Consider the following 101,933-nt stretch of genomic DNA (forward strand, 5'->3'; position numbering starts at 1 on the left):
TGATTCTAACAAGACATTAAATTCTGGTTCTGTCTATACATAACCTCTTTCCAAATGGCAACTTAAAACTCAGTAATGCACTGGAAAACCTACGGCCGTTTCAGAGTACTGCTTTATGGTTCTGGAGGATTTTGAAACAGCATTTCTATGGATTTGAGGTATCTCAATTCAGGACAAAAGTTTGATGCCACTAGCACTAACATGTCTCTCCTAGCTGTAATCAGGTGGTGGTTGTGGTGTTTGTGTTGCTTTGTGCTTTGTGCATATAATAATAAAAGTTTTCTCTTTTGGCTTCTTAAATATACTAGCCTAGTGTATTTACTACCACTGTGAGAGCTTTCTACAGGTGGAAGCAATGAGAAATAAAATCAATGGATGACAATAGTGGAAGCACTCTTGTAAATCCATGCCAGGACGACATCACTCTTCTCTCAACTTCCTCTACTTTTTGCCATCTTTCAGGATCATCCTTCTCAATTAAAAGACCAAATCAGAATTCAGCTATATTGTTTTAAATTATTTGACAGAAAGTCTCAATTCAAAAGGCAGACAATTTTATGCTCATAATTCATGAACAGAATTACCCATTAATCCTAAGTAAAACTGTTCTTCACGTCAATATTAAGTATATAAAGCACCGGAAAAGCAAATTTAAAAGGAAAAAAGAGCAATTCTTTTTCTACTCAGAACAACACAATGTATTACTTAGCTGTGACTAAAACACTTACAGTATTTAAAACTTAAGAGTTTGGGATGTGCTATTAGGTTATAAAAAAGTACCAATGCTCTGTGCTCCACATGACAGACCTGAGTACAGAAGACATTTTATATACAGGTTTTCCTCCTCTAAAACAGACGTGTGAGTTAACACCAGTGTCTAGCCAAAAGAAGTCCTTGAGTTCAGTAGGATGTCTGCTGTATAAAAAACAAAAAATGGGGCATTTGCAGCCTCCAGGACTCCAAGGAATCTAGTAGTTTCCACTTCCACTTTAGTCAATGGAAATTATGGCTGGATAGATGACAGTGACCAGCATGTGCAGGGTCAGTTTTAGAAGTTGTGCAAAGAACAACTGCCTATTTTCTTATCACAGAAAATCAGCAGGAGGCATCTCATGAGTAATGTACTTCACCAGTACCAAGTATTCATAGCAATATTTCCAAGTAATTCAATTTAGGTTGTCATAAAATTGAAAAATAAAAACACTTCAAAATTTGCATGAGAATCAATAAACATTTGAAGATAGTTTCAACTTGCACACATAACTTTTTCACCATTACAGCACTTAACAGTATAATGCATTTTGCAACTTGAATTAAAATCTACATTACACTGAAATAAATGTCTTGTAAGAAGTCAATTACAAATTGCTTTGGTCTATCTGTAGCTTAATTTATCACCAAAATACAGAAAAATTATCAGGAAATCTGATAAAAGTTTAAAATTGCCAAAAGGAATGTGTATTTAATTGTAAATACATTTTCTTTGTATATAGTATTATCACTTTTAAGAATACACTTAGTAATAATAATAATTATAAATGCTTTATTCCATTAAATTGATGCAATCTTATCTTCATTAAAATCACTTTTGCAAAGAGTTTGATCCTGTTGTTCTTATTTCCAAGTGATATGTAGAGCTTTCTTTATATCTTATGACAATTTGAACATATTACAATAAACCACCCAAAACTAACAGAATTTAACAGACAGACTGGCTAACCAGTAAGATTCCAAGTTTGACAGGGTGTATGAGCCCCACTGTCCAAGATTACTTGAAAATTAAAAATTCCTTCCTGAAAACTGTGAACAAAGAGGAAATGTTAGTAGAAATAACAAGAAAAAAGGAAAGAAAACCAATGAATCATTGTATTCAAAGCAGTAACAATCACTTTCAAAAGCTTTTGCCTCTTCACTCTATCACTGCTTTTTGTATTTCAGAATTTCTATTCTAAGCTTCTTGGAGAAATATGGTTCTTCATTTGATTAGTCTCCAATAACACAAAAATATCTCCTTTCTTAGAGCAAAGGAAAATAATACAGTCTATTCAGCTGGTGGTCCTACATAGCCTGTCAATGTCACATTACACTGGCTGGCTCTTCTCAAACAGATGTACTGAGTTTCTGAAACAGAGTCAGAATATGGAAAGTTCTGAGGTGATTTCTACTCTTTTTGGTAAAGATATAATTACAACAACAAACAAACTCCTGACTTAGCTTCCCCTCCATTTGCATAACCTCCAGAAACTACTCTGTTGGGATCATTCAGTTCATCAAACAGTCCCGTTTCAATGATTTCTTCCTGCCAGGGTATAGGGACAGCACCTGTCGCAAACTTTTTGAAGAACTTCTTGTCTTTGTCATCAAACTCAATTCCTCGTATTTCAGAGAAGTCAGCAATGTCTGCAACATCTTTGGCATAGACAACTGATGGATCTGGCACAAATGGAGGGTCAATAAGGTTTGCCTCTAACCTGTGGAAATTTATAGTTTTGAAGAAGCTGTGTTTTCTTGGGTCATCGTCGTCATTCCTGCAATAAAGCAAAAGTTTGTTCATCAGTGTGTTTTGCTCTCAGAGAGATACAGGGGTGTCTGTGTTTTGTACATGACAGTACTTCAGATATATAGATATATATATGTCATGCAACACAATTCCTTTTTTCCTCGCCCAGGAACGCTGCATTGTACAACGTAAGCCGAGAAGCTGAAAACATTCTGATCCCATGACTGCACCTCTCAGGGTCAATCAGCCCAGGCAAGGTGCCACGCAGGAGCTGCAGTGCTGCATCTGGGATACCCCACCCAAAGCCACACTTCCACCAGAACTGAACCCACAGCAGGGTGGGAAGGGGGAGTATTGGATTTACTGTCCCACAAGGGAAGTTCAATGATTGGCTCTGTATCTATAGGATAAGAGTATCTGTACTATAGGGTAAGAATATGTATTAAACTCTAGAATGGGGTATAATACATCTATACGGGTTAATACATCTATAGACTGACTCTGAGCAGCAATAGTCTGAATAGGAAGCTGGTGACAAATGACAATTCTCATTTTATCTTAATTCAAAGCATCTACACATTTACATCCTAAAACTCAGTTATGTCACTCAAATAAACACTCCCACTTATAGTGAGTTCATTCGAAGTACTACTCTTATAAATTAACAAATATTTTTTAGGCAAGAGATTCACAGATGACGACATTAACAAAAGTATGTGTGCCACTGTCACAAACATAATCCCTTATTAACACAGGTAAAACCCAGTAATAAAAACAAGAAAGGACTAAATCACTGTAAATACTTAAGTTAAATAAATCTTACAAAAAACAACTGCAGACCTCAGGGAGAACTTCAGCTGTAAAAGAAGTAGTGAATTGTTTCACTGTAGACCTGTAAAGAGATTTGTAGGATATTTTCTGGTGATAAAAATCATCTGAGCCTCAAATGTGTGCTAGTTGAAGCATGACCAAAGCCCACAGCTTTTGAACTGTGCCTCTAGTGTCAAGCCACACAAAGTCTGAATTTGGAATTCTAGAGAAAGGAGGAGCAGAGAGGAGCACTGTCTTTTCCACACCTATGCATTCTTTGTTTAACGTATTTATGGATGCATTGCTCTTGAAAAGAGTAATATAGGAAAATCAAATTTGTCTGCATTTTGGCCTCAGAAAATGGTAGTTCCTAACATGTTGCTTTTTTCATTTCCAACCTCCTTACAAAATCAAACTTAGACAATGTTCTATTAATAAAATGTAATGCAAACTTTGGCAAGTCTTTTTATCTTTGCAAATGTGCAGGAGCACCATATAGAAGCAGTAGATATGTGTGATTATGGAAAAATCTTTATTTTTTTTAAATCTTAATTTCCATGCATGCAGAACAGCTCATCCACCTTGGCACTACTGTTTGTTCCTCGTGCTGGCCTGCTGTGCTTCTGGCCTGCCTTGGTGCTCCCTGTGCACAGCAGAGATGAAACTCTGTGATGAAACTCAGAGATGAAACACCCTCTACTCTTTTCAGCCCCTTGCTAGAAAATTGTCACTTTGCACCTCTGCTGCCCAGCTGCTCTGAGCAAGCCACCACTAGCCACTACCCACAGTACACCACCATGAATAAGCAGGATGCCACAACCTGAAGAATGGTAGATGCTGCCATCCAGGCATGCTGGGCAATGAAAAATATTATGTTTTCAACTCCAAAGCACCATATGAACAAAATTATGAATATACAGATTAAGAATCTTGACTTCTGCATATCCATAGGCTTGCAAAATCATCTCCTACCTTACCTAGCCAGTGATAACCAAGTACTTGAGATGCCTGAAATTATTTATTTACATTCACTGTTAATCTGAAATGCATTTCAGCTGCTGTTCAAATTAACTGGTGTCCTGGGACACTGGTAAGCCAGGAGTGCTGACTGGGCACAGGCACTTGCAAAAATCTCCCTTTATTTTGCCTTCCCTTTCAGTAACATAAACCAAAAAGCACTAGAAGCTGGTGGAGGCTGCAAAATGGATTGCTGCAGTGTTCCTCGTCCTGAAACCATAAAAAGTTAAAAAATGTAAAGCTACATGAATGCCATCTACTGGAACTGAGACATCTTCCAACTAGCTGGAGATGAACTTGAGCTCATCCTCTGTGAACTGCATTTTTACATAACTTTAACAGGAAGAGCAAATGAACTCACATGAAGTTGGTCAATTTTGTATTCTTCCATTAAAAAAAATTAAAAATCACTTTACAGGTTCAGGATTTGAGATATTAATCTCAAAAAGCTCGAGTGGAGAAACTCTTTCCTGAGTTAGCTAGTGAAATCACATCTTCAATAGAAGAGTGGAGTGTTTTAAAAGGTCAGGTGTACAAAATAAAGCTGTCTTTGAGCAGCTTTAACTTATGCAACAGGCACTGCTGTGGATAACCCAAGCTCTTGTTGTCCTTAGGAGAATTACAGTGCTAATCTTTACATAACACACAGCTGTCCTGAATAGTATCACCCTGTTTAAGAGGTACATGCACGCTTTTATTCTGTATCATGCTCAGGATAGACACCTATTTATTGTTCACCTTCTCCAAGTACAGCACATCAGATGAAGGGTATTTTAAATAGCAGAAAATTAAAAATACTATGTGCAGTAACCTTTCTGTGTGCTGAGAAGTTATGGAACAAAAAGCAGACAGAAAGATTGTAAATTATTCCCCTGGAAATGGCAATGCTGGTTTTGTTTCAGACTTGCTGGATGAACTCAACCAAGTCACTCACAATTTCTGAATTTCATTTTCCCCTACTCTGAAATTTGTTTACTTCACAAAGTGCTGTAAGTCCAAATGTTTGCAAAGTATGCTGACTTTAAGTTAGAGAGCTCTGAATGTTTTTGTGTTAAACTTACTTTTAAAGTAAGCTTTTAAAATATAGTGAAACAATATAGATTTTGTATTAAACATATTCCATGTGCTGCTGAAAATAACTTTTTTCTGCTGCCTTGCACAGTTACTGGGAAAATTCATCAGGCACAAAAGTAGCTGTCTTCATTTAACAACAGAATTTAAGAATATGTGTATTAATGATCTATTATCTTTCATTAGAGTTAATTCTTTCAGACAAATGTTTGCCTAACATTTTTAAAAACTGTTCCACATTGTTATGAAATATAAATTTAGAAGACTATCAATGCAATTTAAATGAGATCCTTTGTCTATTCCACCTTTAGACTGGAAAAGTACCTGATACATGTATTTGTATTCAAAGATTATTCAAATCACAGTGTATTCTAAATATAGGTATCATCGGTTCCCTATCAATTTTTTACATTTTCATTATATTTCTTTAATTTGTCTGGATTACAAATGTAGATCTGCAATCTAATTAGAAATGCACTAAATCATTTATATGCACACACGCATATAAGAGGAATCAGAGCTATTACAAGTTAAACATTACAAGGTTTAGCTTTGCAATTCTCTTCTTATTGAACAGTTCCTTGAAATTGCTAAGTCATGGACATATCTACCAGTCTTCATCAAGCCAGAGCCACCTCTGAAGTGCCCAGAAATGTTTTGCTTTATAGGAATTTGTGCCAAATATTCTTTTTCTCCCTGAGATGAGTCAGAATGACCAGAAATTCTATTGCATCTTTTTAAAGCCCTTGAGAAAAGCAGAGGTTAAGGTCTTTTCAGTAAGAAGCCAATGATGCAGCCTTGCAAATTAGATATCTGCAGGGAAGAGAATCCACATTGCAAATTTGGATTTCTGCCCACATCATTCCAGTAAGTGATACAGCCGAATATTCTGCATTCAGTCTGCACTAGCAGGGATGCAGGTATCCACTTGAATATCCTTTATCTTTAGGAACGAATGTGTAAGAAAAACCCTTTTGACCCTTTCTCCCAAAACTATATAGAGTCTAAAACAGAAAATAACAAGAAGGCAACTCCTATGAGTCATCTGGAGTGAGGATAGATGATCACACTATTGCAACAATATTCCTTATTTCCATATTATCTTCAAAACTTCCCACCTCCTTCTTCCTAGAAGTGAAATTCATTACCCTGTACAAAATGAAGTTTCAACCCATTTTGTGCAATGAGTAAAATACTGTTTGCAGCTTTAATTTCCCTTGTACTGAGATTGAGAAGGCATACCTGCTTCCTAAACGGTCCTCTTTTTTCTTAGCCAAAAACAGCTTGCAAATATCTTTTGCTTCCTCTGTAAAGCTGGCATGTTCAAATTTCACCTCATCTTCCAGAGTTCTTCTTCTAACCTCATCCTTATTGACCTTTTCTTTGAAATCCTTGAATGGTGTTCGCCCAGCAACCATCTCATAAATAGTACACCCCATAGCAAACCAGTCCACGGGATAGCTGTAGTCCTCTTCCTTCAGGATTTCCGGAGCCATGTAACCATTGGTCCCAGCCTATTGCAAACACACAGACAGATTTACTTGACAAGGTTGGTCGTGAAATGCATACAATTAAACAGACTAGTCTATAGTTCTTCCAAAATATTAGTAATTCTACTGATGTATTTTGTATCTAGAAACCCTGACATTTTTTTAAAATCTAGAATCGGTGAGGTATAACTTTTTTAGGACATGGACCATATCTCTCTTTAAACATCTTGGCACATGAGAAAACTGTCTTAAATATGCTTTTCAAAGTTGAAATGTCAGTGCAATTTCTACCTAAAAGTGGTTTAATTTTAAATTCAGGGCTAGCTTGCTTTCTTCCTCCATTTAATTTTTTTTTCATTGAAGATATTCTTAGTTTTGTTGTGTAAACACAAGTAGCAATCAATTTGAAAAGATTGTTAAAAATACAAAAACCAGGCAAAGCAGTCACTGATTCCCACCCTGTGCAATAGTTATATAATTGGTCCAACACAGGGCTCTGCTGCCAGTGAGAAAATGCTCATCAAGCCAGTAGCTGAGCTGCAATGAGGAAGTTCTCAGCCACCTCCCTCTTGGTTTCTGGATAAATGCTCTTCCACCAAGGGCTAACAAAAACTCTTAAAAACCACTGTAAGAAAGTAAACCTATGAAAATTATAATTCATAAATTACACGCATTTGGGTGAAGGAACAAGTTCATACTTCCTGATTAAAAAAAGATGCCTGAATAAAGACTATTTACAGCAGTAACGGCCCCTTCTCTGAGAGAAGAAATGGCCACTCTTTGAGAGGGACATCTGCCTGCTTTCTTCCCAGCCCAGCCCTGCCACTTGCCCTTGGGGGACAAGCTGCAGTGACTGAAATAGCTCCTGCTGCCTCTGTCCCCAGGGAGCTGATTCACCTGGGAGGGCAGTGAAGGGATCAGCTCTCTCTATGCTCTCTGCTGCACTGTTACATGACTGAGGATGTGGGATTTCAATCGCAACAGCATTTCCTCAGCTGAACCCACGTTTACTGCTGTGTCTCATGCTCTATATCACGTATTTACCAGATCCAGTTAACAGTGACAACCATGTCAGAAGTTGCTTGAACCTCTCACATCTTTTTTAAATACTGGGACTGACATATTACCAGTAAAACAATTTAAAATAACAAACTGTGTCTGTGCAAAATCCCACTAAAGCGTACTCAAGACAGTCATTATTACTGCTATCAGAATACAATCAGTGACAGAGATTCACTCCAAAGCAAAACAGTTAGAAAAAGGTAAAGCTAAGCTCATTTGGACAAATTGTATTTATAAAAAGAGCAGCTCAACAGATGAATTTTATTTTATGGCATTGGATAACCCCTCTGATTTTTGCAAATTTAGGCACAGTACTTCCAAGTCGGGTCTCCCCATAAACTTCAGCTTGTGTCACTACACATTATGATATATGTCTCTACTGTAAACAATGTGTGCAAGAGGGAACATTTTAGCATCAATTAAAACATAAGCCTAACAGACAGAAAATTAGATCCACTTTATTTTCTCTCTCTTTAGTTTGGTGGGGTTTGTTTGTTTGTTGGGTTTTTGTTTGTTTGGGTTTTTTTTTTTTTTGTTTTTAAGGATATAGAGCAAAATCCTCCATATGGTTGAAAAACAGAAATGGGATGAGAACAACAAAAATATCAGTCAGGTTGAAAGCAAAAGGGAAGGTTGAAAGTGAACAGTTGCCTCTCTCACTAAAGCCACAGAAGTACAGAGGAAGTACAGAGGAGCAGCACAGTACAGAGGCACTGCAGCTGCTGACATCATCCCACAGGCAATTTGTACTGCTTACAATGGGATTTCTCTAATTAAAATACTGAGAGATACCCTGACAGTATTACATTTCTAGGTATGATTACTGCTCTGTTCAAGTAAGGGGACAAATGCTCAAACACAGATCACAGTCCCCAGATCCATTTGACCTTAGAAAAACTTGGAAGGAAGAGGAGAGGTTGAAAGTAGTAGAGAAATTTTAACACAAAAGCTTGCACACAGAGCTCACTGTGGATTAGTAAACATAGCTCTAAATAGGTTTCTGGAACTTTTTTTTCTTTGCTTTTTTTTTCTCCTTCTGGGAAGCAATAAACATTCTTATTTTTACTGAGATGAAGCTGGGGCACTAATGCCTTGAAGAACTATTGAGTCACATTATCATCAAAATGTGCCCTGACAGCACAATATGGTCTTTCTGATAAAATATTACTTTGCTGCAACTTAGCATCATCATACAGAACCTGGATACATCTGCCATGGAAAAGTCAGAAATCTACTGTCAGATGTGTCTCAAGGCAGCTCCTTTCAGGCTGTCTCTTTCTTCCCACTTTCATTTTCTCTTCCACAGCTGTTTTTTCAAAAGAAGTAGTTGCCAAGTGACTTCAGTCTCTTCCATGGGCATTTTCAACATAGCCTCCAGCAGGATACACCACCTGGAAGAACACCATGCTTTGACATGGTGCTTGTGTTTCTCAAGAACAGAGAAAGCAAGGCCATCACCACAGACCAAAAAGACAGCACAACCACAACTTAATAGAAAACAGAATTGACCGACAACAGCCTCCCTTCAGGCTAAGGTGACAGGCTGTGGATGAGCTTAAATGTAAACAAGAACTAAACTTCGACACTCTAAATTACTAGCACTAGAATCTTGAGCTGTTACTAAGCTGATCCAACTCCATCTGAGGAAGTCTAGAAACGTGTCATTCCTCTGATATGCCAAACCATTTCAATTCAGAATTTAATGAGAGCTGGTTTTCTCATAGAATTTCATCTAAACTGGAATCTAAAAACAAAACTCTCCCAACCCTGAAGCTTTCCTTCTAATTACAATGAAGGAACAGCCTAAGAAACAGGAATCTAAACCTTATCTTATAAGATTTGAGACTTAAAGCCCACTAAAACGTGACAATTTTATAGCAGAAGCAAACATATTTCACAAGTGAACAGGGATTTTTAAGGGGGAAGAAAAACAATATTTATCAAAACAGGAATTTGAAGAAAGGAAGAAAAGAGCTTGAATTTTAGTCTTTTCCACCTATTTCTCTATATGTGTAGTTTTGGCAAAATTATTTGGGAAGAAAGATGCTAAAGCCTTTAGCATTTGCTGTATTAGGTAACACAAAAAAGGAATTATTCAGCACCTGGAAGAACACAGATCCTTCAAATGAAGATTTAATTCTATCTTTGGAGAGTAGGCAGCATTAGAGGGAAGGTAATACCTAACATCCCTACACTAATCATTATGGAGAACAAGATGTAAAAATCAGATCATCTTTCCAGGAACAGAGATCCTAGGGCAACAGGTAAGGCAGCCTCAGTAACCTCAGGAGAGGTTTATTTGAGGAGGTAAAACAGAAGTTTTGTGAAGGGAGTTATAAAACTGTACAACTCTCACTAGCAGTGAAATCTGAGCAGCAAAAAACAATATATTAGGTAGAACACTTATCCACTGATTCCCAAAGCAAAAGTGAATGCAAGTAAATTACTCTTAGCAGGTGTGGAGTAAATAAGTATACTGTAAAGTATATTCTAGTGCAAAGATGAAAAAAAAGACAGAAAGCAAAGAAATTAAAAGCTACCACAAAAGAGAAAGACATTATTTTTTGAAGGGGTATATTTCCCATGGGCTGGTACTGAATATTTAATTCAGTTAGAATTATCTGACCATGCCTCAGAACGGATATCTCCAAGTATGGGATACTGATATGTCTATAATACAAAATATCAGTACGCTTGTATGGTTTTGCAGATGTTTTCATTCAGTACAATTTATAAGTAAATTCAGAAGCTATATATTAACTGAAACCCACTTTTTCTTACTAGATCTTACTTTACATGGATAAATTTCACTCTTTTAATGCAAACAGAGAAAATAAAAAACCTATACTCAAAGCTAATTCCTTTGTTGTCAAGTCTACACTACTGGGATGTTCACTGGGTTTTAACTGAGACCAAGCACATTATTCTCTTCTTTCCTGTATAATTCCTGGTAACACAAGGAACCATTTGAACATATGTGTTAACTAATCAAGTGATCTTACAGAGACACAAACACATGATATTACACCTTCACTGACCTGGAAACATCTAATAAAAATATCACAAAGAAGACAAAGAATGTTATATTATCCCAACTTTTTACTAGAAACAGAAATCTTATGCCATTGTAGAGGCACAGAACTTTTTAAAGCATTGTGAATACAACACTAGCTATTTTTTGCTTGCTCTCCATCTAATAGTGTCTTTTGTGATAAAGCAGGATGGTTTACTTGCAGATGCTGCTTGAATTATAAAAATAGTCAATATATTTCCGTCAATTAAATTTTAATTGATCTGCTTTTGAAAAGGGTTCACAGACCTACTTTCCCTTTATTTCAAAATCTTGAGAACAACCCAAAAGACAATTTTTCAGTAGCCCTCTAAAATGTAATGAGCAAATGCTGCCCTTGGCTACATTAGCAAAGAAGTTCCGTTGAGTGGAATTATTGCTTTGAGTGTGATTTGACAGGGCATAAATGACTCATCTAAAAGTATACAAATGTTTCTTTTGTGAAATGCGATCCTGCATGAATTTTTCAAAGGTCACATAATTATAATCTTTTAGTAATTCAAGATGTGATCCTGAGAAGCACTAAGTGCACTCAAGATCCCAGTGCAGTCAAGAGGCACTTGGCACAGCAGAGCTCGGAGCAGAACCAGGCCCACAGTGCAACAGCTCACGCATCCCTGTGACTGCTGTCCCGACAGGGGACAGCCCCTTCAACGGGAAGCCCCTGTGCCAGCTTCCAGCAGGTGCAGGCAAGAAAGAGAGACAACTCTCTGGAGCTTTCAGCAGCACAGAAACAGGCAAATGGGGAGAAACGGGATTTAGATCTTGCTACCTTTTCCCACAGATCTCTGCAAAACAAACTCAATTGATATAACAAACCAAACAGTAAAGCAAATCAGAATGTCTATCTTTTGTTTGCCATGGCACAAGAACTGTTGAACAGAGGAAAAAAAACAAGCTGAGTTTAGCTCTATCAGCTGTTTCCTGGGGCTCGGTCCTTCCTTCCTCCTAGGGGTGCCACTGCCTGCTTTGTTCTCTTGTCCAGCTGTTCCTCCACTCCTTCAGCAATGGCCTTAATAGACCCTGCAGGAATGCAGGAACAGACCACAGAAATCTCTTCCCTGCACACAAGTTAACAGGCCCTAGATGAGGAGAACAACACTAATCTGCCTCTGTCACTCACTTCACCATCTTAATTCTTCTCCCAAGAGTCACTCTGAGGAGGAACAGAGCGTAATTTAAATGAGTTACACAGAATTGCAGTTCCTCCAGTTTCTCACCACATGTTCATACAGTAACAGGAAACTAGCTGACCTAATTAATAGGCAACTTTTTTTTTTAAAGAAAATGAAATCTAAATAGGGCAAAAGGCACTTGGAAAAGTCACACAGAATAAAGATGTGTGTATTGTTAATGCTTAGCAGAAGGAGGGACCTTCTGATGGGATGGCCCATCATGAATTGTTGGGCTACTGATTCAGAAGAACACAAGGAGGACTCTTCAGAGTAGCGGGAGAAGACAATGATAAAGTCAACACTGGAGCTTAGGAGCTCCAATCCCAAGTTTAGTCTTGAATCTCACATGCTTATGTAAGATTCAAGACCAAACTTTTTTTGATTCTCACATAAGAAGGTAATTTTCATAGGGAAAGTTGAGTACCTTAAAAAAAGCCCCCACAGGCAAAAGCACAAAAGGGACAAAACAGGTTTTTGCTATATTAGAAAAAAAGAAAAAATGGCCCTGGGTTCAAAGTTGCTAACTGGAATAGTAAAAAAATCCAGCATTGGTTTTTAATCTTTTAAGTTTGGTGTTCAGTAATCACTGAAATGAAGGAAGTTGCACAACAAAAGAGAAAGCCACTCTGTGCAATAGGGACTGCTCCCTGTGTGCTCCTCCTTGGGAAGAGAAATAGACACAGGTACAACATGGTTTTGGTTTAGATTCATGCTGTATGCAAGTCAAAGGGATAAAGGGCTTGAGAAACGACAATCCAGTAACTGGGCACCAATTTTAACTTTGGATTCTAGAACAGTTCCCTGCTTTCTTCTTGCATGATCACACATAAACCTTTGCCTCAGATCCCAACTGGAGAGGGAACCTGCTAACACTCCCACCTCAGTGGTGTGTCATCAGAAGACATGAGAAGGCATTCACAGACAGGGAAGCAATCAGATATTATAGGATGGAGCGCTTAGGACAAACAGAACACTTGGTAGAGAGTCAGAAATACACAATCAGAATTCAAAGATTACAAGGGTTCTCTAGTCTTCCTGTAACATGATTTTCCCTTTAACTTCCTTTTAAATTTCTCCTGATTGTGTCCCATCTATAAGGTAGAAATAATAATACTTCAGAGGTATTTGTGGTTTCATTATTTAATGACCACAGAATATTCCATAAACAGTGTTAATAAGGGAGAAAACTCTCCATCTACTTAACTCTGTTTATAATTTATGAAGCTCTTAATAATGAATGCAAATACTGTCTCATGGCACCATGCACAGACTGCTTCCTCAGAAAGGGGGTGTCAAAGAGAAATCTGTGTTCAGTGACATTGTGACTGAGGGACAGGACTACAGGCTGCCCAGGGAAGGACAGGGGCCCTCCAGGTACAGCCACTGTAGGTTAAGCAGTGCAAATGTCAATGAGACCTGGAGAGTTACTGCTGATCACTGAAATCCATGGGATTTTATCCACCTTATCTGTCAGGATTATGACAAACATTGGAGGTACCATTCCTTAAAATGTAAATCCAAGGAGATGGGTACTGGCTGCATCAGACCAACGGCCCATGCAGGCAGTTCACTCTCTGTGAACTACATTCAAACAAATGAATATACAGGGAAGTCTCTAAGAGACTGGTGTGTACATTGACACTTCTCTATAATTTCTCAGACTCCAATTATTTGCAGTTCAAGGGCTTCCAGAGACTGAAATGGTTTCTCTCAACAAAACTTTCTTCCACCAATTATCCACTCTCCCCCTGAACCTAGATAAATTTGTAGAGCCTACAACTTTGTAAGAGTGTCCTGCAGCTTAACTACACTCTGGTTTAATATCTGTTTTAAGAACCACCCACCTGCTACCTTTCACTAGCAGATTTTAAACTTGAATAATGGGCAAAACCAAGGCCCCAGGTTTCACTTGGATATGTCTGCAATTCCAGGATTTTGTCTTCCTAAAAAAGCTAACTGTATGCCTGTTAACTGTAGCTACTCATGACAGCAAATGGAATGTCACATGTGGTACAGTAAGAACAGAAGTACTACATTCCTCACCATCTCCCAGCTTACTGTTTCTGCAATACTCCTTCTGGTCAAAGCTGTCAAATAAAAAGTTAAAAGAATTAGAGTGTCAGCCAAATGTTGCATTTCTTATCCAATGAAATAAAAACATCTGTGACTACAAAGAGTCAATGCGTGGCCCACTAGATGATTTACCCAAGGGATCATTCCAGAACGCACACATTTTATAGAAAATGCTATATAATTTATTAACTGTTAGATTAAGCTGAATGAGGAACAATGGTAAAAGTCATGCCGAGACCTTGTGCTACATCATAAAGGGCTCCAATGTCATTCCCTGACAGAAAAAATGGATGGCCCACTGTGTGTAGGAAAAGTATTTCATGGGACAAATTGCATTCTCTTGAGATGACTACAGTATCCTTTCTGCCATATCCAAAACTGCAGGAGGCAGAATGGTCCCACAAAATCATTTTTTGTTCCTTCACTTTCATGATCATGGCATTCATATAATTAGTTTGGAAAAGATTCTAAGATCATTGAGTCCAACCATTAATCCTGCACTGCCAAGCCCACCACTAAACCATGCCCTTAAGCCCCACATCTACACGGCTTTTAAATACCTCCAGGGATGGTGACTCCACCACTTACCTGGGCAGCCTGTTCCAGTGCTTCCTTCTGGGGAAGAAACTTTCCCTAATATCCCATTTCCTCTTGTCCTATCACTTCTTACCTGGGAGGAGAGTCAAATTCCCACTCTGCCACAACCTCCTGTCAGGGAGTTGTAAAAAATGGTGAGGTCCCCCTGAATTTCCTCTCTCCAGTTCCCTCAGCTGCTCCTCACCAAATTTGTGCTCCAGACCCTTCCCAGCTCCACTGCCCTTCTCTGGACACACTCCAGCACATCAATGTCTTTCTGGCAGTGAGAAGCCCAAAACTGAATACAGGATTCAAGGTGCAGCCTCACCACTGTTGACACAGGGGAACGGTCACTGCCCTGGTCCTGCTGGCCACAGGCCAGGATGCCATTGGCCTTCTTGCCCACCTGGGCATACACTGGCTCATGTTTAGCCAGCTGTTGACCAACAACCCTCTCTTCCCACTGGGCAGATTTCCAGCTTTTCCTCTTCCCCAGGCCTGTAGTCTGCAGGGGGTTGTTGTGACCCAGGTGCAGGCCCTGCTGCTTTGCCTCACTGAACTTTACAGAACTGCCATCAGCCCATCAATCCAGCCTGTCCAGATCCCTCTGCAGAGCCTTCCTGCCCCCCAGCACATCCACACTCCCACCCAACTTGGTGCTGTCTGAGAGTGCACTTGCTCCCCCTGTCCAGATCATCAGTGAAGACATAAACCAGGGCTGGTCCCAGTACTGAGCTCTGGGGAGCCCCAGCAGTGCCAGGAGCCAGCTGGGTGTAATTCCATTCCCCAGCACTCTCTGGGCCCAGCCATGCAGCCGTTTTCACCCAGCAAAGAGAGCACCTGTGCAAGCCATGAGCAGCCACTTTCTCCAGGAGATGTTGTAGCAAAGAGTGACATAGGCTCTGCTACAGTCCAGACAGACACATCCACAGCCACCTCCTCATCCACAAAGCAGGTCACCCTGTCATGGAAGGAGATGAGGCTGGTCAAGCAGGACCTGCCTTTTCTAAACCCATGCTGGCTGGGCCCGATCCCCTGGTTGTCCTGTATGTGCTGCATGACCACACTCAGGATGATCTACTCCATGATCTTCTCTGGTACCAAGATCAGGCTGACAGAAGGTAGTTTCCTCCTTCCAGCCCTTCATGTGGATGGGCATCACATTTGCTAACGTCCAGCCAACTGGGACCTCCTTGGTTTTCCAGGACTGCTGGGAAAGTCATGCTGGGAAGTGACTCGATGATCACTTCTGCCTGCTCCCTCAGTACCCCTGCATGGATCGCAACTGGCCCCACAGACTTTTATGGGTAAGGCTACATCCAGTAAAGTACATTTCAGAGATTAAAAAAACCTGAAACACCTGGCATGACAACACACCTCTTAACAACTTTGATTATCAAAATTTTTAAGAACACAGTTCTGCTAGTAAAAACACCATCAATTTCACATGTCATACTTCAAAATGTATAAGCAAACAGCATCAAGTTCCTCTAATTCTGAGCAAATGAAGAGCTGTCATTTTTCAAAGAGCAAAGGAAGAAGAAATTTTTACAGAATCTTATCCAATAAGAATGCCATGTGATAATGAACAAAGGTCAACTGTAGAATAGCTTGCTGAGTTATTTTTTATTTCACAAGTCTAAACCCTCCTCCTGCTTTTCAGCTGCCTTGAAATTAAACTGCTAGTTTCAGGAACATCTAAATAGATTTCCTTGTGTTTTCCTAAGAAATAGAATCTTATAATAAACAAACATACAGGAGGGCAAAAGGACATTTTGAGTAAGATTTTAACCAAAACATGTTTTTCCTATAAAAATATTATGATGTCCTTCAAATATATAAAACATAGCACAGGAAAACTGTGAAGAAGCCCGAAACCTCTGAAGATATGAATGCACTTTTATAAATACTACAAAAATATGTTATTTTTCACAGTTATTATGTCAATATTTAAGCTCTCTGGCTCGCACATGCATCTGCACAAAAGTTCTTCTTCACAATTTACATGCAACAGTTGTTTTTCACAAAAGCCATACCCAGTAAGGGCAGAAAATTCTTCCCTAAATAAACAGCAAATACACACTAACTTCTGGAAAAATGGAATTAACTTGGGATGGAAGCTCCTCATTTCATATGCAAAAAACCCCTAGAGCTAGAATCAAAACACTTTGCCTGTGTAAAAGCCATCTTTGCAGGCTCTCAGTTTCTCCTTGTTGTCTATTTCAATTATGTAAGACAGAGAAAATAACAATATTTAAAAAGTCATAAGAGTTACAAACCAGTTTTAAGATTCAAATTAGTTCCTGCAGGGTATGATCAACACATCAGATCAGATGCAACAGGCACATTTATAGGAAGTCATAATGACATTTAAAGTCCTGAATAGTTTTATTACCACTGGAGTTTGTTTCTGTTTCCAGCAATGTCAGTAAGAGCTCTACTTGACTAAATGTACATAGGCACATTTCTTGGTAGATTGCACAGGTGCATGTAGCTATCATGAGAGGATCCCATATAATCCATGTATGTTTAATGAAGAAAAATTACATTATAAGTAGCTTTTAACTGTTTTCTACTTTTATTTTCAAGATTGTTATTATTCAAATTTGTGTATTTTAATTTTTTCTTGTGATTTCTTCTTTCTAGGGGCAGCTAGCACTTCACAAAGGTGAATCAGCACACTTAGGGAAATTAAAGTTTTCTGAATTTTGTAATTATTACTGTATCAATTATTTACAACTACAGTGTAAATTTGAAGTACATTCACACAGAAAGCTGGATGTTTCTCCTTGCTGCTTTAGCAATTGAAAAGAGAGGGAGAAAACTAAGGCTAGGTATCCAACACTTTCAAGATCTTTGTAAGGAGCACTGTTTCTGAAAGCAAGGTATTTTTATTTTTAATAGTTATGAGCTATTGGTATGGAGCACACAAGTACTTTCAAAAGGAGCATATGTGACAGCAGTACTTAAAGGATACCAAGGCTACTTCTTCTATTACATAAGTATTGAATCATCAGTTTCTCAATGCTTTTTCTGAAGCATAAACACACTTTATTTTTTACTAAGACCACATTTAAGTTATCCATCTAAAATTAAAAAAACCTTTCCACCCACAAAGAACACTTTTTTGGCTGATGAACAGTACATAACATTATAATTTTGCAGAAACCCTCAAAGAAAATTTGGAAAATGTCTAAAACAGGAACTCATTAACAAGCTTATTACTTGTGCCATGTGATAACCTAATCACCTAATAAGATTTACAAAAGGGATTAATGGATCCTGCAGCTGATGTATGGGTGATGTGCATTTATTCATACATGAGAAGACAGGAACTTTTTTCTGCTTTGAAAGCAGAACAGATTTAATCTTTAATGGCTTATACAGCTATGAGAGTGCAGAAAACTTTCAGAATTCATTAAAATAGTGTACTTTTTGCAATCTTTAATGAAATGAATGCACAGATAAATCCATATATTATATACTATAGATCAGTAGCAATATCCCTTAATTAGTGACTGAAAACTGTAAGCCTTAAATTGTCAGTTCAAACCATCATCCAAAACCTAGAAACAGCTTTATGATATTAGGCATTTAGATATCAGTACAATACAGATCTGGCCTGGAAGGAATATATATTCTGCTTTAGCTTATAAAAATGCCCTTATAAAACTGTAAATCTGCAAAATGGTGCAACTGATTAAATTTCATTTGATAAACCTGTCCTGGAGCCATACATTCCTTTGGGTGAAAAAAGTGGTATGTATAGGTTTGGTTAAGTGATAACAATTTGGGAGTCATACTCAAAAAGCATGTTAAGATGTAAATTTTGAGATCATTTTAAGTCAGAATGTAACTACAATTAGTAGACAAAAATTAATTTAACATCACCATTTTTCTTTTATTACAGGAGTACATGGTGAAGCTTAATGTAAGTTTTGCAAATGTGTTCTTTGGTCTTCCTGTGTACGACATGAATAGAAATAATAATAATACCCAGCTCTCATATAACATTTTCTAGAAGCTTTCAAATATGACTATTTTACAAAAATGAAAAAAAGGCAATTATTAATTTAACTCGTTTACAGTTATGATACACAAAAAAAAAAAATCTTATTCTTCCATCTCCTATTTCAATGTAATGTATGAATAAAACTGCCTTTAACTGAAATTCCTTACAACACATTACAATCATGTAGCACATTATTCATTGCAGTTTTTGCTCTAATAAAAGCAACCATATAATGGTGACTAGAGTTTTTAAAAACAACAAAAGAAAAAGCACTAACAATTTGATGGCTGTCATAGAAGGTGAGGAGGAACAACCACTTTGTCCACCTTGTCCAATATGCTTTGAGATTCTACCCTAGTATCAACAGAAGTGCTTACATATTGCTAAATACAGTCTTTAATTTTGAGGTTTTTTCCTTCAGCCAAACCCACATATTCACAAGTATGAAAACTTGCCCTTTGACAAACTATTTGTTCTGATCATAGTAACTGCATGCCTCTCTAACTTGCAAAACCCAGTAAGGTTTATACCTTTGGGTCCATTGATGAAAATGCCATCTTTACAAACAAAACAACATTCTCATTTCACATAAGCTCTACTGAAAAACCTGCCTTAGCTTCCACAGAAACTGTATATTTTGTATCCAAAACACCATGCACTTTAATTTTAAAATTATTTACTATCTATACATACAGCAATTTCTACATTTTCGTTTGGCAAGAACTAAAACCACTCATAGTACAAACTTCTTCCACTGCCAGGGAAAGAAAAGAGCCTTCAAAATTACTGAACTTAACATCAAAAGATGTGCACTCAAACATGATGTAGAAGGCCATTAGTGGGTCCTCTTTTCTACTGAATTCCTAATGTGAACTTGGGGAGTTTAACATAGACCAGTTTATAATGTTGCTTCCATTTCTTCATTTTCCTTGTGTATTTCAAACACATTCTCTCATTATACACATCTTTAAGCTCCAGACACCTGGAGAGAAATATGTCTTTTTCATAGTTAAGCTATCTGAATACATATTTCTTCTGTAAATCTCCTAACATTATTACATATCCAGGTTAGTTTGGGATGACCAGAGATGAAGCTGAAGTGCTGCACAATCTAATTCACACAAAATCCAGTTGGTCATCCCTCTTTTTCTTCCTACACATGTAGACAGGCATGGACATTTAGAAATCGTCAAGTCTGCTAACTGTTTCAGGAATTAATTTGTGGGGGGAAGGAGGTTTGGAAATAATTTATCATGCAGCACCACACACACCTGCAATACAATCAGCAGCATCACTTAAGAGTAATGTGTAAGAAATTATATTCTCCTAGGAGCAAAAGTAGTACACAGGAGGAGCCATATCTTTGACTGCTGGTCATTAAACAATTGGTTAAATCCCTGACTATGAAGTATTCCATAAGGCACAAAGCATCTGCCTCTCTAAAGTCATTGGTTCAAAAACTTATGTTAAGAGAAAAAGGTCAAGTTTCTGTGCAAAAGAAGTTCTTTTACCACATGCAGCAGCTAAAGAGTTAATAAACCAAATCTTCTTACAACCTGTCTCTCAGAATGAAATTACTACATTAGGTCTTTAGTATAGAATCAATTCCAGGGAATTAAGTCTTCATCTCCTAAGGCATTAGAAATGGAATGGCTTCACTTCCCACTGCCCACATTCAAAGAATTTGTACTCACCCTCTGGGTGATGCTTTTTCCCTCTTTGACTTGCACTGCCAATCCAAGATCAGACAGTCTGCAATTCCCATTGTCATCCAGAAGGACATTCTCTGGTTTCATATCCCGGTACACAATTTTGATGGAATGGAGATGCAGAATCCCACAGGTGATCTGAGCTGAATAAAAGATGATCCTTTTCATTTCCAAACCCCTTTCTCCCACATTGTAGATGTGATACTTCAGATCCCCTCCATTCATGAGGCTCATAACAAGACACAGATGGGTTTTGGTCTCATAGGCATAAGCTAGTGTGACTATGAAAGGGCTGTTAACCTTCTCCAGGATCTCTTTCTCCAGCAGTGCCATCTTCTCTCCACTTTTCTTTTTCAACCTTTTCTTATCCAGTTTCTTGCAGGCATACATCTTGCCAGTATTTTTGACCTGGATGGCACAAACCTAGAGAAGATGCACATGGAAAGCTAATGAAGGAATTTTACACAGAGACTGGAATGCCAAGGGTAGTAACAGGCAGGAACTGGGGAACCACTGATGCCTATTAGTAGTTGCTGATGCTAACTTCTATGAAGAGTACATTCGCACAGAAAACAAGAAAAAACAAGTGCACTCAGTTCTGTTCTGGACCAGCAGTTTATCGTGGCCCTGATGCAAAGTTCTTGAGGATGCCATTAGTAGACATGTATTAGCAAATAAAAGGAAAAAGGACAAGAACAAAAATCTGTAACCATGAGAATAAGCAGCATATACAGATTGCATCTGTACAGTTAAACTCTCTTGACTCTCAAAAAACCGCCATACTGTAGTTTGGAATTGATCCTGATGTGTGCTTTTCCCTAAACTGCAGCTAGGAATTATCTGGGAGATAATCGGTGTGAGATAGCACAGCCTAAGATGATGTCAAGGAGCAGACTTAATAGTTAACTACATGAACATTCATGCAAGTTTTTGTAAAGAAGCCTGCTTTTCTACTAGCATAGATACAGAATATAAAAATGTTAAAGTACCTTTTTACTAACAAAAGCCTCTATCACAGTATAAATAACCCAGCCTGATTTCTGGAAAATGGGCAATCTCAAGGGGCACATTTTACAAATCTTCATTCGGTGGCTTAATCCACTGCCCTCTGCAAAGCCACTTGCTAGTCTTGAAAGGGGAGAGATGACTCACATCCTTAAAAGTACAAGCTCTTACCTCTCCAAAGCCACCTTTGCCCAACACTCGGAACTCAGAGAAGTATTTATCAGTTACTGGCTGTTTCTCAAACACTTTCCATTGGATGAATTTGTCATAGAAGGGGCTGTTCTGGAAGTCCTGGAAGGGCTTGTCTTTAAAGAAGACTTTGGTTTCCTCCTTGGCCAGGTGCATGATGTTCTCGTAGTCTTTTGCAGTAGCTGCTTTGCATTTGCTGACCAAGTCAGAGCTCATGAAAGACAGATAGTTTTTAGCGCCTTCCTTAAGAAAATTGGTGACAATATTCTCCATGGTACTGCTCTTGAGATTGTCCTCTGCCAACTCCCAGTTTGACACCTCATCCAGGAAGTCCCTAGCTACCAAATATTCTGGCACTGTCTCTAAGAAGTCTCTGAAGAATTTCTTGCCAATGGGCTGCTGTTCACAGATGCTGTCATAATCACCAGCAATGGACTCTCTATGCTCTTTGCACTCATCAATCTTGGGCAGTGAGAGGCTCTTACGCCTCTTTTGCATTTCCTTGGTGTCTCCTTCTCCACTCTTCCTTGCCTGGAGGTAGGCAGTGTTGGCAATCAGGTTGTCGAGCCCCCCCATGTCACACATCTTGGCAAGCCCTCGGGGTGGCAGAGCCTGGTTCAGATAAAATGAGTAACTGGCCCAGGAGCTGTGCTGTAGCTGCACTGCACTTCTGCCTGCTAGTGTGTGAGGGCTTCTGAAAAACACCAGAGAAACAAACTGCTTTTGCATTAAATACCTCTCAAGGATTTTCACTAAGTACCTTTAGGTATAGGCACCATTTGTGGAAAGTGACTGGTAAGAGGTTTCTCTGTAAGAAGCTTTGAGTTTGCTATGTATAGCTGAGGGATGACACCCTAGGCAAACCTTCCCACTGGCAGTACCAAACGCACGTGGTTCAGCTGGTGTTTTTCAGAATGGGCCCTGATAACCTTTAAATGTACCAAGATTCCCTCTACATGCACTGTCCTGGCTGCTGGGAACACGCAGAGATTCATGGCTGCAATACGTGCACTTTCTCCAACTCAGGGGCACTTTGGCCACAGTCAGCAGGACAGGCCTGGATCTCCCCCAGTCGACATCGAACACCAACAGACTAACAACTGGTTTTATGAAAAGCTGCCATGCCTAAAAGACCTTGACATAGATGAACCATACAATTCAGTGCTTTGAGCATTCACACCTCCAAAGCTCAAGTTATATTCAACATCAGTGACTGAGCCCCACAGACAGTTCATGCAAACGCTGCTGCCTCGCGTGGCTCCGTCTGAGCAGATTACATGGAGAGGCTAAGAACTGCCACTGGTCTAAAAATAATGATCCTTATATATGAAACAACACAGCTCTGACTTCATCTCCTACCCACAGAAAAAAGAAAAACACTTCAAATGAACAGCCAAATCTTGCCAAGACATTTCTATATGTTGTTTTGGCCTCAGTTTATTTTCCCTGCTGAGCTTTATGACAGAAAGTGGTTGGATAAGAAGGTGGCAACAGCATATAGCTGAGGTGACATCAACAAAGGGACAAAGCTGATTATAATCAAGTGAAGGCAAATTCCACCTGCACTTGCTGGCTGCCTACCAGGAGGCATTTTTTTCCCTTCAAAAGAATAAAAATTATGTGTGGCACTCACTAGGCTAAGCCCCCTTCTGCTGTGGGGTCAGGTGGTTTGGCTGTTAAAACTTTCCTTAAATATAAGGAAGGTATTATGAGAACAAGAAAAGAAGTAACACTGGGGTCAAGCTGTACTCTTGAGGTCAAGGTCAAGTTTGTTTTTTTTTTTTTCTTTTTTCACTATCTTAAAGCAAACTGAAGAGCTGAATCACAAAATCTAATCATCAAGAGTAATAACAGGCACCTTTCAGATTCCCTATAAGTGTTAAGCCCTTCTTGGCTGCTTTTTGCCACTCTACAACCATGCAGTGTTTTGTTTTTACATGCTTAATCCTGTCCACATTGAATCCATTTGACATAAAACTCATGCTTGCACTCTACAAAATTCCCTTGGAGGTTTTTCTAGGAGTGATGGAGAGGGCCATCCATTGCAAACTGCTGTGTGTGCATGAGAACAGGGAGAATTGTTAAGGCAGACACTCGAAAGCCTGGCCGGTTCTGCCAGGTGAGAGCAAGCCCAGGGTGGGAGAAGGTTACGTAAAGGGCTCCACGGAGCAGCCAACAGCATGGGCAACACTGCAAAGAGCCAACGGGAGAAATGGGGAATTCTGCTGCTGGCTGTCCTGAAAATGGGGCCTACAGCAACACATGCCTGTAATACCCTGGGTAGAGAAAGGTATGAAAGGAGGTAACAAAGCCTTAATTTCAGCTTTTTTTTTTTTTTTTTTTTTTTTTTTTTTTAAATAAAGCTTTTAATTTCCTAAAATTCAGCAGAGTCTTTTTTATGTTTGGCCAGAATATCCACCACAGCTCAAAGAGCAGCAGGACAAATGGCTGGTACCTGGGGCCCTAAGGCTGAACTCAAGCTTATTCCAGCTATTGGTATATTCATGCCTAAGCAAATCAAGAAAATACCTAATGTTTATGGCACCTGCATAAGACAGACACATTTACAGCTTCAAAGACTATTCTATTCAATTAATTAGAATATTTCCCAGTTTCTATGGAGCATAATTTTTCTCTAAAATAACATAACTTCATTAAAAGCAAAATCAAACAATATGATCACTCAACATATACTCATTACTCCAGTCACTTTTGAGATTTGCTTGCTGACTAAATCTGCTCTTCGTTTATAAAACACTGGAGAAAAGTAGATCAGCATTATTCTATTAGTTGATAATGGCTATTTAAGGTAGTGTTACTTGCTCATAAAACAGTTTGAGTGAGAAGCAAAAATTATTTATTTTGCATGTACAACCAATTACAGAACTGAACACGGGGATGTACTGAGATGTACTAACAACCATGCTAATGAGGCCTGTCCGGGTATGATTTGGAGAAGTTCTCTGGTGTAGAGCTCATAGAAAGACTGGGACTTAGGCTAATCACTAAATCACAGAGAAAATATGCAGGACTTAAAATTCATTACCTTATATTCTCAATGAACCTCAATTACAATAAGATACTTATAACAGGCAAATAGATACACAAAAAGATCAGCTGCTTTGATTTCAACATTAACTTTCCTAACACCTCATTTCTGTCAACACCCCTTTGAGCTGACACTTCGGAAAAACTCTTCCACAACTGTAATTCTCAGCTAGTCTTGCCATGCATGTGACATGAGCTAAAAGCAGGGTTTGGTACTTTTCATATTCACCTATAAACCAAAGAAAAATGAATAAAGTCTTCTGATGGGACTAGATGGCATTACCAGAGGTCACAGGATGAAGCCTCTGTCCAAATGTGGACAGAGAAAACACATGGTAGGTAAGATACAGTTTGACTGTGACAGCTAAAATTTATTTTCATGTCCACTCCGATTTCTTTTTTTTTTTGCAAGAATTTTGGGAATACTTTTACACAAACAGAAATATTCCACAACAATGTAAATGCTATAGGCACTTCATTACTACTGTTAACATATTTTACATTTGTTTTGAGTTTTAAGACAGATATCATCTGGCATAATAACAACTGATGTGATGCAGTGTAACAGTGACTCAGGAGTTTTTTATCTCAGTGTAATTAAACAAAAGCTATATTTAAAAATCACAGCATCTTAAAAACCAAGATTACAATATTAAACAAAACCACAGTAAACTCTGCAATATGCTTGATGACACAAAGATTGGAACTACTTTATACAGTGAAGATAAACCTCTTTAAATGTACTTAGAATTAGATAGAAATATATCTACTGAGAAACACATTAAACATTAAAGACGATAATTTTGAAGTAAACAATGCATAATATATTGCTTCAAATTCATCCATATTGATTGACCATTTTATTAAGCCTGAATTTGTTACAGATTGAAAGCAGTAATTTTACCTCTCTGTTACATACATTTTAAAAATCCCACAGCATATGTTCAGATTCATAGTAATTTGGGTATTTAAGGAAAAGACTAAGTTAGAGGCAAGCACTTAAACAGCTGTAAGAAAAAATTAAAAGAAGATGATATATTCAGGATTTCCACAAAAACAAAGAAATGCTTCCAAAACACTATGACCAATAAAAAGATAATAAAGAAATTTCTGTTAACTGAATTTTCATTAAATCATGATTTACCATTTTCCCCTAGATTTAATTACTGCCTTCTTTCCTTGGGTTATTTAAATGATCATTTTTGTTTGATTCCTATATTAATCAGCTAACCAGCATTGTCTACACCTCTAGTTAACTGATATCAAATACATGTCTTTGTACAAAAAATCTTTGGATTAGAAATACATGTCTCCATGATCACTAATAGAAATACAAATAAAGTCATTACCATGGTAACATTTTAATGTTATGGTTGTAGAAATCATGTACAGAATATAATAGAGCAACAGATTTAGAGATACAACAAAACGAAAGTCATAAAGAAAACCTAAATTAGAAATGTTTAATACAGTGTGATGGAAAAAGCACATAGCAAATGTTTTACACACTGTTAATTTAGATTAAAACTCAGAATACTTTCTTAAAAAACACTGACTGTGTTTTTGCATACAATAGTACTTAGGAAACATTTTCTTTATCCTGGCAGTAAACTATGCAGTGTATCAGACCAGGTAAGGTGATCCTTTCAATTTAATTAATTTATCAATGGAAAATGATTAAATGTTCTGTGTTTAGGGTATGATCTGCACCACTAAGTTTCTGTGCTCTGATCCAGACAACACTCAAATCATAGCAGATACATTTGTTGAAGTAGCATCTCCTGTTTGACTTGTGGAACCCCTGCAGTGAGCCTGACCATGCACTGCACCTTGAGCAGCCAGAGGCCTGCACCAAACCCACCCTGGTTTGGAGCAGATAAACCAAGTGAGTCATGTCCTGATGGACACGTTCTGTTCTGCAGGAGCATAGGGCATAACACACACACCATTCCAGTAAGTGCAACAGAAAGAAATCCTTCCAGTTTTTATTTGCCTATTCTCTGGACTACCCAGTCCTGCTGGCAGAGGGGACAGCGATTATTCTGTTTCACCCACAAGGACATGCAGCAATTGTGGAAGGAATGATTGCATTCTCCCCAAACCACTGAAAGAGAAGAAAGAACATGTTCCAGTCACACTCAGCTGTTCAATCAACTCCTACAGCAAGGTTCAAACTATCACTCTCAAATATTTACAACCACTGGAAACTTTAGAGACAAAACAGGTCATCACTGATTTATCCACTGAGATTAGATTATTATGATCATCCTGATGATAGTGAGTCCCACCAACAAGCCTTTTACTTCCTTCCAAATATTAAAAAAATAAATGCATATATTCTCACCTTCTTGTATAAAATAACAGGGTTTTGTGACTGTATAAACACATTTAGGGATGTGTTCTGCCCAGGAAATAAGTGCAACTATTAAAGTTTTTCCCTTAATCTTCCCCAGTACCAAAATAAAGCCACTGCACTACTGACTCACTATCACACCAGAGCATATCACCAAATTCTCATACGAATGAATGCACTGTTTGAACTGAAATGTATGATAGCAAGGAGGCACATGTGACACAGTATATCGTCTTAAAATGGGACTTTACAACAGGAGTTATTTGCAGGCTACAGTTGTTCCAACACTACAAAAATTGTTAACTGTTATCCATTTACTTCTGAATAATATTTTAAAATGTAGTTACTTTGCTTTTTTTCCTTATTAGCTCACATTTTCCTCACAAGAGCACAAGGGTACCAATCAAAGGAGTGCTGTAAATTATACTTTTTCCTGTCTATCTTAAATACTTAGCAAGCCAATTAAGATATCTTGAACATGAAAACCCTATTCCCATTAAAACAATCATCAAAAATCCCCAGTGCTTTTTTTGAGACAATACACTTCAAAATGCAAAGCTCAACAGCATGAAAAGGTTTACCACCGCTTTAAAAGTTGTCATAAAGGTTTAAAGCAAATTCTTTGAGATAATTTTCACTATTTCCAATTTAAACACTCAGAATTAAGACCTTCTTTTGCATACACTGGCACTGAAAGTATGACTATGTTTAAACTGAAGTGATTCCACTTTTGAAAATGAAAAGTGAACAGCCAAGCCGCTGCCTCCATTATCTCTGAATTACGAGTGGGAAAAATACCACGTTCTAACTCAGACACACATTTATTTCACAACAGGATTTTTACTTATACTGCCATTGTGCTTTCTGGCATGCACCTCTGAAGAAAAAAATCAGCTTTTACCTACCCATTTCAAAAATGTACATTATGATCTCAAATATGCTCACAATGAAAGAAACCTAAATCTCTTTGTTGTGTATGTGTTGACAGGAAATTGGAAGCTGTTTTGTTTTACAGCACAGCTGACATGAAAACTGATTTTTTTACTGCTCAAAAATAAAGCATAAAGTATTACTAATTTAGAAAGATGATACAATGTAGAACAAAACACCAGTTTACTTTTGAGCATTAATAAAATCAGTATTCCCTTCAAACTTTAAAATGCACCATACTGAGAGAAGCTTCAATTGAAAAACAAGCGAATGAAGTCACTACATACCAACACAATCTTCTTGTTTGTTTTCAGCTTGACATCTAAGACAGGCATCTAAAAGTAAACAAGAACAAACTCAATTTGATTCTCAGGATTCCATCTTAAGAATAGGTTTGTCAGAGGAAAATATAAACTCAATACAAATTTACAGAAATAAAAAGTCTCAAGTTTTGATGTCTAGTTCAGCCCTTTAACATTAAATAGCCCCCTTAAATTCTAAAACTGTGCAAATTACAATGAAATATATATCTGAAAGAGATCAGAAGGACTCTGAACTCTCCAGCATGTTTTGTTTATTTTCCATTGCTTTGGTATTTTCATAACTTTTGCTGAAAAAAAGCCTTCTCCATTTTGTAGATATAAAAGCCCACAGATTTGTGCCAAGGCACTCAGGCATATTAAGACCAGAGAAAGCACAAAGCCAAACCCTAATTACAGGACTTTGTTTTTCAGATGTCAGCATTTCCTTATAAGGAAGTCATTCACAATTTTGATTTTTTTTAGGCTGTGCATCTCTCACCACAACTCCCACCACCTATTACTCTTTATAGTAGCCTCATTTGATAAGTACCTGCATTTAATTTTCACAGGAGTCACACACATACAAATATAGTAGTACATTTGATAAAATATGTTAATAAATACAGAACAATATCTAATTTAAAATATTTATCATCTTTATGCACTCCAGTCTGTGGCTTTAGGATTGGATGGCAGCTCCAGGACTCAACAAGATACAAGAGTGACAACTTCCAGGCTTCCCACTGTGCCGCACAATACAGTGGAAAAACACCTTTGCTTCTCCTTTGCCCCAACATGGGCTGCCACAGACACACATGCACGAATCATGCACAACAGAAAGTGTTCAAGTGTTATGTGAGCAAACACATCTTTATCTCTTCCAAAGAAAAGTGGACACTTAAACAAGTGTCCTGCAGGTTAAATCTGGCTTACATGTCACTGGTTGGACCATATTCTCCCAAAAGACAAAACTATAATGTGCTACAGTAATTTAAATTTAGATTTGAGTATTTTTGCAGTCTCTGCCAGACAGGGCCAGTATTTGTATTTTAGGTTGATCTGCCCAGACATTCCTCCTTTTCTCAGGTAATAGAGAACAAAGAGGAGAGAACTCTAAAACAGTTGCTCTTTCTTCATTGAGACAAAAGCAAAACTTTCCTGTTGTCTGTCTCTAAAACTTATATTTCAACAGCAGTTAGGGGCCAAGCTGCTGGGAAGATTCAGCTGAAGTGCTTCAACTTGTATCATGGTGTGTGGGACCCCACTGATCTGGGGTCACAGCAGAAAGTCACAATAAATCAGCTGCCCTGTTGAGCCCTAGAGTTGCAGTTTCAGACAGAAGCAGCACAGAGAGCCAAGGACAGAAATCACTGCCACCACACCTAAGTAATCTGTCCCCAGTCCTACATCATAACCCCACAGGGGTCAGTCTGAAAGGCTAAGGACAGCAAAGCCAGTCCAGCTGCAATCCTGTGCTTCCCAGCTAACACCTCCGTTTTTGTCTCTTTCCCTTGTGCATCTAAGACCACATTGGCTGAAGGAGTTAAACCAGCAGAAAATGGAGCCAGCTAACACCTCCTTCCCTGCGGAAGTCAAACTAACCTTCAACAAGTGCCAGTCTCAGTCTGGCACTGCCTCCCACCTAAGGTTACTGCAGACGCAGTGGCTCTACAGGAGCCAGATCCGCTCTGGCAGGGTCAACACGAAATTGCTAAACTGAAGTCAGTAATCATCAAATTTCACATTCTAACAATGTGGTTTGTTCCCAAAAAATGGTTACTAGATTTTTTCAGATTTTTTTCCCTAGTTTCAGATTAAAAGTACTCCCTTGGTCTAGCAATGAAAAAATGAGATTCTTTTTGTTAACTTTTATAATAGCTCTAGGTAAGATTTTGTTAAGACTTTTTTTATAGTGTCCTCTAACAGCCTAGCTTACAATGGGGATAAATACATTTTTTAAATTATGGTTTGCATGGCAAATGAAGCCAATTTCATATTTCCAGAGTGGTCTCTGTTTACTTTAAAAAAGCAAATAATCTTCAAAACATGCTTATGTAAAAGATCAACCTCCCACCACTTCAGCCTGCGCTGCACCTTTTTTCCTCTTGTACACCCTTTTGCTTTCTCTGTTCCACAGAAGGTTCCCAGCAAAATGATTTATGAGAAATGATAGAATTGTATATTTTGCCTCATTTATGTTAAGCCAAATGCTGACTTCATTTTCAGTATCATGGTTCCTGGCCCTACAAAAGCAAGGTGCTCTGGAGGGGATCTTGAGTAATTTGTCCTGCAGAAGTGTTACAGGCCTAACTGAAAGGACAGCTACACCTAGGGTGACTCAGCCCAAAAAAATTGTAAAAATTGGATATGCACACAAAGTAAAGGAAGAATTTAAACCGTTTTTGAAGAACCAAGATAAATATCATATTTGACAAATATGTCAGAAAACAATAATATGAGTTAACAATGAAGGTGCTTTCAAACAGTCTCTGGATTTCAAAACCAAGTAAATTAACCCCTTACTCAATAGATTCCTCAGTACATTTGTGTGTGTTAAACTGCACCAGTAATCACGCTTGTGAAGTAGTGTCAGACACCCTGGTTTAACAGATTTGAAAAATCAACTTTTATGTACATCTGTAACTGCGTCGTAGAAAAAACCCGAACAAAAACCCCTTAACAAAACCCACCCCATGAAGAGCAGCCCCACGCATGCAGCACTGGGTTCAGCTCGGCTCTAAGTCACTGCTTGCGGGATTTGCCCGCAGACGAGCACCAGCCCTCATGACGAAGACGGCACTGCACGGGTCAGCGAGCAGCCGGCGGGGCCCAGGCCCTGCAGGCAGCGCGGCCCGGCCGGGCAGGGGGGCACTCGCTGCCCGACGGGGCCGCGTGTGGCCCCTGCAGCGCGGCGGCCCGGCCCCCGCGGGGCCCTCCTCCTCTTCTCCTCCTCCTCCTCCTCCTCCTCCTCCGGGAAGGCGCGGAGGAGGAAGCGGAGGCGGGAGGGATCAGCCCCCCCTTCTGCCGGAAACCGCGTCTCTGCCCTGCGCCCGCCGTGCCCAGGGCGGCGGGCACGGCCCCAGGCCCGGCGCAGGCCCCGCGCCCCGCCGGCCCGGCCGGCGCTTACCCATAACCTGCACCCGGCAAATGGCGCAGGTGTCGCACTCCACGTCCCAGCTCCACATGGCCACCGCGTTCCACTTCTTCAGCGAGAACATCTTGTCGGGGCCGCCCGCCTTGGAGCCCGCGGAGCCCGGCAGCGAGTGGGGGGCGCCGGGCTCGTCCCCGTCCTCCACATCGGCCATGGCGGAGGGGCGGGGACGCGGCGGCCGCGCGGGCGGCAGCGCCACCCTCCGGCGGCGGCGGCGGCGGCAGCGCAGCCCCGCCCGCGGCGCGGGCAGCGGGACGGGCCCGGCGGCGGCGCGGGAAGAGCCCGCGGGGCGAGGAGCCCCTGCTCGGAGAGCAGAGCGTTCTCAGAGCCTTCAAGCACTTCTGGTGTTTCAGCAGGACACCTAGCAGGGGCCAAGTTGGCGTTGCTCATGAGGGATGTTCTCGTACGCAGAGTGCAAGTGAATCAGTCACAACTTCACCAGTGGTTTGGGCTGCCCTGAGTACGGGGAGACAACCCAGTCTTCGAACCCGACACATTTCCTACGACTGCTGTGAAACACTTCAGCAGTGGCGTGCACCTTGACCACCTTGGTAATAAAGCAAAAAATAAAAATTATATTAAAGATTCTGTGTTTGCACATTACTCAACTATCAATTCAGAAGCACCTTGAGCACTACTAAAGAGCATGGTAATAAGGTCTTTTAGCTTGGCTGATTCACACTTCTCTCGATCCACACTGTTCAATTCCCTTCGCCAGCTCCACTCCTTTAACTCATCATTGTATTCTGTCCATTTTAAAAAACCATTATGGCACTTCTGAATTTGAATTACTGGGACTAGATGTAATCCAGAAAGTTTAAAATATTTTAAAAAATTAAGTACATTTAATTTCTGCTACGTAAAATGTCAACTACCTCTAAATAGAGATTAAAAAAAAAATTCTGTTGGAGTTTTGGGGTTTTTAGATTTATACAATTTGCCTTGTATCCCTGACTGATGCAATTCTTCTTCAGTTCTAAGAGGAAACTATGTCAGAGATTATAATTGTGTTTGAGTGCTATCAAACCACCACACGTGCTGTACACGATGCAAAGTCAAATATAAACTCCACTTACATTACCTGTGAAAGTAGAGCAAATATGACACAGGCACCTTTGACTCTGTCCATACTGCCTTAGAGAAATAAGTGATAGCTTCCCACCTAAAAATTATTTTCTTGCTATTTTATCAGGTAAAGAGCTGTGTAAGAAAAATCCCAAGCCATTTTTGAGAAGTAGTTCTGGCAGTCTGTAACTCATCTGTCCCCTGCAGCCACACATGACATTAAGGACGTGACACATGGGAGAGTGGCACAAACCACAACAGCTCTTTCAGAGGGTTTTCCCTATGGACATTGTCACTGGTTTTAATTGTAAGTAAAACCCACATTTTTTCAGACTGGGCATTTGCTAATCTCATTCACTGAAAACATTCCGAATTTAATACCTAAAAATGAGAACTTAAACCAAGTTCCTTTCAGCCCATCAAGGGATTGTTCAGCTAGAATTAAAGCCAATTGTGTGCTACAGAATGGGAAAAAAAAGAATGTTCGTAATACTAAGTATCCAAATTTGAAATATTGCTTTGTATTACATAACCTATAATCAATTAAATTTCTGTCATAATTTCAAAGTAATGATGCGGTGTAATTCATCAATTCTGACTGTCTCCATGTAAAAAATACTCATTCAAAGCTCCAAGTGTTTGACACCCAATTTCTGTAACTGCCCTAAGTGATCTGTTCATACTCTCCCATTTCAAATGAATATACAGATGCATCTTTGCCTTGTATGAACATTTTCATTTTCTATACACCTTTCTAAATTCTGAATATTGCACAGACAGTGGTTTAAAGGATATAAAATGCCTTGCATAGATTTTCACAAATTGTTTGAAAATAGCCTGATTCTGTTCCTTTTTTCCCCCTTTTTTTCTTTCCTCTTACAACTTTTTGACATTTTTGTTGTTTTCTTTTTCCAGTTTTTTTACTCCAAAACATAGAATTGAAAATATTTTTATTGACAACATGGATGAGGGTACTGAATCTTTCATTAGTAAAATGTGCAGACAACACTAAGCTGGGAGCATGTGTTGATCTGTTGGAAGGTAGGAGGGCTCTGCAGAGAGACCAGGAACAGTTGGATGGATGGGCAGAGCCAGTAAGATGAAGCTTATAAGTCCAAGTGCTGAGTCCTGCATTTTGGCCACAATAACCCCCTGCAATGCTATAGGCTGGGGACGGAGTGGCTGGGCAGTGCCCAGGAGGAAAGGGACCTGGGGGTACTGGTCGACCGCCAGGTGAGCCAGCAGTGTGCCCAAGTGGCCAAGAAGGCCAATGGCTCCTGGCCTGTATCAGGAATCGTGTGGCCAGCAGGAGCAAGGAGGTCATTCTACTTGGCACTGGTGAGGGCACACCTTGAGTGCTGTGTCCAGTTCTGGCCCCTTAGTTTGGGAAGGACATTGAGATGCTTGAGCGTGTCCAGAGGGCAACGAGGCTGGTGAGGGGCTGGGAACACAAGCCCTGTGAGGAACAGCTGAGGGAGCTGAGGGTGTTTAACCTGGAGAAAAGGAGACTCGGAGGTGACATTATCACTCTACAACTCCCTGAAAGGTGGCTGTGGTCAGGTGGGGTTGGTCTCTTTCACCAGGCAGCAATTGGCAGAATGAGAGGACACAGTCTTAAGCTGCAGCAAGGGAAATACAGGTTGGATATTAGGAAAACTTTTTTTAGAGAAGGAGTGATAAAGTCCTGGACTTGTCTGCCCGGGGAAGTGGTGGAGCCACCATCCCTGGATGTGTTTTAAAAAGACTGGATGTGACACACAGTGCCATGGTTTAGTTTAGGTGTTAGGGCATGGGTTGGACTCAATGATCTTGAAGGTCTCTTCCCACCTAGTGATTCTATGATTCTGTGAAAATTATTTTTATTAAAAACAAAGCCTTGACAAAAATGTCAGTTTTATGATAATGCAAAGAACAGTTATGTAAGTATGTGTTTATCTTGGCCAACTGATGCATGTACTGGGCTGTATTATCCCACTTACTGTTTGTTCTGTCAATAGATTAACATATATCAAAACACTCGAGGACTGTGTCAATTTATCTGCCAAAGAAAACAATTTAAGCATACTTCTCTACCAAAACTATTTCTTAAACTCTGGTTATCTGTGTCTCTCTGCGCCTCTTTCCCAATAGGAATATGCTACATGGGTCTATTAATGGCCAGTAGGGCTGAGACTTGGCTACAGTGGGGCTGCAAGAGGAAGACAGCACAGGGAACAGTGCTGTATGAGCATACCACCACCTCTGACAAACCCACCTGTAGCACCTCCTAAGGGTTTACTGAAGCTGCCAGAGGCAATTGCCAAAATGGAAAACAGACTCCAATGCTGACAGGTACAGTTTCTGTGAAATAGAAGCATGTAGCAGGCATGCAGAAATATAAAGGAAATCACAAGAGGAGTTAGGGAAACAATGTATTAGTGGAATAAACTGCATGCTTTTGCACTGGGAAGATCTCACTGGATGGGAAGAAATCACACAGCCATATTGCTGCACAGCATAGCAAAGGGAACCCAATATTCCTATAAATCTGTGATTGCGCATGAACTTCACAGAAGTCCGGGAATGAGCTCAAAGGCTGAGAAGTAGCAATAATTCCAGTTCTTAAATGCATTGTGCTTTACTCTTCAAGTGAAACAAAAGAACATTCATGACACATAATAAACAGAAGGGAAATCCTTACAAAAGTTATTTAAAAAAAAAACCCTTAATGACTTCTGCACAGGAACCTCTCTGCTTAAATGGAAAACCCTGTGTCACAGGAGACTAAAGAGATCCTGACTTTGCTGAGCTGCTTTAATCAAGTCTAAATCCTTGGAACTTCTCCATTCTTCACACAACAGCCTGGCTCATCCATCTTTCCTTCTGCAGCAGAGATTAAAAACCAGAGGCACAAAGACCCCTGACTGCCTTATGAAATTCAATACTGTGTTTTTGTTTGCTAATTGTTTTACTCTGGAGTAAAACTCAGCTATTACTATTACCTCTGAACAGTGCTGATTTTCAGGTTAGATGTCTATCTCATATCCATTCTTTAATTTAGAAAACCTATGAAGATAAAATTTTGCCTATTTTAACTGTAGTTAGCTGTTTGAGAATGGAGCTGCATTCTGAATTGAAAACTGGAAACCAAATTATATTGTTCTGTTGCTGTGCAAGGGCACAGCCCCTTCTGTTTTGAAGTATGGACACTTCTTATAAATTTGTGAGGTAGCAGTCTGTCTTACTATTTTTAACATCCTTCTGATATTTGGATCCTGCCTAGTATCAGGATGGACCCCAAAAGCCACTCTTAACAAATCCAGCCCTCCAATCCACACCAGACCTTCCCTCCTCCTCCTAAAAAAAAAAAAAAAATAAAAAAAAAATATATATATCCCTAAAACCCCCCCAAAAAATTAAAAACACTACAAAAAGAAGCCATGTAACTTGCCTATAGAAACTCCCTTTACTTACATATTTAAAGTACTGGAAGGTGTTGCACAGGTAAACTTTATCTTCTAATTATTCACCTTTGCAGATGTTATATCCTGTGCACCATGTCACAACTCATTTTTTTTTACCTTGACCTACTTTTCTGTTTTTAGATTTTGGCCAAGGTAGTGCCAAAAATATGCATTTAAAATTCAAGTATATATATAAATAATAATAAAATAACAAACTCATATAAATGTCACACCGTGACAGAATGGAAGAACTCAGCTGGAATATAAATTAACTACTCAGGAGAAAGCTAGATGAATTATTTTGGTCGTCACAGAAATCATTGTTTTGTGTTTCAAAAAGTTCTATCTTTCCTCTTGGACTTTTCAAATTTGCATTGCTTACAAAGCTTAGTGCCTTCTGTTACCCAGTATGGAAAGAAGAGACCGAATTGTAGGTACTTCCCCTTCTTTCATTAAGTACTTTAAAGGTCTGTGGATGCAAGATGCAGCTAATTGTCAGTCTGTATTACTGCATTACTGTAGATCACTTGATTCTTAAAGGGGAGTTTCCCTGCTTTTTCCAGGCTTGTTTCCGTGTCCTGCAGCAGCAGCGTCCCAGCGAGGGCTGAGCTAAACGCCGGGAGCTCCAGCTGAGCTCCCAGCAGCTGCTGCAGTGAGTGACCCTCTGGAGCGCTGCCGGCGGCTGCTCCGGGAGGGAAGGGCTGCTGCCTTTGGAGCCTTTGCTGTGCAGGATACACACATCAGCCTCTCTCCTGCTGCTGGACACACTGTGGTTTGCCACCATAAAGCACGGCATATCCTGGATCTTTGGAGAAATCAGAGGGACCAGGTAAGAGATTTTTACCTGTAAGTCTTGAATTCAAGTCACACAGTGGGTTAACTTTGGCTGTTCTATGATCCTCTCGGCTTTTTTTTCCCCGTGTACGAGGAATGACCAAAAATAAAAGATGAAAGTGGGGAACAAATTCACAACCCCTTAAAGCAAACTAACTGTTTGGGTCCATAAAGTTTCTAAAATCGGTATAATGATTTACATCCTCGTTTTGGTGAAATTGTTAACTAGACTTCATACAACTGCCATGGCATTTGCAACAGTAATTATGCTAAAATAATGATGGACTCAAACACTTAAAAATCTTGATCATACAAGACTTTCTATGGAAAATCATATTAAGCAAGATGGCTGAATTTTATTATTTACCCATGAACATTTATTAACATAAAGAATATTTTTAAAGCATTTCAGCAAGGTCATATATTTGCTTTTATTAAAAAAAGTTTACCCAAAATATTATTACCAAGAATATCTAATTAAAATTCCTAATTTCTCTAATTAAATGCTTACAAAGCACAGTCTTTCCTGAACACTGTAGCCACTGGATCTTTTAAAATCTTATTCTTATTGTAAAGCATCTGATTATCAACGTTTTTGTCCCTGATTTAGGTACATAAAGTGCCTAAGTAATTTAGCTGAATTATAGGCTATATTCCCAATTCTCACAACACTGCTCTTCAGCTCTGATTTTTTTTTTTTTAATATTGTTTATTATGATGAATCTCAGGAATACACAAATATTTCAGCAGCAGTCTCATCACAGCTGGATACAGCAACACTGATATACTCTCCTTATTGCTATTAAAGAAATTCTGGTTTATTTAATGTGCATAAATCACATCAACCTTCGTTACACATACTTCTGTAAGTATTTGTAAGAACTTCAAGTGAACTGCATGCATTTGTCCATTTTACTAGAAGTTGCCTGTTACTGGGATCTTATTGACCTGATGTGGATTTGATGTGTATGCTATTTTAAAAACAATACAGGATCTGTCCTTATCACATGTGAGTAAGTGTTGCAAATTTTGTCATACAGATGACCAGGAATTAAAGATAATTTATTGTAAAGCATGTATCATATATTTATTAATAAAATCATTTAGATTAGAAAAGACCTTTAAGATCATCAAGCTCAACTGTTAACCCAACACTGCCAAGTCTAGCACTAAACCATGTCCCTGGCACATCTACAGATCTGAAATGGGAATGCCCTTTTGGTGTCACAGGTTAGAGAAAACTCAGGTTAGTGGAATGGTTAGAGAAGGCAGTATATTAGCAGAGAAAAGAAAGGATCAATCTGATATAATCATTACAGAACACGTGCAATTCCTTTTTTTAATGTTCACAGAAAAAAATTTCCTACTGTACTTCCAACTTCATATTAATATTCTGTATTCCTCTGCTTTCTAATCTCTGCAAATTAATGTAGTGACCACTTATACTGGGCCTTAATACATCTTACCTCAGATTAATCAAAATTAATTCCAAAATTGCTGGGAGGTTGCACTCTAACTCCTGACAAAAGCTTCCATGCCGGCAACAAAGGACAACAGGTCAGTTCTCTGCACAAGGAAACAAAACACCTCAGGACATTAAAAAAATTGTGCAAAACTTCCTTATAAAAAATGCCCAAAAGAACAGGAGAGGAGAGTGGGTGGCAAGAAAGTGCCCAGATTACATAAAGAAAGCAGATTGAGAAAAGTAAACATTTTTTGTTTTCTATATGCAATATATTTTAAATAGTTCTGACCAATTGTACAGCCTGTACTGGTACACAACACAGGTAATGGAACACAAATCAGTGTAAAAAGAATAAAAAATGAGTCACCTAACCCTAACAACACAGTACCAGCTATCTTTCAGCTCAGCAGACTAATCATTACAAACTTCATAAGCACTGTCAAATTCCCAAGGCTTCTCTGCATGCTCTTACTAAATGATGAACGAGCACTTATCTCTCCAGCCACCAATTTAGAATGCAACACTGCTGCAGATGCCACGTCCCCAGGGCAATTCTGGTGCGTTCTGCCCCCACCATCCATTAGGTTTCTCTCTTTATACCCAAGTCCTGTATGTAACCCCCATTCATTAAGGTAAATGCTAACATTTTAAACAGCCAGGCCTCACAGGAAACACACAGCTAATCTCAGGTTTGTTGGAATTTATTTCTGAGTTATTCTCAAGCAATGTTACAAAACATTTTAATGTCTTGATAAGAAAATAAAATTTAAATAAAAATACATTCAACAATACATCATCATAATAACATTAAAACTTTTACAATCCTAACAGAACTAATTACTGAATAACATCACTTTTCTAGACTAATCAAAATGAATGCAACTTTTATTATTAATCATCCTACTTGTACCTAATTAAATTCTAGAACATCTACTGTACTTTAAAACATTATAAAATGAGAAATCAAATCTTAATGGTCACAAATATTCAGTGGCCTTCTGGGTTTTTTTCTCAATATTCCAGTACCAAAGCAAAACAAAAAGTGCATATTATAAAACCCCAACATTGCAAGAGTATACTACTCAATTTTTCATAAATTTTACTTTGAAAACAACAGAAAATGGCTCCAAGGAAGAGTTTGCCACAGGGTTAATTCATATACAACAAAACTTAATTCTGACACTCAACCACATTCGGCTTTGTTTAATGGCAGTTTTTGATTAACGGCAATTAATCTTTACCTTGGCAAAACACATTTATTTGCACTGCTGTATTCTCCCTCAGTTTTAACTGTTGGCAAATAAAAGTCCCATTGAACACATCAAATGTGTAAAAGAGGAAAAGGCAAAACCAGCTGACATTATTAAATGATTGAGATGTTGCAGATCCTAGTACTGAATCCCAGTTATTCTGAAATATCTTGGTATTAAACCAAAGTCATTTTAACAAGTTACATTCATTCCAAAGAAATTTCAATCCTGTCTTGTCACCTTGCTTCCATTATAGAAAGCCTTCTTACAACAGTACAATAAATGTGTGGTAATTTCAACGCCTTACTCTTTCAAGCGTTGTGGATTTCTATTCTAAGTTACATTCCTAATTAATGTGGACAAATTGTGATTGGAAAAACAAAACAAAACCAAAACAAGACCCCACAAAACAACAAAATACCCCACAGAAAATGCTTTAAAAATAAGAGTACCACATACAGCTTTTATTAAAAATAATATTCAAAGGAGTACCATTGCATTTAATACTGATGAAGCAAAGTTGCCACAGTAATACCTTTGCTTCTTCCTGGTTATATACATATACTTTTTCTCAGCAGAAAACTAACTTCTTAGTCAAAGTGAGCAAAAATGAATCTTACTGAAGTCAGGAATGCCAGTTTAAAATTGTGTTAAGTGGCAAATATGAATCCATGTAACTAAAGATACAAAAATATTCACTGAAGCATTGCTTAAAGACAAAACAATGTTGATCATTCAACTGATCATAACAAGCAGATACTACAAAGTATCTAAAAATAATCTGGGATAGTCCAGATATCTAAAGTGCTTTGAGTGATTGTAATAGAGATTATTTATTAGATTTGTAGTCAAAAGTTGAGCTGGACGTAGTTATTACTTTTTATAAAAACAAGAAATTAAATCATACAAGGGATGATGTTAATTGATCAGTACTTAACCACAATTTGTTCATGCTTAAATTTTTCTATCTGTAGGCAAACCTATTTAACAAGAATGTTACTACCCTGCATTTCTTTTTAGATTAAGAAAAAGTATGTACCTTAAAAAATGCTAAAGAAAATAGATAGTGGTCTAATGTCACTCCATATATTACTCACTTCAAATGTAAACAAGAGGTACAACGTAAGTTCCCTGATTTCTTCTTTAGCACTTAGTAACACATCTAACACTGGTATCTGCTGTCCAGATTATTTGCAGCATGCTGCATGGTTCTGTAGAAACTGTAGACAAATCAAGTCCTGACAACACCTAATACAAGGAAAAAATAAATTAAATGTATCGAGTGTGAAGCTTCAGATCTTTTTCCACATCGTAAGATCTTGGGAGTTCTATTTCGAGATCCGTATCAGCAGGGCAGGCACTCATGGTAAACTCATGCAAGTTTGCAGTGTATGTACTGAGATGTAATCCAACCAACAAATGCAGTGTGGATTTTCTTCCATGAAAAAGCTTATTTGTTTAGAAAGTTCTTTCCAATAAGACAACAATGGCAAAACAACATTTAGATTTATTCACATCTGTTATTTCAAGAACCTGGAACTTCAAGTTCTTCAGCAAAATGAGAATAAACCTTAAAGATTGGATTTCCAAGAAGGTATCTTTCTATTAAATATTAAATAGATTGTCAACACAACTAGCATTTATGTTCATTCTTAAATATTTTGCAAAAATGCATATAATGAATTAAAAAAAAGAAAACCAACAAAAAACCAAAACGCTCCAGAACATTTCCAGTTTCTTTTTTCATCCAAGTGGTCCAGTTTGTTTTGGTTAGGAAACCTTTCCAACAATCGGATTTTCTCTGCAAAAAAAATATTATATGTAAATACTTTTAAGATTAACATTTGCTTTCTAGTTCTCATCATGCAATTTTAATTTATCAAGCAAAATAACCATTTCTACCATTAATTGTGAAATTTAGTGATTTGCAAAAACCTCAGTTTACTTTCACATGGGACTTCTAAATCACAGACAATTTTTCTGAACAACTTGGGTCAAACACTAACCTAAGCAAACCAAATCAGGGTTAGAGCTTTTCTTTTTTTCCTGGTCAATCAATCCTTATTGATGCAAAGAAGAAATCTAAAAACTTGCTAGTGGTGTTCCAGAGGCATAAGCCAGGAATGAAGAGAATTAAAGCCATGTGCTCTGGAACAACAATGTACTCCAAAGAACAGGTTTTTTACCATCACAAGAAATAGTATTTATCATTGAGTATGGCAAGTGAAATACAAACAGTAAATATGCTACCTGAAAGATATGTTTCTGCAGTAAAATTCTGACAGTTTCATATAACTTGATACTTCAATTATTTAACCAAAAATTTTGAAAAAACAGTATTAAAAGGCAGGCATACTGTTATGGATAAATTTTGTGTGCACTTCAAATGTTAAGTTGCCAGGAAACAAAAGAGTCACTGCATCCACTTACAGGAATCTCAACAGGAACAGATGAATCTGTATCAGAAGAACTTGGATCTTCAACAACTGATAAAAAGCTGCACTACTACAAAGGATGTACCTTATTTTCTCCATGTCTGTGTTGTCTAGCTCTACCTTTACCTTCATTATCTCTACCCAAACAAGTCTGGCCTCGCCCCATGATTGATTTTTTTTCACAATACACGTTTATCAATGCCAAAATTACATAAGATACTTACTCACTACCATATTTGGCACTAGATGATCTCTTCTTCTGGTATTTTTCATGTGATTCATTCAGCTTTTCTACTATATCTATTATCTGCTGAAGTGTATGAAAAGTGGCTACAGAATCTTCTATGGTGAAGTTAGAATAATCATCTGGTTCTTTCCGAGGACCTTGGTAGACTGCTATACTTCCACAAGCCTCTACAAAAAAACACAATAATCCCATTTAGAATTTCAACAATTAAAAAACAAATCTAACTCCCATGCAAATGCTAACTCCAACATTCTGAAATGTAAAGTTATTCTGGCTTATACATAAAATGGATTAAGATAAAAGCAGGAGGCAGTATCAGTTAAATGTATTTACAATTCTGTAGCTTATTTTCTGCTAGCTGTGTTCAGCATCTTGAGCATCCATCTCTCTCCTCTTCACTTTAAGAGAAGTTCAGTGCTTTCTTACAGCAAAACCATGTCTAATATAATTCATCACATAGTCAGGAAAGGGACAACAAAGGCAGAAAAGCATCACCTACAGCTGCAGTTTAAACTATTAAAATATTACATATATGAAAATTCAATTAGAACAATGCCTGATATCTATTGTAAAGAAATGCCTGAAGAATATCAGACATCAGGGCACTTAGAAGATAAAAATTCAATCTTTTCCTCTACTTTCTATTTTTTTCGGGTAAATCATTAAATTCAGTTAATTGTTCAAAATTATATTCTTGGCCTAGAGAATTAAAACTGAATATCAGTGTAATTCTTCTTAATTATCATCTGAGTACCTTCCAGCTTCTGTAGTTTAGACCTGTTGATAGTGAAAAGTGAGTAAATTCTTTCTGTCTCTCTGTCGCCATCAATCTCAATTTGAGTATCAGCAGGAACATCTCTAAAAGGTGAGCCAAGACAGGTAATCAATATCAGTAATTCTTGAAAGCAAGCAGAAACTGATTCTTTATCATTATGCATAGCCTTTTAATAAGTTTATCACTCACAGACAGTTTCACAAAACTTAGTTTGTAGTTTATATAACCTACCCAGTAAAGGATAAATTTATTTTTAAAAGAAATCACAGCATTTTTTTGTTTTCAGAAATCAGTAGCTTCTAAAAAGACATGAAAACATTTTAAGATGTTATTAATTTTTCTGACATACCCACAAAACCCAAATGATTTGTCAGAATCTACATCCAAGATTATTTAGCTGACTTTCTTAGGGCATGTGAAGTCCAAATAAAAAAGTGGTTGTCTAAAGCAAGAGAAAGTCATTAAGGAGAAAAGACTTCCAGGCTGAACTTCCTGCAGCAAGTATTTTAATTATTTCATACAGATGATCTAGGTGTGTCCTATTTCTGCATTCAACCTGACATCTGAATTAAATCTATTATTCTGCATGCAGAGATCTCAGCCACTGGATATTTGTGATTTTCATGATGAGCAGGTTACCTCCACAGGGTGGCACACAAAGTAATAGAGAAATCCTGCCTTATCACTGTGGCAGGTCTTTGTGGCATCACTTGCTGAATTAGACAGGGAAAGCCTTGCTTCCCTGCTTTCAAGCTGCAGTGACTCCCGCACTCCTGGAGCCTGCCCAGTTCCCGCGGCAGGGACTCACGCGGTGCAGCGAGCGCAGCCCTCCGTGCTCTCCGTGGTGGCCTTGCAGCAGAGCCAGTTCCCGTTCAGGAAAGCAGAGGGGTGGTAAAAGCTCAGCCTCTTCTGGTTGCACCTCGTTACCCGGCAAAGAGCCTCTATCCACTCACTGGCTTCTACACAGTTATTTGCTTGGATATAGAGTGGCTTTTCTCCATGAAGTACTTGAAACATCTGTAGAAGAAAGACATTATTCTGCTGAGTAAAAAAATCCAGTTACTGAGCAACTTCAAATATGTCAAAATAGATTTCAGTGCTCAGGCAATTCCACAAACTCTAATTTAAAGACAGAAAGTGAGACAAGGGAGAACAGCAGACTTTTCATCTCTTTCAACTACACAGAAGAGAAAAGCCCCGCCAGAAGAGCTCCCTGTGTTCTCATCTAAGAAAGATCCCTTATAAACTAAAACAGGATGCATCTTCTGTCCTCTTCATCCACAGATCTTTAAGTGTGGCCCTACATTTCATGAAGCATGACCTTCATGCTTCCGCAACAGATGATTCCCAGAAGTCTCTCCTTTAGCCATCACTGGCCTTAGTGACAGCTGTTCTTTTACCACTGCCTCAGATGTTTGGATTGACGTAAGAATAGAAATAACCGATGTGTTCCAGGGCCAGAATGAGGCCATGAGCACAGACAGCTCATCAGTCTCAGCTGATGAAGGGATTGGTGGAAGTTCTCACCAAAAGGAATAAACACAAGTTTGGTAAAATACATTTCTAGTAGTATATAATATAATTTAAAGTGCTTTGTACTAAGGTCATGTAGTTTTAACCTTCATTCCAGAAATTTGGCAAGGGGGGCAAAGTCAAAATCAGTCAGAAAACTTGGTGCAGATAGCCAAATTTCCAGGTTAATTTCCATGTTAAGAATACTTGGAGATACTGCATACAGTTTGTTATTCCTGATGCATAAAAGACTTTTTGTTAAAGTGTTCAGTAATGGGCTTTCATTAACTCTGTAAGCTAATTAGAATCTTTTATTTAAAGAACATATCAAAAATTACATATAAACTATCTTTTGACCCACATTTTTCTTGTTGAAGGAGCTCTCATCAAGTTTCTCCACTGCAAGGATGTTTTTGATTGGAATAGTGAAAATTGGTTCTTTATCTGTAAAAAATTGTAAACAGAGGAGTGAAGCAATCTTTAAGAACTATTTTATAATCTCAGGGCACTGACATTGCAGTTCATGCTCTAAAAATATGCATTTTTATTATTGATAAAATAGGCAAGAATCAGACAGAAGCCTCAATTAATCAAGGCAAAAGTAACTAAAATAAATCATAGGTATTTTAGGAAAAGAGAAAAATGATGCACTTTTAAAAGTACAAAAAAGCTACAAACACTTAGACAATACTGAAAAATAAAAATAATTGTAAAATAAACATTATTTACCTTGCTGTTTGTGGTATGTGAATTCTCTACTTGTTAGACAGAACCATCGCTTCTTGAAATTCTTTTTACCGATCCGAGTCCTTCCCTGAGCTCTTTTGTACATTTCTCTGTAAAGACAGAATCAAATGAAATGCAACCATTAGTCTTCAAAACCATTTCTTGAGATATGACATTATTGTTCATCATGTAAAAATCTACTTCACTGTACATATAAAACCTACTACTTGTTCACAACACATCCTCAAGATTACCTCCCAATATGGTGATTGTGTGCAGGCTTCCAAAACAGGAAAAGAGTTTGAAAAACACACAGTTCAGACCACTGCTTGTAGCAGTAAATTTGGAGTGGATACGTAACTTGTTCAGATCTAGAATTCCAAATTTTCACAAAAGGGAATAAGGTGTATCTAACTACAAGATCCTCTCTTTCCTGCCACTTTCTCCATGTAATTGTACTTGGCCTTATCTGGATCAGAAAGTGAGTATCAATAAAATGACACTGAACATGGCTCAACAGCAAGGGCAGACAAACTGTATTTAGTACACTTTACTAACTCTTTCTTTTATTTTGAACAGCCGCCATCAATTTATTACTATAACCAAGTGTTGATCTAGTGCAATTTCCTCCTTCATTTCCATTCAGTATTTTAATGAGAGATATGTTTCTTCCTTGTTTGAAATTTGGATGCCCATTTGATCTTTTATTCTTATAAACCCGCTTCTCAAGTAAATTAAAATGTTCTCAGGTAAATGAAAATATTTTTCCCCATGAATGTTGCTCACATCATCACCTATTCTCAATCAATATCAAGCCAAAGACAGTTATTTTTTAGGAAGAGTGACTTTGACCTCAATCAGCATTCTGTCACTAAATGTTAACTATTTCAATTACAGGGTAGTTTTCTATCTAACTTTAAAGGCAGAAAGAACATTGAGTTGGCCAGGCTTATACAGAAGGTAGGATAATTCTAAGTTAATAACATCGTTTTAAAATACACTTTCACAATCCTCAGAGGACATATACTGAACTGTGACAGTAATGCAGTCTTCAATAGGTTTTCAGCTGCTTTTAATTACTTTTTAAAGTATTTAGAAGATGAGTTATGAAAGTTTGCAGCTGTTTTTTTAAATTAACTTTCTATATACTAAGAATTTTCTAAATTACAAATATAGTAATTTCTACAGTATATCTGACATTTTAGTAAGCATTAATCTGAATCTCGCATTAATGAAAAAAGACTGAAATCAATTCTATTATGGAATTATAAAAATTATAAAAATTCAAGATGTATTCACCCTTCTTTTAGATGTACTGGCTCGCTCACACCACTGGGCTCTTTACTCTCAGTAGAGGAAACATCATCTAGGAACTTAAGGAAAAAAACCACAGGGAATATAAATATACAATATTCAGAAACACAAAAACCCCAAAAGCTATTTTGAAAATATAAATGGACAGTTTCTCCTTGAACAGAACAGTTATTTTATGCAGCAGATGAAAACATATGGCAAGGTGTTGGAACAATGTAACAAGGGATGCCCAGAGGTCACACAAGCTTTCTTTAACGAGTTCCTAAACAGCAGACCCAATAACTATCTCTTTCAAAAAATGTACACTTTACTTTTTAAACTAAATTAGCTCAGTTCACTATGTGTAACTCTTGTGTATAGTTTTGCTATGTTGTTTTCTGGTTTGGGGTTTTTTTAATGTCTGAAACAGACCACAACTTTCTTCTTCTCTCTAGCAGAAAACTGAACACTAACACAACCTTTTAATAATGAAGATTAATCAGCTACACCAACAATTAAAAAAAATACAGTTGAAAGGTACCTTTTTAACAGATTCAGTAAATTTTTCTTCTTGAAATGTTTTGAAAAACTCACACATAAATGTCTCCTTGAAACTTGACTGAAAGGAAAAGTATATTGACATAAATAAACTTTCATATGAACTTTCAATAAGCAGAATGTTTGAAATGAGAAAGAATTTTAACAGCCTTACAAGTTTACTTTTGGTCAAACTTCCCCAGCTCCCCAAAGTCTGGATGGCTTTTGATATAAGAGTTAATGTTCTAGAAGTCTGTGCATCCTAAAACAAGGAAACAAAATTCAGAAGTCATACGTTTTCACAGTTCCGGGTAGAACTGATTAAAAAATTAAAATGTCAAGAAAGAGTATTATATTACACAATGCAGTAAATCTGGTACATCTTCATTTCTTTTCTTTGCCCCAAAAGAAAAAAAAAAGCATATGAAATGATCTAGTTTATTAGCTACTGCATAGTGTTTAATATTTTAGCCACTATCACTAGAATTTAATATTAGTACCGGGGAAACATTTTTATCTATAAAACATTGGAAACCCTCAAATCCTGTAATCATTACTACACATCTAACAAACCTCTGAACAATAAACATAAAGAACCACTGCAGGACAAATGGTCCAAGTGCTCATAATAAAAAGTGAAATTTAAAATTTTGTCTTTAATGCTTTTACTTGATTTGTTTGCTACCTCACCGATTGCATTTTAATGCAGAATTATAAACACAGCCTCCAAAAGTGGCCTTGCTGTTCCCTTTTAGATGTTTAATCCTCACATGTTAAAATTCTGTAATTTTTTTACTCAAAAAAAATGGATCATGTCAAAACAATGAATTTGAGTAAGTATATCTTTTTCTTTTGAAGGCACAACACAACTAAGTAAATAAAATAAGGTAATAATGATAACCTCTAGAGAAGCAGATTGTTCATATGTTTTCTGTATTTAATGTGAAAAATACAGGTTTTTTAATCTTGATATTCCTGTCTTTGGAATTGTTTTGTACTCTATCTACTTGACAAACAAAACCAGAAAATTTGTGAACCCATTGTAACTAGTGGAGTCCAGGATAAATACACCAAGCAATTACTGGATAATGCTACAACCTCTGCTTAAGACCCACATGGTAATACATGTCTGGATGTTTCATTTCCTTGGTGGAAAGAATCATGGCAGTTTAGGCCTGTACCTTAAAGGACCCTCAGTCATGTTGCTATTTCACCCCAGAAGCACATTCCCAAATAAAGCACAGCATCTTTAATATTGAAAGCTCTTTCACATCATTTGAGAATACACCCCATAAAGACTGAAATATCTGATGCTTGAAGAATTGCAAATATCTTACTTCTTTTGGAAACTGAACCTAGAGACATTTATTCATCTTATTTCCCAGATACTGAAAGTAACTTATGCCTTCCCAAACAGATCTGACGGAATGAATAAAACAGAACAAAGCTTCACAAGACTTACTGGATGGTGAGGTCGTAAATGAAAAGTATGAGGTGAGACTACGGCTACAGCAAAGAAACGAAGAAACACAAAGCTGCTCACTGCAGAATACTGTACATGAGGGTCATCTGCAGAGAAAAACCATGAAATGTAACATGCACTGAACTTAACAGGAAATCATGAAGACAGTTAACATAAAAATCCTTGAGAAGATAACACCAGAGGAGACATTCATATTTTAAAATAGATTAGAAAAATCAATGAAGTGCATGAAATGAGAAGGGTGGTCATGGTAAGAAATGTTCTCCTTATAGTGGAGTGTTTACTGCTTATTTATCTGAAAAGAAGTTCTATTCCCATACAACTGGCTCATCAACTCCACTGGGACAAACAATGAGATGATTGCAAGCATTTACATACACAGTTGATTAGGACTGGCTGGATGCTGCACCCAAAGATAAAACACTGCAGCAGCTGCCTCTAAACTCTGGGGCTATTGCATTTATTCACCTGGAAAGCTACTCACTGATAATTCAAATACATTAATGCTGCATGACAAATACAGTCAACGCATAGGAACAAATATAATTGCAGTTCTGAGTCGCATCACAAGCCCATGCTGTTATATAATTCTGATGATGTAAATGAGAATTTTCTCATTAAATATTTTGGGTATATTTACTTTTATACCGGGAAACACAGTGAGGTCACATTCTTACTCTAATGACCACTACAATCTCATCTGGTAGGTCAGCTTTTCTGAATTGACTGTCTGAACCAGAGCAATTTATGGCTCAGTTTCAGTGATAAACATGAATCAGTGAGATGTTCCGCATTATAAGGAGCATATTCTTCACCTGTAGCTTCTTACAGGACATTTCAGATTTTAACTGACTGAAGTATGAGTACTTCAGACCCACTACATTAATCTGATATTAAAAGCATTCTGAAAGAATAAAGCTATTCTAATACAGGTCACATTTACAAACCCATTAAATAATTTTTATTATCCACCCTCCTCAAAACTACCCATAACTAGTTTAGCTATAGCAGTACTAAAGCTATCTTCAGAGAACTTATGAATGTGCTGGTCATCATTAACAGAGTGACAGTTCATGTAAAGATGCAAATGCTAAATTGATTTTCAAGTTCACATCATGCTTCTTTAGAAGCAATAAACAGAACATCTCATAAAAATTTTAAGTATCTTTCAAATAAATCACTTCCTGTCTTGCTTGTGCTTTTTTTTCTATTATCTTGTACTTTTTTTGCTGACTTCTCATTTGCTGCTGTCTTGCAGTTTCCGACTTGCTATATTTTTGTATCAGAAAACAAAAAATAGCTCTTGACTGACCACAAAGTTTCGCTATATCTTACAGAAAAACAAATGCCTGTCAAAGTTCAGGGCACAGCTTTGGACAAGACAAGAATTTTAACAATTCCCATAAAGTAACTGCAGAAGTTTTCAGTCTGAACACCACTTTCAGGAGTTTTTAGACAACACTTACTTGGAAATCTTTTGGCAGCCAGATGCCTCAAGGAATAAAAAACATCACACATTAGTGTAGGACAACTGATACTTGACCGCACTATTTCACGGAACACTTTGTCCACGTAATATCGGAGATTTTCCTGCAATTATGAAAAAAGGTATTTTTTCAGACCATGAACATTCATATTTCACCTTTTCTTTTCCCTGGGCACAAACATAACACTGTCTGACTATTCAAAACTGAATTCTACTACAGTGCATATTTTAAAAGCCTCATAATGTTTATATGGCATTACTACTGTTAAAAGGTAGTTTAATGGTATTTACTTAAAGTATCTAAGCACTGTCTAGCAATAGAAACTACCTATCAATTCCTGGTTTTGTCATCTGACAACAGGGAAGGAACATTTCCCATGTATATCAAGGTAACGTTAACTTTATTGCAGCAACTGCTGCCTTAAACATCAGCATACTCTGATAAGAGGGAAGCAGCCAGCAAAACTTCAATGAAAAATGCTAGAGTAGTTCTAATTAGGTACATCATAATCTAGATGCTGAGTACAGGACATCAGGAATCAAAACACCAAAATAACTGATTAGAATTACTGTCATCTTTAGTTTCTCCTCTCTGTCTCATTTTCCACTGGACTTTTCCATTGCTGTCTTCATAAAGAAGAGTAAGAAAATACAGCTTTTTCTTTCTTTACTCTGAAAACAGTCATATTGCTACTATGAGTTACTCATTTTCCATTACAAAGAGCTGCTTTAAAAAATGCTTCTTTCAGATTTTGAGACCAGTTGGGAAACTCACCATATTAATTTCCACATTATCCCCCTCTCTTAATTTGATGGGATCTATTTCACAGGGTTTAGGAGACTCACATATCTGAAACAAACAAATAAAACTATAGAAGTTCAATTTTTTAGACGAAGTATGGAAACGCACACATTAAAAACCAGATTCTTATATTTAGGAATAATGTTCTAAATAGGTCCTAACCATCTTTAACAACATGCAATGATCATCCCCACTTTTGTTTGTGCATTTTCAAATGATTGATTACATAAAGCATCACATGGGCACATTCTGCTATGTGTTAGAGGCCGCAATGACTTTCACTGACTGTTTCTTTTGAAGCATCTGGAACATAAATAACAAAACACAGCTCCTCCCACTAAACTTAAGCAATTATTGTTCAATTAATTTTTCCTCTAGGATTCCCCTACATGAATAATTCCTACCACAGAGCTGAAACAAGAATGTCTATCCAACAGAGATGGATACTTCAAGGGGGCTGAGCTTCCCCAAAGAAGTTGCAGTAGGATAACATACCTCATCAATAACAGGTTTCAAAGTAACCTTTAGGTAGTGCTTCCCCACTATTTTCATCATTTCATCTACACACCGAGTTGCTAATGAGTTGCCTCTGAAGATTGTGTTTGCTTCTCTGTAAAAAATAAATTATTTTCTTTGAACAGGGAAACAACAAGTTCAGTTACAAAATTTAATTTATACTCTATCTTGCTATTAAATAATTATTTTTAAAAATTTGCAATATATTTTAATCAGGAATTCCAGAACACATATACCAAGCTTCCAATGGCATTCAGTAACAAAAAGAGTATGAACAAGAATATTATTACAGCAATTACCAAACCCAGGAACATAAATAAAGCCATAAGAAAAAGCCTAAGAAATTTCATACAATTAAAATTATAGTGCAGTGTGGAACATGAGAAAGAATAACTGGAGAAAATCCCAAAATAATGAAAATTGTACCTCGCAATATACAATTTCTCCTGCAGTAGTCATGGTGAAAATATCTGGAGCTACAGCACACTGCTACACTACACCACTAAACCCAGACACTTAAACCAAAGCATAATTTAATCCAAGGTTATATTTTTATTCATTACAGCTGCTGAAGAAAACTGACAGCTAGCTGTGCAAAGTGTATCTTTCTAATCTAAGAGATTTAGTTTAAGCTGCCTTTGTTACAGTTTAATTACAATGGAATGTGTGTACTAAAATGCAGTTTAGAAAATCATTTTCTATGAGTCACCTCTTTCTACACAGTTAAGCCGTCTCACATTATTTAAATCAAGACTAAGTGCCTTGAAATTAACTGTCCTGTGGTGACAAAATCCCTCCACACCTCCACTGGACATGACCTGGCATTGCAGTGATTGCTACTCACATCTGCTTTATTTCTCTCCTAACCAGAGAGCTGCAAATTCACAGACCATATGCTGCTGCTTGGAGAAACTCCTGTGCTTGCTGCTTGCAAGACATGCAGGCCACATTCTTAATTACATGGTAACTTTGCAGAAAAAGAGCAGCCCTCATTTAAGCCACATGTTAAAGGAAACAGGATAAGATTTTCAACAATTTAAAGATGTTCCATCTGAGTTTGTAAGTTTTGATCTAATGCACAGTAGTCAAATTCTACTGTGGTGTGGTCAAATAAAGACATTTAAAATAAAAACTATACACTCTAAGAAAAACCATGTACTCTCTGTAAAAAGTTTTACCAAAATGCCCAGCACCCTTAACACTGACTCCCAGCTTCAAAGTGAGTTTAATGAATGCTTTTTAAAATGAGCATTGAAAGAGGAATACATTTAGTCAGTTTTACATGAGAGAAAGAAACCAAAGGGCTTACTTATCAGTGCTGTATCATGAAGCCCTGTGAAAGTCTAAGATTAATTTTAGAAAGGATGACATCAATAAACATGAAATACATACTGGGTGTCCTTCAGATCTAGTTCTGCCACTGCTGCAACAAAGGGAACCAGCTTATGGTGGTGCAGGAAGAGCCGTACCAGAGGCAGCACAGCATCGTACTTGTCTCGACACACTTCACTCAGAATGTAGGCAGCAGATGCAGAAACAGGCTGTGAGAAAGCAGAATATGAAATCTGAGTAAAGCAGTCAAATGTTCTTTGTGTATTTGAAAAACTATAGATCAAATCTAATGAGACTATAGACAGTTTGTTAACAGAAAGTTTCAATATTTGCTGTGTTAACATGGCAATTAAACACTTCCATTCCGGAGTTACTTAATTGAAAATTAGTATTATCTACTCTATAAATATATTTATAGAATGGAATTCAGTAGCTACTCATCCTACTCATTCTCCCTAAAGGGTTACACTATGGCTTTGTTACAAACCCAAGTTAGAGGCAGAAAGCAATTGTTTTACTATAATGCCATGTATCTTTATAGGACTGTATCTTTATAAACCTACCATCAAGGGACATTAAAATTAATTTCTCACCCTTCTAAAGTGTTTGTTGCCACTGTACAGTTGGGAATTTCAATACAAAACCTAAATTATTTCAGTAGAAAAGACCACAGCTGACTGCTGCTACCTATATACTCAGCTATTCCTGAATTCCAGTGAAGCAGTATTTGAATATGGGCCAGCAAATACTTTAGTCACATCTGCCTCCTCTATCTTTCTTCTCCTCTGTCAGTACTTCACTAACACTGAATTGATGAAAAGCTGTAAAAGACCTAAGAATATAAAGTCTGGTTACTACGATTTGATTCCTGTCCCAATGTTTTGTAAACACTCTACCACACTTTGCTCTTTGTCACCATATCCTGGTGAGAAATCCAGTCATGCTGATTAACATCCTGGGGAAGGCAGAAGCAATTCAGAAGTAGAATTTGAAATAAATTCTGAAGTAGATCCTTTTTGTTAATTATCTGCCCTTCAGTGCCAGTAATGAATCAGTGTCCCTGGAAAACCTCTAAATCCAAGAAGCCAATGGAAAAATACAATATTGAAAAGAGCAACCAATAACAAGGAAGTATTTTATCTCCTCCAGGTACATAGCAAAGGTTATTTTTGTCTCCACTGATTCTTCTAAAATAAGAAGAAAATCCTGGTACTTTGGAGCAGAAGAGCTCTAGAAGCTGTTCATCTGGGTGTGACAGAAGTAATTACAACAAATAAACAAAACCAATTATCTAGATATGAGTAATTCATATTGTCTCACAACTGCATAATCCATTTTTAGTTTTCATGTCAATTAAATTTTCAACAAATGTACCTGAACATCTGAAGATTTTAGCAGCAGATTCCTTAGAGAAGTGTAGTACTCAGATGGAAGTACACAGTCTTCAGTGTAACAGATATTTAATCTAAGTGATCCCAAATCATCAGTTTTAGAAGACTTGTTTCCATTTTCTCTTGGCTGAAGTAAGTACCTGTAAGCAACAGGACAATTATAAATATTAGATACCTATTTCATTCATTTGACTAATTCCATAATAAAGCAAAGTATCACACTTAACTATTTCAGTATACATGCATTGTATCTGAAAACTGGCAAAAAACTCAGAAAAAAACCCCCCTTGAGAAAAGTAAAAACATGAGCAACATTTAATTCATCTTTAACACACAACGGAACTTATATTTATTTTCTCACATCTTTGCAAACAGTAGAATAGGATATACTTTTGGTAGATTAACAGGGAATAGCAGGAATAGTTTGAGATTACACTGGGCCATCTCATTTTACATCTAGGTTATATTTAGTGTGTTGGACACTGCAGGTGAAACAGCTAATGTGAAAAATTTAAATGGTCTTGGCTGAGACCAGAAAAAGCACATAACATTAACAGGCTCCACTCTTGAGAAACAAGATACAGGGAAAAGGCAGATTTTTTTTTTTCTACTCTTAATAGAAAATACATTCAACAATTCATTGGCTGCAGTTTCACTGCATTCCACCAGGAGGTGCAGCTCTACAAAAATGTTAACAGCTTTTAAGTGGTGTCACAGTAATTTTAACACACATCCCAACAAACTGAAACCCCACCTCCAAATATTCTTTTACAATCATATAGCTCTACAAGCAGGAGATCAGACCTTTTTTTCATAATCAGATGCAGTGCTGATGAAGGCATGCTAACATAAAATAAAACTGATTTACCAGGAGAACCTCTCCTTAACAGCATGACTCTTAGGCTTATTTTCCAAATATTTAGTAGTACAGATAATTTCTCTGCTGTACTTCAGCTGCATTCGAAACCATATTACATAAATTAGCAATAGTATAAAAGATTTCTTATTTTTAATCACAGAATTGTTTCTGATAAGCAGATCATACTTGGATATGAGGATGTTCAATGCAAAGTGTGCCTACAAAGCATATTAGCAGACACACTCAAGAGAACTAGACATGAGTTAGAGTTCAAAAAGCTACACCAACAGCTCACTGCCAATGAGCCCATGCTGATACAATCTTTCTCTCTCCAGGTTGTTAACAGATGCCTGTTTTTATGTTAATATGGTCATACAGCTGTTGATGAGACACTGGCAGAACAAGCCCATGCAAAAAACCAGAAACTCCAGCACAAACACCTACAGGATCACATTCAAGCGCCAAGAGTCTGAATTCAACATCCAAGACACTTGGAGCCTGAGGTGGGTACATGGAGCAGAGCCATAATGGTTCCTGGCCAAGACCTGTGTTACATTTAGTTCCTATTTACACATGTCCTTTCCATGTGTTTTCTGTGTGAATATGAAAGCACTTCCTCCATGCTTTTCCCTGTACTGAAAGGTTTACTAAAAGCAGAATATTTTACACACTTGGAGGCACTCAAATCCCTTGCACTCATCCTTTCCTGCTGCTAAGCATTTGGGACAGTAAAGGAGCTAGAGATGGGCTCCTGCTTCCTAAAACATCAGAAAGGAGGGTGCTGAGATGACCCATGCAGAAGTGTTTCTTTCCTGAATTCCCTTCATACTTCACCCTTCCAGTTCCTGTGCCTGCTCCCTTGATATGATATTGGGTTGCTTCTAGAAGATACTTCCAGAGTCTCCCCAAAAAAGAAAAAAACCCCCATACTTAATGATCAAATAAACTCTCCATCAGTCATTCTGGAAGTCTCACTTAAGAATTTAATTACAGGTGATGCAATTCTGAGAAGCTCCAGGTTTGCTGGGTAGGCTGAAGAGCACACAGAGATCACTGAAATCCAGCAACCTGACCAAGAGACAGTTACAGTCCATCTTCCCTTCACTCTCCACACTTCCCCTTCAAACATGCCACTATTCTGTGATTATGTGCAGACATGGGGAAGAGCAGAGCTAAATGAGCCTGCTGACAAGGTTAATTTATTGAGCAGGGAAGCTCTAGAAACATGTTTCACCTAGATTAGAACAGGAAAACACACTTTAATGAAGAGGTAGAGTAAGACATATCCTTTGCAAAAAAAACCATGCAAGACAAGCAAATTCACTTCCGAATCACCATTTCTCACCATGCTTGAAAGGAATCATTTCTTAACACCTTCACAGGAACTTTAATTTCTCCTAGAAAGATGTCTTGTACCAGATTCCCATTATTCCATAGGTCAACCCTGAAAACAGGAACATTGCTTAATTTTCTTTTCTCCCAGAGAGAAATAAGCAAGTTTACAATAACTGCCTTACAGCACCAATCCACATGCATGCAGGCAGCAAATGTTAGAAATCTCACTCCATTCTAAATAAATCAAGAAGACACAAACAAGTGGCTTATTAATCCATAAAGAACAGATAAAGAAACAAACAGTGAAAGTTAAGACTTGCAGACCTTGCATCAGTAAATAAAAGTGATACTGGCACAATGTACGGGTTCTGCGCAGTCTCCACCCCCAAATCTGTGCATGTTTCTTCTCAGGTAATTCAAGTGAACTTTTTAACCAATATATTTAAATGTCTACCTAACTGCTAGAATCTGGGACACTGCAATGCCACACCAACGCATGCGCTTGTTTCTCCAAGCAGCAGCTCGTACGCTTACAACCTCAAAGGGGATCCAGCTCCAGGCATGCACCCTGGGTTTGTTCTATTACTTCTTACCTCTCTGACATTTCTGACAGACAGCAGTTGTTAAGAACAAAAAAAACAAAAACAAAAAAACAAACAAAAACAAACAAAAACAAAAAAAAACTAGATTTGTTGGGGCATGACTATTTTTTCTAAATATATTTGCATCTACAATGAAACATACAGTTCTAATTAATGAAGCTAATAGTTAAAAACACACATACCAAGTTAGTTCTATAATGGCTATTTGGATTAACTGCTAAATTTTTCTTCTGATGCCTGTTAGGAAACATATGCTGGCCTTGAAGACTTTCTGTCATTCAGCAAATTTGGTGCATGTATGTGCAGGAGCACAAGAAATAAAAGAAACTGAGTACAGGGCTCTCTGCAGTTCTAACTACATTGCATAAATACAGAAAGACCTGCTCTGAGGGTAAAGCAGCAGAAAAGGAGACCATACTTTGAGTATTTGCATTTGCAAGGAAAAGATGAAAGACAAATGTTCCTCTAAAAAGCAAAGTGAAATTGTAAGAATCTCATAAAAGAGGCTTTCTCCTCTTTTTTTTATTAAGCCAGCCAAATATATTTGAAACTACAGACTAGGATCAGGTATGCCGGTATCTTTCAGTACCAGTTCTATTACCAATATTCTGGCCAAATTAATATAATTTGATAGAAGGTACTCATAGGCACGGGAAGTAAGTTTAGGCGGCTAGATACACTCAACCATTATTTACTTCAAAAAAAACCAACTAATCTTCAGTAAGAAATAAAAGTAAAAAAAAAGATAAATTTTCTATGTCACCTTTTCTACAAGTCTGATCAGTAATTCTATGGAGCTACACTAAGATAAGACAGGTATTTATTGTCTTGATGATAAAATATTATGATTATTAATGATTCTATGTAATCACTTTCTAATCCACATAACTTACCTGACTTCTAGTTTCTCAATATCTTCTTCTTCCACCTGAAACTGGGACTTTTTGGTGTAACTGCTGGACCTGGTTACCTGCAAGTAAATTCCTCCTATTAACACATTTTTTGTATTATGGATATCAAAAATCAAAGAAAACCCTCCCTGCCTCTAGCATAAGTAAATAGCTACTGTTCCTTATACAAAGGAAAAAGGTCAGTTGACCAAACAAACTGCCTTTTTCCAGAAAGCAGGAGAAAAATGGGTCAAGAAGGGTTCATGGTGAAAACTACTGAAGGCTGATAAATGAGGGAATTACAGTATAGACCTATTAGAAAGAACAACAAGAAGTATGACATGAAACTGGCAACAATAGTTGTACGCCTTCCAACTCTCAGTACAGCATGCTTTAAATGTGAATCTGATTTTTATTACTGACACAAATCAGATGAAAACTTAAACTCATAATTTCTTTACTGTCAGATAACTCATGTAGAATTGAAATCAACTCCTAAATAACAAGTTACTAAATTAAATTTTTAAAATAAAATAAACTTTTTTGGGTATAATCACTATTTTAGTTTATTAAATAAATATGTTGTTTGGGTTTTTTAAGTCAAGCTTGAAAATATTGAAATAGAAATCCATGGGATAGGTTAAAGTTATCTCAGAATTCCAGATGGCAACAGATGATATATAAAGTGATTCAAGATAGGGAATTACCTTCATATATGTGCTTGTGAGAAAGTAATTTCTCACACAGCAATTGGAGGGGAATGCTATTGTCAGGCAGACAGAAATTTCAGTATGTCATCCACTTACATTTGAGAGGCCAGTTAAAGCTCTTCAATTTGTCTGAAGAGAGCTTTCTGCATTAGGTACTGCTATGCAGCTTGCTTAAAAGTATCTGAAGGGTTGCATAAAATAGATAAACAGGAAGAACAGCACACAGAAAGTTACCTCAAAATAAAATGTTTCATTAAACTGCGGATTGCTTGTTTTCTTCTTAACTTTGGTCTTCTTTTGGTCATTCCTGTTCCAATGTGGTAAAATTTTTACCATAGACAACTTAAAACACACAATTATAAAGACATTCTATTGTCAAGAAGGACCCATGCATTTACATTAAACATTTTTTGTTATTCTACAATTCACTTTGATCAATGAGGAAAATCTTAAAATTAGTTCATCTTCACAATACAGTTTAAAGAGCTAATATTTTAAATGCTGTATCTAGCTAACCATGCATCTATCCAACTCAAAGGTTGTATTTAATTTCACAAACAGGTAAAACTTACATATATTAATTAAAATACATTAACAATTTCTAATGCATTTAGAATTTAAATTTCTTTACCACTGCCTGAAGGTAATGAGCATACTTTTCCTTGTCTTGTCCATCTGCAGTTTCTGTTTTTCCCACCCTCTTCTGCTGGTGAAGTACCCACTACTTCTTTATAGACAGAGGCTTCTACCCAAGACACTGAAGGTTTTCTTTGAAAGCAACTGCTGCTCATGTTAGATATGAAGCAGCACAGGGTCAAACAAAACAACTGCCCCCACTTCCTTGTGGGTTGGTTTTGGTATTTTTTTTTTTAATTTTACAAGTTTGATAAAGGAATACCGTTTTATTTATTTATTTATTTAGCAAAGGGCTGTGGTAGTATAAAATGGCTTTCCAAATGCAAGAAATACATGTGAGAAAAACAGACAAGGGAGAAGAAAAATTGCCCTAAGTATCAACTACCTATTTTCAGGCACTGAACATATAAATATTCCAGTCATAGTCCTTGAGTCACGCATGCATAAGACTGGAAAATCTTAACCAGGAATTCCTGTCAGATTTGCACATATATTCCCATACTAACAGGGTAAATATTTTGTGGGACCAGCATTCTCCCACTTCCATCCATATCACAGGACTCAAACAGAAAATGTATGTCAATTTACCTTCTTTGCCATTTGGCCCCATGATTCCTAAGTATAATGGGTGAGCCTCCCTAGTCTTCTTAGGAAAAACCCAAACAAACAAAACAAAAAACCCTCCAAGCCAAACCTAAAAATATGATCATTTATTACCAAGGAGAAAAAAAAATGCTCCATGCAGAGCTTACTCAGGGACAATCCGTCCAACGTCTTTAGGCCAAGCAAGTCTGGTACAACACATCCTGGCACTATGCTCAAAAAGGCAATTCCTCAGCACCAGAAAAAGGAAAGGGTCTGATGGGGCAAAAAAAGAAGCAACTGAATCTTATCCTCCTTATTGGGCAGGGACATAGTGAATGTGTGGGATGGGGGATTTTTCTTAAACGAAAAAACCCAGCAGTTACTGAGGATTACTGGTCCCAAACAAGGAGATATTTGAACTGTGTGGACTTTGAACACAACATCCTGAAGGTGTTCCAGAACCTCTCCTCTCTCGTCTCCTCCCAATTACTACATATTTGCTGCAAAGAAACCCACACATTAAGAAAAACAGAGAAGAGAGGAAGGTGAGTGAGCAACTGACTGTATCACAACAGACAGGAATTTCACATAAATTAACAGGAAGTACAGTGCAGAAATCCAATACAAAATGTAAGAAATGACTGAGTCATGTTAGTGCAGACAATTCAGACAGACCAAACACCATCCCAGGCTTGAGCATATGCCAGGGAAGGGAGAGAACAGTATCCATGGAGATGTGATGTACACATGAGAGCACTGGAAGATTTTTCTGTATTTTAAAGATTTTGCTTAAAACCTATTACTTTCTTTTCCAATTCAACATTACAGCATTTTTAGATTTATTAATTTTATATTAAAATGTTACCTGGAAGGACCCACAAGAGAGACTGTTGCATAAGGATCACAATTCTGTCCGTTTATAAGAGGTAACCCATGGCACTCCTTTATGCTATAAGGAAAAGGCAAACGATAGATCAGTGAAGCAATTATTTGGCTTTAAAAAATAAAATCCAAACAATGCTTTCTTTTTGAAAACTTTTCATATCCTGCTGTATTAGACAGAGATATAGCTATACACTGATCCAACACACTGCATGTACTCGAAGAAGAACTCTAGATGATAACACAAAATAATACTCAAGTATACAGTCAGACTTGGGGGGCTCTCAGAGAACAAAACTCTTGAAATTGCTTTGATAAAGAAACTCCAGTATCACACATGAATGACAAAATCCTAAGTAAAATGAACTGCTATATGTTAGGAAAAACTGCAGATTTCATTAACTTAAATTTGATTTTTCAAGGCCCACAAAAAGCTATCTGGCCTCAACCAATGGCAGCAACTGTATCTGAAAGGCGTTGAAATGGATTGAAATATTTAATTTTGGACAAATTACTTTCTGAATTAGGCTAAGAAATGCAAAGTCAAATCCTGAAATTATATCTAAAATTAAATATCTGAAACTATTATAGTATATAGTTCTAGCTCTGTCTTTGAAATAGTGCCTAAGGTTTATTTTCAATCCTGTTTCACAATAGTCCATGTTCAGGGTTAAATGACCATCAGGGTTAACAGGCCCTTTTCAAAATACTGTTTTCTTCCATAATTCATAGAGTAAGTGGTAAACTGGTGTTTAACAGGTACACAGGCACACTGTTCACCAGTCCTGATGCAAAAGGGACAGGATGGTTGGCAACTAATGCTCATGGAGACAGAGAAACCTCTTCTGGACCTTTTGTAAAGTCTTGCAATCTTTGAATCATCACAGCAGCAACACAGAGCTGGCTCAGCAAGTGGCCTAACCTTCAGATGCTGCCCACATATGAGCATTAACTAAAAAAAAAACTGGAACAACAAAAGTGAAGCAGAAGAGTTTGTAGCAGAAACCAGACTTTCGAATAAAATGATGCTCTAACGTAACCATACACACTGTAATTTAAGTCCAGAAACATTCCGCAGATTACAAAGATCTGAATGTTTTATTCCTGTTCTCTATAAAATAATGTATTTTTCAGCTGTATTGCAGGAATTTAACTAAATTAATTCAAGAAAGTTTCAATTGTCATGATTTGCTAGTTTGAACAAAATCCAAAACCTAGGCAACTTAAGGAAAAAATAACTTCTCTAAATTCATATGAACAATTAAGTAAATGTTCTAATATCATAATGTGGAATAATAAGTTGTGTAGATCAAGTTGAACTTATGTAGCTGCACACATTTTAAAATAAATGCTTTATGTGCTGTAGAAAAATGGTGTTAAAAGAATAACAGGAGCTGCAAATTCAAACACAAGAGTGGAACCAACAGACACAAACACTCCTGTGCTGTCTCAAAACTCCACCCTCTTTGGAGTATGCACAATTATAAACCAGATGGTATTTTCCCCCCCAAAAGTCCCTTTGTCTTAGCCAGTTCAGGGAACATTTAGTGCTGAACCACTGCACAATCATTTGTTATTTTTCTTCCAGTTATCAAGCATGTGGCCTTCAGCATTTCAATAATTTTTGAATCACAATGAACGCTACAGTGATTTCAAACCCACCATTTAAATGGGTTCTTGAAACATCCAGTTGTTTCATAAGCATTAATTGATTCCTCCTCCAACACATAAGTGGCACAGAAGAGTAGCAACAAAATTAAACTGTCTAGACTTTTCAGTCATTGGGGTATCTGATCTGAGGCAGGACTCGATTCTTTCAGACTGATGGGCATCCTGTAGCATAAAACACCCTCTGCAGCTCCTCAGGCTTTGCAGTTTCAGGTGCAAGTGCTGAGTGTACCTATAAATCAGCTGCAATTTGAACCTCATAGGAAATTCATAGCAGATGGATCAGTCAACCTTATCTGAAGAGAATTCAGCTGTTTTAACAAGAACACCACAATTTCTCTTCTTACAGTCTTTGACATGATCACCAAGCTCCTGGATTTCTCTAGCAAACAGATATGAGTCTGTGGGACTTTCGGTTACACAGCCTGTTCTGTTCTCTTGACCATAACATACACAAACTAAAGCAAGGCTTGTTTGTGGTTTCCTGCAAATTGAAAAACATTTTACTGACAACTTCACAGCCTTGCAGCAGAACTAGAATCTCTGGATTCATCACATGGATCTGTCACTTCCAGTTGATTTCATGCTCCACTGGCCTCCCTGTGGAGGCAGCTCTAGCACTCCATTTTCACCTCCTGCCCAAGTCTCAGATCTGCTGCCAGCAAGTACAGTCTGCCTAGTTTATTAGACAGCCTGTCCTGGTCCATCAGCCTGTCCCTGACCATCACCTCCTAATATCCCCAAATCTCTCTCTTCCACACCTATCAGGCACAAAAATTTCTTCCAAATTTTTTCACCTCCTCCCCTTCCATCTCTCACTCCAAGGTAGCCAGTCAGAGCCATCCCTTCAGTCTGCAGGTACTGCCTGGAGTCTGCTTTAGACACATATGTGACAGCACAGCCGAGTCAGCTGAACTGCAGCTTCTGCTTCTTCACAGGAAGCTTTTAACCTAAAAGCCAGTTGTCAGTTTGGCAAACTGAATTACCCTGCTGATGCAGGAGCCCTCCCAAGCTCCAAAGGCAAGCAGCCATTAGGGATAGGAAGCCATTAAACCAACTCGGCACTACTGAGCAAGATTGTTCCTCCCCAGGGACTGAGCACATTGCACTGAATCACTACTGATACTTTTAAGCTACTAAACAAACAGCCTCCAGCAAACATGTTTAAAAATCCTGAAGATGTTTGAAATGGCTAAACTAGAGTAGACTTAACAGAAATGGAAGATTGGAATGAAAATGAATGCAACAACAACAAAAAAAACCTCACTCAGTTACCTAGTCAGCAAATTTCACAGGAATACTGCCTCTCCTCAAAGAATCAGGCAAAGTGCTGCAACTGCAGTCTCCTTTAAAAGGAAAACAACAACCAAGAAATCCCAGCAAAACCACCACCAACAAAATGCCAAACATTTTGACCAATCAAAAAACAAAATAACATTAAATATGTACTCCTATTCCGACAACCATAATGAATACATTTCTAACATACAGTAAAAATATTTCAGCTTTGACAAATCATTCCATCTACCTAGCTAGGCAGTTGTCATTCAAAAGGCATAAATGCATAGAGTTTCAAGAAGTAGACAGGAACTTAGAAGCCTTTTATTTTATATTTTAGACTTCTATATGCTTATGTGCCGTCTAAGCAACAGGTAACAGAACTTTGGTTCTTTTCTCCAGCTGCTGCCCTGTTCCAGTACAGTGTAAGATATGATTCAGTTTTCATTAATTCTCATCTCAGTAGTTTGTTGTGCAAGAGGAGTTTCATACAGGAAATGAGAGCCTTTCAGATATAACTGGCATATATTCAGCTTAGAAGATGAAAGTAAGTCCTTAAAAAGACCCAGCCCACAATAAACCCCCTCAATGACTGACTCTACCTCCATCATTCAAATCAACAGACACTCCCTAACTGCAGCCATTAATATCTGCATGTACACTCCATAAAAATTGCTGTGTTTGCTAAAACAATTTCATGTGAGCAGACAAAGTATAAATAGGACAGTAACAAACTGACAGGTCAATTCGAGAGAGCATGGTGTATCATTCATTTAGAAAGGTATGTGCAGTGAAGTCAAAATCTGGCTGTAATAAACTATTTCTGGGCTTTGAAGTATTCACACTGTAAATACACAAAACCTTCTTTCAGAGCTGAAGGGCTGTTGATCTCTGAGAAGGCAGGTGCCACCACTCAACTGTCTAATTTGCCAAGAAACTGTTCAAGCATCATCTATTTCAGCAGCAGCAAATATGCAATGGCCATGCAAACTTGTTCTTAGGGACTCCCAGCAAGAGCTGCAAACATGTATTTGTGAAATGTGTTACTATACACACCACTGCGGTTTCAAAAAAAACCAACCCACGCTGTGTCAGCAGGTAATGCCTTGCACTTTTCCCCCTCCTCATTCACACATTAGAAAAGGAAACAATTAGTATCAGAGACAAAACAAAGCTTTAATTCACAGTCTGTGAGTGTATCTGCATGAAACTTAAGAGCAAATTTGCAATTAATACAAAAATTATGTGTAAAATCAGGGCTTAGCCTGCTCTACATGAGCTCTAAGACAGTCCTTCACCAAAGGAAGATTAACTGTGCTTTATGACAAAAAAAAAACAACTGGAATTGAGTTTTAAAATCAATCCTAATCATAAAACTCATCTAGAAGACCAGCAGAAAAAGCTTCTACAGCCATGTTTACAGACCCAAATCAGCACAAATCCATTGCCTAGCCAGTCATGGTTTTGGTTTAGCCACAAGGTGACAGGGGACTCCCGGTAATGCTCAGAATCACAGCCTTTTAATTACTTGCTATTGTGTGTGCACTTAACACCACATTTCATCTTGTGTAATAAAGTTGGAGCTACTATTTTTCATCTTTGTAGAATTTCTGGATTCTCAGGGAATAACACAGTGGAAATCCATTAGCAACTTAACTTACGCACAGAAGCCAGCACAAGTATCTAGAATTCTCCTATCTTAGAAAAAAATTAACTGGTGGAGGTTTAAAAGCATCTAATTTTCATTGCATTTGAATATCAAGTAAAATATTGCTCCTGAAAGGCAAGTATCATAGTCTGTATGTCACAAATTATTTTCTCGGTGATTTTTTTTTTCCTTTGGCCATTATTTTCCAGTTTAGAACAGTTTATAAAGAAGAGTCAGAAACAGACACATAAATGCATTTGTGCCCACTCCTTGTTTCTCTTTTAGTCTGTCATAGTTCTGCTCCTTTCTATCTTTCAGCTTTGTTAAAGGAGTTACTAATTCAATGTCTTCTCATGGCCTGGTGACTAGCAAAAAACATAGCAGGAAGTGCATCACTTACTAATTATCATGGGAAATTTACACAACAAGCAGGGTTTTAAAGAGTTTAATTTTCTCTTTAATACTCCCACATCTATTTTCTGTAAGTTCCTCACACTTTAAGGTCAAATGCATCTCAAAAATGCTCTCACATCCATTTCTTTAATACCACATTCAGTGAGAGATTTCTTACTTTGCATACTCTCACATGTCCATGCAAAATATATTTATGTACTACGTATTAGTAACGCAGTAAATTATCTCACAGGCAGCAGCACGTGCGGTAAAAGTCTACTAAACATTTTTAGTTTAAGGAACTCTAGTGCATTTCATAACCTCAGACAACTGCACTGATGTAACACTGCAGTGTTTAACGCACAATCCTCTCCCACAAGGCAGTGAGTGGGTGAGTGCAGCAACCAAAAGAGAAGCCTGGCTTCCTTTTGATCTATTATCTCCGTCATAAAAAGATCCTAAGAGAGGGCACAGTGAGTAAACCACTTCCTACTCAAAACTGCAATTTGCAACAGCAACTTTCTAATGCAACTTTTCTTCATCATATGAAAAATCCAGGCAAGTTTTTAAAATAAAAACTCCACAAAACTAACATAAAGTGCATAAACATATAAAAATATAAAATTTTCTGAAAATTAAGTAGAAGTTGGGAATAAAACATGAAGTTATAAAGCTCCAGCCAGCTTTTGGTGGTGAATAGTACATGGGGAAAAAGCTGTTCTAATTCTGCTTTATACTACAAGTGGGATACAAAAATAAGAGCAGCAGGACTCCCAATGAACCATGCTGCTACCCCATTATAAAACCAGACACATTCCAAATTATCTTTAAGTAATAAAGATACCTTGATGTCTAGCAAGTTCTATCTTACCTGAATTACGAGCCTAAGCCATTAAACCATCACCGGTTTCACTAGCTTAGTTCTCCCACAGAATAGCTTCCTCCTTCATAACAAGTTAAAGAACAGCAAACAGACCACTCTGCTGGGTCCTGCTCCAACTCAACTACCCATCTGGGTCTAGAGAGTTGACTAAGACAGGAACATCTTCTTAGCTCCATAATGAAAATTACATTAGCAAATATACAAAAAAATTACTGTTTCTATGATGCTCTTTGATATGCTGTAGCATTTTTACACTTCAGAGCCAAAATTAAGTGGTAGTGAAATTTGGTAGTGCAAGCTCCTCAAGTTGTTGCTAAGAAGTTTTACTGAAATGTGGCAAACATGCTGTTCCAGAACCACAACTCCTATACTTTGTTTTTCTGTAAGAATTTCTTATCATGGTTAACTGGAAGAAAATAATTCTGAAGCAAAACTAGCAATAAACTTTACCATACCAACCCCCCAAAAATACCACCAACAGCAGTAATTCAGTCAGTAACAGCCGTACTGCAAGTTCTGGCTGTCAGGTGCACTGCACATTCCTAGCCTTCTTACCAGAACAAATTCAACTGGAATTACAAGACACTAATCCTAGTAGTCCCAATAAAAGTGAGAGCTTTGGCAGCAGAGATGAGCAGCTGTGAAAAACTTCTGCTGGAGTTCCCTAGACATATACTCATCTCCTCATAAGGCAGATTCCAAGGAAAGTCATATAAAAAGAAAAATGCTATTGGTACTAAGATGTGCAGACAGTATCAGGAAAGACAGTATCAGGAAAGACAAATCCCATAACATTCTAACAAATAACCAAATATTAAAGGATTGATGTATTTCCTTACTGTACTACTAGTTGCTGGCACACAGATCCATTGTCTGTTATCAGTTCGTTCAGTTTTAATTCAAGGTGAACTTTTCCCTGAAAAAAAAAAACAGGACAGAAACACAAGGAATTTTAAAAGCATTTATTTAAAAAGTAGGAATTAGAACAATAATATAGTTTACAGTTAGAAGTTATTTAAGGTAATTCCAATATTATCACTTGAAGAAAATACCTCATCTAAAGCAGATATCCTGCAAGCAGAGCATGATGGATGCACTTGAACTTTGAGACAATGCTATAGAGAAGCACTAATTCATCTGCAGACAGCACAAGAATGAGTCAAGCCTCTACGGATTTAACACACACAAGTAGTGCTTCTACCATGAGCAATTACCAAGAGCAAGAGTCTCAGCTATTTTGTCCCAAGCACAGGATGAACCCTTGTACAGACATGAATTTCTGAATACTTCAGGAGAAAGTTCTAAAATGACCTTGGACTCTGAAGGCAGGTAGGTATACCTAGAAAAGTAGAATAGCATGCAACAGCCATAACCAGCAACATTTAATAGCCACAGTGTCCATCCCACCAGAGAGAACATCATTTAGAAATGAACTGTGCATCCCAGGGCAGTTTTCAACTATCTCATGAAGACTGCTGATGTATTCAAGGAACAGTAAACACAACCAAAAGAGAGGAAAAGGTGGCAATAATTGCTAAACCCAGCTTCCTCCTTTTCTTTTTCTGATATGGCAGGATGTATTTAAGAAAAAGGATCCATACCTTATAGCACAGCACGGATTAACTTCAGAAACCAGCAAGGGCCAACCTACTATAGCCTCTCAGTAAAAGGCTCCATAACTTTAAACCATGATATGCAACATTTTGGGATGACCAAAATTTATTACTTAAATCTTGCTCCAAACAGCTACTGCCTGAACAATACCTGCTACTCCTTTCAGTGCCTGGCTGTTTGTGCTGGCTTTTACACCTAAGATAGGCACACACTGCCGGAGTCTTTCCTCTAACAATGTTGTCCTCGGTATTCTCAGACTTTGTCTATTTGGTAAATGGAATATTAGATTATGCTGGTCTGGTCACAATCAAAATTCTCAGGGAAGGGTTCTGGAAGGTGATTTGGAAGAGTAGCAAAGTAAGCAAGTCATAATCTGAATTACAGCTTTGCCTTTCTGCTAAAATGGAAGTAAAACCCTTAGCTGACCTTGCACACATTTCTATAGCAGTTATGTTTTGACATAAAACTGCAATATTTTTATTGTAAATCCCCTGGGGCAAAGGCTGTGTTTCCCTCCCTGTTCGTCACATGGGAGGAGAAATGAAGCTTTTTTACAAGGCAGTTCCCAACCTAACTGCTTTGGGATGCCTGCCAGGTGTTTTGCAAACTGTTACTACAGGGACAGGAACACAGGTACATTAAGAAAGTATTTGTCAAGCAGAGAAACTCCATTACAAAAACAGATTTACAGGATAAAAACAGGATACCGAGAAGCATGCCAACAGCCTTACAAGGCAAAGTTTTTGAATGACAAATGAAAAGACAAATATTGTTAGTATTTATTTAAATAACTGACTTCACTTGCTTTAGAAAAAAATTGCTGTGAATGGCCTAAACATCTTCCTTTTGCTTTTAAAACCAAAACCCACAAACTGTATTTTACACCGAACAGCAGGAGTAAAACAGCACATTGCTGCTCCTGAGAAATACCTGTGGATGTAGTTTGCTCCCAGCTCAGTGCCATGATGACTACAGTAACATGGGTCTAAGAAAATATTTCCTCAACATGCATGGAAAGTTTTAGAAGATTTCTGTCATTTTGTTTGTTGAGAGTAGTGTGATGGTTTCCTAAGGTTGCTTATCTGCAGATCTATATGAGAACTTCTGACAAAATATGCAACCGGGTTTTAAATGTGGCTGTACAGAAGGCTTGTACTTCAAAGTAGAGAAATCAGCCATCTTTATACAATAAATAATAAACAAACAGTGACTTTGTGTGAATGAACTTTGCATCTGCAGATCTTGGGGCTGTTCAAAGGCAGGTAGGTGCCATTTTAACTTTACAAATGGATTAACAACCAATTTTCAGGTACTTATTATAGGAAGATGGAGTATAACTGATACAGATCCTATCAATTTTAATAAAAAGAACAGTGAATGTTCAAGAACCCCAACAGTGTGTGAAAGATTTTGATCTTACCAATGTGTTTTTCAAGTGCAGATCTCTATAAAAACTCCAACTATGTATAAATACAGGTATAAAATTATATATATATATATAAATCTCTACAAAACATTCTTGCTATGAATAATATAGATCAAAGGTGTGTTTAATCAAATGAGCCAATTTCAAACAAGATTAATGAAGATTTTATAAATAAAAAAGGGATCAAGCAATCCTAACAATTTTACTAGCATGCACTATCTGCATTTTAGAAAACAAGAACATTTTTTAAAAGCTAATACATGTAAACAAGTTTGTGCCACCTGCAGTTAAATGTGGCCTGTTTCTCCAAGCTTCTCAAATTCTGGTTTATTTATTTAGTATTCCCATATTTGTGTTTATTTTTCAGGAACTAGTGGAGAAGGGAAAAAGTTTCAAGAAAACAAGATTAATATGAACTCATAATACTGTGAACAGCAGCAAAACAAAAACAAGCTAATATCAAAACACAGAGCAGAGCAGCTGCTTTCTAAAAACCTGGTACATAAAAAGTACACTTTTCTTGAAATAAATGCAGATGGAAAACCCCAAAAATAATCCCAACCAAGCAACTGCAAAGTGTGCTGTGCATAATCATGGAACACAAAATACTTCTCTGCTCTCCTACTGCTTTGCACACATCATAAATTCTGGAAAATACTTACATGGAGGGAACCAGAGGAACAAAAAATCAACTACATGTATACTGCCATGAGGAGAAGAAAACAACTTTTTTTTTTCTCTTAACTGATTAACTTTATAAATATTTCATGCACTTTTTCTGCACATTTACAATATAAAAGTCTGCTACTTTCAGCCATATCCGGCCAACAATATTGGATATCTCAGAATATATTTCAGTACTGTATAGCACATCCAGCCAACAAGATTTCAGCCAAACATGGCAGATGGGACTGGTCTCAGCTATGCTCTGAAGACTTTTATGGAAAAATAAAGCAGGATGAGAGAAACCTACCCAAATGCCCTGATTCAAGAAAAGATAAGTATGAGGAACATACACCTATGCAGAAAAGGTCATCTCTTAATGTAAGTGTCATGCAGGACAGTGCATGGCACAGCACTGTCATAGAAAAGTAAGAGCTTACATTCTGCTGTGAGTCACCAAGCCATGGAAAACTATAAAATTTTTATTTCCACTATGTAAGAAATCACTAAATTCTATTAATGGAATATTCTAATTGAATTTTCACACACTCATGTAGTATGACAAAAAGTAATACCTTTCTCAACATTTTTATGACAGAAAAAAATCATAGCAAGTGTGGCAATGTTTAAGTCAAAGTGGAAACTGCCTTTCAGTTTATATCTGGGAAGAGCTTTCTAGAATTTTCAGAGTGATTACATGAAAGAATTCAAAGAAGATAATGTGTGGCTGGACTACATCATCTCTAGGTCCCTTCCAAATGAACCATTCTATTCCATTCTATCGTAACTGAAAGAGGACTGATTTTCAACAGAGAAGAGGAAGTGGTATTCAGATGTTTTGAAAATCTGTCTTCATGTAAAGCAACCACATGCCCTCCTATACCCAAGAGTTGCAGGCTAAACTTATGGCTCATAAATGAATCATCTGTGGAAATAATAGGAGAATTCTGTACACATTCAGTTCTTGTAAAAGTAGCCAGGATTCTCCCTACCCAAAGGGACTTTCAGATTACTAAAAAAATACAAACACTGTCAAGTCTAAGACTTTTGCCCTCAGGCAAATCTGGAAAAACACCCTATTAAAATCTACTTGTTTATCACAGCAAGAAGGCTAAGAGATTCCCAAGAATTCTGTTTTGTTCTTGAAACCAAAAACAACTACAACTTCAACTTGCTACAACTTCTAGAGCCATGTCACTTTTACCTATTCCTAGAACAATCCTGTTTGAAGAACCGGAACCACAGGCTGAAATAAAACTGTGAAGTGCAAGTTGTTTGACACTGAATGCAGAAAGTGTTTCAAGATAAGATACATGAACACAGCACAAGTTCCTCCAGGTTTTGAAGACTAACCATTTCAATGTCACAGAATCAGCCATTATTTCAGTTAACACCAAACATTACTAAAAAAAGTTATTCAAGAGTTTTAGGATCCATTCATGTGCCTCAAGTACATGACCCTCTTACAAGCATTTCAGACATCAAAATACTCTTAAGACATTTCCCAAACAGTTGTTTCATGTCTTCTGCCAGTTTTAAGTACCATGAAGAATAATACCAGCTTAGGTGTAGAGTGCCTTATTCTCTAGCCAAACTGAAGACAACTGCCTCACAGAAAATACAGATTCTAAGTCTTATTTCCTACAGCTCAATGTAATCTTGTACCATCCCATGCTTATCTGTACTTCACTTTAAAAAAAATAAATGTGCAATTTAATAGTTACCTGAACCTCTGAATTAGAATCAACAGGTTGAAGCATAAACCAGTTCTCTTTTCCTGTGTAGTTGCATAAATCTTCTTTTTTGATTGACACCTTTCCTGAGGGAGGGTGGCAGGGGGAGAAAAGCATATATATTACCTTCATCTGAATAGAACAAATATGTAATTATGTTTGAAATTTGTTTTTTTTCTAAACTCTCTTTTAAGTTTTTCTTTAAGTTTATGATGCTATATGAAGAACATAAAACAAGGAATGTTAGGGGTAAGTAAAGCAAAAAATAGTTTATATAAAGCCGGATGGAATTAATTACTATTTGTTATCCTGGATATCACCAATAAGAAGGTAAAATAAAGAACACACTTGAGGCTGGAAATAACATAATATATTTGGGAGAACAAAAATGGTGTTCAAGAATGTTTAAACAGGAACCTGAACTAGATGCCTTTTACTTTTCTGATTGCTATTTGGAAAGCTGTTATTGTATCAAATTATCTGACATCCTGGCACAAATTATTTCCTTCCTCAATTCAAGTAAAGCAAAGGCTTCTTCCACAGCAGACTATTAAAGCTTTGTAGCAACTGTATCCAAAAAGCAGCTGCAATAAAGTCATTATGCAGTGGAGGGAGAAACAGAAATCCACCTCCTGTGATTTTTCACTTAAGTACACAAGTACACAAGTTGCTGCCAAATGCTTTATAAGCCACTAAGTTACAGGTTGCATTGACAGGGGAAAAAATTATCTATAAATGATTTTTATAATTATTCCACAACTGTGATTATTGTGGAATTATTCCACAATTTATTCTTTAAAGATCTATAAGAAGTAACAATTATTCAAATATTCCAATGAAGCAAAAGTGGAGAGGAAACAAAGATAATTTTAAAAAATGTATTTAGACCATAATAAGACCGTAAAATGTCCTACTAGCCTGAAAACAGAAGATATTTTAGTATAATTGAATGAAGCAAGGAAACAAAATCCTTCTTTTTAAACTTGAAAGGAGCACTTAAGTGCACTATATACAGTTTTGAAAGATGCTCCATCAAGAATTGTGAATCCTACAGATAATGCTAATGAAAACAACCAAGTACTCTGCAAGATGCAGACAGCACCTCATAGACACTTACCTATACGCAGGTCCTTTTGTAAAACACTTTTATCATAAATGTAGAAGGACAACCATTGGAATGTTCTTGGAATCTCAAAGTAAAACTCCTCTCCAAAATAAGGACTGAAAAGAAAGATTTGAAGTTAAAATAGAGAAACACTTTATGCAATTTATATCGAAGATGAACATCAAAAAGCTGCATTCTGCTGGTGTCCCAGCCCATGGCCCTCAGCACTACACCAAGCTGTCATCAAAGGTGCCCAAAACCATTTCAATACAAGAACACACAATAACATGGCAATGCCTTCTGTTTGTTTATTCAAAGGTAAGAATCAGAGCACACAGAGAATGGTGTCTCCTCTGCAATTTCAATTCTATTTTTCTGTCTTGAAAATAATCTAGCTGGGTCTCTAGACTTCCTGAGACACGCACAAGTTTTGTTTCATTTTCTTATTCAGCACATTATTAAACTACATTTAATCTTAATTTAATTTAAACTTCTTGATTACTTAACTAGCTGACATTTGTTTAGCTCTAACTTCCATGTCAAAACTACTACTCTAAGATTCAGACCTGTAAGAAATTAATCACTAGAAACTATAAGATAGAACAGTGAAAAAGAGAAATGTTACTCTCAAATCCAAATGACCTTCCTCACACCAAAACGGTCACCACATTTCTCCACCTAAAAAGTCCAATATCACATTTACAGTTCACCCTATTTAAGTGCCATGTGCACAGCCCTCTACAGAAAAAGACTCTGGATTCCTCTATGTTACCCATATTTCATCCCATGTGTTGGTATCTTCACTCCCAGAACTGAGACTCTCATTAAAGATAAGGAGTATTTATTGATGCAATCAGAGCCAGCAGTCAGAAAATTGTATTTCAAGACTGAACAAAACCGCAATGCTGTTTGTGTTACTGCAAGTGATGAATTCCGAAAGTCAAGCAGATCCACAGAAAAACCCTGCTGTTTTAGAACTGGGTTCTTAAAATAGTTTCAGTTACTATGCATTCATAACACCGAGGAAAGATGTTCATGTTCAGGAAACTACTTTTATGCAGAAAAGTACTGTGATATCAGTTATACCAAAGCCTGAAACAAATGTTGGGGTTTTTTGTTTTGCAGCAAAGTATCATTTTGACCCTACTGCTGCAGTACTTTCTTAAACTAATAAAAATATGACAAATATGCTTATGTTTGGAACAAGCAGTTCCAAATGCTATTACCTACCCAAAGGATACCAGGAAGAACTAGTCACCATCCCTACTCTCCTCCCTCCAAAATAATCACAGAAAAAGACCACCCCAGGCTTAAGGACAATGGCTCATTAAATAAATTAAAAAGAAGAGCTGATAACTAACTTGAAAAGTGGGAAAGAACACAGCTGAAGAATCCAGTATTTCAAAGGTCTAGAATAGATTTTTAGAAACAAGAAATTTAAGGGCAGGAATTCATTATCAGGAATTCCACAAGTAAAAATGTTCTTTTTGTTAAAACACAGACCTTTTACCACAGGCTTTAAAGCAGACAAATCAGTATTGCCCTTTGCACTACACTGAAAAATAATTTAAGAATTCTCAGTTAAAAAATTCAGCTGTGGTTTTGAGCTCCCATCTTTTTTTATAATTTCAAAGCCAACAAACTTTGCTTTGATTACAAGGGCTGGGTTCTTCTTGTCAGCACCATGACTGAAGGTATAAACTCATGAGCATTACTTTTAGCAGCAGTGGAGCCCCAAACAGCCTCAACTTCCTTATTACCATCACTGCTCATTTTAATTGTATTGACACAATAATGCATACCAAAACCAAGCATGAAACAAAGGCTGAATTTAAACTTAGGTTGCTTCCCCTCATAGCTATACAAATAAAGTTACAGTGGTACAAACAAAGAGATGCTACAGCAGAAAGAGTGAACAGTGGGAGAATGAGATGGCACTGATGTCAGGGGAAACTCTGCTCTAGCTCAGCTTCAGACAGACATCCTAAGGGAACAGCAGACTCCAGCTCACACCAGCAAGTGCCAAGGGTTTAAGTACCTATTCTGGATGGACCTACAGCACTCTATGCATCCAATTATAATTAGGCTGGGATAGACTCTAAGCAGAGACTTCCAAAAATCTATTTAGCACCTTTGTCTTGCACCTAAAAGAGCAAACTTTGCAGCTACACATATCCCCCAGCCCCCAAAGGATGACCAGCCATTAAATCTATTATTATTTTGACTTCAACACTACATTAAGTCTCAGATTTGGCAAGAAAAAAGCCAATAATATGATCAGAAATAGAAAGTAATACATTCTTTTACTCATGTTGATATATTTTTCTTTACCTAAATTAAAAGAGGTTATCAGTTATTGATTCATCAGCAAAGTAGGAGGTAAAGAGAGAAAATTTAAGGTGAAGAATACAATGTATTAATAAAGAAATTCTTAGGTAGATACAGAATAGGCTGGCAGGGTACAACAGTTTACACCAATGAGGAATAATTAAAATGGGGAACTCACTCATCCTGTTCCTCAGGGATTCAGTCAGTTTAGTACTTTCATTTGTGACTTTGATGCAAGAACTTTAAAGACTGTGATGGATACAAAATTAGAAGATAGCACTAATTCAAACGGCGACCAGACTGCCATACAGGAAGAACTGGATTATAGTAGTAGAGGAGATTAAATTTCACTGGGTAACACACTGCTCTGCTCTTCCCTTCCTTGGCACAGTAACCTGGCAGTTCTGTGAGGACACTGATCAGTGCGCCAGTCCATCAATTAATAAAAGCAATGGTTACATCAACAAGGGAATTAATTTCTGCTTTAACTTTGCACTACCACAAAGTTCAGTTGGGAAAAAAAGAAACTGAACTCAGCTTAAATTAAAAAAAAAAAAAAAAAAAAAAAAAAAGACACACACCACAATACCCCTTCCTCTCCCCATTCCTCATATTTGACCACAGACATCTGAGGAGGCTCACAGATATTCTTTCAACTTTCCAAGGGAAAAAAAATTCTTTCTTCAAAACCCACAGAAATCCCACACCATGTCAGAAAATATTTCTTGAGTCATTAGCCAAAATCTCTCTCTTTCACTTCAATATTATTTCAGTTTTTTAACTTTGGAAAGTCAATGGTTTTACATCTGCACTCCAACAACTCTCCCAGTGCTGGGAGAGTGAAAGGCCAAACCTATTTGCACATTTAAAAAATACACTTCTTAACAGTTTTCAATCACGGTAGTCAAAACTAATTTTAATTCTAGCGATAATTACTTCCACAGACATTTAATTAGTTCATATTCACAGGACTAAAATTTAGGTTAAAACTTGTATAAATTTGCAAGCCATAATACGTGAAAAAGATGGTGAATTATGTAAGAAAAAGCAACCAAATAATATGAAACAAAATAATGAAATTCAAAGTTGCATCTATGACTACAATTATACTGTACTACACCTCACTGAAAAGCAATTTATAAAGTTTTCAGGTTAATAAGAGATTGGAGCTTTCATCTCCTGTTCCAGTACCTCTAGGTTAGTACAGTTTCTAGTTTAACACAGCAATAAGAAACAAGATGTTTTAATGAAGTTTCTGGAATGAGAATCAATCTTCATAACTGCATACACAGTAGCAATCAAGTATAAATATCCAACTCTGGTTGCTGGTAATAGAGGATGAGTTATTTTATTACATTTCACTGGTTTGTATGGAACCCTTCCCTAATTCAGAGAATGAAGGGAGTCACCTAGGAAGTCAGTAGAGACAGAAGAGCAATTCTAAACACCAGGTTCTAATACAATGTTGTCATCACCTTCTTTTATTAGGTGATGAAAGTACATAAATAATTTTTAAATAGAAGATAATAAAAATATCTGTGTATACATCAAGTGTAACAGATCTTGTTTCTAAGCATAGTAGTAACTTCCAAAGTTTCCATTATTAACAACAAAATCAGAGAGCAAAGTCTTTCAGAGATGGGTTGGGTTGGGGTCTTTTGCCCATGAAACTATTGTCTATTTGAAGGGGAAATGTTAAGTTTCTGCTTTATCAATACAGTCTCAACATTTTTCTCTGAAGGATTACTCAATTGATTTTGTTTTGGCAATCAATTGCAGCCTGTTAAACTCTGAAAATTTTATGGATCTAAATACAGCAGTTAGAGATTATGAATATAAGCAAAATATTTGTTCCTGACTGTACATATGTGATATTTGCTTTTCATGCAGAAGCATAAGGAGGCTCTGAAATGATGTTCTGAAAAAGCTAAATTCCCTATTAAAGTTTGTCATCTGAGCTGTTCCTGACCTGTAAATACCTGGAGAGAGAGTTCAGAGAATGAACACTAACAACAAAACCACTGGAAAAAGGAATTAAGAAATCTTTCAAGAGTTTGAACAGACTGTCCCGGGTTTTAAAAGGAAGGCTTAATGTCACTTCCACATAACTGAAACTGTCACTCAGATATTCTGAACAATGAAGCTGCAGTGATGCTTTTTTGGGTCCTCTGTGTTCAGAGGACAACACTCAAAAACTTCTCAAAACTTCAGAGTTTTGAGACATAAAAGCCCTTACACTAATGCAGCTGCATCATCCTGACTTTTTGTTTGATTCTTTCTAAGGCTCTAAGACAGTAGCAGAATCTACAGCAAATGGTGCCCAGGGAAGCAAAGCAGGGCATTCTGTGTGGATCCTGTTACAGTTCCCAGAACAAGAGCTACAGGAGAGAACAAGGCCTGTTCAGGGGACACCCTACAGCACAGAAAACTCTCATACATGGCAAAGTTCCGGTTCCTTCATTCTAGAAACAGGTTTTACCAGATACACAGTGAGAGCAGAATTCCACCAACACACTTCAACTGCTTGTCAGAAGAAGGAAATTACATGAGGAGCATGTAGCAAGTAGATTTTTCCCTAGAAAACAACCTAGCAAGAAAGAGCCCGCTGGAATAGAATAGAGTAATTGTGAAATATATTCTAGCATATTTCATTTAAAAGCTCACAAGACTCAATTTTGACTTCTTGCAACACTCTCATGATTTACACATTGCTGTAACATCTCTGAATAGTTGCCACAAGTCAGTTCTCATTTTAAAGTAGTACAAGGAAAAGTCATACACACTGGTATTAGGCAGTCTTGCTCATCATATCAATTTAAAAACTGAGCTTACCTTAAAGATTTTTCAACTACCTGTGTACGAAAAACTTCTTCTTGGTCCAAGTTTATGGTACAGAAGAAGTCTCTCATTTTGTTGGGTACTAAGTGTTTGGCGTCATCTGTAAATAAAAAAAAAAACCGTACATATTGCAGGGGAAAAAACAAAATGTTAGGTACAAGAATGTCACAGTTTTAGCGTGTTCAAAAAATTTACTTTTCCATTCAGCATGTATTTTGATATTCATTTTCAATTCATAAGCTTGTAGAGGGCAGAGAAGTTGCTACATCCAGCTTCCCATGGAATGAGAGTTGACAGGAAGAGACACACTCTGACTCATGTGAACACCACTTCTTGCAGCACCTGCACTTTCCCTTGAAAGGTCTCATCTCTGGCTTGACCCTGCACAACTTGCTAAATCCGAGACACTCACAGCCTGAGGTCATGTGGCATTAGGTCATAACACCAAGACATGATCTGCCTGAGCTATTGTTCACTTGGTATTTTCTCTGCAAATACTTTGGCTAAAGGAAGCTGATTAATAAGAACTTGCCCATCAAATCTTTATTTCATTTTCCACAATGAACAGCAGACTGAGTTGGCTGAGCCTTTGAAAATATATCCCTCATGAGTACTGTTCATTTTTTCCTAACTAGTAGAAGAGGGAAATGATCACTCCTAATTCAATGCAACATGGAAAAGAATAAAAGGAAGTTTCTAATAAAAAAGAAAGATTGGCAGCACAAGAATACAAAGATTTGCTGGGTATTGAATCTAGGTCACTGCAATTACATGCTGGACATAAGGCAGATCTGTTAGGAAATGGTTCCCTCTAAACAATCACAGCTAAAACCAGCTGAAGTTGCCCTTCCAAAATCCAAATGCTACAGACATCTAAGTTAATTTACAGCAACACTGTTCTCTAGATTAAACAGAGACTTTCTGCCCAAATGTCTCCTCTCCCTTTGAATGTCTGAAGACAACAAACAGACCCTTTCCACCTTCTATTTTGCTAAAAGAAATTACAAGCTTTTCAGGTACTCTCTCCCATGAGAGGCTCCTAAACAAAGCAGGTGATCTGCCCCTTTTCCACTTGGTTGTCCAAACCATGGGCAACCAGAATTGTATTAGGTCTTAGCCAGGACCTCTCACATCCTCGCCTGCTGCTGGAAATACCTCTCCTGATGACATGTGGAATCAACTTTATCTAAACATTATCTATTTATATAAGACATTAAAAATGGGATGAAAAGTACATCTAAGTACTGAGTTTTAATTACTTTTATGTCTGAATAGCATAAGACCTTTCAGAAAGCACAGTTTGAAACTAGATTTGAAATGTCATACATGTTTATTTTTTAAAAATGCAGATATGAAGCACAGTGAGTAAGCTTTATTCTCTATGCCGGTAAGATGTAAAATCCAAGTTCTGTTTTCTCTGTCCTCCACACTCTTTTTTGTGTTAGATGGTTAATGTAGGTTAACCTATTACAGTCTTGGAAGTTAAGTAAGTAATGCCCAGCACTGGAAGGGCTGCTCCGACTGTCTCTGAGCAGAGACCGTGACAGTTTAACAGGGACACAGAATGAACTTCAATCATGACATTTTCCAGGTCAGGGATATGTACACTGATGGAAAGCATGAAGAGACACTTAAGGAACTTCCACAGTTAAAACCTGTGCTCTCAGAAGCATCAACAAGCTTTTCATCAGCTTGGGTGTGGGAGAGGAGGAAGTATACACATTATTTTTAAACACCACACTTCATGTTGACAGATTGAGAGACATGAACAGAACCTGGTTTTAATGGCTTTAGACTCCAAAACAGGACTAAACTCCAAGTTAGCCTTAAGTGAGATATTACAGGAGAACCAAGGAAAGCATCAGATTACCACTGCCTTAACTTTTTTTAAGGAAGAGCTAATTAAATAAAACATATGACATATAAAAATCAATTCATCAATCTGGATGCAATCCCTGGAGAGTTCCTGATACCAAAAGTTTGTAATTAATAAGCATGAACTGGATGTGTCAGCTGTTCCTGAGAACAGCTTTATTTTTTAGTTAATACTTGGCATAGTCCTATTTTCCCATAAAATATTTAAAATACAACATTATTCAATCATCACTGTAAAGGCACAGTACAGTGGACTTTGAAAGGAAATTACAGTTATTATAGTTTTGTATTTTCTTAAAAGGAGAATTACAGAGAATAATGTAATTCCTAAAATTACATATTTCTGAATAATTCACTGTTTGTCTATATACTACAGTGCAGTTTTTCAGTTTTAAAAGAAACTTTCCACCCAGAGGAATACACAAAATACAAGTTTTGATTTCAGCTGGTTAGAGCATGGTGCTAATAACACCAAGGCTGTGGGTTCAACTCCCACATGAGCCATTCACTTAACAGCTGACATTGATGATCCTTGTAGAGTACCTTCCAACTCAGAATATTCTGTGATCTGATTTTCTAATGAGTTGAAAATCTTTATTTTGTAGCCCAAGTGTCTGGCTTTAAAAAACAGACAAACTTTTGGGAGGAAGAAGATCCTCAATCCTGAGTTAAAAATAACCTCAGAGCACTTGTCAGGTGAAATACAGAGCCTGAGATTTCACATAGTTTCTAACACCTCTTAGTATCTGTGATTGTGGGAGACATTTCACCCATACAGTGACCCAACTCTTCCAAGAAGCTTATTTCCTTAAAAAAAAAAAAAAAAAAAGGCTCAAGTCTTTGATTACACTACATCTTCCTTTTTCTGAGAAACCCAAGGCAATAATGGTTGCATAAAAATCAAGTATTAACAACATTAGATATCTGCTTGGATTTTTACATTTTCTGTACATATATGTAATATCCTCTGTCAAGTAAAAGTGTGCAATTAGTGTCCATCTTCTAAATTTCTTTGTTCTGGGTCCCTGCCAGAAGACATTTATTCACACAAACGCTGAAGTATTTGCTTCACAGGACTAAGCATTTTATATAGCAACAATAAATTCCACTCCAGGAGTGCAGCATAATCCAAGATAACCATACACTGTTAAAAACACAGTGCAAATTAGAAAAAGAATGCATCCTGAATTTTGTCAAATAAGCTCTAAGAGACAACAGGGACATTTTTCCAAGTGCTTCATTAATGCACGTTTCAGTAAACACTCCAAAAATCAAGGCAACTAAAATCAATTAGTGTACTACCGTATGGCATAAATGAAAACAGAAGCCACAGCCTGAAACACTACACTACAAGATATGCCTAAAGCAACTTGACACCACATACCTTTGTAAAGCAGTTCTGTCATTACTATTGCACATAAAATAAGAGCCATCAATGCAAAAAGCACTGTCAAAAAGGAAAGACAGTCTTTTACTGGATTTTTGGTGAAAACCTGCTTAAGAGTAACACTACACTTTCCAAAAATATTACAGGGTCTTAAACAGGCAAGACCAGCTCATCTCATCTCACTTGAAAACTGGAGGCAGAAGACTGGCTGCAAACACTGACAGCTCACAAAAACAGGGTACCAGGGACTGCAAACATGTCCTTACTCAGGTTCTTCACTGCTAGGTATGCAATGGCTGCTTAAGCCACCTTTAAGAACATGTCTCAATTCTAAATTTGGTGTAATGATTTGTATAACATTGCTAAATTTAGATTTTGCCACCAATTTGTGCATTGCAAAACACAGTATAAATAACAACTTTCTGCAGATGGTGTTTTCTATACATGCAGAATTACACAGAACTGACATTACCTCATTAAAACTACCATGCTCTCTCATGCAACACACATAAAATGAGCAAGTGTCAAATTTTAATTGCCAGCAAAGCCTGGGCACCAAAATGTGTTCTCCTTGTAAGAAACATGTAAGAATTCCTTCAGACTATAAACATGAGCTTTCCAAAGTGAGGTCTGCTATTGTTAATCCCTCCAGATCAAGGATTACATTATTATATTTGTTTATTATTCTTCATTCAGAAGGTTTTCCCCTACCAAACACAGTACTAAAATACTAGCAAGAAGTGAAATAACACAGTATTTGTGGTGTGAAGAAGCCAAAAGAGCATCTAGGCATCAGAGGGTTCCCAAGCTTCCACAGCATTTAATTCATTGAGTTTTTAAACAGCTTTTGTTTTCTTAGAAGAAATAAGTAGGCTTACAAAGTGATTTTAACACTGTTTCAAGACATGTCTTTTATTGCAGCTGTTACTTCCACTCATTTTTCAAATGGGTTCTTACAGGTCCATCTTCAGCAATGACCTTTTCATATATTCCCCAGGAAGAAGGTCACAGTCCTCTGTTAACTGAACATTCAAAGTTATGACACAACCACAGGCTCAATCCATAACGCATAAATGGGACAATAAAACTGTTTTCAACATAAGTCTCAAGACATTTTGCTTTGTTTTTTAATGTGTAGTGGAAAACTTTCATCAAGTTCAATATTCCAAAATGTAGAACTCACTGAATGCTGTGTAGTCCACTGTTGACAAAACCTTACGATAAAAGATAAGAAGCAGAACAGGATCAAAAACCAGCTTCAATAATCTTTAGCGACCAACTTTTTATGCACTCCTAGGAAGCAGGTCATAGTCCTTCTTCCTAAGGAGTACTATGACCTGCTTCCTAGGGAATACATAAAGCGTTGGTTGCTAGAGATTACTGAAGACAGATTAAGAAAGGTGGGGCTGCTCAGCCGGGAGAAGGTTGTGTGAAGACCTCACAGCAACCTTCCAATATCTCATGGGGGAAGCCGGAGCGGGACTCTTCATCAGGAACTGCAGTGACAGAATGAGGAGTAATGGGAACAAACTGAAAGAGCAGGCATTCAGGTTAAATATATGGAATAAATTCTTTACTCTAAGAGTGGTGAGGCAGTAGCACAGGTTGCCCAGACAAGTTGTGGATGCCTCATCCCTGGAAGTGTTCAAGGCCAGGCTGGATAGAGCTCTGAGATGGTGTAGCAGAAGGTGTCCCTGCCCATGGCAGCAACATTGGAATGAGATGATATTTAAGGTCCTTTCCAACCGAAACCATTTCATAACCTTATGATTCTATGAATTCATGCTTTAACCCCAAAAGTAACAGTATGTTTTTTTAAAGGCTAGCTGGTCTGTATTATTTCTGTGCTAATTGCTAACAGCAGTAGATCTCAGTGTGTGTTCAGCCTTGCCTACCTAACCACGTCCTATTGCTCACACCTCGGACTGAGAGCACCTCCAGCAGCTCCACTCCAGGCCATCCCCTGTTCTCATGACCCAGTCTTTCTATTTACTGAAGACACAGTAAATACATCTAGGCTGCATGACGATATTTAAGTAAACACGACTCCACTCCTCCACCAAACCTAATCCTTCAACATGTTTTCACAACCGGTTCTCAACCCCAGCGCCATGCCCGAGTCAACTTGTTTCGCTTCATTCTCAAAAAAGTCGATCGGCTGCGTGAGAAAGGAAGCAACCGGGGCGCGTCCGAGCGCTATGAATGTACTCCGATACCCCTCAGGAAGCCGCCGCACATCCTGTTTCTCCCGCTCGCTTTGAAGTGCTCCCCAGCCGCACCGCACTATCTGCGCGCCTCCCCGAGCCCTCCTCCCAGCCCATCCGACGGCTTCCCACGTTACCGAGGCTATCGGTATTGGGAGTCAGCACTTCTCAACCACCAAAATAAGGCCACCGGCCTCTCTCTCCGCCTCCTCCCGCTCGCACACACGCTGCACAGAGGCACGGGAGTACTGGTGACCGCTTCCAGAACAGCCCTTCACCACCAACTTCCTGCACATCGCTAATTTCGCAATTTCAGCCTGACAAACAGACTCTGATGCCCGAGGTCCGGGCGGGAGGGGGCATTTCTGTTCGCCCGCTGACTCCAGGAATACCTCGGAGCCACGGATGCTTCCCTGACACTCCGGGCCTCCCGCGGCCCGGCCGCGTCCATGTATCCATCCATCCGCTCACCCACCATCCCGCCCCGGGGCGCGCAGACCCCGGCCCGGCCCGCGCGTGCCGTCGTTGCCGCCACAAAGTCCCTCCGCGGGGCCGCCGCAGCGCGGCCCGATCCGTACCCGGCCCGCGGCGGCCGCGGCCCCTCCGCGCCCTCCCGCTCCCGCCCCCGCCCCGCCGCCTCCAGGGCCGCCGCGCCGGTGCCCGCCCGTGTCGCCGCGGGGAGGGAGCGGCAGCAACGGGGCCAGGTCGGGAGCGACACCTGAGCGCAGCGGCCCCGGGCGCTCGGCCCCACCGCAGCGCCGCACTTACAGATCTTCCCCCGCAGGTTCTGCAGCACCCGCACCTCGTCGCCGCCGTCTCCCGCCGCCATCGCGCCGCCGCCGCCTGCGCAGTGCAGCGCCGCGGGGGAAGCGAGGCAGGCAGGGAAGGAGCGGCCCGGCCCCGCCGCCCGCCCCGCCCCCGCCGCCCGCGGGCACCACCGGCCGGGGCGGGCGGGGGGCGCGGCGCCTGCGCTAGGGCGGCTTCTCCCGCCGCGTTGTGAGGCGGCTCCGCCTGGGGTCTGCCACCCCGCGCTCCAGCCGGTCTGGGGCTGCGCTGCGTTGGGCGCCGGGGAGCTCGGCCGGTTCCGGGGCTGGCCATGACCGCCCCTTACCCTGCTCTATAGTCTGGAAGAGAGGACGTAGCCTTAAGCTGCACCAGGGGAGGTTTAGGTTAGACATTAGGATGAAATTCTTCACAGAAAGGGTGATTAGACAGTGGAATGGGCTGCCAAGGGAGGTGGTGGAGTCACCGTCCCTGGAGGTATTTTAAAAAATACTGGACGTGGCACTCAGGGCCAGGGTCTGGTTGACGAGGCGGTGTTGGGTCACAGGTTGGACTCGATGATCTCAGAGGTCTTTTCCAACCTAATCGATTCTGTGGTTCTGTGCCTCCCACCTGGACAGAGGGCTCGGCAGCCCGGCACGTTGAACGCTGTGTTCTCTATGCCGAGACTGGTCACATTAAATGGCAGGTGGTCACATTAAATGGAACGAGTGGCAGGTCCGGCCATTTTGGCCTGTGGCGTGCCAAGCGCCTGTCCCTATGCAAAGCACGGGCTCCACTGGATCTCCTCTGCTGTCACTAGTTCACGTTCAGCTGTTCAGCCGTGTGAGAAATGCCATGAAACAAGTAGGAAATGGCTCGGCTGCCCACGCTGCCCCAGGAGCAGATGTTGCGGTGCTGCCTGTGGAATGCCACAGGCAACGCTTCCCTCAGGAGTCGTACAGTGCCCAGAGGTGTTTGCAGGCTGCAGCAGCTCACCTTCATCAAGAACTAAAGGGCCTTTGCATCATGTTTTCTACCATGGATTCTTGAAGACAGCAATCCTAATATGAAACTCTGGGATCTGGCTTACATCCAGACTTCACCCCAGTCCTGCATTGGTGCTGGGCATCTACCTTGGGCCTGCACAATCCACCCAGCCATCGGCTGCAGGTGACACGTCCGCTTCGATGTCACTCTGGGTCAAACTGAGGGTACATCTGTTCCCAGACCCTGTAAACACAGAGTCTGCTGAAAGCCTTTCGTGACTGACATGTCCTAAACCACAGGTAGTTCTGTGGTTCTTTAGCTGGCTAAAGCTGTTTCAGGAAGCAGTATAGGACATGGGTTCTTCACTCTACACATAAAGGCCTTCTTCAGTCTATCCTCCTGTTAAAAGGAAGTTTGGAAAGTTGCAGGCCAATAGCTGTCATTGTTTCTAACTGAAGTCCCCTGCTGTGGTGCTCTGGCCGTTTTTTATTTTTCCTGCACAAATCTTGCCTTTATCACTATGATATGGTATGGAGCCATATAATCTGTCATCATTTCTTGATGGCTTTTCCTGCATCCAACTTCTCCCCCACTGCTTCTTCAGCAGTGGTGGCATTCCTTCCCCATCCCCACACTCTACATTGTGGCTGGGGAAGGACTGATGTGTGTTTCAAAGCAAGCAGGGTAGTGGTGGGGAATAAACTGCTTCATCACACCAGTAACAGGTGGATGTGAATGCAAAACCTAAACCTGACAAAGACATGAGTTTGCATAAGCTGAATTTTAACCATGTTGGAAATGTGAGGTTCCTCTACAGTACAAATTGAGGATTTGATTATCTACAGTTGGCTGTCTAGGCTGCCTGCCCTGTCTGGCTGGTGGCTGGTGAACTGAGGCTCACCTGGACAGAGTCAGAGCTTTGATCTGGAAAAGCAGCAGGGCAGCACCCTGTGAATGGAGATGTGTGCCTGAACTGTGCATTGCCACACTTTGGAAGGGAGAGTGACTCTACTGCCTCCATATTCTCTCATATATTATGACTACAGTTGGGGTTTACTCATTTAACTTAGCATCAGCTTCCTTTAGAGCACTGGCCTACATTATCAATTCAAGTTTTGCCACTGACTCCTGACACAGTTTTATTAAAAAAAGAAAGTTTTGCTTTAGTCTAACGTAATGATATTCAGAATACTGTTTCAATTGCATAACATTTATTTTTGGCCTCTTTTAAAGTTACATTTTAGGAGTATCTGTATGACAGGTAGGTCTGCGTAGGACATGGTTAAAACAAACACTGGTGTGCTGACTTGCAAACTTACAGGAAAGATTTCTTCATTTAACAATGGGGGATCTTTGCTTCTTGTGAGAGAACCTCACAGCCAAGGTGCTGAACTGTCAGTGATAGCTGCAGTGCTAAGTTTAGAAGGAATAATAGTAATGACAATGCACAGTGGCTTACTTCAAAATGCTTCTGCCTGTCGTTTAGCTGTCATGTAATCTCATTCCACAGAAGACAGCAATATCATTTACTACATTTGTTCTAACTTTGGCTGTATTGTAAATGAGGACTGACTAACACTGTTTAGATGCACAAGCTTCATGATGATCCACTTGTCTTTTTAATTAGCATTTCAAATAGAGAAAAAAAGTATTTATTACAATTAGCAAACTTCTTTTTTTTAGTTACATATCTCTCCTGACAATCATCCCAAAATGACCTGCATAATTTAGCTTAAGTTTGCTTTTTAATGCAGGTTACAGACGAGTGACACCTAGCTGAAGGGGGAAGTACTTTGAATATGCATGGTCTTCTATTTCGTATGTATCTTCATATTTTCATATGTAATTAGATATTTGCATTTTGAACTATATTTCTTGACAGAAGCCCAAAAAAGTAGAGTGCGTAAAATACACAATCTATACTACAAGGTTACTAGCAGAATTGAATAATTTTTCAAGTTTCAGGTCCTCATGAACACATTTAAGATGTTGCAAAGAATTAAACACAGTTCACCTGTGTTTCCAGCCCTCTGAAACACCACTGAGCAGGGAGATTCTGTTCTGTATTGCATTCACCCTGTATGATGGCAGGAGATACCATCACTTCCATTGAGCTCTGGCATGTTCTCAATTCACTGTTCTGACCTTAATGAAGGGACTACTTGGTAACTGTGTTGCTTAATCTTCCAATGAAATAACTATTAGAAGATATGTATCTGTGGATTGTATAGATTATATAAGTATTAAAACAAATTAAAAAATGGAGAGACTTACAGAAAAATAGGAATATGTTATTTTAATTAAGCAAAAACAGAGTTATAATCACTCTTTCTAAAAATAAAATTAGACTCTTTATCAATCCTTAACATCTGCATTTAATATTTTCTTCTAAACAAAAATACAGATGTGATTATGTAGCAAATTACAGTCTTTGACAACGTATAATATTTACGTTCTCTTACACTTACTTTAATTCTAATTTGGTCATTAATACTTGATTCATTACTGCAACATGTTACTTGTAGTAAAAGTGCCACAATTGAACTATAAACATGACATTGCCATCTTAAAACTGCTTTGCTATAAACTGTAGAGAATATACAGAGTTACAAAGTTGTTGTGGTTTTATCAAAATATACAAACCCCCCCAAACCTAACACAAGCTAACAATATTCTTTTTATGAACTATACAGTTATAGAAAATATTTGTAAAATTATCTTTGTATTTATAAATATTCTACCTTATTTGCTTTGGTCTATATTTATCACCATACAAGTCCACTTAGAAGATACCTTTGAAACATCTTTACACTCTCCTGTGTTTATTATTCTATTATCCTTATTTAAATGGAACCAAAGCTGCCATGAAACCAGTATTTCTCAAAGGGTTCATAGCATTCATCAGTGACAGAATAAGTAAGTGGACTGTATTGTTACTTCAATCAATACTGTATTATCATTTAAATTGTAGTTTTATTGTACCCAAGCTATAGTTTCTTTTAAAATATTCAAGAAGACAAAGTTAAGTAACAAACTGTGAACCATCACGGAGAATGAAGTTGAGAATCACTAACCCTGTCATGACCTAATTTTTTAACACTTCACAGGAATGAACATACATGACTATTGGAAATGCAGATACGGTACAACAGAGCCCTATCATATAAAATGCAACTTGCAGACATACACCTGTGCTTGGACTTTTTTAAGCATCTCAGTTAAAATGAATCACACTTCCACAAAACAGTATTAACTGGAACATTTTGGTGCTGTTTTTCAGAAGCCCATTCTCCCAGTTCTTAGTGAACTGTGCAGCTGCAGGCTCACCATAACCCTTCGGTGTGGCAGATGAGGGAGGCAGGAAGGCTGACACTCCTTCCTCCAGCAGCCTGCTCCTGGCCAATCTCTACTGTGGCCACGGAACAGTGCTGGAATGGTTGGTGGGATCACTGAGAAGGGACATCTGAAGGTTAAATGTTGCATTTAAGGCATGGAGATGACAGGGAACCCCACAAACTGGTTCTATGCTTGTTTATACACAGGGATAGCTTCAGGGATAGATATGGAAGCAAGAGTCTTATTTACCTACTCCTCTCAAACTCAAAGTATTTACGGGGAGTTGCTCTATTGTTTGTGTCCAGGCATTATTCCAGGATGAGGAGGGAAACTGTCTATATGTCCTTCTGTGGAGAAGAACTGTATTTCTAAAAGACAAGAGTTGCAGACCCACCAGGAGGTGGACATTTCTATACAGGATTTCTGTTTCATGAGAACAATTTTCTTTAGACCAATGCACCTGAAGAGTTCACCAGGCCACTGACATGGGGATTTATGCAGTTTGGAAGACTGGCTATAGCAAGTTCCACTGAACTTTTATTAAATGTCTCAGAGATATATAAATTGGGAATACTCCTCACACCTCCACTCAGACGTAACAGTTATTAAGGTAACTACAAAACTGAATATGGAAAGGAAAAGAGTAGTTTAAAGTCCTGAATATGTTTCGTAAAGGCTGAGTCACAGAAAAGCATGGCAGAACTCAAATGTACTTCGGCACACCCAAGCCCATGAAACACTTCCCACCTTCACTTTAGAATACACAAGATTACAATTATTTCCTTTATAAACACGTTACTTTTGTAAAAAAAAAAAAGCAATATATGGTTTCTGCAGCAAAAATTAATTCTACAGAATACACCATGAACCTACTTATTACTTTTGCTTTGAACCATTCTGATTCAAAACCAGAACTATAAAATAGTTCAGTGACTAGTTTCTTATGATGTTAAGTAGAAGGGTTTGGGTTGGCCATTTTTCTTTCTCTCTATGCTAGAGTCTGTTGTGGCAAAAGTATTTTGGGTGTTCCAAATTAAATTTGTATTATTGCAAATACTAGTTTTTCTGTGTTATGTTTTCTTTTGCATATATTGACACAGGTTTAGATGAAGAAATTTGATCTAACTAATACGTTTTCCCATTCAATACATCTTTATCTTCTCCAATATGTAGTTTTGGATTTTTCTTCTCTTTTGTTCAGCTGTCACTCAGAGTATAACTTCTGGAGTTACATTTTGTGTATTTTTCACTTCACTTCCTTCTGAGCCAAGGATATGTGGATTTTCCAAAAGTTTAGTGCTTTCATTGCAAAACTGTTCTTTTCTATCTTGTGCGCCTGGACTTTTGAATAGATGTTTCTTCTGGTGCATTCCCAGAGCAGCTGCAGTCTTGCAAATTTTGGGGCACTGAAAGCAAGCGTATCCTTTTCCATTATGTTCACGTACGTGCCTTTGCTCATGGTTCCTTTTGGTAGAAAGATACAAGAAGCTCTGAAAGCAAAACTGACAGTGGTAGCGTTTTTCTCCAGTATGAATTCTTTCATGTATTTTGAGTGTTTCATTTAAAGTGAACGCCTTATTACAGTATTGGCAGACAAAATCTTTGACACCCAGGTGAATACGTTCGTGCTTCTGTAGATTACCAGGAACTGAGAAACATTTACCACAGGTTTTACAAGTGTAGGGCTTTTCCCCAGTGTGACACCTCATATGCATTTTTAAAGTGGATGGACTTTGAAATTGTTTTTGGCATAACTCACAAATATAAGGCTTTGAAGCAGCTGCATGCCAATGTACATGTTCTTGAGCTTCTGCTGTGGAAGACTGGTCTCTTTCACAGAGCTCACAATGAAGATTAGGCATTTCTCTGTTCTCCTCCTGGCTGACCACCTTTTCCTCGGGAGCATTCCTGAGTGCATACTCTCGACTGTATGTGTTGTGGCTTTCCATACCAGTGTTCTTGCTTCCGTGCTTTTTCCTCCACTTGGTCTTTTTCATTTTTCTTAGCTGCTTGGATTTCTTTTTTGGTTTATAGTTATAATAAGGTCTCCAGGGTTTATCACTGGAGTCCTGGTCACTAACATCATCACACATTTCTGTCAGCTCCAGGCATTCTGAGCTGTAGAGTCTAGACGGGCTTTTTTCTTTTATCTCCATTTCTGGTTCTTCAATGAGATTGTCCTGTTTGGACTCGTGTTTGGATTTTCGGCCCCTTTTACAAAACAGCTTAGATCCTAATATATGCCTTTTTACAATGGCTTCATTACCAATTTTTACTGTTATCTGACAAAGAGGTGCGACATTGCTGTCAGCAGATGTTCCAGGTAAGGCAGGCTTCGCAATATATGTTTCAGTTTTACTGGATTCTTGGACAGTATTTGTAGTTTTGCTACATGAACCTTCAGATCCTGTCATGTGCTGCGTATCCTCAGTTGCTTCTGCTCTGTTGTACAGCAGTGTTTTCTTTTTCTCCTTAATAGTTTTTGATTTTGTAATGCACTTCCCATAATTATCCGACCCATACTTACAGTCATCACTTACTGACTGACTGGGTAGGTTATTTGAAGATTCTGTCTTACTGTTTTCTATGGACGTGACTGTTTTACTGTGCATTATTACTGATGAAACTCTGCTACTGTGCATTATAACAGAGGGTGCAGAACTGCTGTAACTGATGACAGAGGTTGAATTTTCATTTACGTTTGCTAAAGACACAACTGAGGAATCACACTCCTGTGAACCTGAGTCATTTGCAGCAGTGGGAACTCTTTTTTCAGCTGGCAAGAAGTCCCTCTGCAGGTCAGAATTTAAGATACCTACTCCTCCAGAGAAAGAATTCTGAGTATTTGTGGAAGATGCTGTATTATTACATGAAGATGTATCCAAGGCCAGAGTTCTGTTGTTTGATATTATACTATGTTGAAAATTCAGTGGTGGTATGGAAGAGCTCGGAATGAAACAGTTAGTAGAAGCAGTTTCATTAGCCTGGGTACTTGTTGGAACATTTTCATAGGAAGAATTTCGATAGGATTTATAAGGCAGTCGCCTGCATTTCATAGGTAAGAGTCGATACAGTTTGTATGGGTACATATTTGGTTTTAAACCCCCATTGGCCGTCTTTTTATTTACTGACAGGCGATGGTCAATAGCATGGAAAGACTTCTGGTGATTTTTCAGTATATAGTAAGTCATGAAGGTCTCCAGACAGAAAATGCACTGGTAGCGCCTCTCTCCAGTGTGCCAGATCTCATGCCGGGTGCGGTACTCAGCTAATGCAAAGACTTTATTGCAGTAGTGACAGGGGTATGTTCTTCTCCAGGAATGCACATTGGCGTGTCTTCGGAGGCTGGACAACGTGACATAACTACGCTTGCAAACAACGCAAGTGTATAGTATCTGCCCATCAACGACTTTAACCAAATGATCCGTTTCTGGTAAAGTGCAGTTTGCATTAGAACAATCAGTGATGCTGTTTTCAGACAACAGAGGCTCTTTGTTCGCACAGGAGCTTCCATTCCGTCCTTCTGTAGCAGTACAGTTATCTGCAAAATTTTGTTCATTTCCGTTGTGAGCCGGTAAGTTACTTGATCTCATGCAGACTTGTTCATGACTTTCCAGTATATTTAGATTTGCAAATTGTTTGCTGCAGTATTTGCATATGAAAGTTTCCTGATGCTCTGAGTGGAGCTGAAGGTGAGCAGTGAGTAACACCCGGTCATTGAATGATTTTGCACAATAGTTACAACTGTAAACAGGCGGAGTGACTGTCGCCCCAGATGCAGAGACATTAGCAGAAGTGTTTTCCTCTTCTCTGGATACACGTAAATCTCCTGGTTTATTTTGAGATTTTGGAAAGGAATTAATTGTCTGATCAGTAACTGCTTCGTGCTGGGCTTCTGCAGTGGTTACGGTAGAGGCTGGTACTTTTGCTACAGCCAAACCAGTACCCTGGGGCTTAAAGGCTGACTTAGGAGTACTACCTGCTTGTTTTCCCTGCTGAATGACTGGGGTGGCTTGGTGATTTTCATAGCGGTCCTCACCCACCTGGTATGAAGGGCTGCTGTCCTGATCAACAAGAGGTGCTCCTTGTGAAGTATCTCCCCCAGAAGAAACTGCATAGGAGTGTTCAGCCAAGGTACTGGCTGGTTCAGCATCTTTGCACACATCACTTCTGTCGAGGCCGATGCTGGGAGCTTGTATTGTGTCAGACACCTTTTTAAAGCTGGCCCTCAAATCAAGGGGAGAAAACAAATTGTTTTCTGTTTCAAAAATTGAGAATGCATTTGTAATTCGTGGTCCATTTGTCACAGCAGAATCTTCATGTCGCTTTTCATGTTTTTCCTCTTTGACAGTCCCTTTTTCATTAACACAGTATGAATAGGGACAGGGGGAACTTGAAAAATTTACATCTGTAAGATCTTCTAGAAATGATATTCCCAGTTTTTTCCCTGCAGCTGCAAGGTCCGTTACAGTTTCCTGCCTCTTAACAACTACTGTGGAACTGTAGATGTAGTTCAGTATCTCTGTAAACACTTCAGCTTTGAGATCATCTAACTCCAGTACATGACCTGAAATACAGATAGTACGACTCCAAAAAATGTTTTTAAAGTAAAGGCTTGAAGCTGCCAGCACATTACTATGGGCTTTAAATTTGGTGTCTTCCACGATTATGGTGACATCACATAAAATACCCCGAATGCGCTGTTCATTTAAAATGGAAAGTACAGTGTCACTGTGGAAGTCGTCCTTGAGGTCCTTTGAATGGGACATGACTGTCATCTACAAGAGAAAAAAAAGTAAATTAGAAGGCATTTTTCATCCATTTCAGTTACACATTAAGTTTATAGTTCTAGTTTTTTATGTATTTTTTAGTTTATTAACTTTTAAAGTTTAAGAATGAGTAAAATGTTGTCGTAATATTTCAGGTTTAAGTCATCTTATATTCTCTGGTGTCAACACTATGCAGGAAATGTCTGTCTAGATCAAGGAGGCAGGAGCACCAGTAGCTCCTCAGCAGGAGGCAGAGGATCCCTCCCACTCCCTCTCCGCTTGAACGTGCTGTCCATCCTGAGCCTTCACTGAGAATGCAGCCAATGCCTTTTGATGCCTTTTGCTATGCCAGCGGGTGCAGCTGCTCAGGGTCACCCTGAAGGACTCCCTGAAGCCTGGATGGAATTCCTCAGCATGCCACGGAGGGACCTGGCACAACTGAAGGAGAAGGCTGTGTTGCCGAGGTTCTGTGCAGAGCGAGGACTTTGCTTTCTGGGTTGTTTGTCAGACACCGACTTCACAGCACAGCTGCATCTGACCTCCCTTACTAAGCTCATATTTAAATCACAGCAAGAGAGTCTCAGTTTCAGGGTAAGGCTTTATAAGCAAATGAATACACAAGGAACAAAATTTGGTAGACAACAGTGAAGTACCCATAACACTGTTAACAGATTTTTTTTTGAATAGTAATTAAATTCACTCAATAATTTACACTACTTTAAAATGACTGAAAAGTTCTGAGTAAAACAAGTAGAAAATAATGGAATAACAAGTAGAAAATAAGAGAGTTTTTTCTTCAGTTATAGTTCATACTTAGTGTTCACGCTTTATAATTAGTGTGTTCTTAATTTCTTTCAAATAGTAAGATTTAATTGCAATAATAAGTACCATTAAATAACTGTTAATATATAATAATTAGGTTTAATGCTGACAAAAACTATTTAGATTCGCCACTGTTACTATATGAATATACTGGTTAATTCCATTGAGAAAAAATATGCAAAATATGAATGAAAAATAATCTGAAAAAATGGATTAATTTGTCAGTTGAATTTGAATTTTGATGATTTTTGCCAACTGAATTTTGTATCTGGTGAAAATCTGTTTTCACCAGATGATTTTTCTCAAATTCAGATCTGTAGCACATAACAAGGTTTATTCCTTTTCCCCCCGTGTCTGGAGTAGTATTTTGAACTAGTACTGTCCATTTCTGACTTCAAGTCATGAAGAAATAGTTGTGCTAGTGGAACTTACCAATCACTACTGTTATGAATGAAATTCTATATGTCTAATTTAATAAACAACAAAACTGAATTTAGCAGCAATTTTAATTAAACAGCAATTTAATATAAATGAATACAATCAAGTATATTAAATATAATCAAGCATATACAAAAAATTTGGCAGTGATTAATTAAGTACGATTAAGATTAATGTAAAGCATAATCAAAACCGGCCGGGGTACAGGGAGGGCTTTTCTCCCTGCCTCATGTATGAAACAAAGTAATCCAAACTGAACTTATATACTGTATGCTAATACATATTCATCAATATTTTTCTGTAAATCTCCTCCTATTTTTGATTCTTGAAATCTACATCACTATACTGCATAGCTCCATTTGTTGTTAGGGGGTCTCCTGGCTTTTTGGTGGTCTTTTCAGAGGAAAGCTCGCTGTCTTCCTCGCTGCCCTCTGAATAACCCTACAGGTTGCACATGTGCACTAAGCTTTGTGCTATGTAAGTAAGCATTATGTTCCAAAAATAAGCCTTACTATTTCATAGATAATACCACAACTTAGATTCCGTACCTGGAATTGTCCCAACTTTGTTCATCCCAAGGCCGATTCTGTTTTGTGATCTTGCTTATCTCAATACTACATCCTGTATCCTATTTTTCACATGTAATATCTGCAAAGGGGCCCATCTGCTTTGTAACACTAATCACATATACTTTTCCTTTATTACTTTACAACAATTATTTTCTAAAATATTGATATAGTGACAATTTAAAACTAATCATATCCATTTATCACATCTACAGTAAAAAATCACACTTCTTAAAGATCCTTTTCTTTAAAATTGTGGAAGTAAAAATGCATCTTAAAGTATATGACTGACAGAAATTTTGTAAGACAGGCTAAAATATTACAACACTTTAAGTTAGGATTTACCTTCTAAACACTCCATCTTCTGCTCCAAACTTTGATTTAAAAATTTTTAAGCTTTAAAATTTTAAGCTTTAAAAATTTTATTATGACCTTTACCCTCAAATACTTTATGTTAAGAATGCCAATATATAAAATGGGTTTGATCCAAATGGCAAAATAAAGGTTTGATACATATTCACGAGGCAAACAGCAGTGGCCATTTAGAACACATTGGTTCATTCACCCAAAATCCTGGGAAGTAATCTGTTCTAGAAAATAGGGCCTTTATCACAAAGTTAAGTAATACAAGTCATACACCCCTGCTCTAACTCATCTAATTACACTTTTATCACAAATTCACAAACTACTTCCCTGCAAATCAAATTACACAAAAAGTAGCAACAACTTTACTGTGAAGACAAACCCAACATAATAAGAACAAGACTCTAATTTGGTACATTACAGATGAAGTAAAGTAGAATTATTACTGATTTTGGAAGTAAAAGTTTTATCTTGCAGCATGGCCGCTGTTTCTATCAGGAAAGGTGTTGTCTATGCAAATAGTCAAAATTTCTAATAAGCTGAGAATGTTCAATGCACAGAATTCACAACAAAACTGATTCACAAAAAGTATCTCTGATGTTTCCCATGATGTGCCATGGGTGTCAGGAAATGAATTCATCAATATAATGGTGATATAAACATACATGAATATTATTTTGTTTATTTGATCACTCTCAGCAGTTGTAAATCTAGATGCAGTATTTTGTGCCTTGAAATTTTAAAATCATAGCTTATGATGAGTTTGTTTATGACATTAATTTGGCTTAAAATAAGTGATATTTATTCATTTGGAATGGCAACCTGGAATTCACAGTGGTTAGATACAGTTATCTGCTTTGGTTGGGTATCTGAAAACTCAGATATAACTGTAGATAGTTTGGTGTGTGGAGTCTACAGAAAGCATACTGACAATTCTTTTCTTCCAGCAAGCAGCCACTATTCCATAATTGATTCCTTTTTTTCATTGACAATGTCTGAGATTACATCTGACTTGCCCATGTGATGTGGTATTAGAAACCAACTGTCAGACATCAAAAACATTTCACAACAGGAGCTATTGATAGGGTTATTTCTTGAGTATAGGAAATAAATGATGTCAACTCTACCTCCCACTGAACTGCCCCACAGGAACTTGCCTGTGTTTTTTGTTTCTTTATTGGAGACAGCTGGTTTTAGTTCAAAGACACATCATCTGACAGACTGACTGCACAGTGTATCAGACTGCTAATGCCACGCTGAGAGGCATACAAACCCAAGTGGGTTTAGTACAAGTCTTATTATTCAACTAATTATCTTAAAATTTATCTTCCTAAGGACAAAAGCAAGCATTTAAAATTTCCACTTGCCATGTACACAGATTGCCAGCTTTTGGAGTCCTGGACAATTTGGTATCCTCAGTAAAATACTAGATTCCTTGTGCCAACATTGTAGAAAGGATCATTTGCTATTTGGTCACTTTTTTTTTTTTTTTTTTCTGTGTGCTAAACTATAAGCTAGGTATATCATTGGAAAGTTATACAGAAAAATTCCAGAGCAAATCAGTTTTCAGAGCCAACACTTTTTCCTTCTTCATCTCAACCTACACATACCTCAAACAGTCCATTTATTCATGTCTGTAATGATTCTCTACTGCCTTTTATTTTACCTGTCTCGCTTCTTGCGTTTGCAAAAACATGTCTGAAATGCTATAAAATCAAAATACCCTACCTAGCACACACATATAAATGGAGTATTTTAGGAATTTTTTTACATTCCATTTGCAGGTCATACTGTAAAATGAAAACCTGCTCTTCATTTTCCAAGGGAGCACTACCAAGAAGCAAGATACATGGAGATCAAACTTTTCAGATGTGTTAGTATTAAATATGTTTCATTAAAACACTGGAAAGTCCATTCAGAATGTAACTACTCTTCTGTATGATTTTTATTTTAGAGTTACAGAAGAAAATTTAGTTTTATTGTAAATATTTCCCAAAACATATATAAATACTATTTGACCTATTAAAAGGCAACAAAACTCCTCAGCCAACTAATCCCTCTTTTTTTTCCACAAATCTGTTAATTTCATACTTTTTACTCTCAATCCAGACATAAATAATTTCTTAGGAATATGAACAGTACCTTTGTACTGCCTTTGGTACACCTATGAATAACTTCAGGTTCAGAACAGCAGAATTTTTGATTGGGGGTTACAGTACTATTTGCATATTTTCTGCAAAAGCAGTAATAGACTTAACCTGTCCTTAAAAGTTGTCTCAATCACTTGGAAAAATAAGATTTAAATGTTCATCTGAAGCTTAAGTGTAATGGTCAGTAGGTTTATTAAATTATATAACAGTACCTTTTCTGACATCAACAGAACACCACTCCATGACAACAGTCACAAATGAAAGCAAGCAGTACTAAAAGTTAATGTCAAGATCAGAGATTGATGCATCCAAACACAAATTTGACTACTTATGCCTCACAGATGACACTGCTAATTATAAATAGAGAAACCAGCTCTATGTGGACACAGCTGAGAGTAGAAGCTACTGTTAATTTTTATATTAACATTACTCTGAAGTCAACAAAGAGTTCAGAAGTTTTACTGGCCCATGAATACCAAATACAAATTTTTTACTACCACAGAGAACTATTACAATCTAGGAATATTCTTTTAACTTCTGCTTATCTTTTGAAATCCACTGCCAGGCGAGTGTACCCCATTACACAGGAGATTTTTCTATTCCACTTCAGCCAGCTAAATTTGAAAGACAAGCTAGTGGCATAACAAAAAAACTCCAAAGCACTAGGGGCAGTTGCTAGTATTGAGGCAAAATCAAAACTAGCAGGATGAATTATGAACTGTAGTAAGAATTCTCCCCGTTTTCTTACTCCGTGAATTTCTACTGGGATTTTAAAGCGCTAATATATTCTGGTACTAACCACCAGGACACTACAGAAATATGTTCATTCCATATCTTCCTTATGTTCAGTTTCACCGCACTCTGTCAAGGTACTCTGAAGTCTCTGTTTTGTTTCCCAGCTGAGGAGGAACATTCACCTGTATCTTAAGTCTCCTTAAGGATGCTGGTTTTGTTCTAGAGCCGAAATGGAGTTAGGCATTACCAACAAACAAAAACCCCCAAACAAGTATATCCCCCCCACCCCCACCCCACATCGCCCCAGCTCTGATCCTTGCTTACCTGGAGACTTACTGTCCAACCATCACTGCTACGGTGACTGCCCAGTTTTTTATGGAATCGTTTCACCAGTCCTGTGTCGGCAGCAGGGCTGCCTGGATCAGGGTGCTGCAGCCTCCCTGCAACCTTGGGCATGCAGGGCCGTGTTCATGGTGTCTAACGATGTTAATGATGCCTAATCACTTTCAATAGCTCGCAGGAGCGTGTAGCTTAGTGCTCACTCTACAGACCTACAAGTTACTTCTTCAACTGATTTGAGACACTTTCTCTTTGGAATCTCTCTACTCAAATCCTTCCTTCCCTGTTGCTATAGAACAGCACTACTGTAAATGTTTTTTATCAGCCTCGCGCTTTCCTCTTTTAATTCAGACAGCTGGGGGGGGCTGTGGTGATGGAATGTAGTCCAAGAGTATGGCAGTGTTAACAGACCTCTGATGCCCCGCGACGAAGCATTCTTTCAGAGCTGGGACTCTTCCCCACTATTAGCATCCCGACCTCAATTCTCTCACTCCCCTCTTTACGCTTCCCATGACCTCTCCCACGGCACGGAACAGCCCGTGCGGCCTCGGCAGCGCCTCGCTCGGACACGTAGGACGAGTCCGTGCCCGGGCGCTCCGTGGCCGCTCCGATCCCAGCACCACGGCCCTTCCCGCCGCGGGTGGCCTCCCCCCGGCCCCGGGGCCTCCCCTCCCGCCCCCGGCCCGGCCGCCGCCGCCCGCGGGGGGGCGCTGCCCCCGCGCAGTGCCGGCCCGGCCCGTCCCGCGCAGCGCGGTGCGGGCTTCGCCCAGCGCAGCCACGGGAACGCGGGGCCCGCGGGCGGCGGCCGCCGTCAGCTCCCGTCCCGCGCCAGCTGCGCGCACGCGGGCCCTGCTGCGGCGCGGCGGCCTCGCGCTGTTTGTGCGTCTGCGAGCGGCGCCCCCCGCGCGGGCCCCGCATCGCGCCCGCTCATGGCGGTGCCGCGGCGCCCGCGCGGCCCCTCCCGCGGGAGCCGCCACTGACCTGCCGCCGCTCCGTCCCCGCCGGCGCAGCCTCGGCCCACGCGCAGTAGCGCCCCGTCCCCGCGCCATTAACACCGGGCCCGCGGGCTCTCCGCGGGCGGCAGGCGGGCGCTGGCTGCGGCCGGGGCCGCGATCCCGGCCCGGCGGCGGCCGGACGGCGCGGCCGCCATTTTGCTGTGCCGATCCCGGCAATGGGATTGCCCGAGGTCTGCCGGGCAGGGCCGGGCCCGCGCCCTCCGCCGCCGCCGCGCGTGTTCCCTGTCCTTGCTCCGCAGCCAACGCGCCGTGCCCAGCTAACGCGGCCAGCGGGGGCCTGGGCCTCTCCGCCGAGCTGTTCGTAGGCAACCACTGGGAATTCAGACCGATGAGGAAACGCGGCGCTCCCAGCACCCGGCGCCTGCTCCACGGCCATCAGTGCAGTGCTGTGCACGTCCCTGAGAATTCCTCTTGGACCTAACGCAGGACTTCAGTGCCTGACTGTCCTTCCAGGCCTTTCGGCCAGGAAGAAACAGAAAGTGTTTCTGAGCATAGATAGCTCTGTGCTGCCTTCTGCCACTTCCCTCCAGAAAGCAGAGATGAAACTTATCCTTGAAAAAAACCCCTGAAATCAATTATATTTAAATAGCGAATTATAGTAACATTTACCCTTTTCGTTATCTGATTATATTATCTTTTTTAAAAGCATATATAGGAACTCAACATGATGAATTTTATTTTAAGCAGCATTCTAAAACATAATTTAGGTTTCTTGATATTTTTACTGCCTCAGGAAAGAAGCAGAAAATTACCATTGGTGCTTCATAAGCAGTAACAAATGCTCCCTTAGATAAAGGACAGAGCTTGGTTTCTTCTGTCCAGATGCTCCATCCCATTTGGTACAGTTCCCCCACATACTGTCTCAGCCTCTCACTGCAAACACTCAGCAAAGTCTGCTTTCTCAGAACTCGAAATCAGGAAGCTTAGAGAAAAACTGGGCTTTGAGACAAGTGAAAAACATTGTTAGGTAAATGAACAGTTTGGGTTTTGTCTTAAAGCTTGCTTTTGTCCAAGGCTAACCTATGTTTATTTTTACAAGGTATTCTGTATAAGGCTTCACGGGACAGAACCTTTATTTTCAAATATTAAACCTACGCATTAAAAGCACTGAATAATAGGAACTGGTTAATTTTAGACCAAAATAAAAAATAAAATCCAGAAGTATGAACTATTTCATCATTGTCACACTTGATGGGCCTGGAAGTTAGAATTTTGGTAGAGCCTCTTCATGATAAATGCTGCTTATCATTGCAGGAAACTGGTTAATATCAACATAATGTACAAAATCTATTATAAAGAGGGGAAGTTTTGTTTTTTTCCCCCCCCAGCATTCTGTCTTGGAACTATCAGTGCTTTCTCAATTCATTAAAAGCTATGGAAGGAAATTTTTTCCTGTCAGGAAATTGTAGCAATTTCAGTGACTTATCTATACACACAATTTTCACTAACTTATACAGTCCACATTAAAAGTTCATCTTAGAAATACTGAACATTTCTGTGAAGAGTTCATTCCTTCTGTAATTCTGGATCACTGGAATTCTTACCTACAAGTTCACCTACAGAAGCGATTAATGTGTTTTTAGTTTAGGGCTCTCTGCCACCAAAAAACTATTTCTTTAATCTAATGGCAGATTGAGTGATGATATGACCAGTAGCTGTTCACCAACAGCTGTGGGAATGGGAACAAATAATTGAAGAACACAGTGGTTTCTATGGCAAAGGTAGAGTGTGTCCCAAAGTTTTCAAACATTCATTTTTATTCCAACCTACATAATGGATAAGCAAAGTTTCATACTTACATGTAGGTTACTTTTAATCTTGGACTTTGCCTATTGCTTATTTGCTGTTTTTTTTCATTTATTACTGTTTTAGATATGTATATACATAATCATATGTATTAATGAAGATTTTTGACACAAGTGCCATAAAAAGTATGTGTGACAAATGTGTTGTCAGTAACAATACAATAA

General features: G+C 38.4%; 4 protein-coding genes across 6 annotated transcripts; all 4 read right to left on the reverse strand.

The window, feature by feature from the left end:
• Positions 1-466: 466 nt before the first annotated feature.
• On the reverse strand, positions 467-24,081 carry GRK7 (G protein-coupled receptor kinase 7). The gene is made up of 4 exons (XM_053986138.1): positions 21,742-24,081; positions 20,551-20,988; positions 6,641-6,912; positions 467-2,528 (listed from the first exon to the last, which is right to left on the reverse strand). The coding sequence occupies exons 1-4, from the start codon at positions 22,486-22,488 to the stop codon at positions 2,186-2,188; spliced, it is 1,800 nt and encodes a 599-aa protein (XP_053842113.1). The 5' UTR covers positions 22,489-24,081; the 3' UTR covers positions 467-2,185.
• Positions 24,082-25,263: 1,182 nt separating this feature from the next.
• Positions 25,264-31,744, reverse strand: RNF7 (ring finger protein 7). Of its 2 annotated transcripts, none has more exons than XM_053986140.1 (3): positions 31,527-31,744; positions 28,378-28,425; positions 25,264-26,911 (listed from the first exon to the last, which is right to left on the reverse strand). In XM_053986140.1, the coding sequence occupies exons 1-3, from the start codon at positions 31,695-31,697 to the stop codon at positions 26,855-26,857; spliced, it is 276 nt and encodes a 91-aa protein (XP_053842115.1). In that variant the 5' UTR covers positions 31,698-31,744; the 3' UTR covers positions 25,264-26,854. The 2 variants fall into 2 exon arrangements, with proteins under 2 accessions (XP_053842115.1, XP_053842114.1); XM_053986139.1 differs by having other exon boundaries at positions 31,520-31,740.
• Positions 31,745-39,035: 7,291 nt separating this feature from the next.
• On the reverse strand, positions 39,036-84,507 carry RASA2 (RAS p21 protein activator 2). Its single transcript, XM_053986553.1, has 24 exons — positions 84,446-84,507; positions 78,206-78,311; positions 73,058-73,161; positions 71,932-72,026; positions 67,344-67,420; positions 60,618-60,701; positions 58,766-58,838; positions 57,825-57,901; positions 56,340-56,438; positions 54,119-54,275; positions 52,805-52,953; positions 51,392-51,506; positions 50,870-50,944; positions 50,075-50,198; positions 48,588-48,694; positions 47,301-47,387; positions 47,130-47,207; positions 46,595-46,668; positions 45,299-45,405; positions 44,931-45,013; positions 43,866-44,074; positions 43,037-43,140; positions 42,260-42,449; positions 39,036-41,401 (listed from the first exon to the last, which is right to left on the reverse strand). The coding sequence occupies exons 1-24, from the start codon at positions 84,504-84,506 to the stop codon at positions 41,371-41,373; spliced, it is 2,466 nt and encodes an 821-aa protein (XP_053842528.1). The 5' UTR covers position 84,507; the 3' UTR covers positions 39,036-41,370.
• Positions 84,508-87,710: 3,203 nt separating this feature from the next.
• ZBTB38 (zinc finger and BTB domain containing 38) lies at positions 87,711-99,995 on the reverse strand. 2 transcript variants are annotated; one of them, XM_053986219.1, is made up of 2 exons: positions 99,929-99,995; positions 87,711-93,543 (listed from the first exon to the last, which is right to left on the reverse strand). In XM_053986219.1, exon 2 carries the CDS (start codon positions 93,541-93,543, stop codon positions 89,974-89,976), a length of 3,570 nt encoding a protein of 1,189 aa, XP_053842194.1. In that variant the 5' UTR covers positions 99,929-99,995; the 3' UTR covers positions 87,711-89,973. The 2 variants fall into 2 exon arrangements, with proteins under 2 accessions (XP_053842194.1, XP_053842193.1); XM_053986218.1 differs by lacking the exon at positions 99,929-99,995 and adding an exon at positions 98,933-99,525.
• Positions 99,996-101,933: the final 1,938 nt, after the last annotated feature.

Source organism: Vidua macroura, chromosome 10 (assembly GCF_024509145.1).
Source record: "Vidua macroura isolate BioBank_ID:100142 chromosome 10, ASM2450914v1, whole genome shotgun sequence".
Taxonomy (NCBI): domain Eukaryota; kingdom Metazoa; phylum Chordata; class Aves; order Passeriformes; family Viduidae; genus Vidua; species Vidua macroura.

Coding starts and splice junctions, on each gene's coding strand:
- GRK7 (XM_053986138.1), bottom strand. CDS start 22,488: ATGCAAAAGCAGTTTGTTTCTCTGGTGTTTTTCAGAAGCCCTCACACA. Junction 6,913..20,550: donor GAAAAAGCATCACCCAGAGG/GTGAGTACAAAT, acceptor TGTTTGCAATAG/GCTGGGACCAATGGTTACAT. Junction 2,529..6,640: donor GAGGACCGTTTAGGAAGCAG/GTATGCCTTCTC, acceptor GCTTTATTGCAG/GAATGACGACGATGACCCAA.
- RNF7 (XM_053986139.1), bottom strand. CDS start 31,697: ATGGCCGATGTGGAGGACGGGGACGAGCCCGGCGCCCCCCACTCGCTG. Junction 28,426..31,519: donor TTGCCGGGTGCAGGTTATGG/GTAAGCGCCGGC, acceptor GTTTACTTTTAG/ATGCCTGTCTTAGATGTCAA. Junction 26,912..28,377: donor CAAACAAGAAGATTGTGTTG/GTATGTAGTGAC, acceptor CTTCTCTTTCAG/TGGTTTGGGGAGAATGCAAT.
- RASA2 (XM_053986553.1), bottom strand. CDS start 84,506: ATGGCGGCGGGAGACGGCGGCGACGAGGTGCGGGTGCTGCAGAACCTG. Junction 50,199..50,869: donor ATAATGTGGAAATTAATATG/GTGAGTTTCCCA, acceptor TCATAATTGCAG/GAAAATCTCCGATATTACGT. Junction 44,075..44,930: donor GCTCCTTCAACAAGAAAAAT/GTGGGTCAAAAG, acceptor TTTCTTCTACAG/ATGTTTCAAGTACTTCATGG.
- ZBTB38 (XM_053986218.1), bottom strand. CDS start 99,064: ATGCCCAAGGTTGCAGGGAGGCTGCAGCACCCTGATCCAGGCAGCCCT. Junction 93,544..98,932: donor GTTGGACAGTAAGTCTCCAG/GTAAGCAAGGAT, acceptor TTTCTCTTGTAG/ATGACAGTCATGTCCCATTC.